We start from the raw sequence: 124851 nt of genomic DNA on the forward strand, positions 1-124851 counted from the left end.
AAACGGTCATTACGTTTTGTTTTTTACTGTTTAACAGGTGTCAAAATTATTAATTGTACCAAAGGTCCTTGGAACAGTTGAACAGTTGGAACAGTTGAAACCACCAGCTTAAAACACTACCACCTACACGTCTCACTTACACAACTGTAGCTCTTAAAGATCGTCATCGTCTGTTTTACAAAAAGTCAATCGGCACGCCCTTAAGGGTTGTTTGAAATATTATTATTGTTCTGGTAACGGGACATATCACAGCCAGACATATCATGGAAATACATAAAATGACTCTCTAGCTCTGGATTTATCTACCAACAAATTCAAATCCAAGGAGGCGGCAACCCCCCCCCCCCCCACCCCTTTCAAAGGATAAACACAAAAACATTGATCCTGCTTATGCTCGCTAAGGCAGAGCATAATGATTATGATTATGACATTTACATTCATGTTTAAACACATATAATGGCTTGCTTGGTGATCACAGTACTCCCCATTGTCAAAGTTGTCTGTTCTCAAGATGCCAAGTTTTTAACGCCTTGTTTCTTTTATTACCAACTAACAATTAATAATGCTAATAATACAAATAATAATGCTAAGGCTAAGGCTAAGGCTAATAACAATAATAATAATAATAATAATAATAATAATAATAATAATAATAAATATAGCTGCAGGCAGTAATACACAGGGTTCAGCGTATTCATTTTAGGTAAGTATTAATTTAATTTTGTGCAATGCATCACAATTTACTTAACGTATAAACATCAAACATTGTGGAGTTACGTCCTGTAGTTACATACATGGAATATTGTTTTAGAATTTTGTAGCAGACCTTCCGACTGACCTGGACATGTAAAGACAATGTAGATACATCCATGTAATTGCATGAATCTAACGTTTATGGCATTATGTATGAAACAGTTCCAGTTCAACAACACGTCAAGCATTGATTTAAATTTATGATTTTGACATAGATGTATGAGAAAGGTCAGTTATAAATAGTTGTTCGAAATTGCTGAGAATGTACTTTTGATAAACTAGAATTGAAAACTAGATTAATTAGTAAATTAGAACAACAAATCACAAAACAAGTCAGATAATTGTTTTATTAAAGAGTTGCCCAAAACAGCTTGATAAAATAAGTAAACAAATATAGAAATTATTTTATTGCAATATAATCTCTTCCTGGAACATTATCATTTATTCTACCAGACCTTTTCATCTCCTGATAAAGATTATTTACTTTAATCAAAACACCATCGAGGGCATTTTGTGTCCATGTGCAAACATTCTGAATTTTGTTTTTCAGAATTGCTGTTAAACTCATAGCTGCACATTGTTTATTTCTAGAGTCTAAAAATTGTAAATCATCCTGGTGAGATGAGCCTCTTAACACCGAGACGTATGGGGAATCAACACATACATTGAAAGTTTTTCCATCAGTGTTTTTTTCATCAGATTTTTCTTCAGTAGTTTATTTTTTTAATATAGTGACTGACCTTGACGACTGCATTTTTGGACAATGGCCTCTTTATTCTCTTTGATTTTCGGCTTTTTTTCAGCATCTGTAAGCATAAAAAAAAACCTTTCGTAATAAATGTTCATAATAATAACAATAAATACATTTCATTTGAAAAATATATAAATACATGTTATTTGTAATTACTACGTTATTGTACTTTTAATGTTAGTAATGTACAGTTGTTAAATTCAGTTAGGTAGGTTACTTGCCTATATTGGAATGCAGATAACATTTATGTAACTTTAACATTAATTTGGAATTACAATTATCATGGAATTATAAGTCAATATCACAAACACTTTCTGCCTTTACATTACAGTTTGTTAAGTGTAGTTATAGGACAATGTTTATACGTGATATTTATTACCAAAATAAGTTTTTAATTTTTAATTTCAAACTATATGTTGTCATTGTTATAACTTACCTTGCTGCATTGAAGTCCAGAGTTTCTGTGACGGTAGACGTTGTGTGTCGTATACATCAATTGTGACACATTTACTGGACATTGATTTACACTACAGTAAATTAGCGGTGTAATTTATGTATTTCTTTTGTAAATTTGAGTTCCGTTTTTTAGTTGGATTACATTTTCAGTAAGTGCTGTTTTTTATCAAATACGACAAACGTTGTGATATTTCTGTGGGTAATTTCCATTGCACAGCTTCTATTATTCTGACACTAGACTGGATTCTGAAGGCATCACTGAGTCGCACATTTCAGTGTTTTCGAGGGACGCGTTGACGACATTTCAAGAATTATTTTCTGGGTTTTTTTCCAGCAAAGTAATGTGGACCACTGATATAAAATATCAGTGGTCATCCTAGGTCCATCCTAGGTCCATAATTATCTAGATCCAGGTCAGGTGTGGCTGCTCAAACCACACCATCCCCACACCACATATACCTTTATTTTGATATATTGGATTTTTTTGTTGCTTTTGTTTGTTGCTGTTGTTGTTGTTTTTCTTGTCAGTTGAGGTTGTGGGGATAGCTCTATCATCAGTTTTTTTTATGATCATTCATCCATAGACAGTTTCTATAACTACAACTAGCTACACGACTTGTTATTCGATTATTTACCTAATTCACCGTGGCTGCCTTTCAATTCATGCGTTTGCCCAATCAGTGTGTTCTTGCCAGGAAAGGCTGACCCCGCCACCAACAATGGAAACAGCCCATAGAGGAGCAGATACATAACGCAAATACAATGAATGCCTGTTTCTTACAGGCATTCTTAGTAAATTAGTACTAAGTATAAAATATAGGATAAATATGGGCTAAGTACACCAAATAATCTTACAGTTTACTTTGCCACCAAGCAGCAGGGAAAAGTGAGAACGATTTTTATGAAATGACTCTGCTTTTATGACGCTGGTTGTGTGTTCTGTGTCTGTTGCATATGAGATAAGGTAGAAAAGGGAAAATGAAGAAAGAAAGGACATACTAAAGATCTGAAGGAAGATGAGAAATCAATCATGAGTAAGATATAATCTTTTTCAAGATGATACAACAGATCACGAGTCTACACAATTGTTATTATAAAAAAGAGTAATTACACAGAGAGAAAAGGATTGATACCGCTGATAATAAATTACATGTATACACAAATATAGACAAATCAGAATCAGAATCAGAATCAGAAATACTTTAATAATCCCAGGGGGGAAAGTGCAGGAACCGGCCAGTTTGTATTTCTCCTGAATTAATTGGATAGCCACAACTATGGTTCATTCATGTAACTCAATTACTTCCACTTTACGATTGATTCCGTTTCCTTTACCATCATCTCTATACAGGCATTTTATTCCGTTTTTAATTACTTTTCATCTTCAATATTTAATAAAAAAAATTATGTTGGAATTTTTAGATCAAAAAGTTTTCTTTTTCTTTTTCACACCTGCATTTATTATCAGTCTAATCATTTGCTTTTTGTTAGCTGTCCGGCAAACCAAAATGACAAAAACCGGCTTCTGTCAAAATGTCATTTTTTGTGTACTTTATTTTTTCAATGTGACATCGTGAGAACATTGCTCTGCACACTGTGAGCCCCCCCCCATCAGCGCTGCTTGTGCGCTGCTTCGGCCGATTGGAGACAGCTGTGCGGCCGTGGTAAGGAAGCCCACCCTTGTTCCACCTCAAATATACATTAAATACATTAGGTTAACATTAATGTAAAAAAAATGCAACACTTAAAATTCATATGAAATTTAGAAAAATAACATTCATACACACTTCAAAGCCAGTCAACATTGAACATACATTTAGATAGAATTTTTTTTTTAAATCAATATTTAGAGGATATTTAAAAAGAATAAGAGTTACTACTCATATGAAGCGGAAAACAAATATTAAAACTAGCACAGAATTATGCCTCTTACTATTCAGTCAGTCATCTGCATGACAATAGATGATTTGTTCTTTTATACAGCGGATATTAAGTGGTAAATTATTACAGTGTGTTATGGCTCTGTAAGTTTTTTTTTCCAAAGAATTAGTCCTTAGGCTGGGTACCACAATATGACCACAATACCACGTGACCGCTGGGTACCACAATAAGGCCGTTACCAGCATATCTGTGCATTATTGCAGTAAAGTATTTCATTAGTTAATGGTGCAGCTAAAAAATGTGCCCATGTTTGATGGTATCCTGGTGGCAGTGAGCCATGACAGGCTGGAGTGCAACCTTTCGGTGCTAGTTCTAATAGAGCAGCCCATAACAAGTCCAGCAGCTGTTTTGCGCCACGTAATTTCGCAAGATTTGCTTTGGGTGCAGACGAGCAAACTGTTGAATAATAGTCCAGGTTGCACACAATTAATGATTTTGAAACTTGATCCAGCACGTGTGATTGTACACTATCTTGTGACTGCAATGCCTATGCCCATTTTTCTAAGAACTGTATTAATGTGCTCGTACCATGATAGGTGACTGTCAAGGACTAGGCCCAGCAATTTAGCTTTGTCCACCTGTTGTATGGGTTCATCAGATATGGATAGCTGTAGTTTAGGCTTATAAACCAATTTGTGTTGTGACCCAGAGACAATATCTTTAGTTTTGGATATGTTTAAGACAAATTTATTTGGTTTGATCCAATCATATACTATATTCAACTCGCTTGATAGAACTTTAATTAATTCATTGCATGTGGTTGCTGCATAATATACAGTGGAGTCTTCAGCATAGATTGTTATACCTGCATTTTCTTACAGCAGAGGGCAAGTCATTAATAAAAAATTGAGAACAAGAGTGGTCCCAGACAACTTACTTAAGGTACACGACATGCTAAACTACTACAATTTGATAGACTACCATAGTAAAAGACCTGTGTTAGAGAGGAAAGATAACTCTTTAGCAAAGTGGTGGGCAAAAACCCTAACCCTAAAACCCCTAACCCTAATTGCTGTCTAGATTGTCTGTGTCAGCACTGCCATATTCAGGAAGAGTCTTCAGCAATACAGTATCTTAACATATCTAGCCTATACACAGTTGAATTGAAACATGCAATTTTTTACCATCCATTATTTCATTACTTATCAGATCACAAGGCTTAGACTCAGAACCACCAAGGCTCTGCCTCAAATTGTTCACATTATTAATAAAGAAGTTATTAAAATAGTTTATGATATCTTGGGGCTCCCATATGATACAACAAAAAAGAGGCACATGCCTTTTTCTTCCCTCCCATAGTTTCCATGTATTCCACCGTATTCCAAGATATTCAAAAGTTGTTTTTTTACCATCATGTTAAAAACTGTAATTTTTTGGCCTGTAATATTCTTTCTTCTTCCTTTTGTTCAATTTAGTCACTTGGTTTCTTAGTTTACATTGTTTTAATCTGTCGTCCAATAAACCCAATTTTACTGCTTCGTCCCTCTGTTTCATTATATTCTTTAGAGGTAAATCAATCCATTAGGCTGTTTTAGCTAAACATTAGCCTGCGAACGAGCAGAACAGACAATTTCTATTAAAAAAAGGGAGGATCTGATTATGTATTCTCCAGGGATGGTGGCTGGGATGGGGGTGGGGGGGGGGGGGGGTCCTGGGGGTCCTGGTTAACTAGATTGGGTAGAGCTACAGCGAGGGGCGGGGGGTAGTACAGCTGGAAAAAGAAAGGGATACACCCCCCTCCCCCATCACCACCACCTCACTAAATAACAGGTGGCCCCCCCCTCCGCCCTCAGCTGGTGCCACTTCGAACCCTGACTTGACCTTGCTTGGAGCGCTGCCATTGTCTTTTTTTTCCCCTTTTTTTGTTTTTTGACAGTCCAACCGCACGCCCCTCCCGCCTCCCCCTTTTTCTTTTTTTCTTCCCTCACCTCTCTCTCACCTTCCGCATGTCGTCGCCATGCCGTCCCTTTGAGAAGAGAAAATGGAAAGTCTGACTGAGGAAGGGAAAAAGAGAGAAAGAGAGAGAGATGGGGGGGGGGGGGTCATAGGAGGGAGTAAGCGTGCGTTGAGAATTCTTTACTGTACTTGTTGTCGCGGAAAACGTTTTTAGGATGAATAATGTGTTTTCCGGGGGGTGTAGTCCCCGTGTGGGGCACTTGTGTCTTTCTCACTCTCCCTTTCTCACTCTCACTGGCCCTTTCAATTTGTCACCCCCCCCCCCAGCAAGGTGAAGGGTGTGGTGGGTGGGCCGGGCAGGGCTGGGGGGGGGGGGGGTCTGAATTAGCATATAGGGACAAGCGTAACAAGGGCAGTGTCTGAAAGAACTAACTGGTGGGGCGGATTAAGTACGTACGCTGAATGGGGAACACTGGTAAATGCTGAGGGTGGGGCTGGGTGTGGGGATCCCCCTACCCCAGTCCCCCTTTCCCTTCCAACATCTCCATCTGGTCTTTTTAGAGAATACCTTGTGGTAATGTACCCCCCCCCCCCCCCAACACCACCCCATGCTTTGTGTGTATGCGCCTGGGACTGTCCAGCCTGTGCCCCTGAACCCTGCTGCGCTCCCGTGGCATCTATCGGCGTAACACCCCTACCCTCACCATCACATCAAAATGGACCCAAGGTCGCCTGCTTGACTCTACCCCACCCCCCTCTTTAGGGGTTTAAACAACTACTAATGCCCCATTTTAAGCCTGGTCGCCTTTGAAACTCTTTCTTTCTGTCGAATTTCTGTGCAGTCGTTTATTTAAGTTCCATCTGTCCCATTTGGCTACTGAATTATTTTGTTTGGCTGCATGGAGCGATGGGGATTCTCCCATAAATGTGACAATACTGTATTTATATTTGGATATTGTAATTACAAAAGGCAACTCAGCAGCCTCGAGCTATCCTCAGAGCGATCTATCACAGGTAGATTTTTTACAATAGATTTCAGATCTGGAGCTGACTAACTGGGAATAACTAAATAGAGACAAAACTTTTTTTTTTTATCAACCATAATATTTGTATGTTAAGTAAGATAAGATGGCACTTGATGGACCCCAAGGGGCAGTAATGTGCAACAGCAGGATGGCAAAAATTGGCAGTACTGTAGATGCAGAAATTAAGAATATATACACAATATATCTACATATCAATAGAAATTAGAATCGAAATATTGTACAACTCAGCAATATGCTAGAGGCATGAAATGCCTATATTTAAACAGTGTTTTTACATTGTGATAAAGGAATGTTCATAATTCCACAGTTAAATTCAATTAAATCCCACTTGAATCTTGTTTCTGCCTATCCAGACTGACTTCCAATCCGTTTGGAGAGAATAATAATCCAGGGAGAACTCCCTGGAGAGTTATTCTCTCACAGCTTAGTTTGTTTTGGCCAGCCTTATTCAGCATTCAAAGTGTCTGCTTCCCCGCACTTGACCCTCTCAAGGGGGATAAGACAAGCAAGGGAGTGTAGGGTCTGGTGGTCTCTTTATTGCCAGGATCTGGTACGACACATCAACAGGGAAATTGATCTTCTCATACTGAAATCTCAAAGTCTGCATTATCACTGGCTCGACTCGAAAGAGTAGCTTCCCTCTTAAACCCAGGTCTGAATATTGACTTCTTAAAAGGGTAAATCCAAGGCTGTAATGATTGTCCTTGAGGAGGTCGTTTTTTCTGTTCCACGAGGCAATGAGTTGTTACAGATTTTGGACAAGGCCATTTTACTTGCTGAGTCAATGCAAGTGAAAAAGATTGCCTCCTCACTCATGATTCATAAGTCTTCGCACACATTCATTCAACACGCACTGTGAGTGGGTTACGATATTTGGAAACGCTACTTCCGCTAGTTAAAATCAAAAATGAGCCAACACCAAAAATTGATAATGTTAGATTTTCAGAATTCTTATAAAATTAAAAGCTGTGGTTTGTACACAAACACATTGTGAGAAAATACTGACCTGAAAACTCTAAAAATCCCTATTTACGTGACTATAATTAATCTCTTTGGATTGATCACATCCCCGCTAACCGCCAGCCTCTTCCCACGTAACAAAAATGGTGCGCTCACTCAAGCTGAGCTTGTGAATAACAACATTTTCAGCAAACAAAAGGTGCTTGACCTTTGCCACTGACACACACATGAAATCCCCGGGCACTGCGCAACCGGCCTGGGCTTTTCAGGTTTATTCATGGCACCAAAGATGAACCAATAGAGCAGCCAGGGATCCCTGAGGTAGCCCTTGCAATGACACACCAGCAGAAGAACGTCCAGCCACGTAGCAACAGAGCAACCATAAAGTTAATTAATATTAGATAACAGAAGATATCAGTCCGCTATTGTACAAATAAATCCAACATTTTTTATTGATGCCCTTGTATTTTTCTTGTCAGGTTTGTTTCTCTTTCTGATCAATTTCTATCGACAAAGAAAGAAATACAATTCTAACTTAACCGTGCTTGATCGTGATAAACTATGTTTCATTTTTGCATCATGTATTTTACACAGAACAACAACGGGCTTTGTCCACTAAATGACCAAAGAGTTCATATTGTAATTAAATTCGGTAGATGGGTTCTGGCCGGGGAGTTAAAATCCCATTCATTTTGGGTGGATAAATGGTTATGTGGCAAAAATAGTAGCTGCATAATTAAATAACCTTTGAGAAGCTCCAAGGTGTATTTCCATCATTTCACAGAGGTAGGCTAGTCGATTCCCCTTGCCACCTTGCAATGAGCTAACACAATTAATATGCAACCGGTCGCTATCTACATAGGGATGAAATCGGAAATCTGGGAGAGATGGATTAAGCGAATTACCCCAAAAAAAGTGTAAAAAACAAAACCAAAGATTTTCTTCAAATTCTAAGATGTACTGTTTAATCAAATTCAGAAGGAGTTTAAAATGAATCACAATTTCTCATTATGACTATATTCCAAAATTACACAAAATAAACATGATACAGTTTGCAGTGAGTCACAAGGAAGGTGATCGATATAGTGTAATTTTGTAATTATGCTATCTTAATTTTTGGTTTAACTGGCGAGCTAGCTAGCTTGCTCACCAATGGCAGACAATTTAAGTAGCTTTAGTAGTAATGTATACAGTAAAATTTAAAGAATTTATAAAGAATTTTTGCCGGCGTAAACTGAGCATAGATCTATGCAGCGTTCCCAGATGTACGATAATTTAGCCCTTTGTACAATGAATCATCGGTAATTCAAAACAACCCTTAATGTACGATAATTTTGACTTGTCAAAGTTAAATGGCACAGAGCTGACTTGGAACCAGCCTGATTATTCATCTTATGTTAACATGTAACTGTCAACGCAGTTCCGGTTGCGCCGCAGTCTGAATTTTAATGTACGATAGGTTGCCCTGAAATACGGTAATTCTGGAGTCCTTGTACAATTATTTAGTTTTCGGCATCTGGCAAGACTGGATCTACGCATTGTTGTCCAGTTGGTCCATGGTTGGCCAATATATTTCTTCATCTAATGCGCCAAACACTTAGCCGGTCAGCCAGGACCTGATTCAACAACAGTGAACTTACTTTTCTATAGAAGAATCCTGTAACAAAGCAGAAATTGGCTACATGTAGTGTGATGTAGGTAGTGTGATGGTTACGATAAAGATACCTGGCGGGATCCCAGGCTGGTGGTGAGTGATAATGTTAATGCTAAAGCTAACATTGCCTCGTAGACCTCTGAGACAGTGAGCGCCTGGGAGAATGACAGAGTAATGCCCCCCCCCCCGGCATACATACACACACATCCCTCCACGTGAGTAGCACTGAGTGATATTGATTCTTTATTAAGCCGCCGAGGAGCACACAGAGGCGGTCTCCTCTCGGAGAAAGGTGCCATGTATCCGCCGTGACAAAGTGCACCCGTTGGACCGACCAGATGCCCCCGCTGCCCCCCCGCCTAAAATATATCCAACCCTGATGACATTAATTATGCCCCCGCGACTGGGGTAAAAGCAACACGCATGCATAAGCAAATCCTTAAAGGCCTTTAAGGAACCAAAAAATGGAATGCCATGGCTTTGTGGAAAACCTGCCCTAAACCACCCATAAGGTGGGGAATGAATGAATGATGGATGGATAATAATAATAATAATAATAATAATAATAATAATTATTATTATTATTATTATTATTATTATTGGTATTATTATTATTATTGGTATAATTATTTAATTATGGTAACTATATATAAAAATAGATTGACAATTCAGCAAACAATCTTTATAAAGGTTACATCACCAACTAGAGATCTCTCTCTGGTGGTCAGGGTTAGGATGTACATATAAATATATTACAATGGGATATTTGTTGCGGTGTGTTATTTGTTGAAAAAAGCACATTAAGTTGCTCCAGCAAAAATACTCCAAACACACAACCGCTGTTATGTTTTTTTCCATGTAGAAAAAAAAACAAGTGTTTGGAGGAATTAAGACCACAACAAGCGAGCAAAAGCTAATCCATCTCCCCGGATAATCGCAGCGAGTTGAATCTGGGTGTAAATCCTTATGAAAGAGAGAGCCAACACATCGCAGGTACCGACTTTGGGTTTGTGCTTGTTTTTCTTGTACATCTTGTAAATCTTTTATAAGCAAGCATTCCTAACATATGCACTGTGGCGTACAGCTCCGGGATTTGCTCTGCACATTTGACAGCTCGATCTCATGACATAGACATACTTCTATCTTCACAATTCTAATCCCTTTAGAATTATATCGAGCCAGCCCTAATCCAAATCCTAGCCACCTACATTCTGTTTGTGTCCATTTTTTTGTACAATAAGAGTGAGATTGAGAGTGAGGACAACAAAGAAATTGTGCACTTTAAATTGAAGATTTTTTTTTCTGTATGATCTGAATATATTGGTATTGATAATAATAATAATAATAATAATAATAATAATAATAATAAACAATTTTGTTCATCTGTAATTAGGAATGGATTTCCAATAATTATTCCAGGAAAGTTATTCATAATAATCTTTTCCCTATGTTGCAAGATGAGCATTGTATCCTGGTAAACACCCGGGTCAGACAGACCACAAGAGACAGAACCCCCCCCTTGTTTGCCCTGCTGGGGACAAAAATGAACCTGCACAACATGACATGCGACAAGGGTCCTAACAATTAGTTAGAGACCACCCCCGCCCCATTGTCCCCCTCTTGCACTGGTGTCCTCGGTGATTATTGAGTATTGGCGATTTAGCGATGGTCTTCAAAGGGGACAGGGACGCCTGTCATAAACATGTCAGGAGGGCTCAAAGTACACATAATTGCCCCCCTCCCCCCAGCCCCTCCCCCCTTTTCCTTATCATCTGATTTGAATGTCAGGGAGTAACTTTCTCCCTGGATGATTGTCACTCTCCGCAGGGCCCGTTTATTGTAGTTTTTTTTTTTTTTTTTTTTTAATGGGAAGTAGGGGGAGGTGGGGGGGGTGATTAACAGCAGGCAGCTGCTGAGAAAGTACTGAGCCCACATGACAAGGTATCCATTGATTCTGCATCTGAAATTAATATTGGGGTACTGTTAATTAATTTGACAATGAGTCAATAACAAGATAAATGAAAATAATGGGGACTTAAATTAGCAAAAAGGGAATTACATTTTTTAAATGTATTTTATTGTTAAAGAAAAAGTAGCAGGTAAGTTATAAACCACAGTTTTGGTTTCTGATGTGTTATTGCGTCAATGACTACTGTACTAATGCATTGTTTTTAAACAGTAGTTGGGAAAAAGAACATACCTCCACACAAGGCCAACTAAAATTATTCACGTGCTCCATCAAAACAAAAAAAAGATTTATATGTATATACAAACACATACAATCATATCCTGGTGGTATTACTGAAAAGTTTGTTGATTTACAAGTTCTACTTAAGGTTTAAAAAAAAAGCAGGTATGCACACTATCAGCGTAAATGGCGGCATTGGGTTTTAAAGGAAACAATGCGTTTACGTGTTATGTTTCAGACAGCCATTGTACAAAACCTACTAATGCGCTATGAAATTGTCCTGAAATGAACACGGGGATCGCTAGAAAGTGAAATATCGCTGTTCATTTTAATGCTCATTAAAATAATAATAATAATAATAATCAAGCCATTTCTACAACATTTCTCTTTTGCTCTTGGCTTTTTGTACACTGTACAAAAATCAATGTATTTTTTTAAACTCTAAATCATTTTGGTTGATAAGAAAAAATCTGAAAAAGATAAAATAACATTGTATCCATCATATTAGTGCTTTTTTACATATACAGGCTGAAGATATATTTTACAAAAGGCAAAAGCCATCGGAATAATATTGCGCACACACATAGACCTAGATCTAGACCAGTCAATTAATATCAAAAGAAAAGAAAAGGAAAAAAGGGGCCTACAGTAGTCTCTCTTTATCTTTGATCAAAATGTTTTTTATTATATTTTGCAGTGTATTGATTATTTAGGGGTGTTGGAAAGGTCTTCTGGTCGCGCCCTTACCAAAGGATACTAATTTGCTTGATCAAACCTGTCGGAATATCGACTGGGGCGAGGGCCGAGGGCCTGCCATTGTGCTGGGCTCAGCGGGGGGGTGGGGGCTGCTCTGTGAAACGGGATTAGCAGAGGTCAGGCAGCCGCTGAAAGGATGTCCATCACTTTCTGCAGGGCGGGCGCAGAGGGGCGTAGCCCAGGGAAGTGATTGAGATGTACCGGAGGGTACACACACACACACACACACACACACACAGACAGACAGAGAGAAAGAGAGATTTGCTGCCTGCTAAATATTTCATCCCCTGGTAGATACTGAAGACAACTGGTTTTGTTTGTCAATTTATTTGGCCTCGCCAATGTAGACACACCAAGACAATTTTTTTTTTTTTGAAAATGTTTGATTTTTGTTCTATTTTTGTTGGTTTATTTGTTTGTTGTTGTTGTTGTTCTGGAATGTGTGTGTGTGGGGGGGGGGGGGGGGGGGGGGTAACCGAGGTCCAGGGGGTTTACCCAAACTTATTGGCTCTCTGAACTGTATCCCTCATCCTAAAGGGTGTCTCAGCCCCCTCAACACGCTCCTGCCGTCCCTCCCACCCCACGTTGCCCACTTGTGTCGCAAACTGCTGTACAAACATCACCATTGTGCGTTCGGGGGGAGCATCGCGGGGCTCCGGTAACCTCCAAAAACCACATGAAACCTTAGCCCGGCGTGTGAACCCGACCGCAGGGGCCGGCGCAGACACGAGCCTTTTGTTGGAACAACCCTTTGACAAACAGCCAATCATCTATTTCCTATTTTTCCGTCCCCGCGCATATCTGTATACCTCGGTTTTGGTTTGAGTTTTTTCTTTTGTTCTCTGTTTTTTTTTGTCATTTTGTATGCACCCTCTTCTCTCTGTATAGGCGGGACATCTGCTTCCCTGACGCGAGCCCCTTTTCAACCTGATCACATAGGTATTTAGCCCTAAACCCCCCCGGTCGCCCCATCGCCCCGCCATCTTGTTTGTTTTATTTGCGCAGAGCAGGTGTTTTATAATCATTAGCGACTCCATTACGGCCCCCAGTCTCTAAGTAGTAGGCAAACAAGTGAGCGGCAGACCGCGCAGCAGTGCGGTCCCCTCCGCCACTCAATGGAACCATCTGGTGACAAGGACGAGGGAAAAAATGGCTGCGTGTTTGGCGCCGGTGTTTGCCAATGGTCACGTAATTGTGTTTAGGGGGGAAAGCTGGCAGATACCAGACAGACCACACTTAAGTGACATGGGGTTGTTTTTTTTTATAGAATGTTTCCAACATCTTTGTCTGCGTCTGGTGTTTGCATTTAGCGCTCTACAGTAGAGGCCATTCTCCTTTTCAAAAGCCTTTTTGTTTTTTGTTTTTTTTGTGCTGATGGCCTTAAATGTCCCTTGCTGATGGGAGGGTTGGGTGGACCGGGGGCCGGTTCCACGGCGCCCCCACACGCGGATGCTAATGCCGCAATACTAATGTCGGGGGGGGGGGCAGTTGAGCGACGCGATCGAATATTTTGTCACGATGGATCTCACCATAGAAAGGATCTCACAGTCTCAAAGAAGCCATCCCAAAAACACTGTGTTCTTTGAGTGGATGACGTTGAAATTCGGCTTTTTTCATAGAGATTCCCCTGAAAGAAACTATTAAGATTAACTACTAAGAAAACTATTTCAATCAAAGGCATATTTCCCCAATAATTAGCCGTTATACACACAATTCTATGATGAGATGGTTTATCGTAGAAGATAACTGCAATTATTTTGTAGTTTCTGCTGGTGGTATATTCTGTATAGCTTTATATATCTGACTATTTTCTGTTTTCAAATTTTCTTTTGCTATTTGTACAAATTTGAGCATTGTTATTTTTCAATTAATTTGTACTACACTTTTTATAAAATTTTATGTTCATAATCATTTTTAATGCTAATCGTCTGTAGAGAAACGCACAAAACCTACCCAGAACAAATTCCTTGTGTATATCAATGCACCTGGAGAAATAAACAGATTCTCGTTCTGCTCAAAATCCGCTTCAATGTATTTTAACGACGGATGTGACTGGGACTTGAAGAGCAAACCGCCGATGAACGGCAGGCGTGGAAACTGTTGTTTGCTGCAATATCACTTGACAGCTCAACTCCAAATACTCCTACAAATATATTATTTCCTGGTCTCTCTGGTAATTTACCGAGACTCTACACAGCCGTTCAGGGTGTTGCTTGTTGGGAAAAGCTGTCAATAGCAATAATTATTCCAAACAAAATGCTGCACCCACTACACATAATTACGCCACTGATGCTAATTACCGTGTAAGTTATTAACGACTCATTAAACCATTATGGTCACTGTCAATGATATGCTAATGAATTTCACATGAAACATGTGTAAAAGTAATTCCGCGCAAAGGTGATGTTTGTCACACATACCGCTGCAACAAGACACTTGTGAGGTGGACTGGATTTATTTTCTACAAAGCCTTTTTATTTATTTTTTTCCGATGCTCTGACGCAGTGTGCACACAAACAATCAGTCGTGTAATATTTCCTCATTAGCCGCCAGGGGGTGCGCACATGTGTAATCCCACCCACAAACAAACAAAGCAGGGAGCTAAAAGCAAACACAAAATACCGCCATTTACAGCATCGACTCAAGAGAGCAACACTTCTGCCAGGGTGGTTGGGCTGAAATAAAAGAGGAAGAAGAAAAAAAGGTTGCGCGATTCTTGCATCAAAAACTTATGAACGCAAGGCAAAATTCGTACAAGAAACCCGACCCCTCTCCGACTTAGCTAAGCTCGCGACCCAAGCCCGTTGGTTCGGTTGACTAGCCTGTAGTTTTGCTGTGCGTGTTGTTATTGTTTTGTTTTTTGTGGATTTTTTTCAAAGCGGCAGACCGACACATTTGCGAGACAGAAAACCTCTCTGGGTTAATTACCAGCGGTACAGTAAAAGCCCCCCCCACTCCCCCCATCTCTGTCTACATGAAAGTGGTGTGTCGCTCTCTCTCTCTCCAACGCCACAGCGCGAGGATGATGGTGTTCGCTGCTAAGTGCGGATGGAGGCCATTGTTAATTTCTTTTAACTTTTCTTTTCTGCGTTCACACGCTTCAAAGAAACAAACTATTTCTCCTAATGGCAAATTATAGCCGCCCACCCCTCCTCCACAACCTTCTCCATATTTCAAATTGATGTATTGCTCCTTTGAGTCCTCTCTCTCTCTCTCTCTCTCTCTCTCTCTCTCTCTCTCTCCCTCTCTCTCTATTTATTTATTTATTTATATTTTATTTTTCTATTTTTTTCTTCTCCTCCTCCTCCTGGAGCATTATGGGTGGTTTTGAAATATTAATATGAGGGTACATTTAGCTGAGAGTTGGCTCGGCTGGGTTTTCCCCTGCGACTCCCCCATTCAGGTCACGAGGGAGCCCCCCCCAACCACACCCACAACACACACACGCTGGCTGATTTTCTCTAAATGCGACATTAAGAACATTCCCCCTTCTTCGCTTAGGATCCTGGATGGACCACGCTGGTTTTTTATATTCTTTTTAAATTAATTTTTTACATTAGACTCATTTTCAGTTTTTTGTTTTTTTTATGGAGAGAGGGGTTCTGTTTAAAAAACATCCTAGATGTATTTTTTGAATGTTCTTTTTTTTTTTAAATAGTATTCATATCTATTTGAATAACCCCCCCAACCCCCACACACACACACACACACACGCGCACACAATTGTTTTTTACATTTGTAACAAAGAAAAAGTTTAAACAATCATGATAAAATGCTCACAGACAACCTACTAGGTCATATTTGTGTGTGTGTGTGTGTGTGTGTGTGTGTGTGTGTGTGTGTGTATCAAGCTCACACTGGCCGCGTTGCTTCTGTGTGGCTTCCTGGCCGAGCCCCAGCAGAGCAACGCCGAACGCTGATTGAAACAGACTGGGTGTCATCTCCAGTTATAACACGAGACAGACAGCGCTGTCCTCAGAGGGTTGAATGGAAGACAGGGTGGGTGAGGGGAGGGGAGATACACACATGCATAATCCATGTGCAAACACAAACACATGGCTAAGGCAAACACAAATACCACCCAAAACACACACACACACACACACACACACACAGACACAAACACACACACACCGGATACAATCCTGTACACACAGACACAAAATCACACACAAAGAGCAAAGGCAAATACAAATTTGGCGACATGTGTACACTGATGCACGCACGCACATATCAACATCTATAAACCCAAAAAGCAACATATATTGAAACGTGCCCACACATACACACAGAAATAGGTAGAGACGCAAATACACACAGAGATGATGAAAGGCTTTGTCCAACCTGAAACAAGGGGGTGAGAGACCTGTGAACTAGGGCTTGTGAAAAGTCTCTAGCGTGGAGACAGATGGACTGATACAGATTCTCCCCCTCGCTCGCCCACACTGCTGGTGTGAGGTATCTGGTGGTGGCCGTGTGATTGGCGGGTTATCAGCATGCTATACCAATCACCAAGTATGTTTCTTTTCCCTAGATTTGCCATTTTTGGAACAACTTTAAAAAAAAAAGAGGAATAAACAACCCTCGGGTGCATTTTTAAATCCAAAGAATTACCCTGCATTATCAATAGAAGTGACAATTAGTTATTTTTTTGATGGGGTTCCAATAACGAGAATCCTATTCATGGTTAAAGTGAAATTGTTAAACTTAACCAACACTTGCCAGGAAAACAAAGTAAATGGAGTAAAATGATAGGCTGATGACAGAATAGTGTGAAATCTGTAATGACCCAGGCCTTATGAAAATGTCTGTTCCCATCATTGATACCTGTTAGTAGCATAATGTTGCTTAATTATTTTATTTATAATTTATTATTTATTTTTGCAATTTATACAGTACATAAAATGCGTAACATTGGCTACAGCAGGTTGCGAGTAGGAAGCAACTTTCTGTTTCCAGTCTCTTACTAGCCAAAATATGTATTTTGCTGAAAGTGCAAAAGATCCAATAAAAACCAGTGTTCTTCCGCCTGTTGTTCCCACATCCTTTTAAGTGTACCTCCTGAAGCAAGAGTATACACTTAAAAAGATGTGAAAACAAAAGACATAAGAACCACCAGAGAACATGTCCCAGAACAGTGTCAGCAGAATACTCCCTAAGAACGGTGTGGCAGTGGTGAAAGAAGCACGAATTCGACACCGAGAGGCATTGGAAGTGGCTTTTCTTAACATAAAGATGAAAAAAGAAAGAACATAAAGAAAAGGAAATGGTATGTTCATCCTCCAAATCAGAGCAAGAAGGCAGATGGAGAGTTTGCTCTGTATATTCGACAAATGCAGAGTTTGGACGAAGAGGTCCACTTCTCCTTCTCCTGGAATTATTTATTGAATCATTTATGTGTCTTTACTTTCTTGTTGATGTGAATCAATAAAATATTATGATTGTATGCTTGTGTGCTTACAGAGCGAGATTTAAAAAGACAGAACCGAGATCACCACGTCAATTTGTTCTTATCTTGTTCTGAAGATGTCTTTTTGGTCAAAAACTTCTACATCTTTTCAAGCATGCTTCCACCTTAAGACAGTGTTTCCCACAATCCTGTTAATGTGGAGCTTTAATGCTGCTTTTTACTAAGTTAATATATGGATTCTGTGGTCCCCAAAACATAAAAGTAAGTTTTTTGCTAAAAATACCATTTTGTCTGAAACTGTCTGAAAAGGTGTCGTTTCAGTGGGATGATTCAATGGCGTTTGAGCATGGCTTCCAGTTTTCAGTCTTTCACTATGGTGTCCGGAGCAGCGCGGAGCTAGGAGCCTAACGGGATACAGATGGGCTTGGGGCTTTTTTGTTTCATTCAATTACGGAAATGTCGGAAAATAAAGTAAAATAAATACATCTACAGTTTTGTTTGGATAACAAAACCGTGTGTGTATCCACTACCATGGACACACACACACACACACACACACACACACACACACACACACACACACACACACACACACACACACACACACACACACACACACACACACACACACACACACACAGAAGAGAAAGAAACACACAGCAGAATACATTTTTAAATACTTTAATTTCCCTTGTCTGTAGTTTTGTCACAGACAAATTATTAATTCCTCTTTCTTTCAAGATTTGTGCTGTCTCGGCAGCCAACAGAGAATTTCCATGATTAGCTCTTAGCTTCGATGCCAGCGGGCCTGGGTGCGCTCCTGGCATGCGTGGAGTTACTCAGACAGGGGGCGGATCTACAGCTCACAAAATACAGAATGAATTTCCAAATTTCACAGTTTGTGTGTTAGTAGGCCCATCAGAGACCCAAATGTTTGTGCACAAGCACTGAAAAAGTGAGTTCTGCATAATAGGTCCCCTTTAAGCACTAAAAGAAACTTGACAAAGACGTATAACTCTGCTTATTATAATTACCTCCTAATCTGTCTCAGTTTCAGTGTGAAACTGCTGTTTATTGTGATGAACACAGAGCTGGTATTCCTTTTTTTTCTCTTTTTTTAAGAGGAAGCCCTAACCTGAATTTGTGGAAGAGGGTTTTACAATATCGTATGAGCACATTTCGAATACAGATCCAATCTCCTATGGCCCATTTAGAGCTGAAATAGAATTAGTTTGTACTTCAAAGATACGGTTGCCAATGACTTATTGGAAAGCTTCCATCATGTTGGGCTTCACACCTCTTTGTTTACACTTAACAAGTCAGCCTTCAAGGGAAAGGAAATGGTGATGATGGTCGTCACGCATTGACATTTGTTTGGGCTACTCCTGTAATATACGAGCAGCAAGGAGATATATGTTTGTGATTTTGGGGGAAACACAGTTCTTTAGTCTTACCATGTTGATCCCTCAACTTTAGCTGGAGACTGCCGAATATGATACCGATCACACCAGCATATCCCACATGTTACTGGCAAAATGTTGTGTCCGCACACACGCGCGCAAGGTTTCGTCAAGGTTTCGCAAGGCACATTATTTCTTTATGGAAATTATTTTGACCGGGCCCCCGCTGGCAAGGTCACCTTGTGGCTCATATTCGCCTCGCACCATTGCTCAACGACAGTGGTGCTTTTATTCCGGAGCGACGAAAATAATTATCTCACCAATCATATGCCTATGCAATGTATTTTTGTAATCACATGTACGTTTGAAAAGCCTTTTAGGATCCAAGGCTGATGAAACTCATTAGGTGTTCAGTGCAAAGTAGCCGCTGTATTCTGCACAAGTCTGCACTTCCTGGACTTATTAGCATGGTCTGCTTTAAATAAACATATACATACATACATACATACATACATATATTCATACACACAGTACATACATACGTACATACATACGTACAAATATACATACATACATACATATATTCATACACACAGTACATACATACGTACATACATACGTACAAATATACATACATACATACATACGTACAAACATACATACATACATATATATATAAAGCATCAATTGTACATTGTGAAATGTGCATTAAGAAATTATTTATTCATGTCTATTAATGGTTTGTAAAATGTTACCCAGAATTTTGAAAGCTCCCAGCTGTGGCAAGTATGTAAGGGCTGGATTTATCTTGGAAATTGTAATAATAGAAAATAATAAGTACTATTTCCAAGTACATGTTTTCCACAGCTTTATTAACTAGGAAGTCACATTGAAATTAAAACTTTTCGCAAATGAGACCTAGCCAAGACAGGGTCAGATAACAGCATCAAACAAATAACAGTACAACAACAACAACAAATCACATTAGAAACAATAGGTATGACAAAATACATTATATAATACACTGCATAAACAAGCCATTTAGTCACGTGTTTGTTAGTTGAAGCAACTACAGCTAACAGTCAGCACTTCCATGATTCCATGTTTAAAATCGTTTAAAGAGATAAGGGCATCAAGTTTGAGGTCGGTCTGCAGGTTATTCCAGGACCAAGGATCATAGTACAACAGGCGTGTTTTGCCAACCTCTGTTCTTACAGAAGGCACTTCAAACTGAAGCCATTTGTGCGACCTAAGATAATGACTGCTTCAGATAAATTTGAATGTACCAGTGTTGTAGCTTATGCAAAGAGAGGGATGACCATCCTACCATGCTGTATAAGGTAGAAGGATTTGTCCTGAAGCTAGAATTAGTGACATACCTCAGGGCTGAGTGACACAGGGGGTCAAGTTTAGACAAGGCGGATGGTGAGGCAAAGCTGTAGATAATAGCACGAAAATCAATCTGACAGAAATAAGCCAGCAATTTTCTTGATGCCATGGAAAGACAGGATTTAGCCTGTGACGAAAGCCCAGTGTGAATTTTAATTTCTTTGCGAGATCGTCACTGTGGCATTTAAAATATTGTCTTTTATCCAACCAAATTTCAAAGAATTTGAAAATGTCAACGGAATGAATTGAGATACCATCAAAGATTTTAATGGGGTAGCTTTGTTGGTACCTTTGTTCGCCAAAGGGAAAAAAGTCATAGTTTTAGTTTTGGTTCAGTTTAAAAGCAATTTTAGATCAGATAGGGCATGGTGTAGGGTGTTGAAATCTGTCTGCAGATTTGAAAAGGCCATCTCTGCGGTGGGGACACAGGAGGACATGACTGTATTGTTTGAATACAGATGGTACTTGCAGAATTTTGAACTTGTCATAAATATTGTTAATATAAACTAGAAAGGGTCCCAGAACCGATCCTTGTGGAACACCCTTCGATACACTGAGTGGATTGCCCATAATATGGCCAGAAAATGTGTCACACACCCGGGTTGTTGAGGAAGGGCAATCCAGTGCAGATTCACAGAACTCCATTTTTGCCAATCAGCACCTATGTTTTTGACCATTTCCTTTACTCCCATTAATTACAAATTATGCTATTCAGAATAAGTTTTTCAATGCAATTATTCATTAAATAATACAAATTCAAATTATGTGGTTCAAATTCAGTTTTTTTATACAATTATTGAGGTTGAGCAATTCAAATTCAAATATAAATGATTCAAATTCCGCTTTTCTTCCAATGCCAGCACTCGGCAAAGTGTCAATGAGTAATGGGTGGTCCACAGTATCGAAAGCCTTTGTAAGGTCTATACAGAGACACACATGTGAGCTTGTTGGTCAAAGCCTCTTTGATGTCATCCATGACGTTCAAAGTCACCGTTACAGTGCAATGCTTTAATCGGAAACCAGATTGCATGTCATTTAAAATATTGTGTGATTCCATATGTGAATCCAGTTGTGTAGTGACTAATGATTCCAAGATTTTTCAAAGGACAGAGAGATTACAAACTGGCCTGTCGTTATTCATATAAGAACGGTTGCAAGCTTTAAGTAGGGGTGTAACATAATCTTGCTTCCAAGTAGCTGGAACCTGAGTAAGACCAATTGACATGTTAAAAATGTGGGTGATAACCAATGCAGCAGCCTTGAACAGGAAGGGGTCCAGGCCATCAGGCCCGAAATCCTTTTTGGGGTTGATTGCATTTAATGCATGAAGAATGTCGGGGACTTGGAAGGCTTCAAAATCAAATGAAAGGGCAGAGGATGAAGATGTGATGATGGCACAGTATAAAGCATTCCATCAAAAATATGATCTGCCTTCTCAAAGTGGTTGTTAAAGGCATTTAACATTTCGCAAATGGTTGTGATGGAGAAATGTCCAAATTTCAATTGGTGGGGAAAATCAGATACCTTTTTGTTCTGTAATACTTTGATTGTTTTCCAGAATTTTGACTGATTATTAAAACTGTCATTGGTCAAGCTTAGGTAATAATTTGATTTAGAGTTCCGAATGGATGTAGTACACTGATTTCTCAAAGTTCTTTCTCAAATCTTCTTTACTCTTGGTCTTCCTTGCTAGGGACCACAATTTCTAGAAATAAACAGTTTATTATTTCTTATTTTATGATGCTTAAAGTGTTTAAATTAATCAAAGTAAGTCCTTCGTTATAGGAAGTGCCTTGTTTGCCATCTGCAGTTGTTCAATAACACACAGTCGGCTGCAAAATAAAGAGCGTCGCTGACAAAAACGGTTGTCTTTTGTCTCCCCATGGCAAAACGTAATCGTAAAACAAGCCCAAAAGCAAACATGGCATCCATTGATATGTCCGCATAATATTATTAATATGTGGGCGCCTGTCAGGTCACGATACACTTTGTCTTTATGCATTTTGAATGACAGAAACAAAGCAGATCAGGGCCTGAGACTAGAGTTGGACAAGAGGGACAGACGCCTGAACACCTGCCGTGGTCAATGAAGAGCTCCGGTGGTTTTGGATTAGAAAAAGAAAATGTATCCTGCACGGCATTTGTCCACTATCTTAGAAACAAAAGCTTTTTTTTCATTCTGAAATAGATCTTGGGAATGTAACCCTTCCATTGGCTAGATACATGAAGATGCTATGAAGAGAAAAACATAAAACACCGATCTCTATTTTGTTTTAATATTGCGTGTTATTACATGTTAGTAGATGTAACTCGGGTCTCACAACAGTGACTCAAAATGACTGAAAATTCCCTTCGGAAAAAGTTAAGAGACATAAACTTAAAATAAATTCTAAAATCTATCGTATTAAATTTATTTTGAGATACATTGTCTGGCCTAGAATTGTTTGTGGCTTTGAAGAATGTCCTCATCTACCTTATTTCCATCTATCTTACTTGCTTACGCTTTACTTGCACACTTTTCCCTAGAATACAATGTCTTGTGGACTGCTGACCACCGGATAATTTATATCACAATATATTTTCCACGTAAATATTTAAAATGATTGCTTGTACATATTTCTATTGATTGCACCTCTGTCCATTTACATCATTATTTTCAATTGTAGTGGTGTTTTCTTTTGTCATTTTGAGCTCAGCTGACAAAGGGGACATAAATCCACATATATAAAAAAATATATATAACGTGAGGATATCACCTTTTTAAGCAGTAAATAATGTTGTTTTTATGAACAAATATACTTGTAAAGTATATAAAAAGGCAATAATCATTACGATTTTTCAATAAATATGCCTATATGCCTATCTGTCATCTCTCAATATGATTGTTTGGCATAATTAGATGCTGAAAATGTGGTGAGGACGGTGTTAATACTGATATATATATATATATATATATAATGACTGTAAAGAAAACAGGAAAATTCTTTCAAAGTTACAAGATTGGCTAATGTTACCAGAAGGTTATCGAGGTAGAAGATGTGAGTAACCAATTCCTCTCCTTCAGTCAGTTTGTCAAATTTCTGACAAATACAACAAAAATTCCAGGCAAAAAAAATTATGACAAACGTAACCAGTATATTGTCAACAGTTACATGCATACATATATATATATATGACAAACGTAATATATATATTAGGGATGCAATGGTACAATGGACCGACGGTTTGGTATGTATCATGGTTTTTAGACCACGGTAACGGTACGGTTTCTGTATCTTTATATTTAAGAAAAAAAAAGTCAAAACGTATAAAAATGTTTTGTATAGTAGTCTGCCATAAATAACTTTTAATAGTGTAATGCTGTATGTGTATGACTGAGGGGGGAAACGGGTGTTCAAGTTCATTGGTGGGTTCCGTCTGCGTCTCCTTCAACTGTGTCTATCTCAAGCATCACAATATCATTGAAATGTGAGCTACAGTACAAGTGAAATTGTTGAAATTGGTCAGTGGGATGTGTTTGTACTGTATTGCATTACTTCTATGCCTTACATGTGTGTTTTTTCTTTGAATTTAAAACGCATCTTAATCAATAAGCAAATCCGACATCGGCTAGGTCTGATACAATTTAGGCTCATATAAAACACATTTAAATTGATTTAACTCGTTACAAGCACATTTCTATGTAGTTTATCTTGTGTGTGGAAAACGCTTGCACAATTGAAAAATAAAATAGACATCTCGCACAAAAGTAGAGAAATGCTGTGTGGCCAGTGGAGCTGCACCACAAATCGTCTCATGGTTCTCCTGCTGCCTGACAAGAGCAACATACTAGCACATATCTTTCACCGTCAACACTTTGGATAAATCCCAAATAACAGCTAATATTTCATATGAACAAATTTGAAGTATCGCCATGAATCACAGATTTGGCATGAATCCCTCATTAGTTCCCCATAAATTAAGGTAGCCAGTAGAGGTAGCGTAGTCACCTTTTCTCTCATCAAAAACAAAACGTTGACATACATTTTCCATCATGTTTTGACGACTACAAGAAGTGAAACATTTGAAAAGGGATTCTTGCAGTCTTTTTTTTCCAAACATCCGAGTTTTTCCTTGTCTTGGTCAAATGATTTTTCTCAAAAGAATGCCTTTCTCATGAACGATTGACTTATTTTTTCCCCTGTCTTTTTTTGTGAATGTTGGCCTCAAAATCACCACAACTCAATTTCACCCCTTTCTTGTGCCCAATTTGTCTCGCCGAGAAAGGCAGACCCTGCCGCCAACAATGCAAATATCTCATAAAGGAGCGCATGCATAATGCAAATCAAAAACAGCTGCTTCTTAAAGTGGAACTTAAAAAAAAGGATTGTGATCAAAAAATTCAATAATTTATGTCTTCTTCATATAACCAATAATTGATACTTCATATGCTTTGTGGAACTCTTTGTGGATGTGTCTGCGCAAAGGTCACCGGCTGGTGATCCACTTGTGGCATACTTGGTTGTGACTTGTTTTGAGACTCTAGAATCTGCCAGACTCCCTGGTCACTTTTCCACCTCGGCTTCTCAATTGTTTGCGTTAATTGTGTACTGGTATTCTCACAGAGATTGGAGGTTAATTTATTAAAGTAGTAACATGATGGCTTCTCCGGCATCTCGCAGTAATCCAGAGGTTAATCGTCGACGGAAATTCATAGGAACAAATGACTTAAATATGGAAATATATAGGTTGGGACATCAAGAGTGAGAGGTAGAGGTGGATTGTAGGAGAAGAGACGGGAAGTGAAGTTAACAGGGAGTTTAAAACAGTTTCAAATACATTTCAAAAAATTGCTACAGAGCAAGAGAGAGATGAAAAGCTAGTTGATAGATTGGAAAGATTATAGGAATTCAAAATTTGAAGTAATTTAGAAATATCAAGTAAATCAAATACTGCAACAGTAAATGTTGGCATTGTGTTTTAATATATACACCCAGCCCACATATTGAGCACAAGCAAATGGTGAAATGCACTGCTAACTGCGCTGCCACGCAATAGCGTCTTGGTGCGCCAGTGCTATTTGCGCATATATAAATTAGGTATTATTCTTCCATTTGGTGCTAAATTGTCCCATTTTGATTCAAATGAGCCTCATTGCAAATAGCGTCAAATTCACAAACACCTGTGCTAATGAGGCTATTATTGTCTGCAGAGACCTGGTGGTGGTGTCTGCGAGACAAAGCAACTTCTTGAAACTTTGAATCATTTATTGTACAAAAAATGGGTTAAAACATATTAAAAGTTATAGAGAATAGCGATAACGTGGTCAAAATTGGCATTGAACCACAGATGGCATTGAACCTCAGGACAATGGACAGCTCTGCAGGTTGCGGCCTTCCGGGTGCAGCAGCTCGCCGGAACTTTGCGGCAGAGCAAAATATATTAAATCAACCGTAATAATTTTTACATTGTAATATTAATATTCAGTGAGAACTACAATTTCTTGAGTAAAAAAGTATATACACATTATATTCATGTAATAAATTAATTGTGTGGGAAAAGTAAGTTTTATCAAGGATTTACTCATACTATTTAAATGTTTTATAGTCACTGCATATAAACCTAAAAACACTGAGTACAACCCGGGTTAAACACAAAAAACAAAGTTAAACACATCGATTTGGGTGAGCTGGGAGGTCTTGCGGCAAACCTTGCAAAATGAGGCAACATCACAATTGATTGTATGTACTATATGTGTGTTTGAATGCACGTGGCACTGGAAGAACCATATTACAAACAGCCCCCTCTCTGTAGACACAAATGGTCTGAGCTTCAGCTCTCACTTGAGGTCTCAGATTGTTGAATAATTGAGAGCGCAACGAGCGCAGAGCGTCGGTTGTGAGCCGGAAGAAGTGAGGTGGAAGATTCCAGATCAGGAGTGTGGTGTGGTGTGGTATGGCTACTGCTGCGTGAATGAGCGTCGCGTTAAAATAAAAATGTGTCTGGGTGTGTGTGTGTGTGTGGGGGGGGGGCAGTCTTGTCGCGTGGCCTAGTTGTTGCGACATGTGTAAATGAGTCCCAAGAGTTCCATTGCAATGTGAAACCAATGGATGACGAGTGGATGCTCCCTCTCTAATGGATAAATTGTATTTTCTTGGGGACGGTGGTGACGACTGGGTTGCTGTTGTCTATATTTTGTTTGTTTTGTTCGCGTATCGTTGTTTTTTGCTGCTATCGCTGATTTGGCGGTATTCCCCAAACACATCTGGATTCGGAGGATGAGGAAGGGGGAGGGTGGGGGTGAACGGGGGGGTGTGTGTCCCCCATTAAAGTTTCAGGCGGCATGGGCCCGAGGCTGATGCGCATTGGCGTTTGGCACTCCTGTTTTACACAAGTGCTTCTCCCTGACTGCTCCTCCCCGAGTCACACAGGCAGCTGGAAGACAGCCATGGGGCAACAGCATGTCAGGGACATCTGACCGTCGGTCTCCAGGTGCCGCCGTGAAAGATACAAGTGTCGGATTAGAGCCATGGGGAGCTGGAGGTACATTTACAGACATCGCCCGCCGCTGTTTAGACTAAGGTTTACGCCAGTCGAACACCGTGACCCGGAGGCACGGTAACATCATATTACACTTGAATTGAAGCAATTTTTCAACTATTGATTGTAGATGGCTCAGAGTAAAACAAAAAAAGGGCACATGGAACAAAATTTTATAATGCTATTTCCAACATAACCTGTTTAGCAACCCATTCATACTATAAGTATATACACCGATCAGCCACAACATGGCACCTGTCAAGAGGTGGGATATATTAGGCAGCAAGTGAACAGTCAGTTCTTGAAGTTGAAGTGTTGGAAGCAGGAAAAATGGGCAAGCGTAAGGATCTGAGCGACTTTAACAAGAGTCAACTTGTAATAGCTAGACGACTGGGTCAGAGCATCTCCAAAACGGCAGGTCTTGTCAAGAGTATCTAGATGCAGACCAAATATGGCGGACATGCCCCATGGATGTCCACGGTCGACAGGAAACAGGTTTGTCTTCTTCATGTTCATTTTTTCCCCGTGAGGTCCCTGTTAACAACTGAATCCTGCAGGGATTAAAAGGGACTAAAATCAATAATAAATAACATAAAACAGTGGGCCAACCGCAGCCAGTGTTTTATCTTATTAACTTATTATTATTTACTCTTACCTGTACATCTGTGTTTCATTCTCATTGCAGTTGCTTCTTTGACACCTGCATTTCCCTCAGGGGATTAAAAAGGTTTATCTTAAGTTAGCACACGGATTTAAAAAATATTTACAAAGTATAGTACTAGAAATATATTTTAAAAGTCAAAATGTTTAAATCAAATGCATTTATAAACCAATTTATTATAAACAATTAACCAAACAATGTGAATAAACACTGGAAGACCCTGTGAGCTACTGATGTAACACGTTGGTTTTTTTTCCCATGGCAAGAAGATGGCTGGCTGAATTCCTGAAAAGAAGAACTAACAGTTATTAATGTTATTATAATATAGCTGGGTTTCCAAGATTAGCATATCGCTGCTAGTTGAGTTCATAATAGCATTTCTCAAAGGAATTTCTGGAAAACAGTTTACTTTTATTATTAGCAATATTATTTCTGGTCATTCTAAATTGTTATTTCAAAGTGACTTAACACACATCCCGGACAGTGATTAAACCAGGACCCTACACTACAGATGGTTAGTTGTGGTCTAACCCGTTGAAAGAGAGTGTAAGAGTTGGATTCTTTGCTGGATTCTTCCATATATTAAAGTTTGAATAAAACTTAACAAAAATTAAATATTGAATAAAACTTTAGAGAAGCAAACAAACTTTTAAAAAGAATGTTTCTTACCACTGTAAAGTCGTTGTTTCCTTTTTCCACAAGTGGAATACAGACATGCACAGAGCAGATGTTTACGCCAACTTCCACTGTTGACTTGACATGTTTCCTGTGTCGACTGTGGACATCCATGGGTCACCAGTGGATCGGCGACAGGGTCATGGGCGCCCATGGATTCATTGATGCGCGTGGGGAGCGAGGTCTAGCCTCTCTGGTCTGATCCCACAGAAGAGCTACTGTAGCACAGATTTCTGAAAAAGTTAATGCTGCTATGATAGAAAGGTGTCAGAACACAGTGTATTGCAGCTTGCTGCGTATGGGGCTGCTTAGCGCAGACTGGTCAGAGTGCCCAATGCTGACCCCTGTCCAACGCCGAAAACACAGACAATGGGCACATGAACGTCAGAACTGGACCATGGAGCAATGGAAGAAGGTGGCCTGATCTGATGAATCAGGTTTTCTTCAATATCATGTGGATTCACGAGCATCTGTGGGATGTGCTGGAACAACAAGCCCAATCCATGGGGGCCCCACCTCACAACTTACAGGACTTACACGATCTGCTGCTAACGTCTTGGTGTCTGGATACCACAGGACACCTTCAAAGGTCTTGTGGAGTCCATGCTTCGATGGGTCAGAGCTGTTTTGGCCGCAAGAGGGGGAGCTACACAATATTAGTGGTTATTACTGGTGTTTAATGTTGTGGAGGATCGGTGTACGTATATATATATATAATTTGACTCGTGCCGTGAGCTTCTTACACCAATTCCACCAATAAAGACTTGACCAATAGAGATGCGTTTAGAACACGTACCTCATGAATATTCATATATTGCGGCTAAATAAAGTAATTTATTCTGGAATATGTGACTCATTAAAACACTTTTGTTGCTACGTTCTTATCCTGCCATGCTAATGTCCTGAAAGGAGTTATTGTCTTCTTTTTCCCCACTAAAATGACATAGTCGCACCCATTAAAATATGGCTATTATTTGAGCTTATATTATTATATTTTATCCACAGTTGACCACTGATATTCGAATTTTGAAAAACAAACCAAAAAAATGCTCAGTTCTCCCTTTTTGCGTCTCTGTCGGTTTGAGGACCACACTTTCAGTAGATATATAATACAGCTATATCCAACGAAATCTGGATGGAGGGAGGAACTTTCAGAAATTAAACAAAAATCTTAACTTTAATTATTGAACCTTAACCCACTTAAAGTCATGTAAAACAAAAAGAAGAAACATGCAAAAAATGTAAAGAATTTGATCAATACGTTTTTTTTCCCAGCCAGATACATGCTTATTAACAGCACTTTTTAAGCTGTTTGGGCGGGAGAGTAGAGACTACCCAAGAAGTAGTTTGTATGAAATTTAATTTACATAGGCGATAAATATATCTGATCTTTTATTCCTGTTTGATTCATTATTTATTTTAATTTTTTTAAAGAATTAAATTAAATAAATAATTGGGTTTTGATTAATTTATGTTTGTTTACATTTGGAGAATTTGGAGAATTGTCTTTTGCCATTAACCTTTTATATTTTTGATACATACATTTTTGAAGTTTACTCAATTTTTGTAATTATGGTTGTAAAGTGTTGTTACTATGTTATTAAGGTAATTATTTTATTGTAATTATGATGATGGTGATGATTATTATTCTCATGGAACCGTCAAACCCATGGACACAAAAAATTGGACTTTGAATTCAGGGAAGTTCAGGCACGCCGTTGTCCAGGTTTGATCCAGATCAGTCCATTTTTGTGGAATAAGTTAGCAGAAAACTAAGTAAAATCTCCCCAACAGTCTGGTCACGTGAAATCACAGCGTGTATGCACAAGATGAGAGTGCGCACAGTTCACGTGATAGCACTGTCTACTGATTAGTCACAGACAATCGGGACCTCACCAAGATGGCGGCGTGCACAGATGCACTAGCTTAATGATCTCTCTTTTTTGGTGCCCTTTCTGTTTATATGTCAGTTGGCCAATGTTTGGTTGTGCCAAAGTTAAGTTAACTTGTTATGTTAAGTTTGAGCCAAACTTAAAAAAAGCAAATGGATGGGGCAAGAGAGCCGGCCTACTAATGAGGCTACGGGATAACCCGCACAGACCAGCCCTGCCGAGTCTCTACCTTACCAACTCCTGGTCATTCATCAACAAGATGGACGAAATTAGACTGAGGATTACTATTACCACACTAGATAGCTGTGTGACGATCATTACAGACACTTGGCTGGACAGCACCATTCCTGACGTAGCTAGCGGGTCACTCACAGACAGGACTGCAGACTCCTGTAAGAGGAGTGTGTATATACAGTATGTTAATAATGACTGGTGTACTGGTGTGAAATTAATCAGTTTGAAAAATGAGGAGGCTTTTAAGAATGGCAACAGTGAAGAGTTAAAGTGCCAGAACATATGTTTGGCAAGGCGGTTTTGCATTTGTCCTTAGATATTAAGCCACATTCCGAATGAATGGTAGCCTACAATAAATGTTGTATTTCATAGTCAAAGCCATATTTGTTGCCATTATAACATAAGTTTGTACTCCATTACAGACAATAAATTTGGTTACATGTCATCTTGAATTGTAGTTTAAGTTATAACATAACCTTTATAAATTCTTCAGCATTGCAAATGGCGCTTGTATATCATTTCGTCACACACGTCACATGTCAGACTTACCTAGACCCCATGCATTGCTACCTGCAGCTATGCTAAATAAAGTGAATTCAGGCCCTTTCCGACATGCCGCTGTCCAAGTTTGATCCAGATCGGCCCATTATTGTGGAATAAATGTTAAAATTTTATTTTTAATAATTTTTAAACGTGCGTGCATGTGCAAATGATGGTGTGCACAGGTCTCATAATAGCACTGCAGTCTAGTGATTGGTCAACATTCGGGACTTCACCATGTGATGTAACTGACGTCAGAACTTTATGGATGTCACGGGTCCAGCGAACTAACAAACAAAATGAATAACATCTGTATTCGGGGCAGTTCCAACATGGCATCATCCCAGTTTGATCCAGATCAGGTCATTATTGTGGAATAAGTTTGTGATCAACAATCTCACCAAGATGGCGCCACACACAGGTGTACAGTATGCCACAATGGAGAGATCCTTGCGCACATGCGCAAGTTGGCGGCGTACACAGATCACATGATAGCACTACAGTCTAGTGATTAGTCAAGAATCAAAACTTCACCAAGATAACCCCATGCACAGATATAGTCCCGATTGGACTTTAACTAAAGGAATATAAGATACAAGCTCTTATCAATACTAAGTTACAAAGTGACAGGTATTATTTTATTACTATTAACCTTTATTATGTGTGAAAAATAAGTTAAAGTATTACCAGAAGACAACTGAATTAAACAAAGCGCAGCGTATTAAACATCATAAATATATACGCACCAGAGTAAGTTCTACAATATAAAAACCCAATAACATCCATCCATTCATCCATCCATCCATCCATCCATTTTCCTCCGCTTATCCGGGGCTGGGTCGCGGTGGCAGCAGGCTGAGCAAGGAGCTCCAGGCCCCCTTCTCCCCAGCAACGTTTTCCAGTTCCTCCTGGGAGACCCCGAGGCATTCCCAGGCCAGCTGGGATATGTAATCCCTCCAGCGTGTTCTGGGTCTACCCCATGGTCTCCTACCAGTTGGACGTGCCTGGAAAACCCCCAAAGGAAGTTGCCCAAGAGGCCTCCTGATCAGATGCCCGAACCACATCAACTGGCTCCTTTCGAGACAAAGGAGCAGCGGCTCTACTCCGAGCTCCCTCCGGATCTCCGAGCTCCTCACCCTATCTCTAAAGCTGAGCCCAGCCACCTTACGGAGGAAACTCATTTCGGCCGCTCGTATTTGCGATCTCGTTCTTTCGGTCACTACCTACTACCATGACCATAGGTGCGGGTTGGGACGGATGGACTGGTAAATTGAGAGCTTTGGCTTCCGGCTCAGCTCCCTCTTCATCACAACGGTCCGGTACAACGCCCGCATCACTGCTGACACCGCACCGATCCGCCTGTCCATCTCACGCTCCATTTTCCCCTCAATCGTAAACAAGCTCCCGAGATACTTGAACTCCTTCACTTGGGGCAGCAACTCGCTCCCACCCGGGAGGGAGCAATCCACCGTTTTCCGGCAGAGAACCATGGCCTCAGACTTGGAGGTGCTGACTCTCTTCCCGACCGCTTCACACTCGGCTGTAAACCGCCTCAGTGCGTGCTGGAGGTCATGGTCTGATGAAGCCAACAAAACCACATAATCTGCAAAAAGCAGAGATGCAATTCTGAGGTTCCCAAACCGGACACTCTCTTCACCTTGGCTGCGCCTTGAGATCCTATCCATGAATATCCCAAACAGGATCGGGGATCCGGTACCCCATACTCCCTCAGTACCCCCCACAGGATCCCCCGAGCGACACGGTCGAAAGCCTTCTCCAGGTCCACAAAACACATGTAGACTGGATGGGCAAACTCCCACGAACCCCACAGCAATCCTGCAAGGCTAAGGAGCTGGTCCACTGTTCCACGTCCAAGATGGAATCCGCATTGCTCCTCCTGAATCTGAGGTTCGACAATCAACCGGAGCCTCCTTTCCAGCACCCTGGAGTAAACTTTCCCAGGGAAGCTGAGTAGTGCGATAGCCCTATAATTGGAGCACACCCTCTGGTCCCCCTTTTTAAAAGTGGGAACCACCACCCCGGTCTGCCACTCCACAGGCACTGTACCCGACATCCACGCGATACTGAACAGGCGTGTCAACCAAGACAGCCCAGCAATGTCCAGAGCCTTCAGCATCTCAGGGCAAATCATATCCACCCCCGGCGCCTTGACAACAATAACAAAGCACCACTCGGCTTCAGATCAGTCAGGCCGTTCCTCCCAATTACCCCCTTCCATGTTTCTCCATCATTGCCCACGTGAGCATTGAAGTCTCCCAGTAGAACTATAGAGTCCCTAGGCTGAGCCCCTTCCAGGACGACACCCAGAGACTCCAAGAAGGCAGAATACTCTGAACTGGTGTTCGGTGCATAAGCACACACAACAGTTAGAGCTTTCCCCTTAGCAACTTGTAGTCACATAGAGGCGACCCTCTCATTCACTGGGGAGAACTCCAACACAGCGGCACTCAGCCGGGGGCTCGTGAGTATCCTCACACCCGCCTGGCGCCTCTCACCCTGGGCAACTCCTGAAAAGGAGAGAGTCCAGCCCCTCTTCAGGAGTTTGGTTCCAGAGCCAGTGCTGTGCTTAGAGGTGAGCCCAACTATATCTAGTTGGTACTGCTCCACCTCCCGCACCAACTCGGGCTCCTTCGCCGCCAGAGAGGTGACATTCCACGTCCCTAGTCCCTGGGCCTGCGATGCTGAGAATCAGCAGGCCCAGGCCCCTGCCTTTGCCCGCCGCCAGGCTGGCATTGCACCCGAACCCAACGCCTATCCCTGCAGGTTGTGGGCCCACAGGGTGGCGGCTCCATGATATCTCTTCAGGCTAGGCCCGGTCGAGCCCCATGGGTAAAGGCCCGGTCACCAGACGCTCACCAGCGAGCTCCCCTTCCAGGTCTGGCTCCAGGAGGGGGCCACTTAACATCACTGTCAGCATTTGTAGACATGCCAGAGAGGTTAGTAGGGGCGTAGAAAACCCACTCACAGTCGCAAACACCACCCAATCATGGAATTATATTGTAACCAGGCCGGAACAAATGAACTTCTGCAGTCACAAAACACACAGGAACAGAGAGCCAAAGCATACTCTTCCATTAAACTTTAATGAAGGGCCGACTACCAAGGACCCCGTGTATTGCTGCCTGCAGCTACATTTATTATCATTATCGTAAGATAAGACATCATTGACGTAAGTCAACGTAAGTGAGAACCAGCCACCAATCCCCGGGATAGATAGAATGCAGTGACATTCTACTGTAGAGTATTGACTTTAAACTTTGTGAGTTTCTCCCATTGATCAAATCCCCCGTTTGGTGGCTAGCTTCGTGAAGCGGTTTGATTAGGAAAGGAAAATAAAATAAACCTTTGAATAGCCATTCTTGCCCGAAGAAATCCAGTAGAATCTCAACCCTGGGAGTAAACTGTGTGAGGGTGATGGAAACTAGACCTCCTAACAGGGGTTAAGGAGGCGTGAGACACAATGCTAATAATTTAGAGCAAATATTTGACATTAATTACTTTGGTTAGGGATGCACCAATGGAATATTGGTTACAGGTCAACATTGGCCTAAACTGCTGAATCTTGCTTCTATCTAATGTGGATAGAAGTGAAGTGAAGTAATGTACTTGGTTTTGGATCAAAAATAAAAAACTAGTACTTGACTAAATCCGGCTGACCCGAATGGCCTAATGGCCCTTTGCATGGCAAGGGTCAAATGAACTTCATTCTCACACCTCAGTATGCAATTAAGCTAAAAAAGAAAACAAAGCTAACACCGTTGGCATAAAGGAAAAGCTGGCCATGAAGTAATTTAATCAAATGCAGAGAGTCCGGCACTAATCAGCTTAAACTGCCTCCTAGCATAATATTGTTATATGCTCCGACAGTGCCCATGGCGCACCAGCGATGGGACGCCTGGGACCCCACCCCCACAGCCGGGTACAGCCGGCCTGTATTGTAGCTTCTTGCCTTGCCCTCCAGAGGACTCTTTTCTTAACGCAACAAGTCAATTCTCATGTTCCTTGTTGAGTTGTGAAAACCTTCCAGGCAATATATGGCCATAGAGTATATGACTAAGTACCATGGATTTTTGTGTGATTAAAAAAAACACGTGTTATTAATAACAGACGTTTGTTTTACATTTTGTTTAGTATTGTGAGGAGTGGTAAAAACGGAAAAAAAAAAAACGAGTTCATGATGAAAATAAAGGGGCAGCTGAGTAGCATGCAAGGCAGCACTCTTCAAGCTTCCATTAGCCTTCTTTCACATGCTCCTTTGACTGGCACTGTGACAGACCCACATAGCACCCCCCCCCCGCCTCTCACACACACACACACACACACACACACACACACACACACACACACACACACACACACACACACACACACACACACACACACACACACACACACACACACACACAGACACCTCTGTGCATTACCAGAATAAATCATATCTCTTCATTAAAGAATCATCTTTTTTGAATGGACAATACTGGGGTCCATGTGAATAGATCTCGTTACGACCAAAACCACACCGATGCTATGAAAAGAGTGCGGGGGGGGGGTTAGAAAAAAAAAATCCCAAATTGCTACTTCAATCCCCAAGAGATTTGAAGTGCTGTTTTCATCCCATTTCGACCAAAATAAATGTGTATTTGTATTATACCATGTGTTGCGAGGTTGCTAATGGGTTTGGCATAAAAGACAACATTTTGATTCATCCAGGCGCTGGTGGCACATATACCCTTTTTTACTTTAGCTCATTTAAAACCTCCGCATTTGTGTTGCAGGCCCTTCCTCCGCTCCACTATCATTGGCTGATCGAGTCAAAGATGACGACCCGTTCTCTGTTAATGCTTTGTCTGCATTCATAAGTGATCCCCGTGGACCGGATTCGAAAAAAGAGAAATGCCTCGCTACTTGCTCAATAGCGGGTATCCAGTTGCACCACTATCTCTCGTCGGGATCACGTGCCAGCCGTCTTTTTGAAAGACAGATCTCTCAGAGGTGAAGATTCTCGCGTTGTGCGATCCACGCACCATCTGCGATAAGTCAAACTCAACAATAATCTACAGCCCCATAACAGCAGAAGTGCCAGCGAAGCAAGATCCTCCGTAGTAAAAGGGCTGATCTCCATTTCTATCCACGTCGAAGAATGCATTGGAGACCTTGTCAGCCAAAAGCATCCCGTGGGGTTCGAAATATCGAAGGATGCAGATACCGCCCCACATTTATTCCTATTCTTGGGCATCTGGGAAAACACTGCAATTATTGACCCTCCGAAATTCAACAGCTTCGAGACGGAGCCCACTTATATAGCCAGCCACGGCAAAGATGGGTGAGGCGAAGAGGTATTAGAGGGATTAATTATGGCCAATAATTATGGCAAAAACTTAGTCATGTCACATCCTTGATATTGAGGTAGCATAAGTTAATTTTATATATTTTGTTAGCTCCATGTTGCCAGCGGACATTTTCATCTCCATTGTGACGCTACATTTGGGTGTATCTCAGTATATCAGAACAACTCCAATTACTACTTCTTAATGTGTTAACCGCAAACACACACATTAACAAATGCAGGATATTTTTCTAAAGACAAAATGTCAGTGTCTATGTAAATTGTCAATACAATTATCCAAATCCCACTTCTGCCCAAGACCATAGGCCTATATACAGATTTACTATGGGAGTCTTGCAACATAGGAAATTATCTGTAAAGGTTTGTGCGAGGACAAGCGTAACCAACGCGTGTCCTCGTGCATGTCTTTCCATGTCTCCGGGGGGGGGGGGGGCGTTCAAGGTGAATAATGACTTGTGACGGGATAACATAAACCGCGTTCACTTCTCTGGGAGAAATGGTGCCTGCACTGTAGAGCTGTTCACGCTGTTGTCAAGAAACGTCCCGTTTTATCTGGAGGGTGGCGCTGAGGGGGCCTCTTGAGATGACACCGTGTTTATAGAGATGAAAAATCACAAAGGGGTGGGAACGTCTCCCTCTATCTCTCTCTCTCTCTCTCTATGTCACTGCCTCTCTGTCTTCCTCCCTCTCTCTCTCTTTTTTTCTCTCTCTCTGTCTGTCTACCTCTCTGTCCATCTGTCATGGCCTGGTGTCTTTATACACCATCCAAGGCCAGAATGTGAAAAGTTGCTGAAAAGTCGCCCCCCCCCCTTCCGGGACGGTCATTAATTATGTTGCCTTTTAGAGGGGGGTGTGTGGGGGGGGGCTCAAGCAGTAAAAGAAGAAAAAAGTGCAGTCCCCCTCCACCCCCGCATACACCCCCTACCATTTGCCCATTTAAGAGCATTTAATTTATGCCGGTTTCTATGGAAACTATCTCCTGGTCGGGTGAAACCCCTCGATATCCTGAAGCAGTCACCTGACTGAAGTCCATTAATAACTGCATATTTTTATTCTTGAGGAACATGGCCAGTCTCAACTGGTAGTCTAAACAGGCGTCTGTCGGCCATTCATTTTGCCACCTTTAAGTGATTACTTCAAGTTTCCTAGAAAAATAACTTATATTTGGCCTGTCGGGGCCAAATATAAGTTCCCACTGTCAAAAGACATGTATATTAGGGATTAATACTCCTGTCGGTGCATCTGACCAAGGCACTGGCGAAAGAACTGGAGTTGGTCGCACTGCACTTCCGCTGCCCACCGCTCCTAGGGGTGTTATAGCATGGGTCAAATGCAGAGGACAAATTTCATTCTCGATGTATGTTGAGAAATCACAATGAAAGAATCTAAGTATCTTTGAAAGCCAGTGTGTAACATCTCTGTGCTGAATGAGAGAAAGTTTAACACAAGATTAATTCGCTGAGTTAAGTGTAACACAAAACTTCCCAAATCTGATCCTTTTAACAGGAAGGGAAAAAATAAAATAAAATAAATTCAAATTTCACCCGTTCTAGATGTCTTCTTGAGAGATTGTGGAATCAAAACCACACCAAAAGAACACTTAATAAGTCACCGGTCACCCTCTATTTTTTTTTTTTTTTCCATTGAACAGTAGGTTTACTAAGATGCTATTTCCTGTATGAAATTACTTTCACAACATGGGTCTCTGCATTAGTTTCAAATGATGACATGAAAGTGGAGCGATAATCTCAATATTAAAATATATGGTCAGATAAATGCACAATTACTGTTGCTGGTGGAAGTGTGGAAAAAAAAGAATCACTTATTGTTTCTGTCTCCTATCGTAGGCCTTATTTAATTGTTTTTTTGTTGTGTTTTGTTTTCAAAATTTAAAGTTTTTTCATCCATAATATTTTTCTTCCAGAAAAGAAGTCATCGCTCTGGACATGAGTCCACAACTCCAAATCATCTGTGACTTGTTTGTGTTTATGGAATATAGTGACTAATCATGAGGCCATTAGCACACAACAAATTAGCACACACACATTCAAGCCGAGGCGGGAGGGAAGCTGTTTGTTATCCCTTTGTTGGAAACTTGCAGAGTTGCAACGAGCATTAATTGTGATAATGTTGACTCATTAGGGGTGATATCCTTGTCCATGGGCCTCGGTCACGCCTTCAAATGCAAACTCCCAGTGCCAATTACAATGAATAAAATGGCTTCACCCCACGCTCACACATACACATTGCCACCACCTTTACCTAACCGATACCGATTTTCCCTCATTGGCTTATTAAAAACAGTGTTTTGATGAAAATGTACTCAAATCGCTTCAAACACATAAACAAATATGGGAAATAAACAAACAACTGAATGAATGAACCAAGGATGATTATACCCACATGTTCGACTGACAGATCACAGTGTGGGAGTAGATTTCCCAGAAGTAGTTAACTAGAAAACAAAGCTCATCTTTGATATGATCAGTAGACTATCATAAAATTTGATTGCATGCCTTGAATACATTTACGTATTATGACGTATTATATAACGTATTATCGTGTGCGGCATGCTACTGGCCAAATATTCAGTATTCACTATTTCGAATTGATTTACGTCTATTGACAGATCTAATTGTTTGTGCAGACCTACTATAATAGAGGTGAATATACTGTAATGGTCTATTTTTACCAATCTTATTGTCAACAGTTTTAAGTTGATATATTAGTCATTGATTTATATATGTAGTGATTCTCAACCCTTTTTTTATATCAAGCCATGGACCCCAAGCTGATAAGATTTTGTCTGTGGGAGGTTTTTTATTGTTTGAATATTTATTAGTCCAAAATCACATACATGTCTAGGGAGATAATAGCCTACTGAAACTATGATTAAACAGTCATTATTGTACATTATCTAATGCTGCTATCATCTTGTAAATGAAATAACAGCGAAGGGTGGCTATGATTCATTTTGTTGGGTACCCCCTGAATCCGCTTGAAGGACCCCTGGTGGGTCCGCGGACCCCATGTTGAGACCCACTGCTCTATACTATATTTATACAAATTTAAACTAAACTGATCACAATTTATTGATCGATAAAAACACGGATCAATAAGGTGTATGAGCTTTTACTGAGCGCTCGTTGCGTTGGGGGCAAAAAACACTTAAGTTCACATCAATAGACCGGTTAACACGAATGACGCTGTGTGCGATGCTCTTCTGACGTCTGACTCGAACGTTTCCATTCATAAGTGGAATTACAAGCGTCAAGTCAGGAAAAAAAAGATGAACAGCCACTCGTAAACAAACATTCATACGACACCAATTAACATATTATGAAGATTTGTCAATTAAAAAGAGCGCAGCCGCACTCAAAGCTTAATGGGGATTCTTTATTTATGTATTTCTTTGCTGCGCATGCGCCCTGTGTGATCCCGCGTATGCCACGGGCACAAATGATTCTCTCCAGCGGTGACAGCGAATGTGGCTGAAACGTGAAATATTGCTTGATTAAAGTCCATTAAAAGTGGACTAAAGAAACATTGTTGGAAATATTAGTATGAACGTTGAAAAGGCTGAGGTCATACTAGTATTGATTATTTAGATGGAACGGTAAGAACTGAACCTGTTATTGTTGGAACATAATGTGCAGTTTGGAAGTGGAAGGGAAAGAGGGACTTGATGCAACGTTTGGCTGTCTTCGCTATTTAATTCAATTTAATTTATGAATGAAATACAATGTTTTTATTATTTTTATTTTTCATTATTACTGATCTCGCCGTAAATACAACGTAAAAATATACCCTCCACTACACCACACAACAATAAAACATAAACGGAAATGTGTGACCAATCGAATGATGTGGCTTTTTCTCTTCTTTAAATTATATAATAATTTGCGAGGCGATAGTATCGTCGAGTATATTATAAGACCTCTGGCTGCTTTCTTGGGGCAATTTACAATGCAATGCAGCAAAAGGCCATAAGGATGACCTCGCAACGGTGACCTTGACTGGGCCTGCCAATATTGTGCAATTTTCTGTAAAATAACCCAGAGACCATATTCATTATTTTTTTTATTTTTTAGCCGATAGACAAAGGCTGAACCCGTTGATTGATACGACATTCAGTGGTGTTTATTATTATTATTATTATTATTATTATAATAATAATTATTATTATTATCACATAGTAGTATAATTTTCGTATCTATTTTTGCCAAAATGCAAAGCATCGTCACAGTAGGCTCTTTGACAGGTCGCAGATTTCGCCGTAGCACCGACAGACTCAAAAAGGGCCAGTTACAGAGTAAATGATGACACCCCACCCCACCCCACGCAAGGAGCCGCTTCCTCAACCGTGTGCAGAAAACAGTCGACCACCGCCACAAAGAAACCTAATGAATTTGTTATTGCGATGCGCCAATTAATACCATAAAAGAAACAACGCTTAAACCCAACGTGACATCTAGATCAGATTAGTGCCGGTGTGCTGGAGTTCTCTATTGTGTCTGCAGCGTTACAGAGGGAGAGAAAAGGCCTACATTGTCTGATACCAATAGGTCTACTTTCTGCAGAGACGGAGCTTTTGTTGCAACGAAAGCTGCGGGCAAAAAATGTTATATATAGAACGCACTTCGTTCTGCTCAGGGAAGGATGTAACGTTTTTAAGGCGCACGGCACACGCACACAAATTATCGGGAGTTCTGCTAAGGTTGGACATTATCACGTTCCAAGCCTCTATGTTTTTTTCTTTGTTCAAATAAATACTTTTTTTTTTTTTTTTTATTAATTCTGAATTCGGTTCAAATCGCCAACCAAACGACACCTTTTCAGTGATGTTTGTGAGTCAGGTTTCCTTTATTTAAAAAAAAAAAATCTACAGTCTGAGAACGGATGAATGAGTGGTTTTCAGCGGTGCCGGACGCACTCACGGAGAATTAGTTTCCCGTGGTCAGATTATGAATTGTGCTTAATCCTCACGTGGTTCAATATTACTAATGTACATTCTATTGGCTGCATTGAGCAGATGTCTAAATCTCCAGCAGATCCTGTAATGCTTTCACTGCTATTAAATCCACAGGAGCTGTCGGGCTTAAAAATGGACGTGGAAAACACAGTGTTTGAGACGTTTGATTTAAAAAAAGGTCTCAAAACTGCTTTTATTTAACGGGTAACTCGTGTAGGTACAATATACCGTAAGCATAGGACGAAGAGATGATTAAGGGGAAACAAAAGTGATGCAAATTATTTCTACAGGTCTAATATAGAAGTGTGTGTGTGTGTGTGGGGGGGGGGTTATCCATTAAAAAAAGTACATATTGAAAGGCGCATCAGCAAAAGATCACTTTATAAACGAATTATCCAGGAAAATACAATGCAATTAAATTCGTATAATCTCAATTAACCCTACTTTAATTTGACTAAGAAACTAGCAAATAAACAAATCAATAAATACATCAATCAATCAATACACATGCCCGCAATCTTTCCATCGCATCCACTGGGAAACAACGAACGTAGATCCTGGTGAAAGTGAGGTTGTATTCCATTGTGCAATGCGGGTATATTTCTGGGGGGATGAAGACAGAAAGAAAGTAAGAAAGAAAGAAAGAAAATTATATACAATCTTTTGTATCGCGCGAATTACGCGTGGTTGTTCGTTAAAATTTTCGGTAAATCGTATCAAAAATAAAACATTTAAAAGAGCGCGTCGTCTTAATTTCCTAAAGAAAAAAGTTGTTAAAAGGGGGGGGGCGAACAGTTTATACGGACAAGGACGTTTGATTAAGTTAAGTGTCATCAATATACGTAAACTAACGAATGAAGTATATATATTTTTATTATTTTTAATGGGCAACATATACCAAAATACGCTTTACTCCGTCACATTCGGATCCCAGATTAAAAATCATTTCCAAACAAACAAACCAACAAAAAAAGAAGAAAAAAATGAAAACTGTGATCCCCCTTTATAACCTGGTCAAGTCTCTTCGCATTGTCCGAAATTTTGGAGGTGCCTGCTCCTCCATCCTAGAAGGGCAGGCGTCTACTCACTGGATTCTGCACCGGTCCTCCCTCCCTCCCTCTCCCTCCCTCTCTCTCTCTCTGTCATATTAGTTATTAAAGTATTATTATTTCTATATAGAGCTACAGATTTGTCCCTGCCTAGATGAGAAGCTCCAGCTTGGATTCCGATGAAAATGTGTGTATATGATTTATTATATAGGGTAAATATTTTTTGGGAGGGTGGTGGGGGTTATCAAAAATAAAATCTGCATAAATAATTCGTATTAATCTTGCGTTCACGTCGTATGAAAGAACATACTTTCAATAAATTGTTGCCTAAACTGCATAGGTTACACACGCACAGCAGCCTGCACATTGGACTCTGCTGCCATCGTGTGGCCAACAAGGTCACGGTCCGGCGTTAATATCAACGCACAGTCCTCTGCTGCCCCCTGGTGGTGCCCCGGTGGCAGTGCGCGTGAGGCGTGTCGGGCCGCACGGCGCAGGCGCAGCCATTGGAAAGTGAAAGTCGAGAGACGGCGAACGAGCACCGCGAAAAGACGTGAAACAAATAAACGAGGCGTCATTTTGGAGGGGAAGCCCTTTAGAATCCTACCTGCTGAAGCATGGCGCCGTGAGAAGACCTGTAATGTGAGCACTTTAAATAAAACAAATAAACGAGGCGTCATTTTGGAGGGGAAGCCCTTTAGAATCCTACTTGCTTGAAGTATGGCGCAGCCACAAATTAAGGAGGTAGGTCCGGTATAGATTCATGTAACTGAGCATCTTTTACAATTCATTTTCCATTTGACTTTTTTTGTATGTTGTGGACATTGTGAGATCTGTTATTTCCTGTCTGTGTAGAGTTTGTAGCTTTTGAACCGAGGAGATGTCGTATTTATTTAAAATTGCAACGCGTAAGATCGCATTAGATTCGTTGGCTGAAGTCCCAGCATTCCATTCGAAATGGCAACAGGTATTTTTCCTTAATGTCCGGATTAACCATTTCTCAAAAGTATGGCTGCTTCTGATTGGTGTATTTTCATTATGGGTGTGAAGTTGTGGAAATATTTGGTGGGTGCTGATCGTTTTTTTTTCCAATATCATCATAATAGTTTACTGACCACAACTAGCAACGCCGGTTTATCAAAGTCACCATTGCTGCCTTTGACCTGATCGGCGCACTCTTGCTCGGAAAAGTGGGGGGTCCACGTACTTAACGCAAATACATTGTATGGCTGATTCCTACAAAGTGCCAGATAAATAAGAGAATCATCTTATTATTAACTTCTTCACATTATGGACAAGGGTTACATTATGGAGCAGGCTACATATACATACATTACATCAAATTATAGTCCCTGCAAAGTCAATTCCGAGATTTGTTTCTAAACATGTTATACATGCTAGAAGCAGAGTTTCCTTTCGAAAAAATTTGTGCCGGTCAACATTTCTTGGGAGATTCCAATGTCCGGACAAATGGGAGAGATTCCGGTTAAATATTATCTGTGTTTATGTAGCTTAAAAACAGTTGATAAGCAGGCTATATAGAGAATTACATCATCAAGGCATGTAGATGTATAATATTTTCTATTGAATATTCAAAATAAAATAAGTCCCGTCTGTTCACACCATTGCAAAAGTAAATAAATAAATATTACAAATATTACTACTTGAAATCAAATAATTCAGCACCTTCAGCCAACACGCCCCCAGCATCTCAGAGTAGAGGGTACTCTAATTTCATATACTTGGCAATTTTTTTTAATCATGCACATTTGGCCGTATCCTTAATAACACATTTTTCTGTAGTGTGACAAACTCAGAACATCATTGTTGCTTTACTGGGACTTTAAATAAATTCATAAAAATAATACGTCTTAACCTAGCTCCTGACTTGGTTTTACCAAGATAACAACTAAATAAATAGATTTTCATGATCTGCCACAATATGATGCTGATTGGTGGATGACTAAACTGCTGAAAACCTGAACAAATGGAGCAAATAGTTGGTCATCTGTCATTTGAGTTCAATTTTATGAAGTTATTTACGTTACTAGGTTTTCAAAATGATCGAATGATCCCATTCCAATCTTGCAATGATTTGAAAAGCAATCATCTTGCTATCCCAATATATCAAAGTTTTGTCTTTTCTGGATCTTGAGAAAATAATGTTGTTATCCCAGGAAAACTACTTCTATTCTGATAATGCGATGATAATAATGTGTTTTCTATCAATCCAAAGTGAAGGAAAATTACGATGAGGGTAAAATATACAACAAGACATTTTTCTATTGTTATCTCACATAGATCAATTGAAAAACAATCTTGTTTTCCAGTTCATTTCAGATGTCACCTTCACCATCGCTGAGGCAGGTTACACCGACAGGAGTAAATTAATGGGCATTCTTAGAGGCTACAATGCAAAACGAAGAGGATCACACTACCAGGTAAAAGGGTCTTATCGGGACATGGAGGACTGTTTCATGAAGATCTCCACCCTGAGATGTGAAGGCACCTCAGATAACGTCCTCAGACAAGCTGAGGTGACCCCCGTTGTTATGGCATACATAAAGAAAAAGCACTCGGAGGAATTCAACAGAATTCAAGGGAAGATCTGCTCCATTGAGACCTGTCCCAGCAGAGAGGCGGCACAGAGTGCTGGGACCGACAAACTGACTGTGATCTTTAAACCCGGTGTCCACGTGAACCCAGCTCGTGCTCATCTGGTCAGGGAAAGATTCATCACGTTCTACCAAAGGATTGCCTCGGACCTGCGTGTTAAATCTCTCTGTATACATCCGCGTGACTCCGAAGACTTGCAGATAACATTTCCAGAGCTTTTCATGAAACCTGGCCATGACAAAGACACAGCAACAGGACCTTATGTTCTGATTGCTGCGTTAGAGGGTTTCATTAGTCGGAAATCCTCAAGTTTGAAGTATGGACAGAGTCTTAGTCATAGAGAGCCACGGCATGGCGCAAGCAGCCACATTTCTAGTGCTTCAGCTGTAAAGGCCAACCTGCCTGACAAAGATGAATGGTGCCCTGTTTGTATGGATGCCATCACAGACACAGCGAGAGAGACTTTGCAATGCAAGCACTTATTTTGCAGGAGCTGCCTAAAGAAGGCTTTCGCATACAAACCCGTTTGCCCTATATGCGGGGCGCTCTACGGTACGTTGAAAGGAACACAGCCTGAAGGGGGGATAATGGACATTGGAAAAGACAAGTCATCTTTGCCCGGTCATGAGGGCTTTGAAACCGTCACCATTCATTACTCCATTCCAAGCGGTATTCAGAAGGTAAGAAGGGTTTCTGACATGTGTCATGGGGAGAGTACAATATTTGCTTGATGTATGTGTTTTGGTTTCGATCATGTCTAAGTTGATACAACGTTGTCGAAACACAACAGTGAACAAGACTAATTTGTTTTAAGGTGAAGTTGTAACTACACTCTTTGCAGCAAGAAGTGGCTTGAGCTGATACCAGTGCAGCAACTGAGGATTTATGGGCCCTAAATCATATTTACTGCAATTGTCAACTCACCATGTCAATGCCAGTGCTTCCTGAAATCCATCGAACTGCAGGTTTTTCAGAGATCAGACCCATGCCCCAATATCAATACCTCAACTCATGTAAGGACCATTTCAATGTCATACATACATTAAAAATCTCAAATGACTTAGACACCGTTAAATAAAACGATCTTCTACAATTTTACTAGACATTTTCAACACATAAATCCATTTCGAAAAAATTAAACAACTGTAGTTTTGGCTGTTTTAATAACAGGTGGGACATTGTAGGGCTTATATGAATAGTGGAGTTGGAGCTGGAGTTGTTTCTTCCAAACATTGGCCGTGTGTCCAAGAATGACAGGATAGTTAAAAGACGGATCTAAATGTGTTGAAATACTGATGTCAACTTCTATTCTTGTTTCACTGCAGGAAGAACACCCTAACCCAGGTCAGAGGTACGAAGGCACACTGCGCACAGCTTACCTCCCAGATTCACCAACAGGCAGGAAAGTTCTAGAACTCCTGAGAAGGGCCTTCGACCAACGACTCATCTTCACTGTGGGGCTGTCTTCCACTAGTGGCAGGAACAACTGTGTCACGTGGAATGATATTCATCATAAAACCTCCCGACAAGGAGGACCAACTTGGTGAGTGTTTGAACACATTACTTGGTGATATTGTGAGTAGACCGTAAACAGAAGAACCTCATTTATCTGAGCCCCCTACTGATGGTGACCCAATGATGGTCGTTCAAGAGACCGAAAAGTTCTATTGACCAAACCGAATATACACCGATCAGCCACCACATAAAAACCGCCACTAATAACCACTAATATTGTGTAGCTCCCTCTCCTGCCGCCAAAACAGCTCTGACCCATCGAGACATGGACTCAACAAGACCCCTGAAGGTGTCCTGTGGTATCTGGCACCAAGACGTTAGCTGCAGAAACTTTAAGTCCTGTAAGTTGCGAGTTGGTGCCCCCATGGATCAGGCTTGTTGTTCCAGCACATCCCACAGATGCTCGAGCGGACCCTAACCCCTGCATGTAAAAGAAAATGTGATTCATCAGACCAGGCCACCTTCTTCCGTTGCTCCATGGTCCAGTTCTGATGCTCACGTGCCAATGTAGGCGCTTTCGGCGGTGGGCAGGGGTCAGCATGGGCACTCTGACCGCTGTGCGGCCACACAGCCCCATATGCAGCAAGCTGCGATGCACTGTTCTGACACCTTTCTATCATAGCCAGCATGAAGTTTTTCAGCAATTTGTGCAACAGGAGCTCTTCTGTGGGATCAGACCGGACGGGCTAAACTTTGCTCCCCACGCGCATCAATGAGCCCATGGGCGCCCATGGGTTTCATTGGTTGTCTTTCCTTGGGCAATCACCATCACAATTTGGTCCTTGTCAAAATCACTCAGATACTTATGCAGTTTTCCTGCTTTTAACACATCAACTTCAAGAACTGACTGTTCACTTGCTGCCTAATATATCCCACCCCTTGACAGGTGCCATTGTAATGAAATGAGCAATGTTATTCACGTCACCTGTCAGTGGCTGATCGGTGTACATGATAAACTATTCCAAAATAAATTCAAGTGGTTTATAGTCTGAACAAAAACATGTATATCGATCATTAAAAAAAATAATTTTGCAGCTTATAAATTTATATCCTTCTCCGTTGCTTTGCAGCTATGGTTACCCAGATCCTGATTATCTGAAGCGTGTTCAAGATGAACTGAAACTCAAAGGAATTGAGTAACTCATGAGAAAGAGTGTCAATTAAGCTTGGGTATGTATTGAGAAACCAGGAAAAGCCGATGTTAGGGTTGAGGTTATAAGACACGTGGGAGTTAAGTATAATCTGCATACAGAGATGCAGTTCTGTAATTAAAATTGGTAACACCAACTGTGTCACAATCTCTTTCTCTTGGTTTGGCATGTAATTGTTTTTTAAAGAGCTTGACTAAATCGTTGACCAACACTGCGTTACCTATTGCATGGAATGGTCATTCAATAAAGAAATTATGGTTTTTAAGCAAGATTGAATTTAATGAACATAAACATGTACATAAGCTACAAGTTTTATAACTTATAAAATGCCCCCCAAAACAAGAAAAAAAATCAAAACAAGGAAAACTTAAGATGGAAAATACTTGGCCTCCATGTTGCTGTGACAATATTTACATTATATACAATATGTATTGTTATGATTTTACCGTTATCCAATTTTTGTAAGGCACCAAATGCTAAATAGCATAACTCCTTTTGCTAAACTTGTGCAGAATAGAAACATGGATGTCCTGGATAAAATAACAACAGCAAAGTGAATAAAATATATAAATATACTATTGACAATATGTCCTAACCCTTCTGTCTGTCCAACCCTCCACTTAAGTCTTATAACTGACAGTTGAAATAGGTGATTTTATTCAAATATCATCTTTCAGCACCTCTTCAAACCACAAAATCCCAGAAATTTCTGGAATCAAATTCCCATTTCTTTTGATGAACGTTTTTTCCAATTGCTTGAGAAAATTGCTTTAAAAATGTAGATGATAAGTGGTTGAGACTGTGAGCAGTTCTCCATTAGTAAGAAATTGTAACAAAACCTCAGGTGCAGTATTATAAATTGTGTGGCTTGTCAGATGCACTGTTATGAATTCTAAAAATATGATTTGCTATAATCAAGAGAGGTTATAGCAGACATATGAACTGGAAAAAAAATGAGATTTTCTAGATAGCTCATATGCATAATGGTAATTGTCATGTACAGTACCCAGCTCACTTTTCATGTGCACCATCAATTTGTTACCAAAATTTCACCCGTTCTTTCTGTCACAGTAAGACAATATAACTGGTACTTTTATAGGCTAATATTGGTACTGTCACTATTCAAAACAAAAATGTGTTTTTGAATGGTTAATTGCAGTTATTTCTCAGTTGGTCAAACAGAAAAATGACCACCTTGTTTCCCCCCCAAGAAATATATAGATAGATATATAAAACACAATCAGCATAAGCGGCATACTCACATCTCTGACTGGTCTCGAAGCACAGCAAGATAGAAATCAACGAGCAGCAAACACCAATTTATATAGAAAAATTATTACCTTGAATAAAAAGGAACCATTTCAAAACGCTTGTTCTGCCAACCAGGGTTTATGATAAGTTAATGTTCAAGAAGAAAGTTTTAAATACTATACTAAGTGGAAGGCTGCTTGCAACACTGCCCTTTTTGCTTTGACTCTTAACTCTACATTTTGACACAGCTGGGAGGTGTGTAACTGTGGAAGAGGAATGTTCGGAATATTGACTCATAGGTCAAGTAACAAAGACTGCCTAAAACACAGAAAATGCTTAGTTTTTTTGTGTTTTTTTTTTCTCCAGATAATGATCACTCGCAACAAAACATATCACATAAAAAAATAAAGTGCGTATGAACACTTGAGTCTGCGCAAAAAAACGTTGGACTTTTTAAAAAGGTGCGACTCAGTAAACAAGGTTGGGTGGTTCTTTTTTCTCAACTCGTATATTCTGGAAACATTTCAAGGCCAGCGAAGGTGACCGATTGATGGCCGATTAAAAGTTCTAAAGTTGGAAATATTTCCTCCCTATAAACAAACTAAAAGCTGGCATCAGTCGTACTGAGGCACGTCATATTCGTATGAAATAGAAATCTAGAAAGAGTTTCTCTGCAGAGTTTGCCTTTTTTTTTACAGTTGTAAATAAAAATGCTTCAATTGGGCCTCATTTTTAAAATGCGCCCACGTGTATCCCGTGAGGATATAGACCCATTGCTGAACTGCATTTTCTTCCTCCATCCATATTTATTGGAGCAAACTTGGATGTACAAATCCAGCGTTCACGACAGAGTGACCTGGGAGCAGTATTTGTATGCGCTCATCCCGTGGCCGTCTGGTTGCCGATCACACGGAGGATTTCTCGATGGATGCCATTGTCTTGGGTGTTAATGCTTGTGTCTCCGACCTGCCCGTCTTCATAGCTTGATCGAGTAAACAAAACAGAAAACAAAAGGGTTTAGGCTTTAAAGCAACACTATGTACTTTTTTTTTACCTTAAAATAACAGCTTCAAAATCATTTTGATGGTACAGTGACTTGTAATATGGAGAATGGCACTTCTTTCATTCCCACCCAACCCCCGAACACCTGTTCTTGCACTATGTTACTTCTGTGTTCGGGTACGAAACCACGGGAAAGTGTGTTACGCTTTACAGCACTACATCACTTTCTTAATGTTTGGCTCTCTAGCCTAGGTGAACATTATATATGTGTTTGTAACATAGAATTTTATTGAAACGTGACTGATAAGGTTCAAATTTGTCCTGTAAAAAAAAATTTCAGACACTGGACTGAGTTTTACGACAGTGGTGTCAAAGTGCAAGTGTAGGGGTGCCAAATCCCAAAAGTAGTGCTGCTTTAAAATGACAACTAAAATTGCAACTAAAATTTACAGGAAATAAATTCAAGTACTGTAAATATATATACAGTGTATACATACGTACACACACACACAGTATATTTACATATATATATACAATTTACATTTAATTAAATAATAAATATATCCTTTAATTAAATTTAAATGCAATGCCAGGTCCATCCAAAACTATCGGAAATACCATTTAAATATAATTGTATTATTTTTACCTTTGTTTCATCCATTGTAATTTTCTTCTCGATATGGAAAGAATATCTGTAACAACTCAGGGCTGAACCCTTTCTTCCATCCAATCCACTAATTGGCAATGATCTAAAAATGTACAATTGAGCTAAAACTGAAATAGGTTTCAAAAATAAAATAAATGAGGACAATTTTAAAACTAAAATAGAAATGGTCAAGAGCTTGTAAAATTAATGTTTTCAAATAGTGTAGAAAATAACAATTGGAAATAGGAAAAATTGCTAATGTTAAATGTTAAATGTTAACATTAGCATGTTACCACTAAAATTACAGTCATGCAGTGGAATGCAAAAAACTTGGGCATTCCAGGCCACAATGAATAGGTTACAAGGAATATCTAAGCAAATGGAAGCTGACTTGGCCTCCCCAGGCGCATCGCTGTATGCTGCCCATTGTACCTGGCTGCCCCCCGGAAGAAGGACAAGCCAGGATGGGTCAAAAGCAGAGAACTAATTTCACCAGCCACCATTTGAGCCATGTGTGTGTGTTGGTCGGCATCGCCGCATGAGTGCATCTGTTGTGTTATGTGTCAAACATGACACCTTTATTCAAAATTGAAAGCAAGATTTCTTAAGATTACATGTTTCAAAAGGATCTAACTATCTAAAGGAAGGAATCTCATCCGATCTACTTCACACTAGGTGGATGTATTGCTGGGGACCCAAGGACATGCACTGGCGAATTTGGTGCAATTTGGACATGTGACACTTATATTAATAAATATTAATTATTTATACAATATTAATAAACTTTTAATAAACAGTGGGAGGTAGGGCTTCATGGCTCTCTCTCGCTCTCGCTCTCTCTCTCTCTCTCTCTCTCTATGAAAGAACAACCTGAGCAAAAAGGGGAGGAAAGAATGTGGGAAAATCCCACAAGAAAAAAACGAACGATTCTGCGCGGGCTACGGGAAGCGTTTGCAAGCTGTAGATAAGCTATTGTTGCCAAAGGAGGAGTTAACAAGTCCTGACAGGGTTCCCAAACTTTTAGACCGGGACTTTTTCCAACATTGAAAAATGTTGTCTGGAGCTTTTCACATTATTTGTCCTGACTTTATACTTACACAAAGAAAAACCTTGTACAGACATGGTCCGTGTTTGGGACAACCCAGATATCTCCGTGCTTGTGCAGGTCAGGGGAAGTGATCACTGAAAGAGAATAAAAGCATTTGTCTTATGGGTGACGGTGCTTTCAAAGACAACTTTCATCATACACCTTTTGGCTTTGAATTACTCCCAAGCACAGATGTAGCCTTGGCGGGTTTTTATAATTAACAATAATGATAGTAATGTGTGTATTGGGCCTCATTCACAAAACATTTTTGGAAATTCTTTGTACTTTTGTTCTTTGGGAATTCATGAAGCGTGCAGAGTCCCTACATATACGGTTACTTATATATTGTTAATCATTTTCAACAAGCTTTGTTAATATGGTTTTAAACCAGCAGCTTATTAGTTCTACAAATGAACTGAAACATTTCCAAAAACACATACATTTTGATCGTCCCAAAGAACAAATTCAGATAAGAAGAAAATTACACTAATTATACAATTATACGATGAACAACACTATGTTTGGTGATCATCTGATCTGATCAGCACTTCATTGACATGTTTGCTCATGGGCAAAAAATGCTCCAACTTCAGCTTAAGTGCTGCCCTGTGTCGATTTGGATCTTCTTACCTTCACATAAGGCTATGCACTTCAGATTACGACTCTGCAAGAACTGAGGCTGCTGTCCTTTCTTTTGTGACTGTGAAGAACAACAACCGGAAGCTGAATAAGAATGAGGTTTCATTTGTCAAAAGGATAGATTTGCATTATTTCAATCCAATTAAAATCTTGATTTCCATCTTTAAACATTTGTCCCACGGGACTGCATTTAAACACAGTGAGAAGCTGCAGCAGAGCGGTACATTTCTCACTAGTAAAGCGTTCAGCGAGGTTGTGCGATGAACAGTTAAAATAATGGAAACCAACATTTTGATAAGGCCTGGGTTGGAAAAAGATGGCATGTCTATTCCTTAATCATGTACATTAAAAAGCTGCTCACCTGCAAGTGGATGTTGCTCTTGCTGCTTGCTGCTGTGTCATCCTTTGAAGTAACTTTCTGTTGCCTTTTGTTCATCCCTGTAAATGAAAAGAAAGTAGATAATTAATAATTTGTTTGTAAGTCTACCATTCTATATTATAACAGCAACTAGTCTGTAAAATCTGTTTCGCGATTCAGTCATTTACTCAATCAATTTAGCAGTTTCTTATACTGCGGAAAGCCACAATGTGCATCAGGGATTACCTGAGTAGCCGAAGGATATGCTTGACAAGGGGCTGAGATAGATCCCATTCCCATAGATGGCGCCATGGAGCTGTGCAACACAGAAACAAAAATGAAGGTATGACAGCGACTTTATTGGAGCCCTGTTGAATTGAATTTAAGCACACTAATAAGCTGCGGCAGAGGTAAGTTAAGTTAAAATGTTAATTCCCATGACAAGTCATTTTACTTTCGCAGGGCTTTATTACTGGACTTGAGGAGCCAGGCAGGTAGTGAGGCTTCGCTGGGAAGGACCTCTGGTGGAGGACCCTATACAGAGTTATTTCTACCCCCACCTCCGGAGGTGCTACCATGTCACGAAGGAGGCTGGAATGTGAATTAACCCTGTTTAAAGCTACCAGTGGCGAAACACCAGGAAAGGACAAGATCCACCCAGAAATACTCTGGATGTTGTGGGGCTGTCATGGCTGACACGGCTTTTCAACATCATGTAGATGTCGGTGACAGTACCAGGGTATTGGCAGACAGGGCTTAAGGATCCGGGAACAATGAGAATTGCGTTCCTGGCCATGGAACAACAGACCTATTTACCCTCTCAAAGATCCTTGAACGGTCATGGAAATTTGCCAGACCAGTCTACATGTATTTTGTGGACTGTGTCATGATTTTGCCCTGTTTTGTTATGAGTTATTCTGTCCCTTGCCCTCTCAGTATCTTCCTTGTCTCTCGTTCTGCCTCGCTCTGTCACTCTCCGTTTCGCACCAGGTCCTGTGTTCCCTTTTTTGTCCAGCAGATGTCCACTGTGTGTTCCCCACATGTATCCCAAGCCCCTTTTACACATGCAGTCTTCCCCAGCAATAATCTAGAACCGTTCCTGCATGGGGTCATGTGTGAATGGGAGCAGGGAATGACAGTCTGGGAAATCTGTTCCGGCAATTTCCCACCTCAAGACCTAGTACCTAGTAATTTCCTAGGAAAAAATGTTAAGAATGGAAGCAGTAACATTGCCAGAATAAGCATGTAAAGTAGGGAGGAGCTGAATCCCAATACAATATCGGCAAAGCACACTATACACTACACTTTTTACTATAAATATTTATTTTAAAATTATTTGTTTTGGGGAACAAAAAAAACATTGAAAAATGACAAGTTCGAACCATGGCGCTCGGCTGCAAAGACCAGAAACTGAAACATGTCCAGTCTCTACGGAGACAGGTCTTTATATTCATGTTATTCTTTTACTTCTTAAAAACGCCACTCAGAGCGTGTCTTTTACAGTTAGGGGTATGTTGTGGATCCAAAACCCCAACAGTCTGATGCCTTCCGGTGACCGTCTTGCATAATAATTAGCCATGTGCTTCTGTATTATGTGTAACAGGTTAACAAATTACGTCCAAATAATAATTTCAATTAAATGAATCTACTCTCAGGCAAATGTATCTTTCTTCTGTCCATTGTTCACACTGAATCTTACATCTCAGAAGCACATGGCTAATTATTATTCAGAATGACTTCTTCAGACCTTCCTGGGCACAAGGACATTTTTCGGACTTTTGAGGTTTCGGAACAATGAGCAGTCCCCCTGCCTGCACCGGATGCACCAGAGCGTGGAGCCAGGGAGGGAAGGAGCAGAGAGAGAGAGGTAGAACGGGTAGAGGCAGAAAATGTAGGACAGGTTTAAAATGATCACACTGATTTAATAATATTGGGTTAGGGTTATTGCGTCCGAGGACAGGGGCTCTGGGCCCTCCTTTCAAATCTAAGGTCACGGCTCTCTCAAAATATGGCTTGTTCCCTTCTGGGCAGGGAGAGAGCAGCTGACCCATGCAGAGGAGCTTAGGTATCTCAGATTCGTATTCACAAGTGATTGTAAAGGGGAGCGTGAGATAGACAGACAGCCATGCCGGACCATCTTGGTGAAGAAGAGGTCTGACTTTACCAGTCAGTCTTCGTTCCAACCCTCACCTATGGTCATAAGTGTTGAGTAGTGGTCAAAACAATAAGATCCCGGATGGAGGGTGTCAAAATGAGGTTCCTATGCAGGGTTGCCAGGCTTAGCCTTCGAGATAGGCTGAGCAACTCAGCAATCTGGGAGGACCTGAGCGTAGAAACCCTGTTCCTCCACATCGAGAGATGGCACTTGAGATGCTTCGGGCATCTGGCGCCCCCTGGGCGCCTTCCTTTGGAGGTGTACCCAGGAGTCGCTGCAGAAATTATGTGTCTAAGCTGGCATGGGAATGCACCTGAATCCCCCAGGAAAAGCTGGAGGAAGATGCTGCAGAGAAGGCCACCTGGATTGCTCAGCTAAGCCCCCCTGCCTCTGCATCCCGGACCCAGATAAGTGAATGGGTGGATGGATGGTTGGATGAATAAAATCATTGTGCCATGCCAAATGTGTGGAAAGACAATACCGTCAGACTGATAAATACCTGAAGTCTGGTGTTGGAGGCCACTACAAGTCCGTTCCTTAAAATCGAGTGCCAGTTCTCTATGTGGGAACCACTAAAACAGATACACCGATATTTTATTAGTCCTAATTACAACATCATCCTACAAACCAACAAGGGTGATACAACTTAGATCTGTGCTGAAAAAAAGCAAAACAAGCCACTCGATGAAGTATTACAGAGATGAATATTTCTCTAATTAACTGTAGGGTTTTTTTTTTACAATGCAAAGCAACCCAGAAACTGATGTAGCTTGTATGAAAAAAACTTACTGGAAAGCAAAAGTGCTCCCAAAGAGGTTCTTGGCAGCTCTAAAGTTGGACTCTTTGGCAGGTGGACTGCTCAGCAAAAGGAACTGGTGTGGTGTATGCATGAACTTGAGTTGCTGTTAAGAGAGAAAATATTACACTTTAGATCACGATAAAAACTCATGTTTGTCCACAATGACTTGTGGAACAATTTGAATTTAGATTGTGGACAACAGATGCACATCATTCAGGCAAGTGTAGCTGGGCATAGAAAGCACAATGCACTTGTCCCAATTGCAAAATGGTGATGATAGGTTCACTATTTTTCAACCATCAAGGGTTCCACCATCTTATTAATAGGTGGGTTCCCATTATTTATAATTGCTCATAGTACAACCTACTATCGAGAAACTTACCGCTCAGTTGCAGCTGCAGACTGAAGACTGAAGCTGTAAAACCCGGGAACTCATATTATAGTCACATGTGTCTTAGTGGATTTTTTGAATATGGGTTAATTAACAGTAGTAATATCACTTTATTCATAACTATTTTTTGCAATTAATGCAGTACATTCTGAGCGCTAAATTGGCTACAGTAGGAAGTGGCGCAACTTCCTGTTTCTGGTATTGAATGTTAGCCGAATCTAGCCAAAACAGCTGATTTACAGAAGTCAATAAAAATCATGTAAAATACACGGTCACCCAGTATATGGGACATCTACTAGGGTGCCATGACAAAGAGGTAAATTCTGGCACAAAAGAATAGTATAAAATGAGATGGTAATTGACTAAAATCATAGCTCCATAATAAAAGATAATAATTAGAGTCCATAATACCTCCATTATGGACTCTAAAACCAATTCAGAGGTCAATGAGGCTTTCTCATCAGCGAAGGAGAATAAAGCCTGGAACAAAGTTTTTCATGCACTTATCAAATGGGATGGATACTAATAGCTAATAGCTTGCCCCAGCACACTCTCATTGGTCTGTGGATTTGTCAATCGAAATGTCAATCAAACCGCCACGTCATTCTAAATGTCAATCGAACTGCCATTAAAAAACACACCGCCATCCCTGTCTGCCTGTCTGTTTTTTAGACTTGAAGACACTCTTGTTCACTGTAGTGGTGTCAAAGTCAATACTTGAGGGATTTTACAAGTTTGGGCTATTGATTTATTTAATAGTGCATATGATAGCTCCCTATTACAATGGCCCTTCTGTTCATCTGTTTTTCACTCTGTGTGTGATTCCCCTGGGTAATGGAAACAATGTCAACACCAAGTGTGTGAGAGGAAATGCAAGTATTGCAATGAAAGTATGTTATGGTGCTTTTCCACCGCCCTGCCGGAAACCCATGAACCTGGAGAAGCAAATCCACTTATGGCAGCGGTTGCATTTAAATAAAATAACATTTTGTGCAAATATTTCTCGCTTTTATTTGGTGTGGTTAGGCCTTCCGGTGTTTTATATTGCTTGGTAAAAGGTAATATAATTAAGATGACTTACTCTGGTTACTGGAAGTTTGACAATGTGCGACCTGTTACTGGAGATCACCCTAGGAAGAACAACAGGTGTGTAAACGTTCAAAAAAGACCATTCGCAGAAGGGACGCCTAGATGGGGTTCAAATGAGCTGACACAGTGGATCCTTCCATTCAAGTTGAATCGATGTCTGTTGACTCAGAAGAGTTAATAAATAAAATGAAACCTGATTTCAGGTTTCAAAACACAACCAATCAAATAATGAAAAAATAGTGCAGAATTTGAAGGCAATAATAAACTGTCCAAATACTTTGGTTACCTGAAAAAAGGTCTATGAAAAAAAACAAAATAAAACTTGTTTCAAAGTTATGAAACCAGTGTTGATGTAAATACTTTCAAATTAATGCAGACAATCTAAACATCTAGAGCAGCGAAAACGTAGTGTTTCACTCCAATTACTTATGCTCAGTACTGTGTATGTACGTATATAAACTCTGAATTTATCATCGGGTAAATTTAACAAGTATACAACCAGAGGGAAATAATGCCGCTGATGTTTTAAAAACACACCTTTCAGAACCGCTGTTAAATGATATGGACAATTGTACAAATGTAACATCTATTGACATCTATATTCTGTTATGCACACTGCAAAATCAAAATAGTTGTGGTATAAGGGGACAGAATAGCAATTGGTTGAACTCTCTCCTCGTGGGAGAGACTGCAGGTTGTGACTATTAGTCAAATCTGTTGCTTTGATGGCATTCATGAATAGTATACATGTAAAATATTTTAAGTTTTGAAATAGGACTGAATGAAGACTAAATTAAACATAGGATCACTATTTTTCAACCAAGGCCTTACTAAAATCTTGGTTCATTCATAACTGTTCACAGCACAACCTTTGTGAGTGCTTTACTATCAGAAACTTACTATTTGAAATTCTTCCAAATAGTTATTATTGTATCAGTGTGAATATGTCACTGCATGACACAGATTCGATCTGTATCATGACTTAAACATTAAAGTCTATGACGTATATGAGTAAATGAGGAACGGAAAATATCTTTAAATAATCTCCTAAAGACAGGAATTTACCATTGCAGAAGTGGGTGTGCCAACGGGTCGTGTCTGTCCATCTGCTTCTTTATTTCTAAGTAAGGCGCCTGTAGTGAGATCAACAAGAAAAGACAGCTTAAAACAAACAACGTTATTTGCATGATCCTCCCGCATATACTGTTTCCATATTCATAGAGCAAATGCGCAATTTTCAATCATGAAGGCCTTAAGAGTCCTAGAAAAAGACATAGCCAAACTTTCAAATGTAATTGGCGTATTAGAACCACAATAATGTTTACTGAGAGTGATCCATGGATGATCAGCCAATTTTGGGAAGCCCTCCCATCGACTTTTCTGACCACGGGGCCATTTCAGTGGGATAAGGGAGGTAAATGGGATTTGACAGGCCTCCATGGGCTGTGTCTTCCCAAAAGTTCCATGGCCTTGCTGGTATATTGAACAACTTTTTTTATATTTTTATTTTTTTACCAAAGTGCAGTCCTCCATGAACATAGCATTTCATAAGAGAGTATTTCCCTAGAGTGATTGTATGCAGCTAGCTTAAGTTAAAAGGATGTTTAAGTGAAAGCTTAAGGCTAAAAAAATCACTTCAAATGCAAATGAAAAAATCCAAGCAATCACCAGGTCTCATACGGCATTTTGAAAACAAAACTGTAATTACTAGAAAGATACCTGGGTCATCTCCCGAATGGATGTAAGGCTGTCAAGGGCTCTCATCACCCGGTCATAATCCTTCTTCTGAAAAAATAAAAAATAAAAGTGTGTTTCTTAAAAACACTTTGACCTTTGTCCCCCGTACTATCTGCTGCAGCCCAACAAGTGGAAGAATTGGGTCACAGCAGGTCCAAAGAATTATGTTCTTGTGTTGTGTTTTTGGTAAATGCAAAATGGATTCTGTATTGGCTTCAACATACTGTACACAATACAAAAAAATAAGACTACTAGGCTTGGGTAGATTTACAATTAAATCTATTTTTAGTCGCCAGGAAAAATCAGAGCATTGAAACGGCTTAAGTGCAGTTTACGGTGTTCTGAAAGTTGAGCAGAGAGGGCGTGGGGGGTGGAAAGGGAGAGCAGGAGAGAGAGGGCCTCTTTATTTTAGTTTGTTTCATAGATGTATGAAACGGAAATTTTAAAGATAACTGAGTTAAGAGACTGTCCCGCTCCCCCTGTTGCTTTCCTTTGCTTTGGGACTTAATTAAGTAAAAACTGTTTTGTGTTAATTCTTAACTTGTAAATAATAAATCCTGTACTTCTGTAACAGGGAAACCGCATTTGCCACATTACATTACGTTCTATGCGCGCCATTGGCAATCGCCAATTCCCGATAAAATTGGCAATTGGCTATTGCTGTCAATTACCAATTGGAATTTTGCACGATCGCCCAAGCCTAAACACTTCAACCTCATCATGGCACGGTAACCATAACATTAACTACCGTGAAATACATTCAGTACCAATGTGTAACAAACATTGATACACAACATGAAATTGGAACCTCTTAGACAAGACTGAGCAAATTATCAAGGTTGGATATCTGAGGTACAGTATGTTCATGTTTAAATGATGACTCTATTTGATTTATTTGAAGGGTTAGGGTTATGTAATTATGAAAGAATTATGTAATTATGGAGACCTTCTTTGTTTCCTTGTGTCTCTGTGTCTCAATGAAAAACAATGTAACACTGTAAACAGAGCTTGATTTGCAAGGATGAGAAAGGGATGGACCAATACCATTCTTTATCTGTGTATCCCTAAAAATAAGGCTGTAGTATATCGATGGTCTCTCATTATGAATAAAAAAAAAAAAACACAGACAGAGTATCTGGCGTTTCTTCACACTTTTCTATTTGCGTGATATCATGATTTGTATTAAGGTTAATGTATAAGGAAGATTGACAACAGACTAGAGTTAGTATTCAAAGTGATACAGTGTCTACAGAAATCAAACTCAGTTCAGTTCAGTTAAGTGCTTTGTTATTAGCAAACAAAAGCAGTGAATGGTGCTAAAAATTGGATTTGATTTTTAAAATAAGATAATATTACTTGATCTAATAAAGATATATAGAAGTCTTTATGCAGGATTCTGCTATTCTCACCACTGTGAACGAGCATGCGTGTGTATATCATTTCATGGCAAAGGGCAAAGATATATTTTGGAAGACAGCTGTGGTGTGAATGTGAAAGTCAAGGCATGACCAAAGGACATCAAAAGTGTGTAGTGTAAAAATGTAATTTATTTCTAAATGTAATTCACGTTTTACACTTAAGAATAGCAAACACAATAAACACATTTAATGTTTGAAATAAGTTTGCTTTTTCATCTGATTACTGTAATAGTCATTATAATGAAGCAGACCTGGCAACCTTGGGAAAATATTTTGAGTATCACAACAGTATAACAGGGAGTCTCTGTGGCGTTTTTATTGCACCTAAATGACTCCATCAGTTAATCGCACTGTAGCTGTTTTGTAACGAGGCTCATCACATCGTATGCAAGCTACTACGGCTAACTATTGTACAGCTACTCCTCACTTAACGGCTGACTCTTGTTCCGTCATTAATCAAATTGGTCGATAAGCGAGGACCCGTGTTATTTCATGGCAAGGGGGCGTGGGGATTGCGAACGCTACTGTAGTGAATACTGACAGACTGCGGGAACGAGACTGAAACTGAGAACGGTGATGCGTAATGAGATGCTTGACGGTGAGACGCCACGGTATTGTACGCAACAATACAGACTGGTCAGAGACTTGGACTGTCAGTCCGAATGGTTGCGAAACAGGTAGGTCGCTAAGTGAGGAGTACCTGTGAACAAATTCATATCATTAGGATATACCCCTTGAAATGCATCATCTTATAAAGTTAACGAACATGTCTACCAACTAGAGATGCACCGATTGTAATTTTCTTGGCCGATTCAGATTCCTGTTTTTTTTAAAGTCTGACCTGCAGATTCGATTTCTGACGTGACAGGACACCTGCACATACGGACTACCACTGCAATTTTCAGTTACCACAAGAGTGAGACTGCTGATTTTGACAGTGTGTTAATTATTGTTCATTATTCGCTATGGAACAATAATATAACATGGAACAGTAACTGAAATCCAATAGAATATGGGACTGTTCCCAAGTTTCAGTATAATACAACCTGTAATTCTCACTGAGTTTCAGTTGGACACAACATATAACATAGAAATGTCCAGTTCAAACTTCAAATGAAAGTCTCTTTCACTTTTAAGTGCAAATATACAGTACATTTATATTATATTTATAGGGTATTTGCCTTTCCAAAATAATTACAATCATTACAAAAAGATAAAAAATAAAATGAGGGGCCGACTCTTCCCACTCTTGTTCACTGGAAGTCCTCCTTCCCTCACAGTGCATTAAACCAAGTGAATCAAATCCAACAACTCGTTTTACTGTGTGACTCATCAAGAACAAAGTCTCAAAAAAGAGTCAAACTTTCCATCAGCTGAGCTCCACTGTGATGGCGATAGACACGCAGTCTGCACAATGTTAGTAATATTGTCAGGTGATAGATATATAATTTATCTAATCTTCTTTGTTTACCTTGAAGTACCGCCAAACAGTCGACATTTCCTTTCTCTCGCTCTCTTTTTTGAGCATCAACTACACAACTACATTACATCACGTTGGTATCAGGTTTGAGTATTGGAGCATTTTTACCAGTACAGTACATGAGTACAGTACATCAGTATCAGGAGCAGAATCTGAAAATAATATCTGACACTGATCGTCCGATCACCAGTCATGGCAGATTAAGCTGAAAACCAGCCGATGCATCTCACATTCATTTTTTTTTTGCATAGTTTCAGCTGGTATTTCCTACCTGCATATTATGACCAAGAATTAGGTGTTTGGTACAGAAAATGCATGTTGGTTGGCAGGTCTGATTAAGGATTAAGGACAATCAATACAAATAAACCACCAGAAATTAGAGGCTCTATGGAGTCAAAATTTTCACTCAAGTCTTACAAGACATCACTTACCCTTGGGTTGAAGGCTAGGGTCTGGGGATCATTTGGGTCCACAACAGAGGGATATGGCTCGAAAATAACCACTTTCCTCGGCGACTCCAGTGCTGAGCGACACATCGACACCAGCAGATCCACCACCTGCACGGGTCGCGGTTTTTAAAGTACTGTAAGAGGCTATGCCAGTTCAAAGCTGCAGACACATATGAAAGAACTAGAAAGAAATGTATACTCAAGTTTATTTACGGGGCAGTTCAGTTTTTTGTCTGTGTCACCCACAGGAGCTAGCCTAGTCAATTTCCTCTGTAGCTGAGCTCACACAGTTATCAAGCAACCCACATGCATACTGTCATCTCAGGACTGGACACACAAGGACGGGTTAGGGTTTAGGTTAGAGACCCGGCTCTTTCGGAATACCTGAATACCAACAATGTACCAAAAAAAAAAGTTTTTACCCCAATAACACAACTTTATTCTGATTCCTTACAGCTCCAATTGTATCTGGTTGAATTTAGAAACAGGTGCCCTGGCACTTAAATTTGAGGTAGCTCCAATGGTCGATGTATGCTTTTGATTGTTTCTAGCCTGTCATACTAAGTCGCTTTGGACAAAGGTCTCTTCTATAGAAATAAATGTAAACATGAAATGTAAATTGGTACTGATCTTCTCTTTGACTATCTGAATCTGGGTAAGATAGACAAAAAAAAAAAAAAAAAAAAGGCAGATTTCCAAAAACGGCCACCAAGGTTTGCCAATTAGTACAAATCAGAGGTACAACTAATTAAAATCAACTGCCTCTGCACATTAAAAAAAAAACCCAAAAAACAAAAAAAACAAAAACACGGCGGGACTTTTGTTCCCTAATCCAGGAGTTGTCTGACCCTGGGGAGCAGTCCACGCAAATCCACAAATTTGAAATATTGAGGGACGGAGTTGCCTATCAAAATTTGTGTCTTCCTTGGGCTGTCCTTTCCTGTTGGTCCCGCTGCGCTGTTTTATTTTTATTTTTTTAACCTGTGCTGTCAGCATGCTGGGCATACAACACAAAGTATTTGTATGCTATTGCATCTAGGACAGAGTTAGTCTGCAAGTAGAGCTCAACTTCTCAACCTGCAATGCAACTCTTTATTAATTCTTTAATCGTCAAGAACTGCTGTAACTGTGTCTAGTTCTGTCCTGTGGATGACCTGTAGAATGGCAAGAGCACAGTTTTTGTTTATAGAGAGCCACCACCAACCCCCCTCTTTGGAGAACTATTTATCATGTTTGGGTCTATAAACAACTAATCACTACTCCAAGAGAGGGAGATTCACTACGGGTAAGACAATTAAACGTAGAAACAAACAACATTTACATGGAAACATAAACATCGAACGACAACATGTTTTGAAAAACAGTTGATCAGGTCCCTGAAAACTGGAACTACAACTGGTCACGTGGGTTCTTCTTGTCATAGTTATGGCAGTAAATGAGGGAAGAAAGGAGAGTGATGCAACCAGGAGGGTGCTGGGGTGCACTCCAAGCAGGTGTTGGGCGTGTGTGCGTGTGTGTGTGATGGGACCGCCTGTATGTAAGTGTGTGTGTGTGTGTGTGTGTGTATGTGTGTGTGTGTGTGTGTGTGTGTGTGTGTGTGTGTGTATGAGAGGTGTCCAACGGTGAGTGTACAGGGCTTATCCCAATTGGTTCTGGTGTATAAGGTCGGTATTAGGTCCCGCTGTGCTGTTAATTGGCAATAAGGAAAATTTAGTGTAGAACGACTGCTATAGTACGGTACAGTACCTGAGCTCCGGTTGCAATCTCATCTGCGGCTTCATTCATCACTCCCAGCGTTTGGAAGGCAAACACGCAGAGCTCCCGCTCGCACACCGTGGGCTGCATAGGGGGAAGCAGAGCATACAATGCCAGAAGAAGATTTGGATGCACAAGTTGTGTCCATGATGATGATATCAGATGAACCCACTCAGTCAATGGTAAAAAAATAATAATAAATTTGACTTTCTACAGATTATGGTCTCAATAGCAATGTTTATTTCTTCTAATTGATGTCTTGAATGTCATTTTGAAAATCATTGTTAGATAAAGAGCATGTTAACGTGTCAAGACTTGGGGCAAAGTTTCCTTGATTGACAGGTCTCTCATTTGCAGTCAAGCAATGTGGGCGTGTTTCTACCCTCATTGAAAGGCAAAAACACTTTCAGGCCATCAGGCTCCTGTTGCCCTGACATTTTTAATGATAAAAAACACTCACAATTAACCAATCCTGCTGCTTCCATTACTACTTCTTCACTAATCTGCATACAGTATGTCTGCTGTGGCTGCCGGAGTTTTGTGCTGCCGTGATGGAGCCAGTAGATGCCGTTTCCTCTGGAAGATCGCACTTCAATGGCTTAAATAAAAACAGTGGCTTGATATAAAAGTTGTTTTTTCAATTTTTTAATTGCAAGGCGGCTGTTTGGTGCTTGTAGTGAGTCAGCCGATGTTGGATTTGGACATGGTGGTCTTGTGTGGCAGGTTGGTCTGGTGCTAAAGTTGCCACTCCAGGTTATTTCATATATAAGAAGATAAATAATAGGTGTTTAATTATTATTGGTAGTAAATCTTTTTTATTTGTATATTGTATATTATATTGTATAATTTATTTTACTAATCGTTGTTCTAATATGCCACTAACATGTAGTTAAAGTTCGGCAATATAATTTTCCAGGACTCTCGACACAATGTACGCATGGTCCGAGGCAGTTCAAAATTTATTTCTAAAGTAAGAACAAATTCAAGTACGAACATGTTGAATCCCAAATTTTGGCTTAAGCCCTGTGTACGCATGATTGAAGCACAAATCTGTGCGGCGCACTGTTTATAAATGAGGCCCAATGTATTTGGATTCTGCATGTGCCCCTCTATATGCAGGTTGCATTATTGGTAGCGGGGTTCCCCTTTGGGACTTGGTGTAGTATAGTCCGCCCAAACAGAGACAATGTTATGGACTTTCACTTTAAACTTGCACCAACAATAATTGTAAATTATTCTGAACTGTATTCTACTTTCTGGTAGCCTATGCAGTGAGGGAGAAGATTATTGCTGAGGGTAGTGTTCAGGACCAAATGAATAGCTACCGCCCTATACCCATTTACTTAACTTAAGTAACAATTTCTCGATACCTCCCGCATTCTGAGTGAACATAACTCTGGATTCAGCAAGATACATATCTGCCACAACACTTATGGTTATGAAAGTTTGTTCACCTGACAGTGAATTTACTACGATTAAACAATGATCTTCTATTGGGTTGATCTTCATTTCTAAATAATTCATCAGACAGATCTCAATGTATTGTAACAGTTGACATAGTTATTTGAGAGTGCACTAAGATCTCCTTTTTAGGTTTTTTTTGTATTCGTCATTAGGACACACAATGTATTGCTTAAATATATCAGCTTTAGCCAGGCTGGAAGGTGTATTTCCCTAATTTCACAGGAGCTAGGCTAGATCCCCTCTGCAGCCTTACATTGAGCTAACAAAGTTAGCATGCAGCAGAATTTGGGTCGATATTACAGAAGAAAAACTCTTCATCTTTAATGTGACACAGCAATGCCTCTAACAAAAAGGTTGATTGGGTTTTCACAGGACATTTAATAAAATAATAATAATAAAAATAATTACATTTTATAATTAAGGTAGCTTAGTTGAACCAGTGAAGAATGGCCTCGTCTCTTGATCCAGACCTAACCTTTATCACCCATCCAATGAATAGATGAATAAATAAAACAAAACAAAACGAACAAACAAAGAAAAAAACAAAACAAAACAGTTCATTTCCAACTATTACTTACCCGCAGCATTGGCCCATTCTGAAACACGTGGGGTTCATCGCACACCACACAGAACTCATTCAGGACAGGAATCCTCTGCTCCGCATAGTCCATTATCTGTAACAACACACATGTGATCTAGGGATGAAGGTGGGAGTTGTTGACGGTACCATCACAGCAAAAAAAATGCGATTTAGCGATTACTATAAGGTCATTTTTCAAATGACAGAGGGAAAAAAACAGTAATACATGATCTACTATTGATCATGTATTACTAATAATTCTTCATAATTCTGATACTGACACAACACATTAAAGCAGATGGTGTGACAAACAGTGAATGGAAAGAAAAAAGCTGTGGTGACAAATTTTGTCACCACCAAGAGTGGCTCCAACACCCCCCTGAACCTGGAGAAATCATAGAGCGACGGCCTACATCCAAACTGGATGATGTATCACATTATTAAAGATTCAAGAGGTTTATTTGTCACATACATATACATACATTCATACATATATGATTTCTGCTGTATGTGCAGATATCCGCGCTCTACTGAGCACTTTGTGGTGTTCATTTATGTTCGGCATTTGCCAGGTTATAAATTGTCTTCTGAAACCGCATAATGAGCCGCATTGCATAGCAAAGCTGTTGGTACGGAGGAAAGAACATATTTCACTTGAGCTGAGAACAACGAATAATTACAAACGATACAACTTGATTGACAATACGACTTTGTGAGGTTTGAAGTAAAGGTTTGTTTACCTGGACAAGAAAAGCTTTATCTCTGATTTGAATGGACTTGGCACCGTTGTTCGGCTACAAAACAACGGGGAGGAGATCAAGCGTCATTATCCGACAAGCTTTGCATAGATGAAGAACTTCAGGTCAATGAGTTCATACTGTAATACAACACTCTCACAACTTTCTCAATTAGAACTGAGATCGTCATTCTTAGGGATAGAAATGTTACTGCAATAATAAACATTACCGTATAGTGAATCTAGCTGCCTTAGTAAACAGGGTGTACTAAACAGGGTGTACCGAGTGATTTCTCACCTTACCCTCTTTCTGTGCCTGAGAACTTACCGCTGGCGGTGAGGCAAGTGATGGGGCCAAGATACCGATGAGCCCTGAGGTAAGAGAAAGGCGCCTAACTTCCGGCGCTGGTTCTGGTTTGCCCATCCTGGTGCTGCTGGAATAAGACCTGCTCAGTAGCCTGTGGTGGTGCCTCAGCCCGTCCATCTCTTCCGTTTTGATGGAACCGGAGCAAGACCGGCTCAGAAGTCTCTGCGCCTTCAACCCGCCCACTCCAACTCCGAGACCCGTACTGATTCCCCCACTTATGCCGCCCACGCTCACGCCCCCACTGGGCTGATCGCAGTGCGGGTCGCTAGAGCACGAGCGGGGGAAAAGCTTGTGGGCCGGCCGCAGCATCGGGGGGAAATCTTCAGGCTTGATGCCAGCTGAACAGGGCCGGCCCAACAGGCGGTGGGTTTTGAGGGACATCGGGGTCGCCGGCGGCTCCATACGGCCGTCGCCAGAGAGAGAATGGCCCAGGAGCTTGTGTGCAGACTTGCTTGGACCAGGGCTAAAGCCATCCACCTCCACTTGCTGCTTGACAGTACTGGAGCAGGTCCTGCGAAGGAGGCGGTGGGATTTGGACATGCCATCCTGCTCTGGCTTGAGTTTCTTTTTGCTCTTTACGCAGCCAGGAGGAGGATAGCTGGGAGATCTGGATGGGAGGACAAGAATCAATTGCATGTCTCCTTTACACAATGTATCAACTTGACATGATAATTATTTGATGACCTATTTTGCTCAGATTCAGATGAGAAGGACAACGCAAGCTTCATCTTCGTGTGTCCATTACCAAGAATGTGACGGCCATGCTAACTATGTTGTCTTAATGTGAGGCTGAAAGGACAACAACTAGCCTGGCTCCTGTGAAATTAGAGAAATACACCTTAAATTGCTCTTAAGGATTTAATAATTTAGAGAATACACCTTTGTCTTGATAAAGTAAAAATAAAAACAGAAAAAAGGTTCTCCTTTTTTTTTTTATCCAGTTACATTCTGAACAATTTGTGATGCATAATCACTGATACATCTGTGATTTTGAGCTGCGAGGTTTTGCTTTAAGTGAGTTGGGGGTTGCCAAGTATCAGAATCAGAAGGTTTCATTTTTTCCAGCTAAATTTACATATACGAGGAATTTCTTCTGGTGAGGTTTGGTGCACTTCAGTACGGACCATAAGCATTAAAAAACAAAAAGCTTCACAGAAAAAAAGGAGAATAAAAATTGTAACAAAATAAAATTGGAAGAAAAAAATAAAAACATATATTAAAATGTTTATGTCAAATACATACAAATAGGCAAAAATACAAAAACAGAAATAGTCACATAGTTAAGATATACAAATGCGATACTATGTACAGGATAAATTATTATTATGGTATATAGGTAAGAAATATATACATTTTATAAAAAATAAAAGTTATTACAGTATGTACAGTGTAACACCAGTGTTATTGCTAATATCTATATTATTGCACAAGTTGCTTGTGTGAGTGAGTGAAAAGTATTATTATCATTGCACCCTGCAGATGCATTATGCATCAAAAATATTTCTGAATGCACTTAAAACAACTGAGATCTCATTTGATGTTTTTGTTTTTTACTGGTCATGAAGACGCAATATGCATTCAGTGTTTCCTTGGGATGGAGTTGTAGCAGCGGAGGTGAAATTTTCATGTGCGCGTGCGATGACGTTTCTTTAAGGGAATCCTATCCAAATAATATGTATGAGTGGAATGCAAGCTATTTCTTAACTGGGGAACTTGTTCCAAAATTTAAATAAATAAATACATAAGGAAGAAGAAGAGAGTGAGGCGAAGAGAGTGAGTGGGTGAGGGAATCTGTCATGTCTTTCAGATTGACAGCTTTGGCGCATCACGGTGGCCCTCACGAATATTAAGGCCCGCCTCCAGGAAAAAGAATCCGTGCATGTGGAATACCTACTATCTATATGAATACTTGATACAAAACGTATCAAGATGAATCTTCGAAATGTTTATTTCTCAGATGAGTTTCCTTGCATATTCCTCTCAAATAATTGCGTTTGCTGTAACGTTACTATGCAATACTCGTCAAGTTGCAGGACTGTTCAACAACCAAAAAGCACACCCAGTGATTTTTGTTACAATTGCTGTGCTGAGATTATCAGGTAAGCACAACGTTTCTGATTGATATGCTTTACTCACAGGAGTGTGAATTGACCTGGATATGAAATGTCCATAGCGCAAAATAATATAACGTTAGTTAGAGATAAAATGGAGCCCTCTCCTCTCCTCTCTCAAAAAAAAATAAAAATTCAACAGAGGCGTACCAGCGGCGTACCGCTACTGTTTGGTGCATATAGGGGGAACACTGGTATTGCTTAAATAAATCAGCTTTTGAGATTACAGTTTGAATTCCCTAATTTCACAGGAGCAAGGCCAGTTGATCAACCTGATGCAACCTTGCATTGAGATAACATTGTTAGCATGCAGCCCATCATGATCTCAGTACTGGACACACAAGGATGAAATTGGTAGTGAGCTCCTCATTTGAATCTCTGTAAAATATGCAAAAGGAAAATTTCCCCAAAAGTAGAGCATCCCTGACAAGCTAAAATTCAACACGAACTAGTTTTAATGGAAAATAATGTATATCACACGCATGGGCACGTAAACACACACACACACACACACACACACACACACACGCACGCACGCACGCACACGCACACACACACAGTATATATAGTATTGTATATGCAGTCTATACTGTACCTGGAATATACAGCACCAGGTCACCTACCGATTTTACTATTTTCTACATTGTAGGAAAATCGTGATATACGGTAGATAATAGTAAAATAACACATGAAATTTTGCAGTAACCAAAAAAGTGGAATATATTTCAGATTTTAGATTCTTCAAAGTTGCCACCCTTTGCCTTGATGACAGCTTTGCATAGTCTTGGCATTCTCTCAACCAGCTTCATGAGGTAGTCACCTGGAGGTAGTCACCTGGATCTCTCAATGCGTTTGAGCCAATCAGTTCGCAGTAGGGCTGCACGATTATGGCTAAAATGATAATCACAATTATTTTGCTCAATATTGTGATCACGATTATTTATAAAGCTTATTCACCCATTTTGGCGGAACAGTTATTTTATTGCACTTTGTGAATCAACAGAAAACTGCCTTCACAATAATAATGTATTTCATAAACCTATAAACAAATAAACTCAAATGTACACATTTTTGAATCAAAATAGGACTTTCTTCATAAAAAATCAGTCTTCTTAAGGCTATATATAAATATCATTTTACAAAAAAAAAAAAGAATGCCACCACATGGTACCAAATAAAAATAATTTACCCCAAACAAGAAGGTCAGTTAATTACACCTGCAGGTATTTTGCAGGAAATAAAACAGCCAGAAGAGAATCAGGCCTTTACGGTTGAATCGCTGTAAAGAAACCACGACTGACGGAGAGTCATGGAGTGATGCATCAGATGACCTGGCCTCCACAATCATCCAACCTGGTTTGGGATGAGTTGGACCGCAGAGTGAAGGAAAAGCTGCCAACATGTGGTCAGCATACAGTATCTGGTGAACTCTTTCAAGCCTGTTTGAAAAGCATTCCAGGTGACTACCTCATGAAGCTGGTTGAGAGAATACCAAGATTGTGCAAAGCTGTCATCAAGGGAAAGGGTGGCTACTTAGAAGAAAAATATTTCATAGTTCTTGATGTCTACAATGTAGAAAAAAGTAAAAATAAAGAAAAGCCTTTGAATGAGGAGAGGTGTCCAAAGTTTGGACTGGTACTGTATATATAGAAATAGTGTATACTTGACAGTAACCCTTGCCCGGTTACCCTCAGCAACCAGATTGAGTCAATTGGCAACCATTTCTTGGCCTCTGGTTGGCGCCTTTGACAACCACTTTCAAACAAAAAGAATTGGGACAGCGAACAGCAAAACGTTTGAATATTGCTGTTACAGTCAGAACCAGAATGCTGAACGTGTGCAATTGTGCATGCACTGGTGCACACAGGCACCTGTTTTAGAGACAATGGCGAAGCAAATTAAGCTGTTTGACTATGGGGTGAAAGATTCGACTAACCCATCAACATCACAAACAAATGTGCAAATTGATTAAACTGACAAAGAACCAAATTAACCTGAATAAAACAAAAAGAAAAGTCACCCATTTTAGCATTTTTTATCCGCTCGAGAGAACAACGCTATTACATTCTCTGATATTACGTTAGAACGAAGGAGCGGATGCGGCAATCACAGCCTCAGAAAACTGTAGTGCGTGTCGGAAGTGATGCGTTCATTGGAACTCGGAAAACCGTCACCTAACACCAGTAGCATATTTCACACCTTTTTTTAAACCATACATGAGTTTACATGTATGGTATACTGTACAGTTAACTACAACCAAACTAAGAATTTATATTAGGTGTGAAAAAACATTTTAGTTCAAACCTGACCAAAAAAAAATTTAACTAACTAAAACAATATTTTCTATTTACAAAACGAACTAAAATAAAATAAAAAATATACAGGAAATGTCTTTAGTTTTAGTATTTTTTTTCTAGTCAATTTGGTCAAATTTGTCAACATATAGCCGTTAAATTACAATAACCAGTTCTTACGGAATCTTTGTAGACAGACAACATTAATAATGAGCATGGCTCAGACCTCATCTGGTGGAGAGCTACTTTTAAAAGGAAAGATGCAAATTTGAATTTACCATTGTTAACAAGGACGGGACAAACAAAACTTTTGGGATTCTTATTGTCTGTGTGGTGAGCATATACAGGTGGGTGTAAGAGAGACAGAGACACTGGCTAATTGTGATCCGGCCAAGTGTGACCAGAGGAGTTATTGTTATCACAGCTTTTGTCTGTCTTGACTTCAGTCAGTTTTTTGCCCTCCGAAGATTCAAATTCTGTAAAGTATCAGATAAAACATAAACTACAAAGAATTTTGTTTGGTTACTCTAATAAAGCTTTTAAACATTCTTTTGTGTCACATTTCCATTATTTAGCTGATGTATAACTGCATATTATCTTAATTATTCAAAATATAAGATGACTAAAAATTTGAGCTGCCCCTGACTAAATGTTTACCTAGACAACTACTAGTCGTCAGTTCAAGCCATTAGTCGACTAATTGTCACACGTTTACTTAATAATTTCATTATTTATATGTCTTTTTGGGGCATTAGAAAATGGTTTGAGTTCCAGGACGAGAAAGAATGTGATAACTAACATTTTAGCATTGTGTTACATTACAAATAAATACAAAACCTAAAAATAACCAGTCATTAAATATTTCATTTACAAGCGCTCTGTGGTGCGCACGCATGAAGCAAGCCGCCTTTAATTAGACTGGTTAAACATAACATTGGTTAAACTTACTAGGCCCTATTATTATTTAATTAATGTACATATTTAGATTACACATCGACATAATTTGCACTGAAATGTGGCATACAGAAGACGGTTTTCCCAGTTTCGGCGCCACCTCATTACGGACCTCTTGTCGGGCGCATTTCCCAGGTCTGTGAATCCCTGTCTGTAAATCCCCACTGTAAAGCTGGCGGCTACAGAGCCCCTCCGCCCTGACCTCGGTGCTTCCCCGGGAACATAGACTTGCGGCGCCTTCCCAGCCCCTGAAGCACCGCCGCCGTTGGGGCATTTAAAATACGATTTGGTTATTGAAGAATGTGACTTGTTGTGAACGGTTTCAAATGGCTCTTATCATATACGCAATATATTTTTATAGTATATGCAATATTTTTTCAGACTTTTATCGTTTCATACAAGGGTCCAGCCCTATAGGTTTTATGGTTCATTTCGACAAGGCGTAGCTCCCGAATGGAGTTCTCTTTTTTCCTGTGGGTAACCGACCAATGAAAAACTTGGTCGACTAAGACTCTTCTCGTCGTTTGGTCCACTATTTGGGGGCAGCCCTACTAAAAATGGCATCCATATTTTCAGTTTCACCAACCAAAAGCTGATGCCTGGTTGCCAGCTTGGCAACCACTTTTATGAGTTAGTGTTGAGCCCTGTACTATATTTAGGTATTACTAGATTATTCCTTAACATAACTTTAGTTAAGATTATCTATTATTTTCAGTTTATTGAAATAGAAATGTTAATCTTGTCTATACCAGTGAAGTGTTGTGACTCTCTTACCTGCGAAGTGTTGAGAAGATGTGCAATGGAGATTTAACCTTTTTATCATTATGCTTTTTGCTGTGTGTGCAATTGAGTTTTTCTTTACTCTGGCACTTCCACTGCTGGATGACAAATGTTTGCATGATCCTGATGAACAAGGAAAAGAATGAGTTAATTATTTCCACACAGTGGACCACAGTACTCAGTTATTTCATTGGCTTTTGTGAACTCCGTCCCAGAGGAGTTCCATTGAAAATCTGAGGTGAGGTGGCAGAATAGCATAATTAATTGTTTTAGGTTAAAGGATAGGTTCACCACTTTTTAACACTGGCCTCATTTAAATGTTGGTTCTCATCATTTATAACCGTTCACAGCACAACCTTGCTGCAAGCTTTACTACTGAAAACTTACCATTCTACTGCAGAGTTCTAAATTCGAATTCTTCTTATAATGCAAAGTGAGAAGCTTCTAATGGGCCTTCATTCACAGGCATTCTAATGTGGCAAATGTTTAACGCTTAAAAATCATGTTGAATATCCTTTTAGAAAACAGGAAAATTGGATAATGGTCCCACATTTCTTAATTTGGCACTACTTTTTGCAATTGCTGTAGTGCATCCAAAGCATAACATTGGCTACAGTAGGTTGCCAGTAGGAAGTAGTTCCTGTTTCTAGTCTCTTAGGTTAGGAAAGATGTAGCCAAAAGAGGGGATTTGCTGTAAAAGAGTCAATAACTTTCTAATGGGGTACGTTTTCTTTCTGAACTAATTTTCTGATCTTTCTGATTTTTAGATCATTGGGATTCAACCTCGAGAGTGATTCAAGAGTGATTGACTCTTTTAAATTGATCCAGTATTGACAGAATAGCTTCACCTGACCGCTATAATAAAATGGGGTTATTATGGTCAAAGTCGACGAAAAGAGCACGTTCTTGGCACTAACAGGCTCAAACTGTTATATGTCTGAAAACGCTTCTTCTACGGACCTTCTTTGGCGACAGAACAATAACCTTACAGATTGTCACTCTATGAAAAAGGGGTGTCAAGTCCTTCCTTCATTATCAAATTTTTTTTGACTTATAGGGGTGTCACGATTGTCCAAATACACAATTTGATTTGACTTTCGATTTTAAGGTCATGATTCGATTTTCGATTTAAACATATTTTTTCAGCACTGATGGCTATGCCATTGTTTGACTATGACATTTTGATTTGAAAAGAAAAACATTTGTTTGTCAATCAGTAACTTTGAGTCCAGTCACATAAAATCATAAATAATGTTATTTTTTTGTAGTGGAATGAATATAAACAAAATATTTAATAAAATTTCATAGATACACTTGGGAGCCGTAGCCGTAACAGTAGAGGGACAAACTTTTCACTGCGACTGCAAGTGTGTGTCTCTTCTCTTCCACCCTCCACGTCTGTGTCCACTGTATGTATGTATGTATGTATGTATGTTCTTCTCTTATCCAAATGTTTTTCAAATTCTACTCATCATATTGCACCATGTTCCATTTAACATTATTATCTTATCTTTGATATCACAATCTAAATCATATCCATATGTTCACTACTCTTATGGAGCACGTACCGGTGCATTTTGGCATTTCTCACAAGCTGCCGGTACTCTGTTCTGCCCTCTCAAGTGGACAAATCAAGTGGACATCGTTTTCGGGCCAAATAGTTCTTGGGATCCCTGAGGGGAACTAGGAACTGGGAGGTCCCCCAAGAACTAAACACCTTCAGTTGTGCTGAAACCCAATGGGGTTTCAGCACAACTTCCAAGCCCCGTGTTGTATTAGTCCGTCAACTTTCATGTATTTCACCTTATCAGTGCACCAAAATGTGTTTCTGAACAAATTTGAGGATAGAAATAAGCTATCCAGTTGTTGAATCTTCACTCATATTAGATCTACAAGGTGTAATTTAAGACATGGGCTCGCACAGGGATTTTTTTGCTTCATTTATTTAATGTTGGAAAACAAAATTAATAAAATAAACACATTACACTACAATAAAAATAAAATGTTTTATTTGTTATTGGTTTTATTGCTAAATTGTTTTTTTTTTTTTTATTACCACGGAGTGTACGTGGGCTGATCCACGTAGATTGATGCGACTTGACCAGGGCGGACTGTCCTCAGTGCACCAGGGGCAAGGGACAGTTACATCTGGACCAATCCCCATGCATTTACATCACTTAAGGTTCCTCTTGTGCCAGTTAGTCCCTGCCCTGGAGTAAGAGCTAAAAGAGTTCCTTAAAACAGAGTTCTAGGGACTACAATCATGCTGCAGTGCGAACACAAAAAAAAGGGATGGTTCTTCCAAAAGTTCTTAGAACTATGAATATAGAAAAAACTATGGCATAAAATAAAATATACTATATTTTCCTGCGGTGCGAAAATGCCTATTGTAAAATATATCATATTTTATTGAATCAGAGCACATTATTAGGGAACAAGCTATATTAGGAACAACGCACAAGCTGAAAGCTCGGCTCGGCTGCGGCTTGGCTCCACCCCCCCCCCCCCGCGCCCATGCAGCTCAGCTGGAAAAACCTTGCTTCAGTGATACACTATGCAGCTTATTTTCAGATGACATTACTTTAGAGAACACATCACATTTATTTTGTCTTGATCACCCTCACCCACAAAAATGCGGAATGGATCGCGAACCTGCTTGTGATTTCAAAGTTTGAAATTGAAACGCTCATTTCGATCGATTTTTGATTTTGAATCGGAATCGTGACACCCCTGACTAATAATAATAACGCATCCAGTACTTTATTGAACAGAAGGCAAAGAGTGGAGTTCTATTAGGAATAGTTAAATTGGGCCTATTTTCTCACTTTTTAAGCTGATGTCCCAGTCCAAATCTGTCTTTCGTCGACACCTGGAAAACATCGACTGTCGGTACTGTGGGGTGGGGGGGACAGAAGAATAAAGAAGCAGGGTGAAATTGTAAGTAACACAGGCTGAAAAAAAAATACTGCTAATTTGTGTTGAAATGTGGAAAGTAAAAGCAAATGTTTTCCAAACTCACCAGTGCCATTTAGGTACTGCGTCAGTGAACAGTGAAGTCGCACTATAACAGGCTCTCTCCTGATCACATCCCATGCCAATGCAATCTCTTCCTAATGGGAGAGTTCAGAGTGAAAATGGCAGATATCATGAGAAATGAATAAAAATGAGCTGGGAAAAGGAAGGAACCCCCCAAAGCCATTAAAGGCTGAAATTTGATAATCATGTTGTCAAGTCGGCAGTCGAAACGCAATCATGACAATTCCTATGAAAGTCACCTTAATGGTGGTGCATAACATCAAGCAAGTGGATATGTGAATTAAAAGAGAATACCAGTAAACAAGACACTTTATTTCTATTTTCTTTTAATTAGGTTAACGTAATATGCTGGTTTTAAGTAGTATGCAATGTATGTTCTGTCTGCTCAGTTCAATTTGTCTCATGACTATCAGCTGTCGAGCGATTTGGGGGTTGGCAAGTGTATGCCTTGCGTCTGAACATTGCCATCAACAAAATGCTGACTCAACTGGAACACCCTACAGCACCAACGCAATGAGTTTCACAGCTGGTGCACAGCTGATAATCACCGTCTCGTCTGAATCCGGTTAAGATAGACAAAAGCGAAATTCCCAAAATATTAGTATTAGTATCCCTTAAACATCTTGGTCGGCCAATAATCAAATTCACCTCTATGGGTATTATACTCACATCTAGGAAGCTGACATCAATGTGCAGATCAATGTCCACATCATCAATTGCACCATATTCCCTGTAGAACAAAAGAAAAATAAAAAGAAAACATGAAAAGAAACATGGCGTGTCATTTGAGGTGAACCATCCTAAAATTACAGCTTGTAATTTAGGGAGAGGTATCGTGGTTGCTGACAAAAGTTTTTTTTTTCCTGGACAACATAGACTGGCAATGCTCGGAGCAAAAACTGGAAACAATGATTCCAGATGTTTCTATTGTTGCAGTAAATGATGCATATATGTGAACTTATTTTGCCTCAAAACAATTTGCACTTAAAGGATAGTTCCCATCATTTTGAACTGTGAATGACTCTTTTGCACCAACGCAAATCAGCTCTTTAGGTTATATGGACACTAACATAAAAATAGAAACAGGAATTTGCACTGCTTCCACCTGGCAACCAATTGGGCGTGGCGATTGCGAACGCTGGGGACGTGGATACTGACAGACTGTGGGAACGAGACTAAGACTGAGAAAGGGTGATGTGCGATGAGATGCTTGATGCTGAAACACCGCAGTTTTGTACAATACATATATATATATATATATATATATATATATATATATATATATATATATATATATATATATCCCTTTTTCCATACATATTTAAGTTTCCCATTTTCAAAACAGAGTTTCAATTGTTTTTTTTTTGTTTTGCATTTTTTAATGAGGAAATTGGAAAGCAGTTCAAGAATAGTGAGAAGCTGCAGCAGAGTGGTAAGTATCAATAGTAAAGCATTCAGCCAGATTGTGCTATCAACAGCTTTAATGATGGAAACCAATATTTTAATGTTGTCTGGTTTGAAAAAAAAAAAGCAAACCTAGCCCTTCAGTTGGTATCCTTTGGTAAGCAACACACATAAATATACAGTATTTACAATATGATATAAAAATCATATCATATCATATTGTAGATAGAAAATGTCTCTGTAGCCAATTATGAACAACACACGCTGACAAACTTGGTTGTTTTGTTTCGTTCAATAATTTTTATTTATTTATTTTTTATTATTATTATTATTATTATTATTATTATTACTATTATTTTTTTATTATTATTATTATTTTTTATTATTATTATTTTTTTTTTATTATTCCCCCTCTGGAGGAATCCAGCAGGGGAATAATAATCCTCTGCATTTTACCCATCCTATACCTAGGAGCAGTGGGCAGCCGCAGTACAGTACCCGGGGACCAACTCCAGCTCTTTGCAAGAGCCTTGGTCAGGGGCACCGGCAGGAGTATTAATTCCTAACACACATGTATTTTGTTTGGAAAAGGAGTAAAGTTAATACATCTGCAAAATATAGAAACACAATGTAATTTATTTGTTTTATTTGTAGAAACGGGAAACAGGCATGCGAATGGACAGCCTCCGTTACGCATTTACGCCAGTGTACACTTGCCTGTTTTACAAATTATCAGTCTTAAATACATATAAAACTTACAATTATTGTGGGACAGTAGTTATTTAGATTGAAAGTTTTTAATGCAAATGTAAAACTGTAGCATTTAGCACCAGCAAGCCCCCCATTTGCGCCGATTGGGATTGGAATAAAATGGAAATTGTGAGAGGGGGGATTGGACAGCCATTATGCGCAACCACCCTGGGTAGACCTCAATGGGATACATTTGCTAGTGTAACGGGTCTCTATAGCTGCTTTCACACATGATCTGATTACCGACACCTGACCTGATTATCCGGACATTGTCTAGAGTTGCCCTTTCACACATGTAGCACACAACTGGAGATTGTCCGTGTCAGAAGCATTTACACCATCTGGAAATACTCAGTTTGGTTTAGATGAGGGGCAGAGCCTGGTTAGAGCGTGCAGGAGGCAGGGCGTGACGCAATGATGCTGTGCAGTTTTAGCATGCCCATGATGGTGGACGAGGCTACCGACTTAATTTATTTGTATGTATGTATGTATGTATGTATGTATCCACAATATAAGCAAAAGGACTATAAAGGAAAGCAGAACGGAGTGTGAAGCAGCTAGGCTCTATGCATGAAGATTCCCACGAAGGTGAATAATTGGCACATGAGAGAGACAACATGCGACACGCCCACTCGCTCGCTGTGAATGCTCCAGACAATCACCTGCTCTGTTCACACATACCTCTCAATCAGACATTACACAGACATTGTACTAGGGTGCTGGCTGGGTAAAGTCCGGGAAATGTCTGGTCCAACTAATATGGTAATTTGTGTTTACACATACAGCTCCTCTGGGTAATGTCTGGATAATTTCAGGGTTGCAGTGCATGTGTGAAAGCAGCTTATGTCTCTGTGTGGGTCTCTGTGTGTGTGCCCCGCCCCTTGGCCCTCCTGTGCGCACTAGGGGTGCAACGGATCACAAAACTCACGGTTCGGATCGTATCACAGTTTTGAGTCACTTTTCGGATCAGCAAAAGAAAAAAAGAAGGGAGACAAATATAAGTTTGCTTTCCAACTATTTTGTAAAACAAATAAAGAAAGGAACTTTTGCACATGGTCATAAATGAAAAAACATACAAAATGTCCATGGTTTAAATAAAATCTTAAAATACATCAAATATTCAGTACTCAATTAAACTGCAATAAACTGCAATATGAGGCATGTATGATACCTTCATCCTTTACACATGGTAGTGAATGAAATATATGATTAGATCCACCCCCAGTAACTGAATTCCATTAAGAAACCGGTATCGTGTTCAATTTCTCACATTTATAACAAACTACATTTTATGAAAATCGGTTCAGAATTAAAGAAGTTACAGTGAACTTTGTAGTGAAGTCTGCATCTCTCAATACACATACAGTATTTGTTTACTAACGTCTCTTGACCGCTCCAATATAGCGGACGTGCAGACTCGCAGACGCATGGCGGCGACATAGCAGATCATTCACAACACTGAAGTTAGCTTTCGATTCGCAGCTTCCGATTCAGCAGTTAAGGGGAAAGTCAAGGGAAACATAACACTGAAGTTGGCTTCCAATTCGCAGCTTCTGATTCAACTTCACGCTGAAGTGAGCAGCTGATTCACAGATTAACAGATTCTGTTTTCATGGTGCATTCAAATTCCTCTGAATTTTTGGACTTTTTTGTACACACAGACCACCTAAAACGATGTCTTGATCTATACTTAATATTTTCACAAATCAGAAACTGTGTTAGGAATGCAATAGGGGCTCTTTTTATAAGCTAGTCCAGGTTCGACAGCTATATGTACAGCAGTTTTTAAAATATACCTGATTTTATGTGGCCAGTGTGGAAAAATATACAATAAAATCCACCTAGTTCCTGTTTTCACAAATACAATAATACTTTCACAAATCAGAAACTGTGTTAGAAATGCAAAATGGACTTCTTATTATGATCTAGTCCCGGTTTGACAACTATAAGTACAGTCGTTTTTGAAATATACCTGGTTTTATGTAGCCAGTGTGGAAAATATACAGTAAAATCCACCTTGTTCTTGTTTTCACGAATAGAACAATATTTTCACAAATCAGAAATGGTGTTATAAATGCAATATTGGCTTCTTATTATAATCTAGTTCAGGTTTCGTAACTATAAGTACAGTAGTTTGACTAATATAAGTAAAGATCTAGACATGATTTTAGGTGGTCTATGTGTACATAACAAATTTTAAAAATTCTGAGGAATTTGAATGCACGATGCTGTGAATCAGCTGCTCACTTCAGCGTTAGGTTAAATCTGAAGCTGCGAATAAGAAGCTAACTTCAGCGGTAGGTTTCCCTTGATTGCCGAATCAGAAGCTGCGAATCAGGAGCTATCTTCAGCGTTGTAGCTTATTATCGACATGTCTTAAAGTAGCAGCAACATAGCGCAATGTACCATAACGCATTAATTGCACAGCACGCATCTGTCTTGTCTATCTTTTTTCACTGCAACTCTTCATCGAGATTAATGGAATTATTCCTTTGAAAAGTAACAGCGGCAGTAAAACTGTATTTCACTATGATGGTTAAATTTTGCAATTGATCCGCGGTTCACATGCAAGCCGTACCGCAGGGGGCGACCTGTACTGATTACGGATCAACTATGTTCCATTACACCACTAGTGGGCACGGAGGGAGGCACCGCGGTTCCTTTTTCTTCCACCACGCAGTTACCACCAGCTCTCTGCAGATGCTTATAACTTCACTCTAACTGAGTGTGGCTAATGGAGCCGGTGTTTGTGGGTTGGATATTTTTTGCAATGTGGCTCATTTGCATAGAAAGGGCCAATTTTGCACCAAAAATGCATAATACCTCATTTGTGGCAGCGCACTTTCACCGTTTGTGAGTGCTTTGTGAATTTCAGGCTTTATTTTTCAGTCTTCTGCGCCAGTTTAGCAACCACAAAAGCTGTGCAATATTTTTGTGAATTTGCCCCTGAGATTTTTCTAGTCGAGCATTCGTTTTCTTTTCTTTTTCTCAGTCAGTGTGCATTACAATAACAGATAAAACAGATAGAAGCTTATAAAAATGCACAAGGATAACATTTAAATGAGGAATTGTAAATAAGGGGAATCATAAATCTATTTTTATATGTGTGAAACAATAGCTTCCCGCTCCCGGAGAGCCGTGTCCCGTTCCTCCGTGCCCCCTCCATTACTCCATATATACAGTATATATATATATATATATATATATATATATATGTATACACACACACCCACACACACATATATATATATATAAATTATTTTTATTTTATTTATTTTTTTAACGGTGATGACGGTAATGAGCTCAACCCCGTGGTGACCATGATATTTGCGGTCATGGGGTTATCATCACAGCCCTAAATGAACCACAACAATAAGTACAGTGGCCATATCGAAAGAGGTGGGGTGGAAGGGGACTTTTGTTGTGTTGTAGATCAGTCCGCCCCTGAGGGAGTGGTCACTCTGAACGATACACTGGAATGTAAAACATTAGCATATTCAAGGGATTTTGATATCGCTTGCTTTTGGAGAAAATTTGTTATTTCCCAGGACAGCGATTTGATTTTTGCCTGCAACTTTCCCCTGGAACTAGGAGCCTTTGGAGGAACTCAGTGTGTTTCCACCACGGGGACCAGGGTCTAAACTAAGTTCCAGGGACAAAGTCCCCAGAACCAAAAGATCCCTGCTTGGAGGGTAGTACTTATAAAAAGTCCAGGAACTTTGGGGTTTGGGCTTGCAGCGCTAAACATTTCTGATTGGTCAGGTACTGGCAGCATTTTATTTCAGCCACACAAGACACAAACCGACTGTATGTGATTTGTTTTTTGTCTGAGAGAGTGTCCCTGTTTGGCACGGCGTTTTCTTTTTATTCAAAAAGGAAATTGAGTAAAATAAAATACATCTAAAATTAGGCATGGGCAATCGTGCAAAATTCCAAATGCCGATTGCTGGGAGGGGGTATCTGATGTTACGGGGGGGAGGGCCTGCGCGCGGGGGGTGGTTCACACGCGCATAGAAGGTACTGTAATGTGGAAAATGTGGTCTCCCCGTTAAAGAAGTGCAGGATTCATTATTTACAAGTAAAGTATTTAATTTATTATATACACAAAACATCCAGTTTTTATGAAATTACGTCCCATAGTAACAAAAAGCAACGGGGAGACGTGCGTCCTGACAGTGGGGACACAGGTTTCTTTGGAACGGAACAGAGCGGGACATCCCTTAACTCAGTTGTGTTTGTGAAAATTTTGTTTCATACATGTAGGTATAAAAAAAAATAAACAGATCTGAAATAAAAACAAAAGTACTAGAGTCGGCACGCACCTCTATTTGGAGAAGAAAAAAAAAAACTACACTCCAATTCTCTGAGTTAGGTGTGTCATTTTCCATACAAGTGAGAAACTAAGGAAACAAAATAAATTGAAATCTTTCTCTATGAGAATATATTATACAGTATATTGCTTTATTATAATCACAGGATTTGCATATAGATCGGCAGGAACGTGCAAGGGGGTGGGAGAGGGGTGCCCGAGCACCTGCCCCCTGGACCCAATGGTGCCATGGGGCAGGTGTGAAGGGGTATTTAAGCATGAATGGGTATCGAGGTAGGGGATTGTCTGGGCGACAAACTGTATATTCATGAGGAACACCTCATGAACCTTGCACCTCGGCGCACGTGCGATGTGCTGCTATGTTTTCCCAGAGCGGCAAAATGCCTAGAACTGGAGCTGGGGTCCATGTGCCTTTACATTTTTTTGAGCACCTGCCCCTCACAACGTCTCTGTGCGGGACTGTAGAGTGAGTAAGTGAAATCCAATCACCAGTGGTTACTCGACAGCTATATGTATTTGGATGTAGCCACAATATAAACAAAAGAGTGGAAAGGAATATAAAGAAAACCGGAAAGGAGTACGAAGCAGCTACGGTTGGTGCACAAAAGATCCGCACAAAGGTAAATGATCCTTCTTCACCCTCGGTGAGTGGGCGCGTTGATGACGGCACCAGTCATACGACTGGTGCCGTCACGCCGTCACGCAACACGCTCGCTAGCTGTGCAGAATAAACAGAGCTCACAGCATACACACAAATCTCACAACATAGAGAAAACACACACACACACACACACACACACACACACACACACACACACACACACACACACACACACACACACACACACAGAAGTCAGTCAAAGACTGTAGTGAGTAGCAAGGTTTTTAACCTGCTTTTAAAAGTGTTCAGTGTGAGGGCCTCTCTCAGGCCCTGAGGCAGGGTGTTCCATTTACTTGGGGCATAGATACAGTAGGCCCTGCTTTAGAGTTGGTACAAGGGATAGTTAAAAGACCACTGTCTGTGGACCTGAGAGTTATGCTGGTTCGTGTATAATTAGCATTTCTTTTATATACTGAGGTGCAAGGCCGTTTATAGGTTTATATACAAATTGCAGAATCTTAAAATCAATTCTAGTTTTAACAGGGAGCCAATATAGAGATCTAAGAACAGATGTGATGTGTTCAAACGTTTTTGTCCCAGTGAGAACGCGTGCAGTGGAGCAATTGTAGCCACTGCACAGCTGATTTCGGGAAGCTGGTGAATAGGCCATTACAGTAGTGGAATCTACTTGTTATGAATGCATGGATTAATTTTTCAGGGTCTGCTTTTGACAGGAAGCCTCATAATTTTGAAATGTTTTTTAGATGGGAGAAGGCTGATTTTGTGATGTGATTGATATGGCTCTTAAAATTTAGATTGCCGTCTATGATTACACCAAGATTTCTGGCTTCATTCTTGCTCTCCAGAGACAGAGAACTATGATGAGCTGCAATTTTCTGTCTCTGAGCCTTTGCACCAAGATGTGTATTTCTGTTTTATCTTTGTTCAGTTGTAAAAAGTTCTGTGACATCCATGCATTAATATCATTAATACACTGAGTGAGGGAGTGTATGGGGAGTAGGTCATCAGGAGATAGGGATATGTACAGTTGTGAATAATCTGCATAGTTATGGTAATTCATTTTCTGTTTCTTTATATTTTGTGTACGTGGGAGCATATAGAGGTTAAACAATAATGGGCCCAGAATCGAACCTTGGGGCACTCCACATATAATATTCACCTTGTTCGACACTAATTCTCCAATGGACACAAAGAACTGCCTATCCTGTAGGTAGGTTCTGAACCGGTTTAAAACCGGGCCAGATAGGCCAACCCATTTTTTGTAATCTCACTAATTAAATCTGATGGTAAACAGTGTCAAAGGCAGCACTAAGATCCAGGAGCAGAAGAACAGATCATTTTTTAGAATCAGTGTTTATGTGCAGATCGTTCACAACTTTAATAAGCGCTGTTTCTGTGCTATGGTGAGGTCGAAAACCAAATTGATAAGTGTCTAAAAGGCTGTTTGATGTTAGACAGTTGTTAAGCTGAAGGTAAACTGTTTTTTCAAGTATTTTGCTGAGGGCAGGTTGGAAATGGGCCTGTAGTTGGCAATAACTGTTGCATCGAGATTGCTCTTCTTCAGGAGTGGTTTAATGACAGCTGACTTAAATGCTGCAGAAAATATACCTGATTGAAGAGAGCTGTTTAAAATGTATAATACCTCATGTGCTAGGCATTTACAACAGTTTTAAAAAATGTGGTAGCAGCAGGTGGAGGACCTGAGTTACCAACAATATTGTCCAGTTTTTTTTATGTCGAAGGGGACGAAGTGAGACATGGCAACAGTCATATTACTGGAGAACTGGAGGGTAGGTTCATTTCTGGATGTTGAGGCACTAATATTTTATATGACAGCTATAATTTTGTTACTGAAGAATGGAGCAAACGCTTCACATTTTTCAGTGGAGAGCATCTCTGATAGGGTTGTAGATGGTGGATTAATAAGTCCATCAACAGTGGAAAAAAGCACTTTACTATTGTTGAGATTTTCATTAGTGATTTTTGAGAAGAAAGACTGTCCAGCCTGTTTCATTTCTATGTTGTATTGATTCTTGAAGGATACAAAGATTCTTGAGTCTATCCTTGTAAATTTCATGATGAACCTGAAGTTTTGTCTTTCTCCATTTTCGTTCTGCCTGGCGACACTCTCTCTTAAGCTGCCTAACAACCGCTCCATTTCTCCAGTGGGCTTTTTCTTTTTCTATGTTTTTAGTTTTAACAGGTGTAATGTTATCAATGATATTTTGTATTTCTAAGTTGAAGTTGTTCACAGGATCCTCAGTTGATGATGCCATGAACAGCGGTAACTCATTTACAATTCTCTTAAAGGTTTCAATGATATTACTGTCAATGACACATTTTATAATTGTTTGGGTACCCCTGTGTTGTATAGGAAGAGCAGACACGTCAAATAATATGCAACAGTGAACTGAAATAGCAACATCCATGACACAGAGTACGGTGATATTAAGTCCTTGTGATATGACTAAGTCTAGAGTATGCCCCTTATTGTGGGTGGGTCCAGAAACATCCTGAGTGAGGTCAAATGCCTCCAATAGGCTAATGAAGTGTTGAGCATCTGGGTCTATTTGATTGTCAACATGAATATTAAAATCACCTGAGATAATTACACAATCATAATCAGTGGAGACCTTGGACAGTAGCTCAGAGAATTCAGCAAGAAACCCACATTTAGATTTTGGTGGCTGATAGACAGTGATGATTAAAATCTGGGCACTGCAGTACATTGATATAGCAATGTGTTCTAAAGACGTGAATTCTCAGAGGAAGATTTCCTTGCAGGTATACATAGATATCAGAGAAGACAACAGCTATTCCACCGTCTCTCTTATCAGCTCTAGTGATTTGGATGGATTTGAAATTAGAAGGTGTTCTGGCACAGTTGCACTCAATGAGTGCAACTGTGCCATTTCTGTCCAGCCAGGTCTCAATCAGTCGAGAGAAATCCAGGTTTTGGGTACTAGAGTTATTAGTTAGTGACCTGATGATTAATGGAGCCATTTTTATTGTTCTGGGTGCATGGCTTTGCAGGGGAATGATAGTTGGAGTCCGAACCGGTAGTAAATTGTTTAGATACATGTATGTTACAGGGAAATTACGTGATTTCGGTCTATGGTTGATAATTACAGGAATTTGTAAAATAGAGTGACAGTCATTAATGTCAGGAGAGTGGATCGGACTCACCAAACATCAGTAGTGAACAGAGGATTTTAACGTAATTTCCATGGAGGAGACGTGATCCGTGAAAGTTTGGATGTACACCATCATGTCTGAAGACGTTTGGATGGTTTCAGAAGGTGCCAAATAAATTAATGTATGGGAAACACTGTACTATCAGAATGCAAAAGCATGGCAGATTATACCGGTGCAACTGGATGACAGCAGTAGGACACCAAAGGGACTGCCTATTCATTTCAAGTGCTCATTGAAAGTTGCTCTTTCCCGCGCATATGTGACACACTGCAGCAAAACCCGCAATATTGCGCATTTCTAAAATCACCAGGAGCAGCCAAATAAATCGAAAAAAACTTTCATTTTTACAATTTCATTTTCCTTTGTGGTTTTTTTTTAACTCTCAACGTATTTTCAAAACCGAGTTTGATTAATAAATAGTAGAAAAATGTTAAACCGTGGAGTTAAATATTCCCGCTAGATTACATGGGGAAACGCAGTTCACTTAACAAGACGTTGAACAGCGCTGAATAACACTGAATGATCGTTTCTTTTAAAGAAAATGCTCCAGGTGAAGATCATTCATCCATATTCCACGTGATGTGAAGTCACAATTCAAAACCATTTTGATAGAGTTCAACCTTTAAAAATCTTACTACTTTAGCTCACTACGACGCTGAGAATGACAGCGACGCTGAATCTGATATTATGCCGGACTTAGAGAAGTACAGCGGATTCAAACAGCGGATTTCAACCTGAATGTGACAATGAGTGCCTTATGTATGATGTATGCCTTATAGTGACAAAGTATTTTCCAGGTTAAGGCCAAAATCGCCTAAATTTGTAAATTTTTAGAAGAAGAAAGAAGAAACAGTCTTTATTCATCACACAACACACTATAACACATGCTTGCACACACACACACATGCCGTGCTTTGATGGTGGCCGGTGAAATGGATTCTCTGCTTTTGACCCATCCTGGCTTGTCCTTCCTCCGGGGGCACAGCCAGGAGCAGTGGGCAGCGTACGTGGACGCGCCCGGGGACCAGGTGATAAGTGTCCATCGCTGGTCAGACAATGATGGGTGCATGTTTTTGGTGGGGGTCCTTACTGACGTGAGGTGGAGGAAACCCCATGTGAGCACGGGGAGAACATGCAAACTCCACACAGAAAGGCTCCTATTTGGGAGATAACCCGCCGGAGCACGGTGCCAACAGGCGGGAATCGAACCCAGGACCTTCTTGCTGTGAGGCAGCAGTGCAATGCACTGCGCCACCGTGCCACAAAAAAGACAAATAATATAAACAGTAGTTTTTACAATTGTGTTGATTTCAAGGTAGCATCATATTAGTTTAAGAGAGCTGTGTTTTCTATGGGGTATATATGGGCTAAAAGTGCTTTTTTTTGGTCAAGATGCAGTACCAAAGTTGGCCACCATACAAAGCAAAACAAGCCCTGCTTCCAATTGTGTGGACTTGTGCTTAAACCAGATATGAAAGTAGAAGAATTTGGTGTGAAACTGATTGTTTACTTTGGTCACTGGGCCTACTTTTGCTAACAACCCGCATCTGCTCAGGCTTCATAGCGTTTCCTCTTGTGTTTTAGAAGCAATTAACATCCGTCAGTGCAAATGGGCCTTAACTCAAGTTGATGGGTGTAGCATTTTTTTGTAGTCAAAAGTTGCGTACACACACACTACACACACACTATGAGTACATGCATATACATATATTTTAAAACTGTACTGTATATTTGTGCATATTTATATTTATTCTTGTACAGTTCACTCATCTGTACATACTGTACATGTCCCTTGTACATCAGGAGAGGAGCATTCATCAGATATATTTTTTTAATTTGTACATTAAGAAACTGCAGTTTTCAAGCACAAGGACTATATTCTTTGGATTTCTGTATATATTCTTGGAATATTGTGTGTGTGACACACACATATACTGTACATACATATACAAATATAGATATACATATACAGGTACTCCTCACGACAAGTTCTGTTCCTAGGACCAGGTGGTTAAGCGAATTGGTCAATGAGTGAGGACCCGTGTTATTTCACGGTCAGGGGGCGTGGTGATTGTGAACTGCTGGAACGAGACTGAGACTGAGAACGATGATGCGTGATGAGATGCTTGACGCTGAGACGCCGCACACCTAGCACACACGCGCTGTATTGTACGCAGAGCACAATACAGACTGGTTGGAGAGCCGGTCGTAAGTCTGAACGGTTGTTAAACAGATAGGTCATCAAGTGAGGAGTACCTGTATTTATATATACACACACATAGCACACACACACACACGTGTATATATATACACACACACACACACACACACACACACACACACACACACACACACACACACACACACACACACACACACACACACACACACACACAAGTTTTTTGGTGTTATTCTCAGGGAAGAACCTGGGGTTGTTGCTTGGTCCTTTTTTTTAATACATTTTTTCCATGACCCACCTCACAGGATGAACAAAATAGAGGGATACATGGATAACGTGACATGTAATTTAATTCCAATTGAAAATGAATAAAACCAGTACAACAAAATGTCTGTTCTTTAAAGCCCCAGAGTATGTAGCTCTCCAATTAAATGACTGCTCTTTCAGCTCTGAAAACTACAGTAAATGAAACGACTGCTCTTCAAGCACTGAAAATGAAATGTAGCCTACAAATGACTGCTTTTCACACACTGAAACCCAAATGAAATGATAGCATTTTAAGCACTGACAACAAGTTACTGCTATTTAAAAGCACTAAAAGTTCTGTTATCCTACGAATGCATAATCATCATCATCATCACTCCCCTCCTGACTGTCTTCCTCTATTTCAAAAACAGTAGAAGATGCAGATGTACTAGGCCTGTTCCTTTTTCCCTGGTTCAGTCTGCGACTAGCTGTTTGCATCCACAAGTCAACAGCTGGCTTTGGGTCAAAGGTCTCTGTTGTGAACTTAGACAACAGGATGTGCATTAGAGATGAGAGGCGAGTCTGACAGGCAGGATCTGTACTTCTTTTTTATTATATTGAGATGTGAAGATCCCCTCTCACATGCAGCACTGCTCAAGGGCAATGTAAGGGACAACAGTAGGACTTTCTGAATGTTGGAGAAACTGCCTGGATTGCTTGTCTTCACTACATTGACCAGGTCGTGCACAGAGGAGGCTGCCAAACGTTTTACAGTTTGCTTTAAACGCATCCACTCTCTTAAAGTGGAGGCTCTGTCAACAGACATGCTGGCTTCATATTTCTCAAGGATGTTAGTAAATGTTGTGTTGCTAAAACTGTGGAGGTCTTTCATTTCAAGAGGCCAAGCTGTAGGATCAAAAATCAAAAAGTGATCACATGAGTTGAGGGATCCATATCTGCTTTCAAACTCATGAATTAGAGCTCTCAACACAACAATCTTTTCCCTGTCAGCATCAGCTGACAGGGACACAGTCTCCTTCCTGTACTTGCCCTCACTGTCCATCAGTAGTGTCAACTGTCCAATAGCAACCATGAGCTCATCTTTGCATTCACCAATAGTAGGATTCTCTTGCTGAAACCTGAGGGAGGTGAACTGTAAAATGTTCCCAATATCAAGCATGTTGGTTAGGAAACAATGAAAATGCTCTGTGCAGATATGTTTTAGGCTACTGTCATCACTTGTTGCCACTTGAATCTGAATGGCTGGTAACATTCTCCATATTTTAAACAGTCTCCTGTCTCCATGCAAGACCATCTGATGTTGTGAAACTTTCCTAGTTTGACAAAAGCAATGCCTTTCTCCTCACAGATCTTCCTCAGTTGTGCAATTCGTTTTGCACCCCCTTTTTGTAAGTAAAAGCATAGCAACTTTATGATGGATTGATTAAATGACTCACAGTATTGGACCGTGCTATCAGCTGACTTGGCGCAGTTCTCCAGAAGCGGGCAGTAAACAGAATATGCACAAGGGAATCCCCGATGTCCACCATCTGACGAAATTTGGGAAGGACTCCGCTGTAAATTCCAACGTTGACAGCGGCTCCGTCAGTGCATAATTAGACCAATTTCGTCTTCCACTCCGCTAAACTACAAGCATGGAACAGTTGCACAAGTCTGTCCACTATGTCCTGTGCTGTTCGACTGGCCCCAGGATTAATTAATCCAAGGAAATCTGAACTGAATTCTCCGTTGCTGGACACAGAAACAATGTACACAATTTCCTGCTCTGTTTTTGTTATATCTTCGGATCCATTAAAGAGCACACACCAAAATTCAGCTGCTTTCAGTTTTTCACTCAATTCTGAACTTATGGTCTGTGCGATGCTCTGCATGATACGCCCCCCCCCATGAATGATAAGTGGTCCCAACGTTAATTCCAAGCCTTCTTGAAAAGCGGAATATCCTCTTCATATGAACACATAGGACGTGCATGTTTCGCTTTGTGAAAGGCCAACAGAAAAACGTTACACAGTGCTTGATGCTGGTCTTCATTCAGTTTGTCTTGCCATCTTTCGAGCGGGCCACTCGGTCTCTGGCCCTGGCTGTGCCTGTTATCAATCACTTGCACTACTTTCTGGTGCTCTCTGCTATTCGCATGCTTATCAAAAGCTGGATGATTGAAGATTTTAGTCCCTTTATAAAAGGCGCTGTTTTTATCCGCCAGAGTGGGATTTTCATGGCATAGTTTGCACCACATCTCGATGCGGGCGTCATTCATTTGAAGTCAACCAACCTCCTGCAGCCACTTTTCCGAGAACACACACATTTTTTGCGGTTCAGGTTTGTTATTCAGTCTGGCGTTTCTTTGGAGGTGGAGGAACACCGAAGTAATAGCTTAATGGAGCTTGCTTCTCGGACATTTTGATGAATGGAGAATGTCCTAAAAGCAGTGGCTTATACTCTGCACTATCTGTACCAAAATGTACACAAATGCGCGTTACAACATCTGATCTGGCGTGCATTGTTTATTTTGATAGCGCATGCGCACCTGTGCACAACTTATGTGCACCCCTGTATGTATGTATGTATGTATGTATATATATATATATATATATATATACATATACATACACACACACACACACACACACACACACACACACATACATACATGCACGCACACACACACACACACATACACATACACATACAAATACACATACACACACACACACACACACACACACACACACACACACACACACACACACACACACACACACACACACACACACACACACACATCAGCATTTCTAAGTGCAATAACACACTGGCTACACTGACTACAATACCTTTTAACCAATTGCGTAACAAATGTTTAAATATGAAAGATTTCAATTGGGGAGAGAATACTGTGGATTTGGTTGCTGGCTAGGGTTGATAATAAAGGTTGATAATAAAAAATGGTATCTATTGTCTGGTACAACGGACCTAACTAAGCAATTTGCATTACAGCAGGTAACATACAGTAGTTGGTAGTGTCTCAGCAATTGCTTTCATCTGTGACTCCAACAAAGTTTTACGCCTTTTTGAAAGATGATAAGTAATCACGATAACTTACATATCATTTTGATTAATGTAATTTAGTTAGAAGGTAATGTCAATTCCTAAAGTGGATTTGCATTCATGTTCAAGATTTGGCATGCGGAGTAACGGGTCTTGTGTAAATAAGCCATGAAGAAGAGAAGAAAGACTCCCAGAGGACACTCGGTCCCCAGGGCACGATTAGCCAAGTGCGCCAAGCAGAGCAAATACACCATTGCAGGTCTTTGTACAATCATCATTAATCACTTTAAACAAGTTAATATGGTTATAATTAGTAGTTTATTGGGTCTACAAATGTACTGAAACATTTGCTTGTTAGTGCGAGGTTTGACGCTACTGAAATGAATGAAGAATAGGCCAATCTGACTAGAAGGCACATCAGTGCCTTCCTGCATTTTGATTGTACCATAAAATAATTCAGGTAAGAAAATAAATGTAACCCTAAAGGGATGCTAGTTGCATGTCCGTTCGCAAGTACATTTTACAATCAAGTCGAATCTTTACCATGTTCCAATTTGTGCAATTTCTCAGATCATCAAGTAAACCTCAGGCTTGTGGAAAGGTCTAACCGGGTATCCCGTTCTGATTCTTCAGTGATGAGACATCTCCCATATGTAAGTCTGGGTCTAATGATGCAGTACAACAGGGTATTTCGTAAAAAAGCTATGCCTGCTGTGCCGAAGAAAACAAAGTTAAAGGGTAGAAGTAACTTCACAGTTAGTTCAGTAAGGGATGTTGTGTTTCTTGTACCTGAGAGATACTGCATGGGGTCCGTATAATTCCCTCACTGCCTGCAGGTCCGCTTCCAGCTGTGGATGCTTATGGAGCTCACCATCAAAGTTCACCTACAACAGGAACAAAATGTAGTGAGCTAAAAACAAATTTTACCTTGGCCCACGAAGGCATCTAAATGTATCTGGACAATGATTCCTGTTACTAAGGAGGATCTTGCTGAGACTGTGGCTTGTCTTGAGATAAATGATAGTTGGGTTACGTTAACTATCATTTCATATCTCATAGAAAGTCATTTATTATCTGATATATGTTGGCTTAAGGAAACATTATAAAAGAAAGAAATGTGACAAAAAATGTTCTTTATCGCTAGGACTAGGAGAAGTGAGAAAATCTGTTTAAACAAGACCACAAACAAGAAAAGCCTGACATTTCACCAAATGATGTCAGTGAACAGAAAATCTAGAGCTGCTGTCAACAGAATTATTGGGTCTTTATGACATTTATATGATCTTTGTATTTCAGCTCTAGAGTAGTTGTATCCTATTTGATTTTATGAGAGCAGGTTAGAGTGAGTAAGGATGTCACAGTGTAAGATTTGGATGGTATGATTATAGTCTACACAAATATTACAAATTAATGATTTTACCACTGTTACTGGTTCATTTTTTAGGAAAGATTAAACTTTTTTTTTTAAAGGCTTAAAGGTTTGCCTCATTGGAATGCATTCAGTTAGAGTGGTACATTTCTCTATAGTAAAGCATTAACTGAGGTTTTGGGATTGTAAGGGAAGATAGGCTGTGGAGGGGATGTTATGACAACTGTCTCTTCTTCTGTATTTCCAAATAAGTGCATTCAAAAAGGCAGGATGAAAGCAAATTCAATGCCTACTCAGAGAACATAATGTAATCAGATGTATCCAGATCCAACAGAGAATGGAAGGTGATTCCAGAGAGTGGGTGCAACAACAGAGAAAGCACTATCATCCTCAGTCTGTTTTTTGTGCAAGAAACCACCGGTGATAGTTAGGAGGAGCCCCAGGCAACTCAGGGCTTTAAAAGTGATTCATAACATTTTGAATTTGATCCCGTATATAATGAGCAGCCAGTGAGGAGAAGCCAGAACAAGGAAGAAGAGGGATGGGTGTTAGTGAACAGTCTAGCTGTTGTGTTTTACACCAGCCCATACTGCAGAATGATAGAGGTGAACAGACAAAAGCGTTGATAATTTGTTTAGTTATATTCCTTGGCAATACAGATTTGATTTTTGAAATGGATCATAGCTGATAAAACCAGGCCTAGACCACTTTCTTTTCCTGTAAGTCAAATTTCTGTTGATGATCAAAAACGACACCCAGATTTCTGGAATGTGTTCTAATGTAAGCAGTGAACTGCAGAGTGATTGGAGATGGTGGCAGGTGATCAGCGCAATAGGTTTAATTGGCATTGAGCTGTGAGAAATTATGGGCCATCCAATCATTTATAGCAACCAAACACTCATGCAGGGTGAGGAGATTATTTGGATAGATTACTGAAATCAGGTCCAAGGATAAGTAGAGCTGTGTGTGGTCTGCATAGCAGTGATGCCAAATGCCAATGCCAAAGTGACATATGATTTGCCCATGGGGCAGAATCTACAGGGACAAGAGCAGAAGATGAAAGACAGTCTGAAATTGATGCCCTAATATATCTGTTGGACAGATAATTTGTGGTAGCAAGTCATTTTAGCAGTGTAGTTCCAGCGCTATGATGCCTCCGAAAGCTGGATTAGAAGTAATCAAATATATAGTAGGTTCAAATTAAATATTCAACAAGTAACAAAAATTAAATGGCAGCTGGTGAAATTTGGCTTTCACTAGCTATGGCTCCCTTGACTGCAGGACAGCAACATTTTTGGCCTCTCTGACAATGGGAATTTCATGGCTCGTCGAAGTTATCACAGAGTTCGAGCCCTGCCAGATGGCCCATATTAAAAAGATGGCAACACCGTCATATTTACCAAAGGTCTTGCTGATGTGCGACACATGTGCAAGACATCAGCAAGCCACATAATTCAAATTTTAGTCAGGCTTTGTTTCACATTTTTCTGCATAAAATCTTGTCCCAGCGTGCATTTATATCAAAATGCATGGTTATGCAAAATGAGAATGTGTTGGCAGATCTGCGATATGCATTGTTACTACAAAAGTGTTTTTGCATTTCGCAGCCACAATTGCCTGGTAACTGAACAATGTCAGGAAAGGGGAGAAAAGCTGCTTTGACGTATGAGTAAATTTAGTACTACTGTTTTTATTAGGGATGTGCCAATATCATATCTTTCTTAAACCGAGTACCAGTACTCACTCATGTATTTGCCGATATGGAAAACCAATACAAAAGACAACCGATATAAAGAAATATGAGCACAAATAACGCAATCGAAATTGAAAAACCTTGAGTGTATATTGTTTTCGGTAACATATGTTAAATTGAACAGATATTGATGGATTGAAGTTTCAAAAGTAGACCTTAATCTTGCTATGAGCAGCGACTATGTTTTGTCAGAGGTTTTCGGTTTAGGTATCGGAGTACGATTGAGTATGAGTATGAATATTTGAGCACAGTATCCGTAATATGTGACCCACCGCAGCAAAACCCGCCATCTCGCGCATTTCTAAAATGGCCAGGAGCAGACAAATAAGTTGAAAAAACCTTTCTTGAAGGAAAATTTGATATTTCCAGATTTGTGTTCCTTTGTGTTTTTTTTTATCTCTCAACAAATTTTCAAAACTGAGTTTGATTTATAAATAGTAGAAAAATCTTAAACCGTGGAGTTAAATACTCCCGTTGTGGAATGTGGAAAGATAGTTCACTTACCGAGACGCTGAATAGCGCTGAACAACGCCAATCGATGGTTTCCTTTAAAGCGACCGTCTAGGTAAAGATCATTCAACCATAATCCATGACATGACGTCACAATGTGAAACTGTTTTGATAGAATTCAACCTTTAAATCGTACTACTTTTACACACACTGTTACATTGTTGTGAAATGACGTAGAAGAAGAACCCTTCACGTCACACACCTACGTCACTTCCGTATACAGACAGTTAAAGCATGGCACAGGGGTGTTTCGATCTCACTTGTTTGTGAAAACTTTCTTCTCCGTATGGTCGATTATGGGAAGCGGGTGGCGGAAGCTCCGAATCATATTTCGGACCTTAATCTGACCAGTGCGATAGATCCAAGTCAGTGTTAGCAGCGCGTACTGGACTTCATTTTCCGCGATGATAGTCAGTTCTCCCACAGCGACGCAAGAACGACAGCGCTGCTGAATCTGATATTATTCCGGACTTGGGAGAACATTTCAAGCAGCGGATTTCAAACTTAATTTTACGATGAAACTGAATATTTTCAAGAACCACCGGAGGAGACCGACGTCGTACAACAGAAGAAGTTGATGACGTGATGAAGTCCGTTGAGGTTTGTGACAGATTTTCAGATTTCAGATTTTCTGAGACTCATAATATTGATAGACTCTGTTTTGTTTTGTTGTGTTGTCCGTACTTTTAAACTCCAAAATAATTCCACTTTTATAAAACATGTATACTCTTACTGTAAAATAAAAGCTTTTTTAAAAACAAAATGAGTTGTGTGTTGTTGACGCTGTTCGTGATTGGCCCATTTTGCATTATGTTAAGTAGCCATGAGGCTTTGTTAGTCTGCCAACCCCATTTGCATTCTGGGAGCTGGCTGAATGAACCTGGTGTGGGTAAAACTTTGGAGGTGATAACCTTAGAAACACGGTTTGCCACACCCTTGTCATTAACAAGTCATAGCTTTAAAAATATTTGCTTGATTTGCACAACACCTTGTTTGGAAGCTCTGGTTCTCCACTTTCAGATGATGCGAAAAATTTCTAAACCCGCCAAATGACCCTAAAGTCTGCGGTGGGTCACATATGTGTGCATCTCTAGTAATAATCTACTGTATGGTAAATTCACAGACCGAAGGTCCTCAAACGAACAAAGTAAGTCGTGTTTGAGTAATTTGTAGCAGATGTAGGTGCTTGTCCCTACCTGACCTCCATAGTAAAACTCTTCAGAGTCGTTGTCGCCCTCTGAATCTTCATCTATGGCATAATGACACTGCATAATACAACAGGGGTTAAAGCAGATCCATCCAGATGTGAAGATAAGTTTAAACAGGGAGGCTTTACAGGTATATTATTAGATGCTGTCACAGCTAGGGCTAGGTATAATCAGAATACCTTGGCCAGAATACCTTGACTTTGATAATGGTAACTAAAGGATGTTTTTCGGTACCAATCTTTGATATACATAAAAGACAATAAACTGAGTTCAAATCAAAACATCCTGGCCTGGATTTACACTTATTGTACAAAGTATGATGTTTGCCACCTTAGCACAGAAGAGATACAACTAATTGTGTCAAACTTTGGTATTTAATGCCACAGAACACTTCTAAACTCAAAATGTTTCAGTCAAAACCATAATAGCAATTCAATTTTGATACCCAACCCTAGCCATCAGCAGCAACTATGGTCTGTTTCAACACGATGCTTACACAACCACACAGTGATTAAAACTTCCATCCTACCTGGTTTTTGTCTAGCTGAAGTTTGGACTTGATGGATAGGCAGCTGGCAGCATCGCTATTTAGCCTTATTTCTATCGATGGATTTTTTCAAAGGAACAAGCAAAGGATGACATTTAGAACGTTACACTGAATGCACCTTTAACCAAACAGTTTTCTTTTTGGAACACAACCACTACACTTAACAATATATCAATTTTTTGACATTGTTGTTTATAGTCTTCAAAGCCAGTTTGAGCAATCTTTTATTTGTTGACACGTCTAGCTTTGCTAGGGTAGTGCGCAGTGATTGCATGCTATGATATTTCACTGGATATAAGATGTCATCCTGGTACTACTTTAAAAAGAGGTACAGGAGTAGGTTCTAAGGTACCATGTGTAAATTTTTCTCCTTTTTCCTTTATAGACCACAGAACCAGCGGCCATTAACAGATTAGCAGGCCTCTCACTCAATAATATATTGTGGCTAATGTTATCGTGTGCCACCTTACCTGTCGCAATCCGATGAAATATTATAGGGATAGGATCGGTTGTGATTATAACCTCGTCATCATTTTCCGAGTTTGACACATATGTGTTGTCTGCAATCAAACAAGAGAAATATTACTTTTTCATAAAAAAATATGACAGCACAAAAGGGTTTTGGCAACAAAGGGTTTTTTCTGTGACTGAAAGGGGACACAAAGCCTCTTGTTTTCTTGTTTTTTTTAATCTTTTAAAGCTCAATTAAACATTTGCCCCCATTGGAGTGCTTAAGCACAGTGTAAAGTTGCAGCAGAGCAGTACTGTATGTCTTTCAATCATAAAATGTTCCCCGAGGTTGTGTTATGAACAGTAATGGGAACCAACCAATTTTAATGGGGCCTGGCTTGGAAAATGCGAAACTATCCTTCAAGTCATCTTTTTGTAAACTAATAACTTGACTTTCGAAAACAGCTCCATGCTACTGTACTTCAATGTAATTTGAGTCAATGACAAAATAACGAGTTTTCATTAGGTGTCCTTACCTGGATAATCATCTGAGACATGCACAGCATAGGTAACCCTGGGGGAAAACAAGAAAGAAGGTTAGTATTTTTTAATCATGCAACAGACAAGGCCAAATAAATGTGTTCCATCACACTTATGGAGTGCATTAGTAGTGGGCAGAAAACATGAATCTGACTCACGCAGGACTCCAGGTGATGAGTAAACTATTGGCAAATGCCTCCAAGTAAACATTTGGGTGATTAGTAATTTCAAGTTAGTCACCAAATGCAAACTCACCAAACATATTGCCTTGTTTCTTGTTCAATGGTATATTTTATGTCAAAACAAATTTTCATTGATTTTTACAATATAACATAGTAAGGTTGTCAAAGTATGGATAGTTAGATACTTTTTTCGATACCATGTGTTTACAACGATACAATTTCTACATTCGATAGTATCGAAAGTACAGGATTCAATATTCATTTTCTGCACTATCGATATACCGGTACAAGCCGCGCTTTCTCGCTCTCTTCTCTCCAACAGCGAGTTGACACACACACACACTGCTGCAGTGCCCACATAGCCCTGATTTCTCTCACTTACTCACAGTGCTGTCTTCTTCTCGTCACTCGTCTCATTCGCCCCGGTTTGTTTTGGTGGGGCTAGCTGAGCGGGCTAGGCTAGCACAGTGGGCTAGGGCTCTGGCTAAAGCTGCTAATGGGGAACGGGACGCCCTGTCTCTACTTCTCCGTGTCAGGGGGGGCTATGTGTGGGGCTACGTGCAGGGCTGGGTGCGGCGCTTTCGTCACAAAGTGCGGGTTTTGTAGCGCAGCAAAGATGTTTTCCTTCTCCATAACTTGTAACAGTTCTCCAGCTTGGTGTCCATGGCTAGCTGTTAGCCGTTCAAGCCGTCCACAAATAAGGAAATTCACGCGTAATTGCTTTTTATCTCATGATTGAAATTTTTTATTACTTTTACATTTTTTTATTACATTTTTTGAATTAAAATGATCAAAAAATATATTATTTTTTTAAATATTATAATTATTTTCTTATATTATGAATATTTTATTAAAGTAGAGATGTGAATATGTGACATCTCAGGCATACACACTGACCTCCTAATTGACTTATACCTGAGTATAAATATTTTAGTTATACCTCAAGAAGAATATTGTTTTCATTAATGTAAAAAACTTTTAATTATTGTTAATGTTTACTACGGTAATTCTGCTGTTCTCTGCTTCTAGCCAAGAAAATAAAAGTTGTACCTCATTGTCATATTATAGCCTTGTTATATTTATCTTTTAATAAAAGTTGTAATTTTTAAGTCCTCAATGCTCTGTGAATTTCTCCTCATGGGAGTGAAAATGGTATCGAATATCTTTTTTAAAAAGTGTAGCTTTTTTGATTGTTTTATTTCCCCTCACCCCATTATAATATTTTCATTGAACAGCCCATTCGACTGACAAAATTCTGAGACAGCCCTAGAAATAATTAACAAGACACACACAAAATAAATCCCTCATATGTTTAATGGCCCTCCCTATTTTTCTTTTACCTTTTATATTTTTTTTTATTCACTTTCTTTTTGTAATATTTTGTTAACTGTTTAACTGATGGTATTAATCAGTCAAAATTCTTATTGTTAGTTAAACAGTTAATTATTAACATCCCTCAACAACACTATAATACAGTATACATAACCTATAAACTAACCATTGTATTAAACAATAAAATTTGTCAAAATTAGGTGGGATATGTTCAAAGTTTACCGATTTGCAGGCATCCACTCGAGTATGGTCATCATCTAAACAATTGTTTCTATTGAGCAATTTCAGCATGAGGTCTCTTTAGGGCCTCCACACTCCAACTTTTTTCATCCAGTGGAATTGTTTTTCTTTTACAGTCAGTAAAACCTAATCTAAGTTTCCTGTTTCTTTTTTCTTTTATCCTCGACATTGCAACTCGCTGCTTACATTCTGACCAAGCGAACCCATGTAGACCTAACCAATCAATCGCTGTCATCCGCTGAGTTTGACAGATCCTGGCGACATCTCGTAGTTTCATTTCAGGTCATCATTTTGTTTTTATAGATTTATTTGATAAAGGTGCATTATGTTTTTACCTTACTCTAGGTGGTGGGAAAATGTAAAAATGATACTAATGGCAGACCAATACCTCAACCTCAAATCATTTGAACGAGTTGACACTCACCTCAGGTTGTGCCGTTTGGCAAGCAGCATAACTCCAAGTTTGATAATTACAATTTATTTTCTCTTTATGACATTGAAACATTATAATATGAATACAAACAAAAATAATTGTACAATATGTGAATAAGATTAAGATTAAGACAAGAATTGCTTACCAAACATGACCATTTTTGATGAATGTGAAAATGAGCATAAACCAGATCGACTATTTACATACAACGAGGACACTACCTGAATAATCCATATTTCGGTTTGAAGTTGACAACTCGGCCATGGCCCTATTTCGTGTTGAGCACATTTGAGTTTGGCATGTGCTGGTGGCTTGAAGTTTTCAGCAAAATAAATTGTGCGCTGTAAGCACACCAGAAACATTGGTGTTGCTTAAATAACTCAGCTTTTGAGATTATGGTTTTATTCCCCTAACTTCACATGAGCTAGGCCAGTTGATCCCCCCTGCAGCCTTGCATTGAGATAACATAGTTAGCATGGAGCCGGTCATGATCCCAGTACTGGACACACAAGGATGAAATTGGTATTGACCTTCTCATCAGAATGTCTGTAAAATATGCAAAAGGCAAATTTCCCGAAAAATCCCTGACAAGCTAAAATTCAACAATAACTAGTTTTAATGGAAAATAATGTGTATCACACATGCACACACACTGACCTCCTATTTTAAGGAGGTCAGTGTGAGGTCAGTGTTAAGTTAACTTAACTTAAAGAAGCAATCAGCAATAGGCCTTTTCCATGTGCTCATTGTGCAAATCGACCATGATGTGTCAGCGGGTGTTTGCAAATGTTGTTGATCAATGTTAGTCAGTCCACTGTCACCTCAAGACAGCTCAGCCAGATGACCCGCATGCAAGACTGCTCTGCTACGAAGCCTGAAAAGCTTGGTCTTGAGGAAAACAAGCCAATTTTGAAGTCTGTACCACAAAAGAAGTGAATACTGATGCAGCATTTCAGAGGCGAAGGGGACTTAGGACTTTAAAAACTTCAAAGCTGCTGAAGAGCAGACATTTGTCAGACAGGTAAGATTACACTATCAATCCTTGGGTAGGGGGGAGTCGGGTAAGCAACCTCATTTTATGATATGGTTATATAGCCACTAAAGTTAGCTGAAGCTAACATTTGCCACAACAACATAGCAAATAAAGTTGCCGCGAACCTTTCCTTGACTTGTTTTAAAAACTTTCTCCAAGTTTGTAAAACAAGTCAAGGAAAGGTATATACCATTAGGCTTGTGCCGATATTTGCCGCCATATGCAATATTTTCACAGTATCAACATACCACCCCCGCTCCCATCTGTCCACAGAGCACACAGACAAAGCTCATTCACGCGCCCACAAAGAGGGTGCATGTGGATGTATAGTATGCACGCAACAGCGAGGAAGCAGATGGAGTGATTAAGTTGCAGCTCCGGGTTATTACTTGCATTACTAAAATAATATTATAAAAAATATTTTATAATAATTGTTACACAGAGCTGTTAAGTCTCACTTTGACTGTAAGACTCACGCATATCAACCAGTACACATGCTGATATGCCACACCTTCTATTTCTCACGCTGAGAATCCCCATCAGAGACCCAAATGTATGTACTGAAAAAGTGAGGTTTGCATAATAGGTCACCTTTAAGTGATTCTCATGCCCGTGTTACCAAGATTCACACAAGAAGGACATACCAATTCCATGTCAAAAATAGTTCAGCATGTAGCAGTATTTAAAACATATTTTGCTCATCATGAAGATGCAAGATGCATTGTGTTCCGCTCCCACGCGGGGAGTGTCCTGCTCCCCCAGTCTGTACCATGACATCATAGCATTGTGATGACTGAATGACATCGGGACACAGGCAGATACTGTAAGCCAGACAGAAACACACGCAGTCAATATGATGACGCCTCAGACTCGGACCACCATTTCTTTCCATCAGCCTCATCATTGCCCCTGAGAAAGCACAATCTGTGAGACTATTCATGTTATTCATGTATGCATACAGTGTCGGCGCTATGACAACGTATTTACAGGTTATTTACATCTGCATAGAGACCGATCCTTAATCTGCATATTTCTGTACTGTGCCATAGTTTTACACTGCTTCTATTAAAGATACCATAGGTGAGCTCCTGGCTCCGGGTACTTTTTGGGAGAGTGTTTCGCTCGCTGCATAGCCACATACGTCTGCATGTGATGAGGGCAGAAGACATTGCTTAAATAACTTGAGCTTATGAGATGCTGGAAGGTGTTTTTCCTTAATTTGACTTGAGCTACAGTAGGGGCCACTTGAACAGGGCTGTCCCAGCCGGAGATCTCTCGGCTGACAGTCGAATGGCAACCAGCTTCCAGCCAGTTCCCAGTCAATTACCAGGCGGCTTCCACCTGGCTGGGATTCCCCCCCATGTGTCCTGACAGGGTGTGTTTAATTTAAACTGTAAACACCCCCATTCGTTCAACTGCAGTTGTGTCACCATGAGATGGCACTTACTTCCCAAAAACACACATTTCAGAGAGATTTCAGAGGACCTGAGATATTGTCCTTTGAACCCTGACCAGAGGTCTTTATGCTTTATTGTAATCTACACAGCTTTTTAATTTCAAAATAGAAGCTGTTTTTTATTTACATTTTTAAAATTACAAAGTTCAATAGCTTTGTCATGAGAGCACTCAAACTAGGTCTATGTAATTATAGTTTCAAGTTTATTGTCAAATACTTAATAACAATGAAAGCATCATTATCGGTAATGTAATTATTCGTCTCAGCGCCAACTCAACTTTATCTAATAAGTAAAATAAGGGCATAGTACTGATTAAAACAAAACAGTATTTAAAAGCATTATTTAAATAATAATTAAACATTATTTAAAAACACTTTAAAAAATCTAAAATGAAAATGAATGAATGAGTGTAGTTTAAATAAATGTATTGCCTAAAAGACAAAATAAAATACAGAAAATAATGACAGTGAGTCAACTTGATAGTGGACATCTTAAATAGACGTCGGCCACAACAATACAGTGTCATACTGAATGGCAAGATGAACAGTGTTGTAAGACAAACACTGCAATGTACTACTAAGAGGAGAGACAAAACAGATATGCAATTCAATACTTGATACATTAAAGTAACTAGTGGTAGATGATGTAAAAAGCTGTTTTCCTTCTTTTTACAGTGGCCAAGTGTGTGGATTAATAGGTTCTAGTCTTTAGCCTTATAGGTTTAAAATGAGGGTCTTTGAACTATCAAATTTTATTTTATTTAAATTATTGTGAAATATCACAACAAAGGTCTGCATTTCAGCCTCTCTCTCGGGGAAACAGTCCCCATCAGCCCCCCCCATTTAATAGATTGATTTTCCAAATTCCAAAATAGAACATTGGCAGAATAAAATATAAAAAAATAAATAAATAAAAGTCAATACAAAAAAATCAACACCAGGGATATAATATTCATTTGTACAAACGATAAAGAGACCAAACAGTGTATGGATCCTTCTGAACAAGATTGTTAAACTCCATGGTTTACTACACAGAATAGTTGCCAACTATTAAATAAATTGCTAACAATTAATTAAGAATTATTAATAAGGCTTGTATTATAGTAAACTGAATATTTGATTCCCCCTCTACAGAGATGGGGCCATTGGTAGGGTGGGAATTTTCACCTCTCAGTGTAAAAGGGGTTGATTGCTCCATTGGAATGTGGTGATTTTCATCAATGGGTGTGTGTTTGCATATGTATGGGTTAGGTGTGGGGGCTTCCAGACCTGTCCAGACAATGATCGGCCATTAAGTGCGAACAAAGAGATAGCCCCAAGCTTTATCTGCCTGCTTATATAGCCTGCTTCGGTAGTCACTCAAAAAAGGTTTACTGCGGCCATTAGAGACAATAATATATATATATATATATATATATATATATATATATATATATATAAAACATTATTATATAATACATAATATATTAGATATATATGGGAATCACCTGGGACCTCACAATACGACGCAGAGTTTTCACACCGAACAGTTGTGTGGACTCCCTGGGGGGGGGGGGCACTGAAAACAGGTACCTTCAAGGGCTTTTCTTCTGGTTGTATTCGCACTGGAACAATGAAGTGACGCTGATGTGACGTCATCCAACAGGGTTTGAGCACGAGTTCTGCGTTGTTTTTACCCCGTAACTGAAGGTTAACCTTGTGCCGGTTAGTCCCTGCCCGAGAGTATGAGCGAAATAAGTTGCTCAAAACTGAGTTCTAAGAACAACGACTCTTTCTACAGTAGTTCCTGCAGTGCGGACACAACAAGGAGACTGTTCCAAAACAGTCAGGACTCCAAAAAAGTCCTTTAGAACTATGAAATAGGTTCCTCCGGTGCAGACGCACCACATTGGGAGTTTTGCGATATATTAAGTATTGCAAATAAATTTGCTGCGATATTTCAAAATTATTTTAAGTAAAATAAAATTACATAGAAAATATCTAATTTAAGGTGTGAGGTGCGGTTCCCTGGTCCATCTGAAAGACTTTTAGAAATAAACTTTAATTGTCTGAGCCGCGCAGGTCCACGGGTTCCAGATCAGATAGGATGCGATTGATGGATAAATAAATCTGCAGTGAAGTGCTCTTCGCCCAGGAGGAGGAGTGGGGTTTCGGGCAAGGAGGTGCGCTCAGCCCATACCAGTCAAAATTGGGATTTGAAAATAAGGGGGAGTAACTGACAAGGTGTCCCTGTTACACACGGTAACGTACAATGTTTTCATTAGTTTCATTCAATTTAATACATCTACAATGATAAACAAAAAACACCTATTAATTCATTCTTTAAAATCATTCCTTCTTTTAAATCAGAGATGTATATGTTGATTCTATTAGATGTACAGAAAATATGTTCCATTCCAAAACATGTATATATTTTTCATGAAACAAACGCATTTTATCCCGTATATGCGAGTTACTTTATGTTTTCAACCACTGCTCCTCCCGGTGGACAGATAAAGCATTGCAACTGCTTTTCCACAAATGCAGCCTGGGGGTATTCCCAGGGGACGGCGCAAAATTACGTCATCGAGGAGGATATCATTACAGCCAGGGTCCGAACAGGGACCCCCCAGGGACCCGGGAGTGACCCTGCATGGGTCAACCACGCCCCAGCCACTGCATTGAGTTCACACAGTTAGCATACAACCCGTTACGATATCAATACTGGACACACAGGGATGAAATTGTCATTGGACTGAATCTTGTCTGAATCTGGGTAAGATGGACACAATGCTAAATATAAAAAATAATAATAATAATAATAATTATCCCTTTGGCACAAAAACTAGTGGTTCACCGGGTACCCTTTGGCAGCACAAGGTCCATTCTGTCCATGCTCCAGACAGCAACATGCACTGTGCCCTGGCAGGCCAAGTGAACCAGATAACATCATGACAAACGGATAGCTAAGGTGGTGCCTCAGTTTAGGTAGGCCGAAGATGGTTTATAATTGAACAGTTTGTGAGTAGACATTTTGACTCGATGACAACAATGAATGGATAACGTGGTCCATCTGTTTGATTAAGATGGGCCAAAAATAGTTTGCAAAAGAAAAGTGCCTGTCGGAAGCTTATCAATTATATTTACACTATAAGGTCACATGTCACATTGCATTGTATTGTATTCTCCAAGAATTTGATGGGTGTACATAGATACTATAAACAAGCTACTATTTTCAGGAGCTTGTCATGCTGTTTGCTTAGGCTACTTTGATCAAATGAGCTGCTTCGCTATTTTCAGTCATAATTAGCTTATCTTGACAAGCCACTACTCCAAAGTAGTTTTCCCGACACTGCTGATGACATAGTAGGCCTTGGGGAGGATGAAAGCTTAACTCACTCAAAGGATCATTTAAAATTACATATTCGGGCCAATGGGTATATTGGTATCATAGCCCCCCTCCCACAAGTGACTAATCACTTTACCTTTTGGCACCTTTGGAATAGGTGAATGTGAACGTGGCGTCAGTGTATTTGAAATCTGCAATACAGAGGAAAAGATAAAAAACACACAGATGTCAATGGTCAACCCAGGTTAAAAAGTGGAAAACAAAGGGTCACTGGCGGTCTTCAACAAGTGCAGTTTCCATGACAACACAAAATTTTGAATTAAAGGGGTAATTGCATAAGAAAAAAAACTGTTTTAAATGTTTTGCTGATGGACTGGATATTACATTATTATTTTTTTATCCAGACGACAAGATTTAGAATGTGCTTTGTGTGTGTGTGTGCGTGTGTGTGTGTGTGTGTGTGTGTGTGTGTGTGTGTTGTTCAATCCAATCTAGAGCTTTAACGCTGTTTTCTGCAAGACTGGATCAATAGAACATTTAATATTAATATATTTTGTTTATTGATCCTACAAAAAATAGCGATTATAAAACAATATATTAAAAAAAACCGTTATAAAATACCTTTTCAAATCATGTTCACCTTTACGCCACTGAAAATGTAAACAGGGCTAGTGAGTGGGAAACCTTGAGTAGAGAGTCGGGCCTAGCTTTGGGGTATGCGGGGGCGCCGTTTAATCGGCGGAGACTCACCGGAGAACGGGCAGTCTTTCTCCGCCTTGCACCTCTGAATAACGATGTCCACGTCTCTTTGTATCCTCTCCTGTCTTGAACACATCCCCATCAAATAAAATCAACTGGGGTGGCCTGGTTTTACCGCGTCTTTCTCTTCCCTCCTCGCGTCAAACAACACCACCAACAACAACCAAATAATAGCCTGGCATGGTACGGATATTCCAAGGAACCAGAGGCGGGATGTGACAGCGAGCGCGGCCGACTCGGCTGAGGCCGTTTCCGGGAAGCAGGTGTCGTCCGACGCGCCGAGTACCGCGGTTAAGCTGTCACGGGGTTGTCATCTCGGACGACGGCGGGCGTGTAATGGTGGTTAGAGGTGTATATATGCGACTCTGTAGGGTTCATAAAGGTATTAATAATCGTTCTCACGACGGAATCCCCTGGTCTGTAATCATCGGAACGCAACAATGGCGGGGATAGAATAGAGCGAGACGGCAGAGAGGTGTCGCCAGTCTTAAAGTGAAACTACTGTACTTCACTTCTTCTTAAAGAGATCGGATGCCGAGCGGTTATTCTGCGCACACGTCAGCAATTGCCAATAATTTCCACTTCCCAATTTATATATATATATATATATATATATATATATATATATATATATATATATATATATATATATGTATATATGTATATATATGTATAGTATATTTAATATTGTAGATTTTATAGTATATACTGTAATATACATATATATATATATATATATATATATATATATATATATATATATATATATATATATATATATGCATATATATATATAAATTGTAGCATTCCGCTCAACGCTTCGAATAAACACAAGGAGTGATAATGAATGAATAATAATGAATGAATACTGATAATGAATGAATTCAGCCTGGCTCTCATGTATATATATATATATATATATATATATATTTTTTTTTTTTTTTTCACTGTACTTGAATTTAATTTCGGTATATTTTAGTTGCAATTTTAGTTGTAATTTTAAAGCAGCACTACCTTTGGGATTTGGCACCCCTACACTTTCTGAGTGCAATTGCACTTTTATATATATTTATATATATATATATATATATATAATATTTTATATATATATATATATACATATAACATTTTATATATAATATATATAGTGTATTATATATAGTATATCTTATACTATACACTGTATATATTATATATAGTGGAACAGGGCACGGCCGAAGATCAAAGAGGAGGAAAGCAATTATGCTTCGGAGTCAGGTCTGGTAACAGAGTTTTGACGTGCTACGGTGGAACACTAAACCCGCGTGATGGAGACTGCCAGGAGACTGGCTGCCGATGCGGGATTCAGCCCCCCCAACCCCCAGCAGAGCGGAGTACATGGTGCAGATGCCCTCCCCGGGCAGATCCCCTCATTCCTTCACGCCGACTCGGCGTGAAGGAACTCGGCAAAGATGGTGGCGCCCTTGGCAATCAGGTGCCGCTTAAAACACCAAAGTACTCCGGTAAGGCTGAATTGGAAGCGTTTTCCACCCAATTCGAACTGCTAACATGGGGAACGGGCTGGTCGGAGGCCAATAAAGCTCTGCAGTTGGCGTTGTGCCTTATGGATATGCATTATCATGCTTGTTGCTATTTAGCCCAGAGGAAAGAAGTGACGATGGGGCTTTGGTTGGGGCTCAATTTGGACGGTGTGAAAAACCTGGTCTCCAGCAATCTGAACTGTGTATCAGGCGCAGACAACCCAGAAAGCTGCTACGGGTGTTAGCCAATGACATTGAGACCCTGTCAAGGAGAGGATTTTCCCACATGCCCCCAGCAGTGCAGAGCTCGCCAGGGACCAGTTTGTCCAAGCGAACCCCAGGGAGTTGTGCATCCAGACCCAACTGGCACATCCCCGTAACCTGCAAGAGGCATTGGAGCTGGCTATGGAAAGGGAGATTGTGGGAGCTGGAGCTGTAGAGTGCAGTCTGAGAGAAAGTAGTCCTATAGTAAGAACTACGGTGGACAACAGCCAAGCTCAAGAGAAGCCTGCGTGAGTGACAGAAATAACTGAACTGAGGCAATGCAACACAACCTCACCAACGCCCCCTGGTCTGTTGGGGGTATGGCCAAACTGGCCATCTCTCCCATATAGATGGGACGATACAGACCCCTGGCCTTGTGTCCCATGCCACCCCATCACCAGCAGCAGGAGCCCAACAGCACAGACGGGGGAGCGGGGCTATCCCTGAGGCCGCATGCACGGCCCTTGTGGACACAGGTTTGACTGCAACACTAATGAGGAATGACGTTGTTCCAGCGCGGACACAATTGGAGCAGACTATGGTGCAGCTACAGTCACTAGTGAGCTAGCCCCTCTGCTAGGGAAGGGGAGGGTGACTATAAATGTGGGGGGTCTATCAGTAAGCTTCCCAGTGTAAGTGGCAGAGGCGCAGGACCCCTGTATACTGGGACTGGACTTCCTGAGGTTTGCTCGCTGCCTGCTGGGCCTAGGGGAGAAGACACTGAGCTTCCCTGGGGGCCCCACTGTTAAAATGATATCCCCCTCACAAACCCAAAGACCACACCCTCTGGCTGTGAAGGCCACAGAGACACAATGTGTTATTACAAACATCCAGTCAGTAGCGATCGCTCCCCATTACCGACTTAAGGTGCTCAAGTGAGGTAGTCCCCCACCGCTTCAGCACTTGGCAGCCCACCCCTTATTCCCCACACTCCTGCCGACAGACAGCCCCCCTCCCTGACAATACTCACCTCTACGTGCTTTGGCCCCCTTACCCTGGCCCAGCCAACCACGATGGAAGAAGTGGATGGATTGTCAGCAGTGAGGGAGATATGAGAACACACCTGTGACGTGTTGGAGCCCTGGCAGTGGGAAGAGCTGTGGCAGGTGTTGTCGGAATTCAAGTCAAGTCAAATCACACTTTATTTATAAAGCACATTTCATAGCAGGGCAATACAATGCACTTTACAAAGAAATACAATCAATGAAAGAACATTGTTATCAGCTGGTCATTTCAAAACAATGCCCCTGAAACAACAGCAACTACAAAAGCAGCAGCAACAACAAAAACAACTACAACATTAATAGCAACAACAGCAGCATCAACAACAGAAACAACAACAGCAGTAACAACAGCAGCAGCTGCAACACCAGTAGCAACAACAACAAAAACAACAACAAAAGCAACTATAACAGCAGTAGCAACAACAGCAGCAACAACAGAAACAACAACAACAGCAGCAGCAACAACAACAACAGCAGCAGAAGCAACAACAGCAGCAGCAACAACAACAACAGCAGCAGCAACAACAGCAGCAATAGCAGCAACAACAGAAACAACAAAAGAAACAGCAGCAACAACAGAAACAACAGCAACAACAACAGCATCAACAACAGAAAGAGCAGCAACAGTAACCGCAGCAACAACAGAAACAGAAACAACAACAGAAACAACATAAACAGGAGAAACAACTACAGCAGCAGCAACAGAAACAACAGAAACAGCAGCAAAACCAACAGCAGCAACAATGGAAACAACAATAGAAACAACAGCAAGAATACAAACAGCACCAACAACAGAAACAACAACAGAAACAGAAACAGCAGCAGTAATGTCCTGGCTGTCATTGACTACTTTACAAAGTGGCCAGAAGCATATGCAATGCCGGACCAGGAGGCAGAGACTGTGGTGGATGCCCTTGTGGAGGGCATATTCAGTAGGTTTGGAGCGGCAGAGACTATCCACAGCCCTGCGTCCCCAGAGTGATGGCCTCATAGAATGGTTTAATAGAATCCAAGCACAGCAGCTAGCCATCTTCGTCGCAGAACACCAACGGGACTGGGACACGCACTTTCCTCTGGTCCTCATTGCCTACAGGTCTGCTGTGCAGGACTATCTCCTGCACACCTGCCCTGTTCATGTTGAGACGGGAGATCTGGACACTCTCAGAGGTGGCATTTGGCAAGCCCCCTGACACCCCCGCAGTTCCTCCGGGGCGAGAGTGTGCTCGAAAACTCCGAGATTGGTTGAAGTCAGCCTACACCTTTGTCCGGGACCAGCTGGAGAAGGCGGGCATGAGAAAGAAAATAAATTATGACATGAGGGCCAGAGGGAGGCACTTCCAGGCTGGAGAGCTGGTTTGAATGTATAGCCGGAGAAGGAGGAAATTGGACTGTCATGGGTTTGAGCCTTGTGCGGTACTGGGTGATGGTGAGGATGGGTGAGGTGGTGTACAGGGTTCAGCTGCCATCCCTAGGGAGGAAGGTGGCAATGCACAGGGACAGGTTGGCCCCATACAGTGGGGACTCTGGTCCCCCTCAGAACCCAGAGGCCCTGGCACGCTCCGAGAGAGACAGTGACTCAAACACCATGCCTAGTAACTAACTTAAGGGAAGCTAGTCTCAGACCACCAGTGGGCAAGAGCTTCCTTACGTAACCCTGCGCCAAATTCTCCAGATTTGCTGTCTGCGTCCCCAATGCACACAACCTGCCCCTCCCTTTCTCCAGCAATGGTCTCTGCTAGTCAGCGGGGGAACCCCATTCACCAGACCAGGTCGCCTCTGCCAATACCAGGATCACAACCCCAGGGACTGAGACGCGCCGCTCTCAGAGACTCTGTTTGATCACTCGGGACGAGGGACTTTGTAAGGGGGGAGCAGTGTAGCAACCCTGTTCGAAATGTTAAAACTGTGTTGTTGATGTGTTTATTGTTACCGTGTTTCCGGCTTTGATTCTCAAGAGGGCGGGTCCAGGAGGTAGGGCAGAGAGACTGGAATGGGGGGCTCGGGGGCAAGTTGGCTAGAAGTTGGAAATGAGAGCCAGGTTGAATTCATTCATTATCATTATTCACTCATTATTATTCATTTATTATCACTCCTTGTGTTTATTCAAAGTGTTGAGCGGAATGCTACAATATATATACTGTATATATAAAGACAAGGAATTGTCATTGCACAATATACATATATATGTATATTTCAGTATAAACTATAAAATATACAATATAAATTATAATATACATAAATATATAAATCTAGCCATTGGGGGTGCACAAGCCAGTGTATCATCAGTGCCAGTCCCAAGCCCGGATGAATTGTGAGGGTTACGTCAGGAAGGGCTTCCGGCGTAAAAACATGCCAAATCAAACATGCGGACAACAAATCTGATTTCCATACCGGATCAATCGAGGCCCGGGTTAACAAGGACCGCCACTGGTGCTGTTAGCCAACAGGGTGCCAGTGGAAATTGTGCTACTGTCGACCGAAGAAGAAGAAAAGGGGGAAGGCATGTCCGGAGACAGCAGGAGAGGAAGAAGGGTAGGAGAGTAGAGTTGAGAGTAGGAACTTTGGCACTATGAAGGGTAAAGAGAGAGAGCTAGCTGACATGATGGAGAGAAGGAAGGTAGATATATTATGTGTACAAGAGACCAGGTGGAAGGGGAGTAAGGCCACGAGTATCGGAGCCGGGTAGAAACGGTTCTACCATGGAGTGGACGGCAGGAGAAATCAGGTAGGGATAGTTTTGAAGGAAAAATATGTCAAGAGTCTTTTGGAGGTGATGAGCATGAAGCTGGAAATTGATGGGGTGATAATGAATGTGGTCAGTGCATATGCCCCCCAAGTTGGGTGTGAGATGGAAGAGAAAGAAGAATTCTTTAGTGAGTTGGATGTAGTGGTGAAGAGCATCCCCAAGGAAGAGAGAGTGGTTTTAGGAGCAGATCTCAATGGGCATGTTGGTGAAGGGATCAGAGACATAGGTGACGAGAAGGTGATGGGTAGGTATGGTGTCAAGGAGAGGAATGTGGAAGGACAGATGGTGGTGGATTTCGCCAAAAGGATGGAATTGGCTGTTGTGAATATGTATTTCAAGAAGAGGGAGGAACACAGGGTGACATAGAAGAGTGGAGGAAGGTGCACACAGGTGGACTACATTTTATGCAGGAGGTGCAATCTGAAAGAGATTAGTAACTGCAAAGTGGTGGTAGTGGAGTGTGTTGCTAGGCAGTATTGGCTGGTGGTCTGTAGGATGCCTCTGGAGGCGAAGAAGAGGAAGAGAGTGAAAGAAAGAGTGTTGCGTGCAATTTAGGGAAGACGTAAGGCAGGCAATAGGTGGGAATGAATGGTTACCAGATGATTGGGAAACAACTGCAGAAGTGGTGAGGGAGACGGCCAAGAAGGTACTCTGTGTATCATGCGGGAAGAGGAAGGAAGACAAGGACTCTTGGTGGTGGAATGAGGAAGTACAGGAGAGCATAGAGCACAAGAGGTTGACGAAGAAGAAATGGGATAGTCAGGGAGATGAAGAAAGTAGACAGGAGTACAAGCTGATGAGGCGCAAGGCGAAGAGAGAAGTGGCAAAGGCAAAGGAAAAGACATACGACGAGTTGTATGAGATGTTGGACAGTAAGGAACGAGCTTGTACCGCTCCACTTGTACCGATTAGCAAGACAAAGGGACCAAGTTGGGAAGTATGTACTGCAGGTTAAGGTGATGAAGGATAATGATCGAATGTGCTGACTAGTGAGGAGAGTGTTTTGAGAAGGTGGAAGGAGTACTTTTTCAGTTTTCTAAAAGTCTGTTTGAGTGCACGGGTGTTATCAGAAAACCATGGCGCTGATTTCATCCGAATGCGTTTTCTGGTTGTAAGAAGAGCGACAGAGTCAAGGGTCAAACAGAGTCAGATTGTCTTTCAGATCATTAATGGAATCAGATTTTGAACTTTGTATGTAATGTGTCTGCATGTTTCTAGGTGCTTGGTTGCTTACCTTTGCTATTTTGTCAATTTGTACTTTTTATTCTTCTATAATGCCTTAAGTACCAGTACATTACCGTGTATGACCGAATTACTATTCTGAGTCATACAGAAGTGTCTGCATGTCTCTATGTGCTATGGTTGTGTACCTTTATAAAAAAATAAAATAAAAATAAAAGATTCAGCATTTAACACACTTATCTTATTTACTGAAATAAATCATTTGAAAGACTTTAAGATTGGATCTGATGGATCCAGAATTTTAATATCTGGATTTTTTGTATTAATATTTTTTTTTATTACTATTATTATTATAATAGGTAGTTATGATCATTTTATATTATAAGTCAAACGTATTGTGAGAGAAAAATGTGAATGTGAAGGTCACCACTCACATCAGGTCCTACCAGACTGTACAGTACCAGGCCATTTCGTCTACACAGAACTATTATCTCCTGAGAAGGGTTAGTTGCACATTCCTGACTTACTTCCTATTTTTGAGACTAAGATACACCCAATTGTTCTCATGCATAAAGACTAACTCCAGGCAAATGTAACCAGCCAATAATTTATCACTGTTTCCAGAGTGTATTATTGTATTGGTCTCATTTATTTTGCAAAGAAAATTTTGTTAATGGAATTAGGATCTCAGTTTGTTCCTGAAAGCAAGGCAGGTTTATTTCACCGACCACGCAGTGGAATTTCTCCAACAATATACAGTATTTCTAAAAAAGTCACACACCCACTTTCCCTATGGTATTGTTTTCTTCCAAAAGTTGCAGGATGAAATTTGTTTGCAACAGCAGGTATGCACGCATACATTATTCTTTTGTGCCTCAATGCTGAAGGAGGCTACAGCTTAACAGTGTGTTGCTGACGTGGTTAGTAGAGCATCAATCACTTTTTCAAATGTGTGGAAATGAAATGCAAGTAGTTATACGCACTTAATTATATTCGAGAAATATAGGCATAGTGCAGACCACAATGTTGCAAGAAAGGATGGCTGATCTGATGGTCTTTGCAGTCGAGGCAGAGAGGACCCTGGAAGTGAACTTGGAGAGAGTTAGGGATTCATTTTGGAGTCTTGCAGACAGACGTTAAGGTAGGCATGATAATCCTACACTTGGCTATTGTTACTTCCCCGTCTCTCTCTCTCTCTCTCTCTCTCTTTTATCATTTTGTGAAGGTGTGGTTACAGATTACATGTACTTAGGCGAGTGGTGATGAAGGATCTTTCAAAATGACTGAGCAGTTTTGAAAGTAGGTTCATAGGCCTAATGCTCAGTCTGAGCTTTTATCGGCAATAGTGCAAACACTGCTATGTAATGTCAACACAGTCTCATCTGTACTTATGCTGCTTCCATCCACTACACCGACTGGGCTGTTGAGGACCTTCCAACTAGTTGAGGCGTCGTTCGAAAGACTCGCTATGGACATCATTGGGCATTAGACTGTGGTGCCCTCAGGTATCGTTTTGTGTCTGTCCTAGTGACCTATGCAACCCGGTACCCCGAGTCAGTGCCATTGCGCAAAAGTGTGGCGCAGGCAGCTTCAGGTCATCTCCCGAGTCGGGAGGGAACTTTATTTTTGTCACTTACACTCACACTCAGATCCGTTCAATTCTGACCAGTGTCTACCATCCCTTGACAGACGGCCTGGAGCAGTTCAATAAGACGCTGAAGAACATGGTTCGTAAGTTTGTGAACGACGATAGCCGTAATTGGGACAAATCTGTTGTTTGCGGTGTGGGACGTGCCTCAGGCCTCCACGGGATTTTCTCACATTGAAGTCCGCTTCGGTAGTGGACCCCGTGGGGTGCTGGACCTAATTAAGGAAAACTGGGAGGAAGGGCCTCGTATCAGTTAGGACGAAGTTCAGTATGTTATAGACCTGCGAGCAAAGCTACACGTGCTGGGGGCGCTTGTTACGGGACAATTTCAGTCAAAAATGACTGATCCCAGCCCGACCCTTTTCAGTAATCATCTCTCACCCAGCAAGAACGCGGACATGGCAGTGTTACAATGGCAGTTCTCTGATGTCTTCTTTCCCCTGCCAGGTCGCATGTCCCTCACCACCTCCTGGGGCGCCCTTTCCCTTGCAGTGCGTCCACCGCATGAAGGATACCAACATGCGGACCATCCCAGGCTCCTCCTGTTAGCATGCTGTAGTGTCCTTGAGCAAGAACTTAACCCGTAATTGCTCCTGATGGCTGCGTCCGTCGGTGTTTGAATAATTGTAAGTCGCTTTGGATAAAAGCGTCTGCTAAATGTAATGTAAATGGTGATAGCTGACTTCCTCTCCCGCTCTGGTCCCTGACGTAAATCAGGCGGTGGAGGTATGGGGTAGACAAGGGGGCGTGGTTAAGCCACGGTCATTGTGTGACGGCACCAGCTTCTTCCACCATGGCGCAGCCAGGTCTGCCGATCAACCTCAGTAGCGCTGATTGGTCGGACCGGCTGGGAGAGCTTTCTTATGTGTTGTGGGGATCGTGTGGTGCAGGAGACCTATACGGACCAGATCGCAAGGCACACGGATCCGGACTTTGATTATTACAAACATTGATTTACGTTCAGTCTCATCCTCAACCAGTTTCCGATTTGCCCATTTCATAAATGCATCGGCTGCTCCTTTGATCCCCTCAAAATCCCTTGCATACGTCTGGAGATTATTGTGTGTACTGGTGACAAGGCAATGGGCCATAAGGATATCCATTCCACTTTTTTTGAGCTCCAGTATTTGGACAGTAGAGTTGTGAGTTCAAAGATGTGTAAAACATTTTGGATGGTGAGGATGGTTTCATATTTCAGCAAGGTATTTGGCTTCACATTGTCTTTCTCGCTTAAGGCCATCAGTGTATTGATCAGATTGATGTAGAGACATTTTTCTGGATCCCCAAACTTTCCGAAAACCTTGGTGAGTGCAGAATCTTCGGCACACCATCTAGTCTCACCAATTCCGTCATTGCTCACTTTCTCCAATTCATTCATTCCTTGATAAGATTCTCTCAGGAAAACCACAATATAATTTAGCAGAGAGAATAGGGATGCCCTGGCTATGAGAGAACCAGCGGTGTCCATGATGACCAAATTAAGTGCATGATCATAACATCAATCATGGACCTGTGGGGAATGGGCTGATAACAGTGCAGAGAAGCCCCTGTATTCATCCTGCATATTGACAGCTCCATCCGTGGAACCTCACAGTCACAACCATTATGCTCCATTTTCAAAGACTAATGCAATGTATCTTTTGTGGATCACATCCGTTACATAACGTATTATCACCCAGCACTCGCTTTTGGATGTGATATCTTGTGTAGGGTTGATCTGAATAGAGCTGAATACCAGCTTCTTTGACCTCAGAAGCAATATTTTTTTACAACACCTCCAATAACCTTGAGCTGTGACTGTTTTCACTTTGGAGAGGAAAATGATCCTCTGCCTTTTGCGGCAGACTCTTGCTGTTTTCAATGAATGAATCAACACGCTTTTGCAAGCCCATATCAAATTTATGGACATCACAGAGGCCTCTACCTCAAGCTCCTGAAGACTTTGCCTGATGTTTAGCTCGTGAAGTTCATCATGCTGCTTATACAGGACCGTACCTTTGTACTGGAGACCTCAAACAGCCAACGCAGCAAGAGAAGAAGACTGAGGAACGGGCTCCCCCAAGGCTCTGTTCTCGCCCCTACACTTTTTAACATCTACACCGCTGACATGCCTGTTGGAGAGTGCTCGCTATACACCTACGCTGACGACTCAGCCATTGGATTTGGTGACAAAGCCTTTAGTGTGGTTGAGAATGCCCTTGAGAAAGATCTCTCGCTACTGAGCAGGTACTTCCATAAATGGCATCTCAAGCTCAGCCTGCCCAAGATAGTTTGCTCAGTGTTCCATCTTGCCAATCAATGTGCGAATACCATGCTGAACATCACACTCGACGGCACCATCGTCAGGCATGACCCCAACCCTAAATATCTCGGTGTCACACTTGACCGTAGCCTCACCTTCAAGCCACACATCCAACAAGTTGATGCCAAGACCGCTGCCCGTGTAAACCTCCTGAAGAGACTGGCTGGCACTGGATGGATTCAAGATTCAAGATTCAAGATTTTTATTCGTCACATACATATACATACTTGGGGTGCAAACTTCACCACCCTGCGCACCTCTACCCTTGCCCTTGCATACTCCACAGCTGAGTATGCCGCCCCTGCATGGAGTCACAGCAGCCATACAGCCTGTGTTGATGCTGTGCTTAACACCGCCATGAGGCTAATTAGTGGTGCCCTGCCATCAACCCCTGACGAGTTTCTCCCCATACTGTCTGGCATTCCACCTCCAGAGCTCTGTCGTAACTTCCTGACCTTGAAGCTGGCCTGCAAGAGTGCAGATGAGCGAACAAGCCTGATCCCCCCGCCTGCTGAATATGGCCACCAGAGTCTCAAACGCAGAGACTTCTCCACCGAAGCTAGGAGACTCCTTACCACGAGCCCTCCACACCCTGGATGGATCCTTGACTGCTGGAACAAGCAATGGTCCGAGTCAACCTCCACGTTGAGGAAGTTCATCAACTCCCCTTCAACCAATCCGCCTGGGTGTGACCTACCACGGAATGCCTGGGTCAACCTCAACAGACTTAGCTCTGGAGTAGCAAAGACCCAAACCTATCTGCATATGATTGGAGTGTCTGCCACAAATCTCTGTGAATGCGGAAAACCACAGACTGTTGAACACATCATTGATGAATGCCCAATCTTCAAATCACCACATGGAGTCAGCGGCCTCATTGAACTGGATGACGATACCACTTCTTGGCTAATGTCCCAATTGCCTGTGTAGCACTACACGAACGAACGATCAAATTTATTGACCAGGAGAACAAGTTCCAAAACAGTGCCATGATCAACAGCATCTTCATAACTTTTACAATTTCGATAACACGCTCCATTACCTGTTGCCTTTGATGCACCTGCTCTCTCGTGACAGACATCTGATTCTCATTGAGCAAGTCACTTATGTTTCCTACATAGGCATGTACACAGACTGCACTTTCTCTATCATATCCATTTCTCTCATGTTCCACTATTCACTGATGCCTCCAATCTAGCATTCCACTGGTAAGTGGGTTGACTTCTTCAGCAAAACCTCGGCATACAGTATGTTAGCCACAAACGCTTTGTTCCATTATCACAATGAAAGATGTTTTTCACCACATTGTTGGTGGTGGTGTGATTAGGATGACATTTAAAAGTTCCAACTTGTGAGATTTGGTGCTTGCCAAGTAACACTCATGGCATTCCCATCACTAGTGGCAGTAGTACGTGTGCTAACGTGATGACTAGCATCACCTGCTGCAAAGTTAGTTTGTGTTATTCCATTGTCATCCTCGGCCTCAGCTTCAATAGGCTCAGACACCTGATTACTTATGCGGGTGGTGTTGGTGGAGGAGATAGCGGCAATGGTACTGTGGTGCTGCTCAGCCTCCTCCTCTGGTGGTGCAATGCAGACGCTCTGTAAATTTTAGCTTCACTGATCAGGCTAGCACTTGTTTTGTCAGATTTTGGGAAAATGCTCGTAAGGTTGGTACATTTTGCTGTGTCGGCCTCAACAGCTTTTTCTCTCTTTTCTCTCAGTTTTTGGGCACCACAATTTTGGGCCCACCAGTGGGCTGCTCCAAAATTATATATTTTTTCAAAATAAATTTTTCCTTTGCCAGAACTGCCAGATGGCCAGTCTGGACCTGACACAGAAAAACGCTTGTGCAGCTGACTATGCTAACTTGTGAGCCCAATATCAGTGGGTGGCAGTTACGGTTACTGTAGGTAAGTACAAAAAGCATATGCATAAGCAGCAATGAACAGTATGAAATGAATCACCTCTGGCTCACTATATATTTTCTCTCTTTGCTTTTTGTTGGTATTCCCTGTTTTTTCTCCTTCATTCCTAGACTGATAGCTGCTGTCTGGCCATAACTTCCTAAAATACATCAAAGGATGGGCGTAGGCACCAATCAGTGCCCACGCGGCGCTGATTGGTGCAATTTGGGGAAAGGAGCTTCTTAATGCCCACACAATCCTCCTCAAATGCCTATCCGACCACCTTGGCATCACCGGTACAGCTCTCTCATGGTTTCAAACATAACTATCAAACAGAACTCAGCTTATCAACATCAATAACTCCTCCCCCCATGTCCCAGTCAACCATGGTGCCCCTCAAGGCGCTGTGCTCGGGCCAATACTCTTCATCATCTACCTGCTCCTCCTCGGCCAGATCATTCATCACCATGGTCTCAACTTCCACTGCTACGCTGATGATACACAGCTTTATCTCAGCTCCTCACCATCCACTCTGCTCCCCCCACAGTCTCTGGTCAATTGCCTCCATGCCATAAAAATCTGGATGACAACTAACCTACTTAACTCAACAGCAAAAAGTCAGAGCAGGTACTGGCCCCAAAGCCGCTGCTCCGGAAGGTTGGAGAGCTCCTCCTCCTCGACGGCTGTTCAATCAAAACATCTCCAGAGGATCACAATCTGGGTGTTATCCTGGACTCTACCCTCTCCTTTCAGTCTCACATCAGATCTATCACCAAGTCCGCCTTCTATCACCTCAAAAACATCTCCCGTCTTCGTCCCTCACTCTCAGACTCCGTGGCAGAAACCCTCATCCACACTTTCTTCAGCCTTCCGGTTGAACTACTGTAACAGAGTCCTGTCCGGGGTTTTCAGCCAAGCCCTGGACAGGCTCCAGTATGTGCAGAACTCAGCTGCCAGGGTTTTCACTCACACCAAGCCCTTTCAGCACATCACCCCCACTCTCATCCACCTCCACTGGCTCCCGGTCAAGTTCCGCATTTCTTACAAAGTCCTCCTCCTCACATACAAATCCCTTCACGCACTCGCCCCCCAATACCTGTCCGACCTCCCCCACCAGCACACTCCATCCCGGAACTTGCGGTCCTCAGACGTGGGTCTGCTGTCTCTCCCCCGTACCCCATGGCAGCGTGGCAGCCCCCACCCTCTGGAACTCTCTCCCTCCCATAATCCGTAACGGCCCAACCCCGGACACTTTCAAGACAACCCTCAAGACCCACCTTTTACCCATTACTTAGTTTTAGTTAGTTTAGCTATCCCTTTGTTTTGTTTTGTTCCTGCACCTCTCTCCCTTTTACACGTCTTGCATGTCAAAATTGCACCAAATTTGACACTGCACTCCTTCTTCATCAACACATTGTAGTTTCTTGATCAGTTTGATGTGTTGATGAAGAAGGAGAGACCGCTGACGCTGACTTGATTAAAATAATAGATTTATTACAAAAGAACAACATCAGACTAGACTTGCCATGGACGCCTAGGAGAGAACGAAGCTGGATGGATTCTCTGTCTGAAGAAACTTGGGCGGGTTCTTTTATGCTTGCCCAAAGACAACATTTACCATTTGGTTCCCTTACATAGGTCACAGGTCACATTTCACCTCCCTTATCACCGGACCCCTGGTGATGTGTTCTCTCTCTCGGGACCCCTGGCACCATCTCTTAGTAATTATCTTATACGAGGGGGCTGTCTTGGGATGTCACACATTCCAAGACACCTCATATTTCCCCCCTTGGAGACTACACAGAGTCTCAATAGAGATAAGAGTCATTGAACTTATGACATTAATTGGCTCAATAGAAATCACCTACTAACAAACAAACTGATTATAATATACCCTTCTGAACATGCTTAGTCGTAGCAAGACATTTGTGGAGTGTGAGAGCAAAAAACCCATCTGGCAGTTTCCTTTTTTAAACACAAACAATCAAGACAGGAAAATTCCCTCACGGTTCCTCTGCCCCAGGCAACCACCTATTGCACTCCAAATCAATTAACCACAAAGAAGAAGGGTTTAGACAACTGTACAGGATGTTACATATAAATGCATACATTCAGAACCTCAGAAATAAATGAAAAATGTGTCCAAAATCAGGCTGGTCGACCAATCGGACCCTCCAATGAACCTTTCCCTGCGTATTATCAATGTCCCTCAAAACCCCGCAAAACAATAAAACACCTGAGGTCCAAATATATACATTTCACCTGTAACAGAAAACTTAAAAAAAAACCAATACTAAATCTTGTCTTGTCTTGCTAAAAATATCTACTATAGAGTACAGACTTTTCATCAGTAATACAGGTTACATTGTAATAAACAAATAACCATGCAAGATTAATGGTTACAGGGCCCGTAACTCCTTAAAAAGTAAGACATGTGTACATTAAATGCTGCGTGAAAGTTGGCCAAATGAAAATATTATATAGTCAAATCTAGGTAGGAAAAACAGAGGAAATAACCCTGGCTAGAGGAATTGACTCAAAATAAAATTATACGAATGAAGATGAAAAAGGATGAAAAGTGAAAAAGAGATAAAAGTTAAAAGCCCAAAGTAAGATGAAAAGGATGAAAAGTGAAAAAGAGATAAAAGTTAAAAGTCTAAAGTAGGATGAAAAGTGAAAAAGAGATAAAAGTTAAAAGCCTAAAGTAAGATGAAAAAGATGAAAAGGGAAGTAAAAAGAGTTACAAATTAAAGGCTTAAAGGATGAAAAATAAAGTTTGAGAAAAGATAAGGAAAAGCAGGGCTAAACCAGCCTAAGAGAATGAATGCATGCTGAAAGAATCTGATTAAAAGGATAATTTGTTAAAAGTCTGGCCAAAGTGAAAATCTTGATGAAATTAGAAAAGTATACATGAGTCGACGTTAAAGTATAAAGTCAAACGCTGTGGAAGTTTTTGGAGAATTTGATGTACTGCTGGTCAGATATGTCTTTTTCCTGTTGGGGTGTGAGTGTGCCTGTGTGTGTGTGTGTGTGTGCCGCGGCTAAAGAGATGTGAAGAGATTTGTATTGTTCGTGTATATGTGTAAATGATATATAGAATACTTGGGTTATTAAATAGGTATACATATGTGGTGAGCAGTTAAATAATACATGAAAGAAACATTTCTTGCCCCTTTAGTGATAAATATACATGAGCCTGTTTATGGACTTTGTAAAGCTGATAATAAATATATATGAGCCTTTTTCTTTCAAGGACGTTTTATACATTTGATAAAGGATATGAACCTTCACAGGACTTTATATATTTGATAAAAAAAAAGGAACCTTCTTGAGAGAAGGACTAGAATCACCAGAAACAGTCTGCCTACACATGCAAGTACACATTCAGAATAGAAAAGAGAATCTCCTTCTCTGAATTACGGGTAGGATTTGTGGATTGTTTGGTTGGTGTGTGAGTTTTTTCTCCATGTGCTGGGAGTGTGTGGCAGTGCTTGCTGTGGGTTCTGTTGGTTGAGGGAGCAGATAGTCTTGAAATGGAAGGGACATTTGGATTTTTGATGCAAGAGAAGAGGTTTTGTGTTTCGGCTGCTGAGTGAGGGGAACCAGCTTTGATTTATGACTCTTTGTGTGACCTAGGAGAGCTGAAACAGGATGTTCGTTCGCTGACGATCAGTGTAAACTGGAAGGTGTGACTACATTTAAGAGGTGGAGCAAGGGGTGGTGCTTAGACTCCCCCTGACAAGAGGGAGTTGAAAAGAAGCTCCCCTCTCTCTCTCTCCTTTCTTAGTATGATAGAAGGAAATAAATAAATAAAAAGAGAAAAAAAATTAAATAGGAATATAGAATAAAAATAATGAATTAGAGGTGATATTAGATTGACTAGTATACTCTTTAGATTTAAATGCGTCGTAAACATTGTTTTATTTAAAATGGCGAGAAATAAAAAAGTTGATAATGTATGTCTCATTGAATTGTATTACAGTGTGTATAAGAATTTAGAGCGAGCCTAAGACACTGAACTCTTCTGTTGTTCTTTTTCTTTTTTCTTTTTCCTCTCTTTTACTTTGCTGAGTGAAAGCTAGGGGAAAGACAGAGAAGATGGAATGTGTCTGAATTGGATCATCCAAGGGGCCGATGACAAGACATCTGGCAGTTCTTCACAGACACCGGGAGCATGCGGATGACAGCGCATAAGAATTCTGAATCCAGAGTGAATAAGGCCAGTACGATTTATTCACAAACTCTTTCAACAGACCTCACCTGCATTTGCCTATATGCCTATACAATTAGTTATAACACATATGATTGCTTGTTCTCACATAACGGATTACAGTAGTTATTTTTCTTATATAGCGTTTGCAATTAGTTAGTAAGAGACTTGGCAACGGACTGACTAATCAGTGGAGCATTATTGATTTGATTGATCACATGCGGAAAAACTGATTTGATTTAAATACGGTTGAGTGCTGTGAATATTGGTTTCATTATCTGAGTATGGTTTATCATGATTGAGGCTGTTTTGAGAGTGAACATTGATGGACATTTTGATAATTGAAGATAAATGAGTATGATCAGATGTATCAGATCATGAACAAGTGAAGTTGCTTTCATAAGTGGGAAGCTATTGGTCTCCTTTGGGGTTGGAAAGTTCAGTTGTTTTTGGTTGAGTGTGATTACACGGAGCTTTATAAATAATTTTAAAATAAATCAATATGATTTACAATAAAATAAATGGATACAAAAATTACAAAAGTAATCACTCCTATTGATGTAGTGTGAAAGAATAATCCCCTTATTAAAGATATTGCAAAAATATCAGGAAAATGGAGCAAGCGGTGGCCTGACATTGAACAGCCATGGCCAGCTGAAGGAACTCTTAACTCGGATGTGATTAAAACAATGCAGGCACTTGTGTCCACATATAAAGTAAATCAAAATAAAGGAAAAAGAGGAAAGAGACGCAAGGAGAAAAGACA

The 124851-nt window shown here is 40.4% G+C and overlaps 2 protein-coding genes across 2 annotated transcripts; one reads left to right on the forward strand and one right to left on the reverse strand.

The window, feature by feature from the left end:
• The first annotated feature begins 43053 nt into the window (after positions 1-43053).
• On the forward strand, positions 43054-47920 carry LOC307233168 (uncharacterized protein). The gene is made up of 4 exons (XM_080004392.1): positions 43054-43254; positions 44841-45806; positions 46452-46669; positions 47712-47920. Exons 1-4 carry the CDS (start codon positions 43231-43233, stop codon positions 47779-47781), a joined length of 1278 nt encoding a protein of 425 aa, XP_079860518.1. The 5' UTR covers positions 43054-43230; the 3' UTR covers positions 47782-47920.
• Positions 47921-48058: 138 nt separating this feature from the next.
• parp8 (poly (ADP-ribose) polymerase family, member 8) lies at positions 48059-107710 on the reverse strand. The gene is made up of 26 exons (XM_080003324.1): positions 107294-107710; positions 106680-106734; positions 98536-98573; positions 98020-98109; positions 97532-97602; positions 96991-97059; positions 92952-93046; positions 77040-77100; positions 76354-76444; positions 76160-76226; positions 73329-73457; positions 67157-67802; positions 66833-66886; positions 66091-66186; positions 64040-64132; positions 62276-62401; positions 58929-58994; positions 58275-58342; positions 57202-57250; positions 55720-55832; positions 55430-55502; positions 53022-53091; positions 52779-52855; positions 52409-52478; positions 51789-51873; positions 48059-50025 (listed from the first exon to the last, which is right to left on the reverse strand). Exons 1-26 carry the CDS (start codon positions 107382-107384, stop codon positions 49923-49925), a joined length of 2646 nt encoding a protein of 881 aa, XP_079859450.1. The 5' UTR covers positions 107385-107710; the 3' UTR covers positions 48059-49922.
• Between the last annotated feature and the right edge of the window lie 17141 nt (positions 107711-124851).

Source organism: Zeus faber (genome assembly GCF_960531495.2).
Source record: "Zeus faber genome assembly, chromosome: 7".
In the NCBI taxonomy this organism is placed as follows: domain Eukaryota; kingdom Metazoa; phylum Chordata; class Actinopteri; order Zeiformes; family Zeidae; genus Zeus; species Zeus faber.

Excerpts from the sequence above, each read along its gene's own strand:
- LOC307233168 (XM_080004392.1), top strand. The coding sequence starts at position 43,231 with ATGGCGCAGCCACAAATTAAGGAG. Across the intron at positions 45,807-46,451 it reads TTCCAAGCGGTATTCAGAAG|GAAGAACACCCTAACCCAGG; the intron begins GTAAGAAGGGTT and ends GTTTCACTGCAG. Across the intron at positions 46,670-47,711 it reads CGACAAGGAGGACCAACTTG|CTATGGTTACCCAGATCCTG; the intron begins GTGAGTGTTTGA and ends GTTGCTTTGCAG.
- parp8 (XM_080003324.1), bottom strand. The coding sequence starts at position 107,384 with ATGGGGATGTGTTCAAGACAGGAGAGGATACAAAGAGACGTGGACATC. Across the intron at positions 58,343-58,928 it reads CCATTCGGGAGATGACCCAG|GCGCCTTACTTAGAAATAAA; the intron begins GTATCTTTCTAG and ends ATCTCACTACAG. Across the intron at positions 52,479-52,778 it reads AGAGCAACATCCACTTGCAG|TCACAAAAGAAAGGACAGCA; the intron begins GTGAGCAGCTTT and ends TGTTCTTCACAG.